A 140,986-nucleotide genomic window follows, 5' to 3' on the forward strand; every position below is an offset into this window, starting at 1 on the left:
GGTTAAGAATGGAGGCAGAGCGAGGCTCTCAGCCGGCAGGGGAAGGCCCCTGGGAGCAGCAGGGTTTGGTGGGTTTCAGCCTGTCCCAGGCCGTGTCCCCAGCTCAGGGAGGAGGGTGTGGGGCAGGTCCTGCTGCTGCTGCTGCGTGGAAGAGCCATAAACCCGAGGGAGAAACCCTCTATGAATTATTAACATCAACAGCTCTGCTGCTCCTTGGCTGTAGGGGAATGCCAGGAAGGGTAAATGGTGTTCCCAGCACTCGACAGGAGCAGATTGTCTGAGGATCACTCAGGGATGCAAGGATGCTGCCGCGGGCAGGCAGCAGTCACTCGGGACCCTGGGAATGGGATTCCTGGCGGCAGTCTCTGCCTGGCTCTCATTTGGGATATCCAGCTTGCACTGGGGCTGCAGGACACGGTGCTGGTGGCCGTGGCACTCCCCGGGGAGCACTGTGTGGGGTGTGTGCCCCGGGGGACACAAACACAGCCAGCCCTCACTATCCCCTCACTGCTGGTGCTGGTGGCACCCACGGCCAGCTGCCACAGACACAGCAGCCCTGGGTGCTCCTGTGGGTGCCACAGACACAGCTCACAGCCCCGGGTGCTCCTGTGGGTGCCACAGACACAGCTCACAGCCCTGGGTGCTCCTGTGGGTGCCACAGACACAGCTCACAGCCCTGGGTGCTCCTGTGGGTGCCACAGACACAGCTCACAGCTCTGGGTGCTCCTGTGGGTGCCACAGACACAGCTCACAGCCCCGGGTGGGTGCTCCTGTGGGTGCCACAGACACAGCCCAACCCCTCCGAGCTGCCCTGGGGCTCTCCTGCCTCACCCTGAGCACCTCCAGCCCTGTGGGGATGTGAGCACGGGCTGGGCAGCGCTCCCACCTCACTGCCTGGGATGGTTTGGGTACCCCCCTCAGGTTTGGTAACCCCCTCAGGCTAGGGTAACCCCTCAGCCTGTGATGGTTTTGGGTAGCCCCACAGCCTGTGATGGTTCTGGTAACCCCTCAGCCTGTGATGGTTTTGGGTAACCCCTCAGCCTGTGATGGTTTTGGGTAGCCCCTCAGCCTGTGATGGTTTTGGGTAACCCCTCAGCCTGTGATGGTTTTGGGTAGCCCCTCAGGATGTGATGGTTTTGGGTAGCCCCACAGCCTGTGATGGTTCTGGTAACCCCTCAGCCTGTGATGGTTTTGGGTAACCCCTCAGCCTGTGATGGTTTTGGGTAGCCCCTCAGCCTGTGATGGTTTTGGGTAACCCCTCAGCCTGTGATGGTTTTGGGTAGCCCCTCAGGATGTGATGGTTCTGGTAACCCCTCAGCCTGTGATGGTTTTGGGTAGCCCCACAGCCTGTGATGGTTTTGGGTAACCCCTCAGGATGTGATGGTTTTGGTAACCCCTCAGGATGTGATGGTTTTGGTAACCCCACGGCCTGTGATGGTTCTGGTAACCCCTCAGCCTGTGATGGTTCTGGTAACCCCTCAGGATGTGTCCCCAGCTGTCCCTGGGCGCTGCCCCCTCAGCCCTGCCCAGCTCAGCTCCATCCCAGCACCGCTCCCGGCAGAGCCAGGGTCTGGTGCTGCCAGCAGAAACCCGAGCTGCACGGTCTGAAAACCCCCATTTCTTTAATTATTTACCTCTTCCCCCCACTGCCTCTTGCCACGGGCTGGTTTTGCTTTCCAAACGCTGTAAATTAAAGCCAAGATACAAAGATCCCCCAGCTCCGTGTGCTGCCTCCCCTCTGCCAGGGCCACAGACTGCCCCTGCCCGCTTGGGCCAGGGCTAAGGAAGCCTTTGGGATTGGACTTGATGCTCTCGGAGGCCTTTTCCAGCATAAATTATCCCGTGATTCTGCGGAACCGGAGATAGATGCACAGTCAGCTGAGATATTGACTCTGGTGCTCACACACTGCCTGAGGCTGCTCGTGTCAAACCCCAGCAGCCAGGGCAGCGCCCTGGACCTGCCTGCCTGAGCGTTCACAGCTTTATGTGCTGGGGAACATGAGGTCTCTGGGCCTCAGCAGGTTTTGGAATGGAAAGGAAATTTTGGAAAGGCATGGAACAGCATGATTTGCTGAAGAACAATTCTTCGTTTACTGGTAATTCATTTACTGGTGGTAAAATATAATTTTAACAGAGCAGTTTTAATGGGTAGCTGAACCATTTGCATGAAGGGCAAAGATAAATGAAGAGGAAGCAAATCAAGAGAAAGGTAAATAAATCTTCAAATAAATCAGGTGAAATCAGTGAAGTACCGATACGTACCCGCGGCCATCCCACATGATGAGGAGGGAACAGAGGCAAGCTGCTCACGGAGTGAAGCTGGGGCAGCTGCAGGCAGCCAGACGAGGCTATGGCATGGAAACACAGCCCAACAGGAAACCTGAAACACCTACCTGACAGGGAAGGCACGGCTAACAGAGGGGTTCCACGTCTGAGTGGGGCTGGACACGCTACACTGTTTGGGAAGGAGCAGTCCCTGCAAGGAAACTGAGCCCCAGCCAGTGCCAGAGGGGACGAGGCAGCGGCTGCAGGACAGATTTACCTTTGGTCTGTACAGGAAGGGGGGCTGGGAGCAGGTTCATCTCTGGCTGAGTTCTGGGAATGGGAGAGGGCTCGGGGTGGGTGGGAATGGGGCAGCAAGTGAGCCTGCTGCCTCTGGAACTGCACAGTGTGAGCCTTGTTTGTGCCTCCTGCAGACACACTGACCCCAAACGTCACAGAGTCATGGAATGGTTGGGCTTGGAAGGACCTTAAAGCCCACCCAGTGCCACCCCTGCCATGGCAGGGACACCTGCCACTGTCCCAGGTGCTCCCAGCCCTGTCCAGCCTGGCCTGGGGCACTGCCAGGGATCCCGGGCAGCCCCAGCTGCTCTGGGCACCTGTGCCAGGGCTGCCCACCCTGCCAGGGCACAGCTTTCTTCTAATATCTGATCTCTATCTACCCTCCCTCAGCCTAAAGCCATTCCCACCACACCTCCACATGCCTCCTTTGAAGGCTAAGCATCACTCATTTATTCACTTTATTCACTTATTTTGGTTCTCATTTGGTCTGCCTGCTTCCTCTCAAGGTTTTAAATTGCATATATTCTGCAAGCCTTTTATTACCTATTTTTAAAGACATAGCACTGCCGGAAGAATCTCCTGGAAGCATGAATTACCAACACAAAAGGCAGAAGGAGTGTTTCATAACGCTACTGGGGTGGCTCCAACACGAGTTGCTCTGTGTGCTGGTGCAGCCAGCAACGCTGGGGCCACACTTTTGCTGCCACTAAAAACAGTTGCAACTTCAAACCCAAATATATTTTTGTTCATTAAAATTATAGACAAACAAGAGGATTTTTTAACTCTTTAATTAAAGCAGCTGCATAACCTGAGTGTAAATAAAAGGTAGCACTGTCCCTGCAGATGTTGCCGTCAGGTTTCAGTAGTGTTTACCAAAAAATTGAACGTAACAATATTAAAATCACAGCACACCAGAAAAACGAGCATTTTCACATCTGCCCTTGGAACACACGGTAATTCACAGCCACATGCCAAGTCCTAAGTCCTGTGCCCTCAGAGTGTTTGAAATTGCTGCGCCCCAGGAGCGCCCCACGTCCTTCCTCACCCAGCAGGGCAGGAGGGCAGCCCAGGGAGGGCTCCCTGGGGCTCACACAGCCCGGGGCCGGGTCTGGCTGAGGAGGCTGTGCAGCCAGAGCCCGGCGTGCCCCCGGGTGCAGAGCAGAGGATGCTCCCCAGGCCGGGCACAGGAGCCAGCAGAGCAGCCTGCAGCTCTGGGGCAGGGCTCACAGCACTCGTGGGCACCCTGCTGCCCTGCTCGGGAGCTCGTTCATTCCCTGTTACGTGAACTGGAGTAAACCAAAAAAGCCCATGTATGCAAATGTACAAACTGACAGCAGTGCACGTGTGGGCTTCATGCTGGCTTCAAGCTGTGTTAAAGACATGTAAGAGTTACTGGGCAGAAACAGGAAAACACATTAACCCATGAGCTGCGGGAAGCAAATACAGCTCATGAATGAGAATTGGTGTTGGCGTGGATCTGAAAGGTAAAGCTCTAAAAAACTGTTTACTTCAAACTTTGTGGTGTCTTAAGAGAATGATTTGTAGTTCGAAGATTCCCAAACATACCCAGGGGGAAAACAGGTTACAAGCATGACCACAACATCAGAACAGGTTTAATCTCATTTGCTAGTCAAAGATTGCACAGCGTGAGGGAAGGTGGAACTTCTGTGTGGTCACAGCAGAGAGATAATGAGCTGGATCTTGTCCCTAGTAATCACAACCCATCGTTGTCACTGATTGTTAATTACCAGCCCAAAGGCCGGAGCTGCAGTTGCATTCTCCTCGCATGTTGGATGGATTAGAAACGCCAGGTGAGCGGCTCAGGGAAAAGACACCCACCCCTGAGGCTGCTGGATAATCACAGGGATCTCCTGGGCCCCCAGCGCTGGTGGGCTGATTGCCTTCCATAAGAACATCCCGGAAAGGATCGGCTCAGGGACAGGCTCTGCCAGCTCCTGGCTCCAGCCCTGCTCTGCCCGCAGAGCTGCGGGGTGCCCGGTCCTGCTGAGCAGTGTCCCTCAGGTGGGACACGCTGCGTGGCTCTGGCATGCTCAGGTAAGGAGCTGCGGGAGCAGGCGGGGACCTGGTGGGACTTCGCAGCGGCCCCAAGGACCCAGCACAGCCCGGCCGGCAAAGGGAGCAGGAGCCCTGCAGGAGGCTGCGAGGCTCGGCCGCGGCCCCAGCGCTGCAGCAGCAGCCGGACTGCCACCGGGCACGGAGCGAGGTGTCCCCTCCGCGGGCGTGGAGTGTCACCGTGCAGCGGGGTGTCCCCTCCGCGGGCTCGGAGTGTCACACACGTGCAGCGGGGTGTCCCCTCCGCGGGCACACAGTGTCACACACGTGCAGCGGGGTGTCCCCTCCGCGGGCACACAGTGTCACACACGTGCAGCGGGGTGTCCCCTCCGCGGGCACACAGTGTCACACAAGTGCAGCGGGGTGTCCCCTCCGCGGGCGCGGAGCTGCGGGGTGCGATCAGCCGCGTGGAGAACGCGGTGAATGGCCCGCTCGCCCGGCCGGTGCCAGGCCGGTGCCAGGCCGGTGCCAGGCCGGTGCCAGGCTGCCCGGCAGCGACAGCGACCTTCGTGCTCAGTGTCCGAGCGCAGCGCGGCCAGCACCGGCGGGGCCACCGCACCGCTCCCTGTGGCCGGCCCGCAGCCGGGCGGGGCCCGGGGCCAGCCGCAGCCCCCGCGGCTCTCCCGGGCTGGCTGGACGCGGCGCTGTCCCTCTGTCCCCTCCTGCGCGCAGGCACAGCGCGGACAGGGCGCTGGGTGCGCCGAGCCGCGCCTGCGGGGCTGCGCTCTGCCGGGGCTGCCCGGGAGCTCCGGTCAAACGGGAACCACTGGAACATCGCATTTTCTGACTGAACGCGAGGAATTCACCGCAAAACGTTCGGGAAAGAACAGGATTTTCAACGCAGAGCAGCAGATTCAAAGGATATCCTATTTTTATGCTCCCTCTCCGTGTAATTCATCTGCCATTCCAAACAAGACGTGCCTCGGCTGAATGAAGCCTCAAATCATCACATAATAGGAGAAGTCATTTATTGTGAATCAGGCTCTTTCTGTGGCATATAAATAGCCTGTGCTGTTCCACAGGCTTTGTCAGTCAGGATTAATTAGCAATTGACCCTTGCTTGAGATTTCTTCGCTACCTCTACATTTTTCATAGGGCTAAATGAGCTCTCCACACTGCTTTAGGAGGCTTCCCAAGCTGGAGTTTCATTTACCTCTAGGCTATAAATCAGTAGTTTAATTTATCACTAGGTTACATATCAGCAGTGAATAGTCAGGGTGGAATTGAGTTTATTATAAAGGTGTTCTGTTAGAAGACACAGTATTACAGTGATTGAAACATGCTCTTCAATTTTCCATTAATGCCCAATTCTGAATATGACCACAGAGAACCACACTTCACGAACTTTACATTTAGCATTCTAATAAATAAGTTCAATAAATAGGGACTCTGCAGAGGAAGCCGTACATATGAACAGAAGCTGCTTAACAATGTCGTCAAAAAATAACTAGAGCTACTCTCATTTGTAACCAATCACTGGAATTGGTAAGTAAAATATAAATATTTTACTCTTATGATGCAGACCAGAGGAACAAAGATCTGTTAAAAATCACCCTTAGGATTACATCAAACTTAATTTTGTACACTAAATTCCTTATTCAGAGCATGCTTTTATACCGTTTTTAGCACAAAATATTTTCAAATACATTTATTAAAAATATGAGAAACGAGTGACACTGCCCATGTAGAATTTCATCTGTGCCTGATCGCTAGCTCTTGTGTTACACAATGTTGCAGTTCGGCTAATTTTGGATGAACTATCCCACAGTTGGGGAAGATCTATAGTAAAGGGCCGGATTTAGTCTGTAGTATATTGCAACATCTTGTTAATACAGTAATTTATCCGTCAAAGTACAAAAAAATTAATTCCCCCCAATTACTGTTCTATATATATATAATATATATATAATCCACTTATATTATCCATTTTAATAGCCACTGCTCTCGGCACACGACCTGTGTTACGCGTGAAGCCTGCGGGGGAGCAGAACCTTCCTGGTGGCCGGGGCAGGAGCGTGGAGCACGTGTTCCCCGCGGGCCTCGAGGCCCAGCTGCTCCCAGCGCGGCCGCGGTGACAGCGCGGTGACAGCGGCCCCCAGCCAGGCCAGCCAGGCCACGCCGGGCCCGTCCCTGCGGCTGGCACTGCCCCGGGCACCGGGCACGGGAGCAGATGCCAGCCCCCGCAGCCGTGACCCCGCACGGCCCCGTGCCCGGCAGCGCCCGCGCGCCCGGGGACAGCTCCCGCGCCACGAAGAACCATCGCAGCCCCAAAGCACAACCATGCACACACCAGCAAAGCCTACCTCGAGTAAAACACCGGCACTGAAAGAGGACTGAACCATAAATGCCACCAAACTACCGAGTAATTATCAGCACTAGAAGTAGATGAAAAAAAAAAATGGTGAAAGTGAAAATGGTAACTGCATCGTGACTTTGATTTAAATCCTGGCGTACAACAGCGAGTGAGCAGAAAGCCTGGTCTGTGACTGAGCCTCAGAAGACAAGATACTGCTCTTATTTTTATTTCCTATTTTTAAAGACAGGCTGACTGAGAACATTTTCAAACGTGGGAGACTAAGTCATTAAACCAGATACACTTGGATCGCTCTCCTCCTTTAGGGGATTTACTTCATTTTACTTTATCTGACAGAAGTCAGAAATAAATGAAACTACTGAAGGAAAGCTGAATTGTGACACATTATTTTCCATTAAAATTCTGCCACTGACTTTGTTAAGCTTTTCCTAAGACCAGAAAATGAGGCTTTATCTAAAAAAGAATTTGAGACTGCTAGATTTTCCTCACACACTCGTAAGCCCTACAGTCTCCTACTGCCTCAAAGCGGAGGATTTTTTCCGAACCGTTCCCAAAGCTTCTGCATTTGTTCACAAACTGGTATCTCCGTTCTGTTTATACTCTGGTAAAATATTGAGAGTCATTTCCTCACTTTTGGACTGCACGTTGGGTTCGCTCCTTCTGGACGACTTCCTGGTGGCCCTGGAAAGCTTCCTTCGGAAGGTGTCGCCTGCCAGGAAGTAAAGGATGGGGTCAACGCAGCTGTTGAGGCTGGCCAGGCCCCGCGTCACTTGGTAAGTGGCATAAACCTTATCGTTGAAGGCACACATATCTGGGGTTTGAAAATCCACCCTGGCCCTTAGATTTAAGGTCTTCATCACGTGGAAGGGAAGGTAGGACACTGCGAAGACCGTCAACACAATAATGACCAGGTAAATGGATTTTCTCCTGAGAGGAGAATTGTCCAAATCCTTGTAAATCAAAGCTTTCACGATGAGCCCATAGCAACCGAGAATCACTATGAAGGGGATGCAGAACATCAGCACGGTGGTGCACATGCTGTAAATGAAGTAACTTCTCAGGTAATCATCGGCCGTTGTGTCGTAGCACGTTGTGGTCTTATTTTTCCTTATCCCTGTTCCCGAGTAGAAGAGGATTGGAGAAATCACGGCCACCACGAGGACCCAGACCAGGCTGCTGATGTACACCGCGTTCTTCTTCTTCAGCCTGCCCAGCGACTTCAGGGGGTGCACCACCCCCGTGTACCTGTGCACGCTGATGCAGGTCAGGAACAGGATGCTGCCGTACAGGTTCACGTGGAAGATGAACCTCTGCAGCTTGCACATGACATCGCCGAAGATCCAGTCTGTTTTGTTGAAGTAGTAAAAGATGAGGGCGGGCAGAGTCAAGACGTACAAGAAATCGGCCAGTGCCAAGTTGAACATGTAAACCGAGATGCCGCTCCAAGGCCTCATGTGGAAGACAAACATCCAGATAGCCACGCTGTTGCCCAAAAACCCCGTGATGAAGACCAGAATGTAGACGGTGGGCAGGTAATAGAACTGGAAGCCGGTTTTGGTCAGGGAGCACTTGGTGGTGACGTTTCCCGCAGACCAGCCGCCGCTGGATAACAGGTTGGGCTCAGTTCCGTTCAGAGCAGCAGAGAGAAGGACTTCAGTCATGATCCTTCCCCCAGAGTCACATAGGGCTGAGGCGAAGCAACGAAGTCTCTACAGGCACAGAAGCGCATCTAAAAAAATAAGAGAGCAAAGGAAACCTAGCTGCAAGGTGAGCCCTGCCCTGCTTTTCCTCGCAGGCTCCCAAGCGGCGGTACCGGGCCCCGCTCCGCTCCCCGCCCCGCTCCCGGGGAGCCGCGCACGCCGCCGCCACCGCGTGCTGGCCCGGCCGGAGCGGGGACAGCGACAGCGGCGGGGACAGGGCGGCGGGACCGGGGCCGATCGGGGGCCGGGAGCGGCCGATCCACCCGCGCCCCTCGGCGACCGCCGCCGCCCCCGCGCCGCCGCCCCGTCCCGCCGCCCGCCCGGCCACCGCCGCCCGGCCCCGCCGCACCCCAGCCCGGCCGCAGGAGCGCCGGGGCCGCCCCACCTGCCTCCTCCTCCTCCTCGTCGTCGTCGTCCTCGTCGTCGTCGTCGTCGTCTCAGCCCGCGCTCGCCGCTCCGCGCCGCCGGCAGCGCCCGCCCGCGGGAGGCGGCGTCCCGGCCGCGGCTGCCCCGGCGCCCATGGCCGGGCAGGGCCGGGGCGGCGGCACGGGCCCCGGACGGCGGCAGCGCCGCGGAGCGCGGCCCCTCGGCGGGCACGGCGCCGGACTGAGCCGGGCGGGACGAGGCGCGGCTCGGCCCCGGCGCGCCCGCCCCCCGCGCCGCCCCCGCACGGGCGGTGCTGCCGCACCGGGGCCGCGCCGCGGGCACGGCACCGGCACCGGCTCTGCCCTGCCCCGGGGCACCGCCGCGCCGGGCTCGGAGCGGACCGCGCTCGGGAGGAGGCGGCGGCGGAGCCCGGGTGGAGCCCGGCACGGCCAGCGGGGTCTGGCGGTGTCACCGCGCAGCCCGGGCGGGCGGGACGCGGGAGGCAGGGTCCCTTTAGCCCTCACGGGGATGGGGCAGGGTCACTCCGGCTCCCGCAGCGATGCTGAGGGTCCCCTCGGCCCTCGGAGGGGTGGGGAAGGGCGGTGCTGCGCCAAGGCTGAGACCGCTCTGCCCCGCGTCTGTGCGGCGGGGGTGCCCAGGGCGCTGCTCCCGAGCTGCTGCCAGAGGTGGAACAGCCCTTCCCTGATTCTGCTTTCACTCAACCCTTTGAAATCTGCTCTGCAACCCAGTTTAAGTGACACGAACACGTTAATTGCTGTAAATGGAACAGCTGAGCAGAAATATGCTCTACTGACCTCTAATTAAGCGCTATACATTTGGCACTTGAGTCAGAATATGGTTATTATTTATTGTCTTGGCAAAACACAATCTGCTGGTTTCAGCCATTTCTTCCTCGTTCCCATTTTCGCTAAGTGTGGTGGGTGAGACATGAGCCAGTCAGAGCTGCTCTCAGCTCAAAGCTGTGTTCTAGACAGAGTGTTATTAGTCCTTCATGAATATGTATTCATTCCTCAAACTTTTGAGTCTGTTTAAATTATAAAACTTCTTTGCTGGGAAAGCTTAATTGGGAAATCAGCTGCACATTGTACCCCTGTGGGAATGTGCAAGTGGCTGCAGATGGAGTCGCCGGCCTGGCTTCACTTTTGGGGCAACTTAAGCTACAACGCCAAAGCAACAGCTTCAGTTTTGTAAATACAATACCTTTCCTTCTTGTATGTCAGGGCTTTTTCTCCCTTCTGTTTCTATCCACTAACAACTGCTTATTCAGTATTTTAAGAGTCTTTAACATTTTAATACAAAATGAATGGGAAGAGAAAGGAAAGCAGAAAAAGGAGACAAGAAGTGTAACACCTATGAAATCCATGTTGTACAGCGAGCCCGGTTTGCAGAGCTGTTCTGTGGTGCCCTCTAGGATTTGAGAGCACTGGAAAAACAAATCCTGACTCTTCATATTCCCAGGAAAGCAAACACCCAGCCCACGAGCCAGACACATGGCAAATGCAGTGCACTGATATCAAGCCTACCATGCCAGCTTAGGGAAAAGCCATCTTGCTCCTCTGAGAGTCAGCTGTATGACCCAGAGCAGAATTTATTTTAATGAAGGACTTGGATCATTGTGTAAAAAAGTAATAAAATATGCAAACCGATGCAATTAGTAGAAGAGAAACCTTTTAGTTTCTCTATCCCTCTGTAAGAGCCATTTCACGTGACACGCAGTGCCACAGCTCGCTGCAGCTTCCTTGAGTTTCCTGTCTTGAGCAAATTTTGAGTCACGCCGAAGCCGTGCCGATAGCTTCAGTAAACAGCGCTGTGAGCTCCAGCCTGCTTCCCTGCTTCCCTGAGCAGCTGCAAATCCACACCGCCAAGGCAAAAGGTTGGAGCAGCAATTCTGGGAACGCACAGCTGCCCAGGAAGGAGGCATTCCTGGGCTTTGTGCTGGTGCTGGAACCAGGCTGAGGTGCAGGGGAGCGGGCCCTGGGGAGCCGTGCTGGCAGCGCGGCCGGAGCAGAGGGAGCGGCAGGAGGCTGGGCTGCAGGGAGGATGGGGCTCTGCCTGGGGGATGGTGATCTGCCCGGAGGATGGGGCTCTGCCCCGGGGGATGGTGATCTGCCCAGAGGATGGTGCTCAGCCCGGAGGATGATGATCTGCCCGGAGGATGATGATCTACCTGGAGGATGATGCTCAGCCCAGAGGATGATGCTCTGCCTGGAGGATGATGCTCAGCCCAGAGGATCATGCTCTGCCTGGAGGATGGTGCTCAGCCCAGGGGATGTTCCGCATGTGCTGTGCTTGCCCAGGCACCTGCAGGTCACACTGACCTCAGGGGGAACGCTGACACGACAGAGAGACAGCCCTGAGGAATCTGTGGCTGCACGGAGAGGTGACAGCTGGACTGGCAGGACATTCCTGAGGTACCAGCGTGGGTGCTGAAGGATGAACACAAAGGAGCAAACACCTGAAGGCAGAAGTGCTCTGTACTGAATCCATCCTTCCCATTCCTCGTCTGCAATCCTCTTGATCTGTTACTACACACTCCAAGCTCAGTTTATAATCTGGTCTGAGACTACAATTTATTTAGTCTTCCCTGCCAGGGCAGGATTTTCCAAGACACCTGACTCATCCCTGTAGCCTTGTTCTGAGCGTCATCTCATTTTTCAATGGCTCTTGGGAAGGGTGGGCTGCTGAACAGACTCTGGTTGTGACGGCAGCTGACGTGGATCACAGGCACACGCTGTCCCCCTGCCCTGGCAGGGCTGATGGCAAATCCCTCCACCCAGTCAGCCCGGGCTGTCCAGGCAGCTCATCCCTGCCCTCGCGGGCACCTCAGCGTGGCCCCTCTGAGCCTGCACTGGGAATGGAGATCTCACATCCAGGCTGCAGCAGTTTGCACATTCTGGCTGCAGTGCTTCAGCTGCAAAAGGTCCAAACACATGAGTAAAGAACGAGGCAGATTTTTTCTCAGCCGTGCTGTTCCGTGCCTTCTTCCACAGCCAGCAAACGAGTGCCTTGCTGCTTGCCACGCCGAGCTGTTCTTATTTTGGAGCACAACATGAAGCATGTTGCATTAGCACCTTCTCCTCCATCGCTCCAGCATATGCCTGGAGCTGACTTGGTTTCTGTCTGGTAGAGCTGGAGCTGAACTCCTTCCAGCTCTGCCTCTTAATGCATTTTCTGCAAAATCTGGGATTTTATTCCGCCGATTTCCATTAAACTGAATGTTTTGTTCCGCTAACAGCTGATTTAACCCAAACGGATGATATCTCCCTAACGAGGAACGAAAGTGTGCTGGAGCACAAATGGAAATTCCCAGCCAGCCCAATTAGTGCTGAGCTGTTGTGGTGTGGGGGAGTGTGAAGGGAACAGGCTGCTCCTGCATCCAGCTGCTTCTACCTGTTGCTGCTGGTTAGCAGGAAGACTCAGATGCCAGCATCTCAGGGCGTGCTGGCACCACAAGGGCCAAACCAGGGGCAGGCTGAGGGCTGGTGGGAAGGACCCTTGTGAATGGTCACCACAAGACTGCTCGTAGAGAGGGAGAATATGCACATATATGCACACGGAGAGGCTTTGAGGCACGCTGCATCTCACTCAGGGAGCTGCTGGGAAGGACAGGTGAGCACAGAGACTGTGGGGTGAGCACAGAGCTCGGAGATTGAGCTGCTCTCAACTCCCCGACACAGGACACCTTACCTGCTGCAAAAATTCCTGTTTCACACTTTACCTCAAGTGGCTTGTGACCTACCTATTGGCTTCCAGAGAGCTTCATTCGCCTTCACCTTAGGAAACTCTTTAGGTCAAACAACAATTTACCACATTGTTTTCCTTCTTCGGTTCCTGAAGCTTCTTTTATTCCTTTTTCTGCCACAGAAGACGGCATCTCTTCCCAACACTCGTTTATACACCCTGCAGGCTTTCCACGGGGAGCCCAAAATGCAATTTATTTCATTTTAAAACACTTCTGCCTGCAGTGTATAAAATACTTTACAGTATTCCCTTTATAACACGATATTCCCTTTTCCCCTTGCAAAGGGCAGGTTTCTGGTGGGCAGCTCGGCTCCAGCCCCTGGAACCCTGTGGCCCAGGGCACCACAGGAGCTGCTCTGGGGCAGAAAGGAGTTCGTGTCCCCCGGGCAGCCGTGTGAAGGTCAGGCCAGAGGAGCAGCCCTGCCGCGGATCCTCCCCCAGTGCCAGCCCCGGCCGCCGCTGTTTGCCTTTCCTCGGAAAACAAACCGGGGAAGTGGCAGCTCAAGAGCTGATAAGAATAATTAGACGTGCTGGTGGCAGATAGGACGCGCAGGGCTGCCGGCGGGATGTGCCCGAAGGAGAAAGGGAGACAGGGGCTGGCTGTGCCCAGTTCCCCGACACGAGGGTGCGGGTGAGGCCGGGCTCTGCTCCCTCAGAACACGGGGCAGCCAAGGGGGAAACAAACCCAGGCTCTGCCAGGGCACCCTGAGGCTGAACAGTGGGAAAATTTCCCCACCCAAGGGGTTGTGCAGGCTGGCACAGCTGCCGGGGCAAGGGTGGAGCCCCGTCCCGGAGGGATTCAAAAGCCCTGTGGATGTGGCACTGGAGAGCCTGAGTAATGGTGGCATTGGCACTGGGGGGGACTCGATGGTCTTGGGGAGCTCCTCCAGCCTCAAGGACTCTGTGCTTCCGTGACTCTGAGCTCTGCTGGTGTTTCTGTCCTGTGCCTGCTGTCCCTGGGGACTCACCCCACAGTTTAGGGGGTGCCAGAGTCACGCTGTGCTCCAGCCCTCCAGGAGACTCCCAGTGCCGGCTGCAGCCCGGGAGCAGCTCCCTCCCCTCCAGCGCAAGAGGAGCCGGCTCCTCTCTGCGTTTTTATGTCTGAGCTGACATTTTGCTGTCTGGAAAACAAAAGCTGTTCCCGGGCTAATTAACTAGATCTCGCCCGGCGTCGTTGTGCCCCAGGGAGGCAGTGCCAGCAGCTGGGAGCTCTGGGGGCAGCACGGCAGTGGCGTGCCGTGGCAGAGGCTGCTGGCTCCGGGCTCAGCAGTGGGAGGCGTGGGCAGCGTCCAGCCCTGGCTGGGAGTGTCCAGCAGGCCGGGCCAGGGTCCAGGGGGAGCCCACAGAGGGCTCCCCCCGAGGGCTCTGCTTCTCCCTCTTGGCCTCTTTAATATTATAAACCAACAAGGATAATGAAGCTGTTCTGGAGTCCCCTCTGTATTCCAGGATATGCAAATGGTTTGTGATAGCAACACAGCACAGCAATAATTGGAGTTAATGGAGGTGACTTATTAATCCTAGAGGAGCAACTACACTTCCAGAGCCTAAAGATAACACAGGATCCTGGAAAACTTGTTCTAATTACAGCAGGGAGCAATCTTGCCTTCTTCCTATATGGCCATTTAAACTGAAATTACTATTCTCAGTAGAAAAGCTCTTTTGTTCAGCTCCTGGCCAAGGAAGACAACTCTGCTGAGGCAGTTTGATAGCACATTAACACTCACATTATACAATATCCTCAAATGGCCAAGAAGACAAACAGGTCAGAAACACTGAAGATCACATACCAAGGGAGGCAAAATTAAATATTTCAATTGAGAATTTGGTACCTAATGCATAGGGGGAATGAATGTGGCGCTGCCTCTGAGGTGCTGTGAGCAAAGCTGTGACCCAGCTGGCTGGCAGGGCACTACTGGGGCACCAGTGGGACCCTGCAGGTGCCTCCTTCTAGCCCTGAGAGGTTCCTCACGTGGGCACAAGCAGGGCAGTAGCCAAGCCTGGCACAGAAGAAGTCAAATACAGCTCAGAAAACGCCTGTCATTGCATCAGCATCACACCGCAGCCAACATCATCTGCTGATGATCAGCAAGTATTAGCAATGCCTTCGTAGTGCATTTCCCATTAAACTTCCCTTTTGGTATTTCTTTATGTATTGGTTTAAGCATTGGCCAAACAGTTTATTGATGTTTTAGTGTAGATTTGATCAGGGGATCTGTTTGGTTAAAATAAGTCTTCTCAACCCTCAAAACCTCGAACTGCTAAAATCAGGCACCGTTTCAGGTGCTAAACTCGTAAAAGGGATGTTAAAGCAGATCTGAGGGAGCTTTTCCAAGCTAAGACAATGAAACCAGAGGGCAGCAATGTGAGGAGGGGTGAGAGCCCAGAGCACCCCCTTCCACGGGCAGCCACAACCGCAAAGGGCACCCGAACTCCTGCGGGTGACTCCTGCTGCTGTTCCCAAAGCCCCAAAGCGCTGGAGCCCTCCGGAGCTGCCATCCTTCTTCCTTCCTGCCTTCCCTGCCCGCATTTCCTCCCGATCCTTTCCCCCGCGTTTCCTCCCGGCAGCGGCGCCCGGCTCTCCCTGCCCCGGGAATCCCTCCCTGCTCCGCCGGAGCCTGCCCCGGGAATCCCTCCCTGCTCCGCCGGAGCCCGGCCTGGAGCGCCCGCGGCTGCCGGTGACGATCCCTCAGAGCTCGGTCTAATGGGTCCAAAGACCTGCCCGGCGCTGCAGGTGCGGAGTTCAGCAAACAAAGACCGGGGAAGGCGCGGTTCTCAGCCGCGTTTCACCCCTCGCTGCCGCGGTGAAAGCCGAGAGGGCCTGCGAGGTCCCCGTGCCCCTCCTGCCCACCAGCTCGGCCTGTCCGTCCCTCACATCAGGCTGCCCTTGTGCGAACTGCCCTCCCTCCCTCCCTCCCGTTCCTGCCCCGGGGTCTAATGAGGGGAAGGAATGGCCTCGAAAACACCAGCCATGGAGATGGGAATCCGATCGTTCAGTTCAGCACTGCCACACAATGAATCCTGATTTTTAGCCTGATGCCAGTTCTCACTTTTATTTTATTTCTGGAATATCTGAACATGCAGTAATGACAAAGAAGTGTCAGGAGTTTAAACTAAGCACTAAACCCCCCCTTTTCTGAGCTCTCTTCCAACAGGTTTGAAGCAGATGGGGGTAGGAGCACCTTGAGCAACACCTCTGCACTGCTACCTCCACAGCCAGATCTTTTTATCCCTTCCCAGCTTTGTTCCCTCCCTCATTATCCCGCAGCTTTCTCTCCCTGGCTGCTCTGGCCTCCTTCCTCCCGGAGCTGTGTGGGGCACAGTCGCCCTCATTACCGGGGTGCTCCTGGCTGCTCCCTGTCCTGTCTCTCATGACCTGATGCTCTCGGCTGGTTCCGGTGCTGCCCCTGGGCTGAAGCCCAGCAGATGAATGTTTTCCTGTCTCAGAGCACTTGGGCACCTTGTGCTCGTCCACCCTGACCCCAGGGACGCTTCTGTCTGCACATGACAGCCCAAGGTGAAACTCAGCAGCTCCCAGCCACGGTGGGGAAGGAGGCGATGCCAAGGAACAAACACAGAGGCACGTCAGTCCCCGAAACAAAACCCCCTAGAGCTAATGCTGCAGGACAAAGCGATGCCAGCTCAGCCTCCCTGGCAGCAGAGCCCTGGCACTCCTCACCACGGCCGTTCCCAGCACGAGGGGCAGCTCTGAAGCACAGCTTCCGTGGGAGCTGCACGAGCAGTGCTGGGGGTGGCCCCGCTGCGGAGGCCCCTCCGTCCCCACGTTCCCTCCTCCCTGCTGAGATGCCAAACACAAATAAACTCATCTGGTTTGCAGCCCGAGCCATGGCCCTGTGCACCCTGCTGTGGCACCGGGACCCCCACACCCCCTGGCACCCCCCGCCCAGGTGAGGCCAGTGCCCGCTGCAGGCACATCTTCCCCTCCTGCCCTTCAGCCTCCGCCCGCCCTGTGCTAATGCTTTCCATCCCTTAATGACTGATTGTTTATCCAGCTCTTAAGGGATTAACCTTTGTCTTTTCAATTTGGAGCTCCGGGAGCTTATTCCATGAGCCCAGTCTAAAAATGTACTGGAAAAAAAAATCACCGGCGTAGATAATCCTTTTTATAACCTCTAGAATTTGACTAAAAGAACCCACTGTTAAGGAAAAATACATCTGTTAATGTTCAAACGTGAGTGAGCCTGGTTGTTGTTGTACAAACCTTTTAAAGCTATTAATGATTGATTTTAACGTCTCATATTTAATGGGAGGGGGGCAAGATCAGCACTGACTCAGAACCATAGCAAGCTGGGGGGTGGCAGGGCAGAACCTCCTCTCTGAGTTTCTCTTTGCTGCTTTGATTTCTAAATGGGGCAAAATCAATTATAAATGGGGCAGGTGAAAGAACTGCACTCCCAGATCTGCAGGGATGGATCTGAGAAGGATCAACACCAAACCATTCTGCCACGGGGGTTTCTAAGGAGCAGCTCATCCTTCCTGCCCAGGAGCTGCCCCTCGGCACAGAGCTCCCTGGGCTTCCCCTGGCAGACTGATTCCCCCCTGCCTGACGCTTCCTTTGCAAACTACAGACTGAGCTGTTTTATCCTGCTCTGCTGAGAGGCCCGATGGACAGGCTGGACAGGAGCCGAGTCAGAATTTAGCCCAAAACTGGGCACAGACAGGAGGAGCAGGAAGTGACCCCTCAGCAGCAGCAACCCCACCTGGAGTGCTGCATCCAGCCCTGGGGCCTCCAGCACAGAGAGGACGTGGAGCTGCTGGAGCAAAACCAGAGGACACCATCACGATGCTCTGGGGGCTGGAGCCCCCCTGGAGCCAGGCTGGGAGAGCTGGGGGGGCTCACCTGGAGAGGAGAAGCTCCAGGGAGAGCTCAGAGCCCTGCCAGGGCCTGAAGGGGCTCCAGGAGAGCTGAGAGGGACTGGGGACAAGGGATGGAGGGACAGGACCCAGGGAATGGCTGCCAGTGCCAGAGGGCAGGGCTGGATGGGAGATTGGGAATTGGGAATTCCTGGCTGGGTTGGGATTCCCAGAGCAGCTGGGGCTGCCCCTGGATCCCTGGCGGTGCCCAAGGCCAGGCTGGACACTGGGGCTGGAGCCCCTGGGACAGTGGGAGGTGTCCCTGTATGGCAGGGTGGCACCGGGTGGGCTCTGAGGTCCCTGCAAACCAGTCTGGGTCTCTGTGCCTGCCAGGGGCAGGGTGTGCTGACTGCCCCATCCCTGGGGCTGGCCTGGCTGCCAGCAGTGGCACCAAGAGGGGAGGGCAGAGGCACCAAGCTGCTCGTTTGCAGCCCAGGCTGCTTTGCTCAGCTGGTTTAACAGCGTGTGAGTGATGAGGCAGCGCTGAGCACGGGGGAGCAGGGCTTTTGTCTCCCGCTGTGTTTGTGCTGTGCCTGGCAGGAAGGCACACTCCACGCTGTCTTAATGGAAATAAATACCTCCCCGGTACAGGTGCTAATGAGGCTTCATGAGTTTGGCTCAGGGAGCTGCCTCAGGAGCCCTGCCAAGTCCCCTCGGCCTGCCTGCAGCCCGGCGAGCAGCAGCCACAGCTAGGGCTTCGTGCTGCTGTAAATAAGGAGGAGTGGGATCACCCTGCCCGGCTCACGGGCCAGATGATGGCATCACATCTCTGACGGCAAAGCTGGTGGCTCCTTCCATGAGCTAATTCTGTGCAAACTGGCAGGTCTAATGGCTGGAGCCATTCTAGAAACAGTGAGGGTGGACATGTCCTGCTCTGGGCTGTGGCTGCTCTGGGTCCTCCTGCCCAACCCCAGGCCCCTGTGGCTGCCCCGGTTCTTGGTGGGGGTCACACAGTGACCCGGGGTGACAGGACCCCCCTGAGGACAGGTCTGCTGCTGTCTGCTGCCCGAGGAGCATCCCGAGCATCCCGAGTACTGCGCAGAGCTGCTCCCAGGCTGCTGGGCACCACGGATGGATGGATGGATGGATGGATGGATGGATGGATGGAGGGATGGATGATGGATGGAGGGATGGATGGATGGATGATGGATGGATGGATGGATGGATGATGGATGGATGGATGGATGATGGATGGAGGGATGGATGGATGGATGATGGATGGATGGATGGATGATGGATGGATGGATGGATGGATGATGGATGGATGGATGGATGGATGGATGGATGATGGATGGATGGATGATGGATGGAGGGATGGATGGATGGATGATGGATGGATGGATGGATGGATGGATGGATGGATGGATGGATGGTTGGATGGATGATGGATAGATGGTGGATGGATGATGGATGGATGGATGGATGGATGGATGATGGATGGATGGATGGATGGATGGATGGATGATGGATGATGGATGATGGATGATGGATGGATGGATGGATGGATGGATGATGGATGGATGGAGGGATGGATGGATGGATGATGGATGGATGGATGATGGATGGATGGATGATGGATGGATGGATGGATGGATGGATGGATAATGGATGGATGGGTGGATGGATGGATGGATGGATGATGGATAATGGATGGATGGTGGATGGATGGATGGATGGATGATGGATGGATGATGGATGGATGGATGGATGGATGATGGATGGATGGATGGATGGATGATGGATGGATGATGGATGGATAGATGATGGATGGATGGATGGATGGATGGATGATGGGTGGATGGATGGATGGATGGATGGATGGATGGATGGATGGATGATGGATGGATGGAGGGATGGAGGGATGGATGATGGATGGATGGATGATGGATGGATGGATGGATGGATGGACGGATGGATGGATGGATGGATGGATGATGGATGGATGGAGGGATGGAGGGATGGATGATGGATGGATGGATGATGGATGGATGGATGGATGGATGATGGATAATGGATGGATGGTGGATGGATGGATGGATGGATGATGGATGGATGATGGATGGATGGATGGATGGATGATGGATGGATGGATGATGGGTGGATGGATGGATGGATGGATGGATGGATGGATGGATGGATGGATAGATGGATGGATGGATGGATGGATGGATGGATAGATGGATGGATGGACGGATGGATGGATGGATGGATGGATGATGGATGGATGGAGGGATGGAGGGATGGATGATGGATGGATGGATGATGGATGGATGGATGGATGGATGATGGATAATGGATGGATGGTGGATGGATGGATGGATGGATGATGGATGGATGATGGATGGATGGATGGATGGATGGATGGATGGATGGATAGATGGATGGATGGACGGATGGATGGATGGATGGATGGATGGATGATGGATGGATGGATGGATGGATGGATGGATGGATGATGGATGGATGGGTGGATGGATGGATGGATGGATGATGGATAATGGATGGATGGTGGATGGATGGATGGATGGATGATGGATGGATGATGGATGGATGGATGGATGGATGATGGATGGATAGATGATGGATGGATGGATGGATGGATGGATGGACGGATGGATGGATGGATGATGGGTGGATGATGGGTGGATGATGGATAGATGGATGGATGGATGGATGGATGATGGATGGATGGATGGATGGATGGATGGATGGATGGATGGAGGGATGGACGGACGGACGGATGGATGGATGGATGGATGATGGGTGGATGATGGATAGATGGATGGATGGATGGATGATGGATGGATGGATGGATGGATGGATGGATGGATGGCACCTCCCCTGCCTGGCATGTCAGCCTGAACCCAGCGACCCGGCAGGGGGGACAGCCTTGCCCGAGTCCCCTCCAGGACAAAGCAGTGATTCTGGGGTTGCAGCCCTCCAGGCTGCTGCCCATCGGTCTGGGCAGCAGAGCAGAGAGACCAGCCGGAGTCCCTGCCGTGTCCCTGCCGTGTCCCTGCCATGTCCCTGCCATGCCACTGCTCCCCTGTCCCCTCCCGGATGCACAAGCCCCAGCAGCAGCCCCGGCCGAAGGAATTCCTCTGAGGCAGTGGTGCCCGTGCCCCTGCTGCTTTCTGGAGCAGCAGCTGCTCTTCCACGGGAAAACAGCGTGTCTGGTGAGCCCTGATGGGAGGATAAGGGGGCAAGGAGAAAGGTCAGATCCAGAGCCTTCCGTCACCGTGGGGGTTGTGTAAAACCTGCTTTTCACAGCTCCCTGACAAGCAGCTTCCCCATGCCTGCCCCGCATGCCAGGCACCAGTGCCACGTGTTTAAACCTCATTCCTTTTCTGTGCTTTCCTCTAGTGGGTAAAACCTGATTGTTAAAAAATATTTTTTAGCTCTGATTAATATTAAAGCACATCTCCTCAGGGGCTGTTTAAAAAAAATGCAGAGCCTTTGGTGGGGGAAACACTAACGTGCACCAAACCACATAATTAAATTTATTTTTTCCAGTTTAAATTAAGGCAGAGTTTTAAAAAGCTTTTTAAAACCAGGGCAAAGGATTCTCTGGTGGTGTTAACTGGGCCACTTAGAGCAAATGGGCTTTAGCAGAGGAATGCACAAGTAAATGTGCTGTTCTAGCAGTGATCACGGAGCAGGCTGCGAATCCTCAGTGAAAGCACAGGGAAATGACAGGCTCGTGGTTATTGACTTTGGGTTTGGAAATGAAATCACAGCAATTATTTTGCTCTTGCGAACGAGAGACGCAGAATTAATAGAACTCGCAGGAGATGAATTTTCAATTATCCCGGGCGAGGGGGGTTTGTGGTGCTGTCAGCCGGTGCTAAAGCAGTGAAACAAACATTCCTCGGGAGAGCTGAGTCCGGGGGAGGCTGCCTGGGGCCGGGCTGGCCAGGGCTCCGTCCCTGCAGCACCTCGGGCCAGGCGCCTGCCCCAGCCCCGCAGCCAGGGCAGCTTTGCAAGGGCAAATTCAGCTGGGGAGTTTTCAGATTCCCCTGCTCGCTGCGGGCTCGGGCCCCCGAGCCCAGGCCATGCCCTGCGCCCTCCCCACAGCCCCACAGGTGTCCCCAAAGGACACAGGCACACGGCCCAGGTGAGGAGGGCACTGCAGGGCACACGCACCCCGCCAGGCTGCAGAAATCCTGCCTTCAGTAAGCCAGGAGCAAGCAACTCGCAGCTACTCCCCAGCCAGCCCTGCCGAGCCCACCCGGCCCCCAGCCCGCAGCTCCTCCACTGGAGGGAAATTAAGGACAAGGCTTCTTTTTCCAGCTCACAGCTCTGCCTTCGAAAAGACACAGGTGAAGATTTTGGAAAGTATTTTCTGCTGATAATGAAAAGGTTGTTTGTTTGGTTTTTTTTTGAAAGCAACTAACTACCACATGGCAGAAACAAATGATCTTTGAAACAGTACAGTGCATCAAAATTGGTTTATTCTGGTGCTTGCAAGGTCCTGGAGCAGTCTGTCTGTGTTTTGTCCCAGGACTGCTGATCCTCTGCCCCCCGAGTGTGCCCAGGCCCTGCATGAGGACAGGCCCTCCCCTCCTCACCCATCCCAGCTCCTGGGTGCACATCCTGACACCCTCCTGCACAAGCAAAGCAGCTTGGCAGAGGAGAGTACATCCCTTTTACAAGGAAATAGGAGGGAAAATATAAATATAAATATAAATATAAATATAAATATAAATATAAATATAAATATAAATATAAATATATAAAATATATACATATACATATACATATACATATAAATATAAATATATATTTCATATATATATGTATTTCCTATATCTATATTCTTTTAGGTTCCCACAGCCTTGCAGAGGAGGCATCAGAACAGCACAAGTAAATGTGTTTACAGCTTCACGCTTACATTTGAAACGTGTTTCTAACCTGACATCTGTGTATTTTCAGCCCTTTCCAAAGCTCTTGTTTTGCTTTCTATGGCTTCTGCTTCATTATTCTAATTTAATAAAGCCGCAGTGGAGGCAGAGTGCCGACTCTTTGTGGCTAATGAAAGACATTGATTTGTTTTTACTTCTCGTTATAGATTTTTCCTAATTACAGGCATTTTTCAGAGGCAGTTGAAAAAATAAACGAGCAGCTGCTTTGAATGTGCAACCTATTATTGTATTTCCTAGAGCTGCAGAAGAAGAATTAACGCTCGCAGCGGGATGGTTTCCAGTGGAGGAGGGCAGGAAGGTATTTCCCAGGTGGGAGTCCACTCACTCGTCCACTCCCTTCCTTCCTTCAGCGCCACTGCCAAGACAGAGATTGGCTTTTTCTGCTGCAGCAGCTCCGAGGGTGGCACCTGGGCTCTGCCGGGGGCAGGGAGGAGGAGGAGGAGCAGCATCCCCGGGCCCGGGAGTGACTGGGAATGGGCAAACGGGGGCCCAGGGCTGGGGGGCACGGATGGGATGGGACGCAGGGCAGGAGCCTGGGTGCAAGACGCTTTTCAAAGCAAATTGAAACGGGGGAGCAGAGCCAGGGCCATGAGCAGCACTGCCCAGAGAGCCTCTGGGACCCCTGGCACGGCCTGTGGGGGACACGGGGCCCGGGGGGCCCTGCTGCAGGGACAGGGGACAGGCACCTGTGGCACCCACAATAGAAACAGCCTCCACACGAATCCCAGGGGCAGCTCCCCTGGGACCCCACTCACGCCACCCCCAGAAAGGTTTCCCGTAAATGCTGATGGGATGTTTCCCAGGTCCATGCATTCCTCCCCAGGCAAGGGAGTTGTTCACTGCACCCTGTAAATTCCAAGCCCCGGGCAGCCCCCTCAGCCTGGAGCTCCGGCTGGGCAGGAGCCTGGCAAAGCCAGCCCTTCCCTCCCAGCGCTGCTGCAGCCCCGCCGCTTCTTGTCACACAGCTCGCTGGAAATCACACGTGTTGCAAAACTATTGCTAAACTCTGGAAACTCCTCCAAGTCCCAGTCCCTACACGTTTGAATCGTGCTCCCAACAAAGGCTGATTTTCCTACGAAAACAAACCACAGCACGCATCTCACCCCTGGGCAGGAGGAGCTGCGGAGGTGGCTTGGTTTGTTTGTTTGTTTGTTGGTTTGGTTTTTTCCTTGGAGAAACCCTTTAAGACTTGAATCACAACAAAGATCTATTTGGAGCCGGTTCTCTTTGCTAGGGCAAATCAAGAAAAAAGTGGATTTTAACCCAGACCGTCCACGTTTTGCCCTGGCAATGTGTTGTGGAAGGGCACAGCGCAGCACTCCTGCCAGCGCTCGGCAGCTCTGCCTCTTCCCTGCCCAAATTTCTTTCAGAGCAGCAGAATCGCAGCACCGGGGGCAGGAAGGCGCTGCTGCTGGAATTCCCTGCTGCTCTGTGGCTGCAGCAAGGCGCCTCAGGGGCAAAGAGAGCGGGGTGCACAGGAAGGGCTGAGCTGCACCTGAGGGCAGGGCCTGAGAGCCCCCTCCCCGGGGTGGGTCATCACAGCCCCACGGCCCCACGGCCCCACGGGACACAGCCCAATGGGCCCACGGCCCCACAGGACACAGCCCCACAGCCCCATGGCTGCACAGCCCCACAGGACACAGCCCAATGGGCCCACGGCCCCACAGGACACAGCCCCACAGCCCCACAGCGCACAGCCCCACGGGACGCAGCCCCACAGCCCCATAGGACACAGCCCCACAGGACACAGCCCCACAGCCCCACAGGACACAGCCCCACGGCCCCACAGCCCCACAGCACACAGCCCCACGGGACACAGCCAGGCTCCCTGGGGGCAGGTGGGGTTTCTCTGCCCCGGGCTGGGCTGCAGCACGAGTGGGAGGAGCAGGGGTCGCTTTGCCAGCAGCCGTGACAGAAGCAAAAATAACCCTGTTTCTCCCACACGGTGCATTTGTTAGCATGATTCACTGAAAGCAGAGTGAATCCCAGCGGGGCTGGCCATGAGGGCTGCTGCAATCGAGGAGGGGAGGCGGGAGAGCTGGGGGGAGGGCAGGAGCCCCCAGAGGGGAGCCTGGCCACTTGCAGGGAGCAAATCCCTGCGCCTGCCCCTGCTTCAGCTTCCTGGGGAGCAAACGAGGACGATCCAGACCAGGCGCCCTGGTAAAACACTTGGAAAGGCAGAGCTGCACAGGGCTGTGAGAGCCCTGGATCTGTTGCTGCAGGGGTGTGGAGCTGTGAAGCTCCCTTGCGGGTGTCACCGAGCCCGAAGCTCATTCTGAGCGGCACGCACGGGTTGGGGGCCCGGGGGCAGAGGGCACTGCTCGGACACGGGCAGCACGAGCAGTCACAAAGGAGCAGAGGAGCCAAAATCCTCACGAGGCCGGTTTGAAAATAAGGAAGCAGCGCTGTCGTCTCGTTCAAAGCCTCCTTGGCCGCCCCGGGGTGTGCGCCGCCGAATCCCCCGGGTTTCTGCCGGGGGTCAGCGCCCTTGCTGCGGGTGGGGGTGGGCGGCAGGATGAGATGACAGGAGCCAGCTCTGCTGGAGTATTCTGAGACCGAGAGACCCTGCCCCCTGCTCCCTCCCGCAGGAGCATCCGGAGGGGCCGCGGCTGGCAGCGGGCAGGAAACGGAGCCGGCGCTCCGGGGCCTCCTGCTCCGCCACAGCCCGACCGCAAACGCCGTGCGGGGCTCCTCCTCCGGAGCTGGGGGGGCACCGGGGACGGGGGGAGCGCGGTCCCCCCTGCAGCATCTGTTTCCTATCCCAGCTGGCCCAAAAAAACCCCTTGTGCCCCGGAGCTGCCCGGTGAGCAGCCCAGCCGCTCGCTCGGGACAGCACCCGGAGGAAAAGGAGCCGAACCCGGGCACAAACAGCGCAGTCGAGCAGGAGCCAGGGGCTGAACTCGCCGCTCAGCCCGTCCCTGTCCCCTCAGCCAGGCTCCCGAGCTCCCCTGGCTGCATGTGCCGTCCTGCCCGCGCACAGCCGGTGCCGGAGCCGCGCCTCGCTGTGCCCGTGAGCTCCGTGCGGCGCGGAGCCCCCGCCAGCTCCGGCTGCAGGGGAGCCACCTTCCCCCCGGAGCCTGGGTGACATCGGGGCTGAGCCACGCTGGCACAGCAGAACCTGAGCCTTTGTGCTCTCCGCTCTTCCCCTGCCCCCCCAGGTGAAGGAGCTCAGTGGCAACCCTTTGGGGTGGTGTTTTGTTTGGTTTGGGGTGTAAGCGCATCGTTTTTATTACTTAAACCATAAAGATTGCACTCCTCACAGCGCTGGCAGCCGGCCTGCAGGTGCCCCTGCCCTCAGAGAGGGCAGAAACGTGGCTTGGGCTGTGCAGCACGGGCTCCCACGGCCTGGAACGATGCTGGGCTGACTCCCTCCGTGCCCTCTCCCCTTTCCTCTGGAAGCTGCTGCTGTGCCCTGGCCCGGGCCCCCTGAGCCCCAGCCAGGTGGGTGGGCTGAGAGGGGCCTGTGCTGACCCCCGGAGCAGAGCAGGCAGTGGGGACACGGGAAAGGGGGGCACTGGGGTGGGGCTTTCCCACCTCCCCAGGCACCGAAAAGCAGCTTCTCCTCCTCCTGCCCGCAGCCCAGCTCCCGCAGCGCTGCCCCGTGCCTTTCCCGGGCGAAGTGGAGCCTAATTGCTGCCCTGGGGGCTCCGAGCTGGGGCACACCCCCTGCCCAGCTCCCCTGCTCGCCACAGGCTGCCGGGGCCGGTGCCACAGGCGAGAAGGAGCAGGAGCTGCGGTGGCACCGTCCTCAGCCTGGCACCTGGAGGCAGCGAGGGCTCTGCCCCTGCCCTGCCCCTCACAGGGGGTGTGCGGGGTGCCCGTGGGCAGGGGGAGCTGTGCCTCAGGAGATGAGAGCCTGGAGCACCCCCAGTCCTGACATGGGGCTGCGAGCTCTCTGGGGTTCATGGGCTGGCCGAACAATCTTCATTCCTGGAAGTTCCCAAATGCTTTTCAAGGCCTGAGAAAAGTGATCCTTAAGAGCTCCCCTTTTATCTGAACTTTTGGCCATTCGTGCCAAGGCCTTTGTTGACGTTCTGGAACTCTATTATTTATAAATTCCCTTCCCTCCACCACGGGCTGCTCTGCACAAACAGCTGTTCCACACAAACAGCTCTGCATGCGGAGCTCTGTCTCCCGGGCTGAGTTATCTACTTCCCCAGATACAGGCCTGCTTAATAATTAACGGCTTTTTACATTTGCTGGAATACGGTATGGATTCCTCTGGTGCACCGAAGGGACGCAGCCCCGGGCTCAGCTCCTGGAGGGGAGCTGGGAGATGAGTGCTCTGTCCCGGCCGTGGGGCACAGCCAGCTCCCAGGAACCTCTAATTCCCGCTGGAAGGTCACGCATTTTTTTAAAGATTGCCACTTCCTGCAGCTCCGGGGAGCAGCTCTCAGCCGTGGAAAACCAGCGGATGTTTAAAGACACCGAGCCCCGGAGTCACGGAAGGCTGGGGTTCCCCGGCAGCTCCTGGGCTGCCCCGTGTCTGTTGGGAACCCGAGCACCGGGACAGCCGCGCCTGGAGGCGCTGCCGCCCACCGGAGACACCCCGGGGGCGATGGGCTGTCCCCACGGGGGGCTGGCAGTGTCCTCGGGGCAGACCCGGGGCTGTGTCACGGAGGGCTGGCAGTGTCCCCGGGGGCGATGGGCTGTCCCCACAGAGGGCTGGCAGTGTCCCTGGGGCAGACCCGGGGGCTGTGTCACGGAGGGCTGGCAGTGTCCCTGGGGCAGAGCCGGGGCTGTGTCACGGAGGGCTGGCAGTGTCCCCGGGGGCGATGGGCTGTCCCCACAGAGGGCTGGCAGTGTCCCTGGGGCAGACCCGGGCGCTGTCCCCGGCGGGCTGGCAGTGTCCCTGGGGCAGAGCGGGGGCTGTGTCCGGCCGGCCCCGGCTCGGAGCTGCTGCCGCAAGCCGAGCGCATCAGCATTCCTCTTCCCTGGGCGATTCTGACGCGTTTTGAAGTGAGCTGCGAAGTTTTTACATTCATAGTTGCTGTTCACTATTTTGAGTCGAAATATTAATTTTTTTCACATTGAGTGGTGTTAAACCCAAAGTGCTGGAGCATGGCAGTGCTTCAAGCTGCTAACAGCATTCTACTCTGAAATGTACCCATAAATAGGAGAGACTGGATAAATTATACTGTACAGCTCCATAAAACTGACATAAACCCATAAGCAAAACTAACAGGGAAGAAAACCTCTCCTCAGCAAAGCTTATCTGAGTCCTTTAATTCTCATCTCCAAGTCTTTCCTTGTTCAACCTTGGTTTTTAAAGACCTTTGAAAGTTTACCCTTTTTTCCCCCCCTTTCTTAAAATAGTTACAGTTCCGTGCAGTTTTGCAGAGTGAGTGACAGAATTTTTTCCCTCTCTCATTGCATTTACTCCCCTGCCAGTGACAAATAAAGGCAAGCCTGGGATTCAGCCCCGGTGGGGAAACACCAGTGGGGCAGTCAGAGGCGCTGGCAGCAGGCTGGAGCTGCCCCCGGCTGTCCCACAGCGGGACTGTCCCCAGCCCGGACCCAAGGCACGTCCGGAGCTGCCGAGCGCCGCAGCCGCGCAGCGCGGCCGGGGAGCTGGGGCTGCTTCCTCCCCTGATAAAGCATCGCACATTGCTGCCTTATCGCAGCGGTTTCTGCCCCAGAGCGGTGCCGGGCACGGCTCAGCGATGCGGGAGCGCTGGGGGCCCGGTGAGCATCACCCCTGCCGGGCACGGCTCAGCGATGCGGGAGCGCTGGGGGCCCGGTGAGCATCACCCCTGCCGGGCACGGCTCAGCGATGCGGGAGCGCTGGGGGCCCGGTGGGCATCACCCCTGCCTCCTGACCCGGCACAGGGACCGGCCCTGGTCGCCACCCCCGGCCTGCCCGGCTGGGGCAGCCTGGGAGGAGCAGCCCGGGGGGAGCAGCCCGGGGGGAGCAGCCCAGGGGGAGCAGCCCGGGGGGAGCAGCCCGGGAGGAGCAGCCCGGCTGGGGCAGCCTGGGAGGAGCAGCCCGGGAGGGGCAGCCTGGGAGGAGCAGCCCGGGAGGAGCAGCCCGGCTGGGGCAGCCCGGCTGGGGCAGCCCGGGGGGAGCAGCCCGGCTGGAGCAGCCCCGCGCTTGGCTGCGCTCTCCTTGCTGTGGCTGGCTGCTTTGGCGTTGTTTAGATGCTGACTTCCACAGCTGCCTGCAGGCACAGCAGATCGAGCCGCTGGGCTCTGCCCCCGAGTTCCAAGGCGCAGGCGGTGGCTCCGCAGCCACGCTGCCCCCGGCCAGGGCAGCTCCCCTGCGCAGGGACAGATCCCCTCGCTCCCAGGCCTCTGTGACCCAGCAGGAGCCTGACAATGAACATTTAATTAAAGCAAATCCCCGCGCGATTCGCAAACAATTTTCATTTTAATTACAGCGCATCAGAATTATATTTTTAATGAATTGTACGCTGCTGTGGTGATCCCCATCCCCTTCCAAAGCTCAGGAGAGCAGAGATGTTCACTTTCTGATCTCCGGTATTTTTTTCCCTGCACAAACGCACAAAGACAACAACCTGCCTGCAGAAACAGCCCCTGGCCGGGGTGGTGCCCGCAGGAGGGCTCAGGCATGGCGGGATCAGCACCAGTGGACCGGGGGCGCAGCCCTGTGCGGGGCATCCGTGCGGGAGCGCCCCGCTGGCTCCGGGCCCTGCCGCAGCTGCTCCCAAACGCATCGCTGGGCTGTGGGGTGGAGGACGGGGCCGCAGCGACCCCGCAGCTCTCCCCAGCCCCGAGCTCTGCCCGGAGCACAGCTCCGAGCAGAGCCCCCCCTCCCGCGTCCTCTGTACCGGAACCACCCGGTCCAAGCTGGGAGCAAGCCCGGGAGGAGAAGAGGCACCAGAAACCCCAGCTGGCAAAGCCGCAGGACAAAGTCGCAGCTCCTCTGCGGTTTTAATGCTCCTCTCCTCTTGTTTTTGGGGAGACGGTGAGGCGCAGCCCCCCGGGGCACCCCGGCACCCGCAGCATCCCCGAGCGGCCTGGGCAGCACTCGCTGTTCCGGGCTCGGCGGCAGCACGCCGAGCGAAGGCAGGGAGCACGGGGGCTGGAGCCGCTCCACGCCTGCGAGCAGACAGCTGGGCCTCCTCCGGAGCGGCGCAGCGGGGCTGAGTCAGCTGCCGGTGCGTGCGGCTCCCCGTGCCCCCGCAGCCCGCGGGCTCGGCCCCGCTGCGGCTCCGGCAGCGTCCCGAGCAGCTGGGAGCAGCGCCGGGCGCGCTCGGCAGGCAGCGGCTCTGCCGAAGGCATTCCCGGCTTGGCACGGGACCTGCTCCCCAGGCAAGAGGAGACACGGAGCCGCTGGCACGTTTCTTCCTGCCCCCACTGCAAGCAGGGCTGACAGAAATCGTGTGCTGGGTTTAACAGATTTCTCCCCGCAATGAGGCTGCGGCTCAGAAGGGGAGGATGGGAGGGTTTACAAGGTTAATACAGAATTCTGTTTGCCCAAGAGTACTGTCACAGCACACTTGGACGGGCTGCCAGGCCCCTCACCACTCCTGGCCTGCAGGAGCCTGAGCTGGTGCCCCTTGGAAAGCAGCAGTTTGGTTTGTGTGATCATTGGTATCCTCTGCACGGGGAAAGGATTCACAAACCAAGCACCAGAAAATGCTGCCCATCTGTTCTGAGTGGGAACCTTCAAACTGCAGCATCACAGCCCAGGACTGTGGGGAGAAAAGGAGGGAGGGAAAGAAAAAGGGTTGGAAGTCTGTCCCTTCCCTGCTGTGTGTGCGGCTGGCTGCAGGCCGGAGGGACACGGGGTGGCACTGCCCGGGGCTGGGGCTGGCGGGTGCCAGGGAGGGGAGCGCTGCCCGCTGCTGCCGCAGGGGGAAGCGCAAAATGCCAGGAAATATCCGGGAGCAGGGAAGGGCCTCGGCGCAGCGGTGAACGTGGAATGGCGCGGGAGGAGCGCGTCAAACAGAGCAGGGCTCTGGCAGTCTCCAACACCGGCTGCTGCCCGTGGGTCGTTGCCCTGCCCCTGCATGTTTAGGGCGTTTCAGGGCGCGATCCCATCCCGTCCCACCCTGTCTGATCCCTGTGCCCCACAGGAGGGGCCAGCGCTGCCCCAGCTCACGGGGGCTCTCGGCCCCAGCTGCCCTGCTCACCCTGCGAGCCCCCAGGGCTGCCGGAGCCCAGGGGCGGCTCGGGCTGCGGGATGGCACCCAGGGGAGCGGGTGGCAGCCCCGCGGGGCTCAGCAGTGGGCGCTGGACACAGCCCTGTCCCCTTTCCTGTGGAAAGGAGGGGTTCTGCCGGCACCTGCCGAGCGGCACGGCCGCCTGTGGGAACTCGCAGCTGGATTCCGTTTCTGCTGCCCTGGAAGCAACGTGATGACTGAATTCCTGAGCGGGAAAACAGATTGGGAAACACAAGATTGCTCAATGCACCTGCTGGTGAGTCAGAAGGCACAGACCCCGCACGGGGGTACCCAGAGGCAGCAGGGAGCGACCCTGGGGCGACCCGCCCCTCACCCTGGCAGGGAATTGGCGCTCCAGGCTCGGCTCTGGCCTGAGCCCTGGCCTGAACCACTGCCGAGGGCAGGGAGTTACCAGGGCGCTGGGCTGGGCTTGGCACCTGAGTCCTGGCCAGGTACTGGGGCCAGAGCTGCCCCAGCCAGCAGCACCCTCCAGCCCCAGCCTGCCCTGGTGACATCGGCATGGCCGGGAAGGGGCCTGGCATGGACAGGAGCTCACAGGAACGGGGGGCTCAGCAGGCTCACAGGGGAATGGGGGGCTCAGCAGGCTCACAGGGGAACGGGGGTCTCAGCAGGCTCACAGGAACAGGGGGCTCAGCAGGCTCACAGGAATGGGGGGCTCAGCAGGCTCACGGGAATGGGGGGCTCAGCAGGCTCACAGGAACGGGGGGCTCAGCAGGCTCACAGGGGAATGGGGGGCTCAGCAGGCTCACAGGGGAACGGGGGTCTCAGCAGGCTCACAGGAACAGGGGGCTCAGCAGGCTCACAGGAACGGGGGGCTCAGCAGGCTCACAGGGGAATGGGGGGCTCAGCAGGCTCACGGGAATGGGGGGCTCAGCAGGCTCACAGGAATGGGGGGCTCAGCAGGCTCACGGGAATGGGGGGCTCAGCAGGCTCACAGGAATGGGGGGCTCAGCAGGCTCACGGGAACGGGGGGCTCAGCAGGCTCACAGGAATGGGGGGCTTAGCAGGCTCACGGGAATGGGGGGCTCAGCAGGCTCACGGGAATGGGGGGCTCAGCAGGCTCACTGGGGAATGGGGGGCTCAGCAGGCTCACTGGGGAGGGGTCCATCACTGCCAGGCCACAGGAGGCTCCTCCAAAGGGAAGTGACATGGATGAACCCCATGAAAGGGCAGCCCAGACCCAGGGTGTGCATCTCACAGCAGAGACACACGTCCTCCAAGCAGCGTGGAGGCGTTCTGGAGAACAGACACAAAGTGACTGATACTGGACAGGGGGAGAGGTCGATACAGGTGGGCAGGGGGGCCCTCCAGAGGGAGTGTTGGTACAGGCTCAGAGATCCCCCAGAAGTTTTATAGGGCAAGTTGGATTTTGTGAATTCCCTCCAGCTCTCTCCTGTGAGCTGCTCCTCTTTCCTCTCTATCTGTGCATCTATTTTAGGATGAAGTTTTCACTTCAGCACAGATGTTCAGAACTGGGTTTCATGCAGCACCGATCTGTTCACATCATTTTCCTTTCTGCACCAGAATCCACGCGCTGAGGAGCTGGGGCCAGCAGCAGCTGGCAGAGCCGTAAGTGACACTCCGAGCGTGTTTCCCCCTCTGCTTACGGTGCCGGTGCCACGGGCGCGGCGGCCGCAGCCAGACCCCTTGGCCGCCCCGTGTCGCGGGGTCCCTGCAGCAGCCCCGGCTGCGGCGGCGCTGCCACCCCGCGGGCACAGCCGGCCCCGAAGCGCCCGGGGCTAAATGAGCCCCGGCCGGGCGGGCAGGGCAGCCGAGGCGGGCAGGGCGAGGGCCGGCATCGGAGGGAGGGCTGGGAGCGGGAGGGAAGGGACCCTCCACGGCCGTGGGGCTCCGGGCAGGAAACGCGCTCTTAAAAAAATTAGAATTAATATCTGAAAGCGAAAACACCCTCAGAATTATTCTGCTTCCTTCTTCCTGCAACCATTTCCTGCCCAGGGTGCAGAGGTGGTTCGAACTCTTCCCCAGGTTCCTGTTCCTCCCTCTCCGAAGGCCCAGAATCCTCCCCCAGCTCAGAAAAGCCTCCCAGCTGCAGACACAGGAGATCCTTGGAACAAAATTCCATTATTTTGCTTTTCACAACTGATCCAGTTGTCATTGCTGCTCCCGTGGTTGCCGTGGTCCTGGCCCTGGCCAGCGAGGTGACACATCCCCGAGGGGTGGCAGGGACAGCGAGGTGCCACATGCCGGGGGGTGGCAGGGACAGCGAGGTGCTCATCCCCGAGGGGTGGCAGGGACAGTGAGGTGACACATGCCAGGGGGGTGGCAGGGACGGCGAGGTGCTCATCCCCGAGGGGTGGCAGGGACGGCGAGGTGCTCATCCCCGAGGGGTGGCAGGGACAGTGAGGTGACACATGCCGGGGGGTGGCAGGGACAGCGAGGTGACACATCCCCGAGGGGTGGCAGGGACAGCGAGGTGGCACATCCCCGAGCGGTGTCACAGCCGCAGCATCCCGAGCCGCTCTGGCAGCAGCTCCTTCTCGCGGCTCCGCTGCTGAAGCCGCCCTGCAGCGGCAGCCCCGGGGCAGAGCTGCTGCCCCCCTCGCCCTCCCGAGCCGCCGCAGGACAGACCCGGCCGAGGGTCCCGCAGGGCTGGGGCAGCCCCGGGACGGAGCCCGGCAGCCACCGCAGCCACTGCCCAAGCTGCAGAGGAAATCGAGCTGGGCTCCCTTTGCCGGTTCCGAACACCGCGCTGCTCGACACGTTGTTTTCCCTTGGCAGATAAATGTGGGGATAAACGGAACGCTGGTGCCATCCTGAGCACGGGACAAAGGCAGCGCAGGGCACTGGGCGCTCGGCCAGCAGGAATGGGGTGTCCGGGTGTGCTGAGCTGGGAAACGGGGCCAATGGACCTGCATGGGAAAGGCCAGCTTGTGCTGGGGGTCACAGGAGACACCCGGAATCCCCCGGGGAAACAACTGCCCTGAGGCGTTCCCTTCAATCGACTAAAGTTGCGATGTTGTGACCAGAAATTGTGATTACCAGTGATTTGTGGGAAACGGACGGAGGAACTGCAACCCGTGGCAACAGAGCTCCCTCTAATGTCAGCCGCTGCCCGGCTGCACCCCACCGGCTGCGCTCAGCTCCCTTCCCAGCTCCCTTTATTCCCTGGGCCCCTTCCCCTGCACCTCCAGGCTTCTGCTCCCCACTCCTTGCCCCCCAGTTCCATGCTCCCCTGCTCCCATGCTCACTGCCTTCACTCTGAATTCCCTGCACCCCCAGCTCCCTGCTCTCCAACTCCCCGAGGATCCAGCCCCCATTCCCCACTCCCCTCACTCCCTGCGCCCCATTCCCTGCAGGGAGGGCCTGGGGGTCCCAGAGAGTCCCTGAACCTCAGAGGTGCTGCCACAGGAGGGTAAAGCAGCGGGGGCTGATCCAGAGGTCCCGGCGCTTTGCATTTACCCCCAGGATCTAACAGGAGTATCTCAACAGGTGGCACTTTGATCCACGTCCTGTGGATGGAAGGTGCTGGGGGGCTGGTGCACGAAAGCCCCGGCACCAAATAAACTGTGGGCAGTGCCACAAGTGCTCAGACACGTTCGAGCCCACGTAACGCAGTGGAGCCGCTTTGAGCCTGGTAGAGGAAAAGATAATTGAGAAAGAGAACTTTTATTAGGGCAATTTCACTTTATTTTTTCCATACAGCAAGGTCAACTATAGCAGTAATAATAAAATAAGCATAAACCCAAATTGCAGCCCAGGACAGAGTACGTAACTGGAGCAACTACAAGCAAAGTAAGTCTGTGGTTACGTAAGAGCAAACCCGAGCGCGCCCGTCCTTCCAGCAGATGACCCGGGCTGCCGAGCGCAGCTCGTTGGGTAATTAATCACTGATTGGTGTCAGCTCCCAGCCCCACGCCTGCTCCAGCTCTGGCACGCACAGCATGAGCGGCTCCTGCGAGGCTGGCCGTGCCCGGGAAGATCTCCCGGGCTGTTCTCACCTGCTAAAAGAACAGGAGCGCCGCAGCGAGAACACAATCCCCTACCCTACAGCTACGGGCGCTGTGCCTTTGCCTGGCCATGGCTGAACTCTGTGAATGTCAGTATTCGTTTTGAAGAATCTTTTTTTGTGAACAAGAAACCACTGAAATTGTCAGAAACTGGTTTGAATAGCATATATCTTTAATATATTTTGATACTTTAAACATGCAGTAGATTTTGAATAATGTACGGAATATCTGAGCCATGATTCCCTGGATGGGCTGAAGTACCTGCTTTTTTTTTCTTTTTTTTTTTTTTTTTTTTCCTTTTTTTTGTTTCTTAATGATTTTCAGGCAGATTTGACCCAGTGGAGCTTCTGTCAGTCATGAGATCTCGGAAGGATGGCAGATCTTTCCAGCTGAAAAAATCCTGGCAAACTACAAGCTGTCCACATAAAGCAAAGCAACTTTTTGGAAGGGGGATGGAGTGCTAACTCTGTGCCACTTTTGCAAGCAATTTTGTTCAGCCTGTCATTTTATTTAGCCTTAACAAAACTCCTTGTAATTATAGACATTTTTATTCAAAATAAGATCTTACTATTATACAGGTTTCTCTCTTTTTTGACTATATACAGAAGTGCAAAAAGTCAACCTTCGCTCTCGACGTCCCAACTGCAGCATAATCAACCCTCAAGAGTTTGCACACACACACTAGAATTCTTGTTACGTAAACTTTGAGTATTTGGATTATCAACAAAAAGTCCCTTGATCTATTGATTATGCAGCTTATTTATAACAAGGCCTGATATTCAGGGATTTCAAAAAATATTTAAACAATATTTTAACATTTGAAATGGATACAGTAGAAAATAAATTTTATTCTAATATCTAGGAACTAGATTTTTTTTCCTCATAATAACTAATTACAAACAAAATAAATCATCAAAATATTACTCAATTGTCTGCCAGGATTGTTGCTATAGCAACAACTTAACTTCTTACTTAGCAATGATTATATAATTATAAGATATCCATATAAAAGATCTTTGTTCTTTGAATGAAAACTAGACAAGAACTAACAATGACTGACATTCTTACATTGTCGTATTAGATCAGTAAAATAGAAATCATTTAGTTAACAATAATACGAATACTCATAAGACACTACATATAGATTCCAAACTGAGTATGTTATGAAGAAAACTACTTTTTTTTTTTTTTTGTATTTTGAAAAAGTCATCAGTAAACTCTAATAAAACAAAATTCTATGAACTGAAATGGTATCAACTGGTAATAGAAAATGAAAACGAGCTAATAAATGTAAGAAATAAAAACTACACTTTTAACAAGAAAAAAATAAGTAAATTCTCTATGGTAAGTCACTACAATAACATGTGAAGTCACCTATACTTTCTTAACACGATTGAAATTACATTGGTATGGGTTTTAACCCGTAATGTAATAATCTAAGGCTTTAATAGATGTACAGTACAATCAGGAAAATCAACACATCATTCTTATCTATAAAGCATCTCTCTCAAGCATAAAAACTCGCGGTAAACTCGGAGTATGGCGAGTTCTACAAGCGAACCCGCGCCTCTCCCTCCCTGCCCGCCCGGGGCCTGGCCCCAGGCAGCCCCTGGCTGAACAGAGCAAAAATATCCTTTACTGGCTGCAACATCCAAACCACAAAAGGAATTCCTTTGGATGAATCCATTCTTAGAACTTGAATGCACATCTATTTGTTTGTTTTTATTTTGTAAAGGCTTTCTAAGGCTATAAGCAGTTAATCTGAACAAAAAAAAAATCACATATAAAACTCACCCGAGTATTAACCCACCCAATTTCTACACTAATTAACGTCTCATTTGTCCTATTTTGGTTTGTCATGCATCTGCTGTCAGTGCTTCTGCGTCTTTGTTTAGAGTCGCCGCGGATGCGGGACTTGATGAATTAAAGTGAAACCCATCTCTGCAAAACATTTATAGTCCTTGTGACTCGAGACAGAGGCTATAAATAGAGCAAAAGAAGTTCCTCAAACATTTGTTACTGTGTCTCAGAAATGGCTTTTCCCTTTGCAGATCACCTTTACAGTAACTACGCATAAATATGACACACACCGCCTTGGGAGAGTTGATAGATAATGCTGTCCATAAGGGTTATGCACAGCTGGAGCATCTCTCTGGTGCTGCCCACCGGCTGTGAGCAGCAATTGGCCATTTCTGAGACAGCTTTGGTTTGAAACAGAATGGTGCCCTTTGACTGATCAGTACTCATCGAGTCAGTGAAAACGTGGTTCTGAAAATAACACTGCGGAAATAATACTCCGATGGATGTACAGTCTATGGCACTTCATGAGAATCCTTAACAACGTGGTACTTAAAGCCATTGATGTGCTTTAAAATATACACAGTTGTGGTTTTGCTTGGCACATTCATCTCTGTCAGATTCCTCTCTTCTCGTTTCTTACAATCTATTACATTAAAAATATTACTCTTAAACAAAAAATTACTGTGCATGCACGCTCTCGTCTATAATGGCAATTTTAAATACAAGGTGCACCTTTGTTATTTGTAAACCTTGAAAGAAATAAACTTACTTTAAAAAATTATATCTTGGTCTACAGACGTACCAATACATAATAGATTTCTGGTTACAGCATCGTGGGTCTTTCCGGGCGACGCGGGGAGCAGCCCCAGGGCATCGCCCGGGCAAGGCGGCCGATGCTGCGGGCCTGGACAATAAATCACCTCAGCACAAATATCGATTCAATGTACAAAGTAGATAGGCAACAGTGTGCAGTGGAGTCCCACGCTCTCGCTTCGTCTCGTTAACATGCAATGTGTGATGTCACTGCTGAGGGGTTCCCAGTGCTGCTGGGCAGTATTTACATACACTATGGCTAATGAGCTCGGCCTCTTCCCACCCCAATCCGGCCTCTCCGCCGCCGATGCCATCTGGGAAGGGAAGAGCACAGAGTGTTCTGGGGGTCAGACGCACCGGTGTCCCTGCAGGAGCCCTCCGGCAGCAGAAGCAATCCCATCCCGCCTGAGGCGTTCCATCCAGCCCAGCCCGTGCCACCCACCCTCCCTGCATCCCTCCAGCAGTTCAACAGCCTCTATGCTCAACTGAAAGGAGCAGCCCTGATTACAAACCCCCTGTGGCCAAAGGGTCAATCATCCTCACCCCCAGAAATAATTCCCTTATGGCCAAGGAAGTCAATAAAAACAGGAATGGAGCACAGGAGAGAGGAAGGTAACACAAAAGAGGAGCCATCCTGGGACGGGATGGCTGCAGGAGGGGAATTTCACAACAACAGGAGAATTATGAGTTTCCAAACCCAGGAAATGCTGGGGTTCCAAATTTTGAGATTTAAAAGCCATTCTTCCTGAAGAGAACCTGATGGAATCATCTTCCCCCCAAGTCTGCCCTCAGCTCGGGCCAGTGCTGAGGCCAGCACAGGCAGAACATAAACCTCTGTGAACCCTGATTTCGCTGGGTGGGCACGTGCAAACTAACAGGTGATGTGGCCACTGGGACCCGTGGGATCTCCCCTCAGAGAGGAATGGCCCCTCAGGGGGGTCAGAGCCTCTGCCCCCAGAGCTTACTGGTTTTCTTAGAAAGAAGATAAAAACATTCTGTCCCTTACAGCAACAAACTGCACCCGTAAGAGCAAGGAAAAATACAGCAACAACACATTGGGAACTTACTGTTTGATGGCCAAATGTCTACATCTGTGTAACATACTTGTGGCTAGTCAGATGTTCGGCAGATATTATGGGTATCTACAGGTAAGAAAGGTAAACAGTGAGTGACAGGTGCAATGAGCCCACCCAGAGGCACAGCATTTGCTACAGAACATCAGGAAAGGGAGGATCAGCTGTGAGTCGGTGGATTTTATATTTAACTATCAGTTAAAGTCAACTGAAGTGCTACAATAGCAACTTGTAACTGGAAAACACTGGGTTAAGTACTACTGGACAAATATAAATAAGTATTACTGGTTGTTCAGGAAATAGGAGAAGTTAACATCTACAAGTCATGCAGTGCAGTAATTGAAAATAGCCCTTTTTGTTGGCCTACACAAAATTCTGTGCTTTCAGTGTCTCAGATGATGAATTCTACAGCGGCCTCGTTTCAGTGTGATTTTGTGAAGTGCTCGCTGCTGTCACAGTCCTGGGTTTTGGATGCCAGCCTACGATGCCCTGAGCTCGGTTGTCACGGCAGGTGGAAATGCCGGCTGGGAAGAGCCCTGCCCTTCCCGCAGCAGCTGCGGCACCGCGCGGAGCACAGCCCAGCCTCCCCCAGCAGGGCATCCACCCCAGAGGGCCGGGCTGCACAGACAGCACTGAGCTCGCGGCTCAAGCGCCCATCTGCCCGGCTTCCCGTTCAGCAGGCCGGGGTTTCGGGGAGCCCCTGGCAGCAGAGCCCCCGACAGCGACTCCGCTCACGGCGGCACCGCAGCGCCCGGGGAGGCACAGCACCTGCGCTGGGCCTGGGGCACAACGGGGATTTGCACAATCCCCAGCGGCAGCGGCACTCGGAAAGACCCTTCTTCCTGACGGGCACCGAGGCTGGCCTGTGCATCTGCCCAGCAGAGAGCGGAGGTTCTGCTCAACTAGCTCACTGGCAGGTCCTGCTGCTGTTTTTCCACCCGTGTGCCCTCTCCTCCCCTGGCAGCTCACACATCACAGCATTGCCAACTGCACAGGAATGGGCTTGGAGCAGAATGAAGCTTCTCATACCATGTTTTCCTGCTGCTGCAGGACAGGCTGCGGCACCCGGCTGGAGCAGCATCAGGGGCAGGGCTGTCGAACAGACCAAGGACCTTCCACAGCAGCCCGGGCAGATGGAGGGCCACATCTTTAGCCTTTGGCATGCAGGCACACGGCATTGGGTGGCATTAAATACCTTCAGCATTGCTCACATGGCATATACATATATGGGCATATATGTATATATGGAGGTTTGGCTGCAGAACTGCACTAAGGGGGTTATGAGGCTCTGGGGAGGAAAGGCATGAAATGACCAGATCCTACAGCACAAGGTTTTTCCTGTCATCTCCCTGGGAAGTGCATGGTTACCAACAGAGAGAGGATTTAAAAATAATGACTTTTTCTGTGGCTTGTCTTGTTCTCACAACCCTCAGGACATGCACAGGATACAGAGACACGCTGAAAGTGACTGTCTGGGGCAATAAACTACAATATTAAGAGACTCTGGGCATACAGGAGGTTGCTTGCTGAGGTGGCACATATGCAGAGGTAGCCCCACCTATGGACTAGCTTTTCAAAACACAAATTCTTAGGCCAAGTTGAAAGCCCTGAGTGAGCTGTTCATTCAGCAAACATTTCTCAAGAGAAGGTGCTAGCTGCTGAGCAGCCTAACCCGCCTGGTTTTGGCATTCTACAGTATCCGGGTCCCTTTGGAGGCTCAGGATGTGCAGGCCTAGGTGTCACTGCAATGATGCCGTTTGGGAATTGTATTTTTGAGAGATGAGGAAGCAGACAGGTTAACGAGGGATGTACAGCTGGGGCAGCACAAAATGGCAGTGCTCAACAGGTAAAGGTGCAAAGGCTCGAAGCCAAAGGCCCCGGGGCTCTCTGCAGCTCCGGGTGTCCCCAGGAGCCACCTGCCCTGAGCCAGGAGACGAGTGCATCAGGTAAGCCTGCCTTGACATTGACATTTACCTGCACAGGAGCACACCTGCACAACGCTGAGGAGAACCCAGAGCTCCCTTTTCTGAGGGGCACACGTGTGATCCCACTGAGCTGGAAGCAAGACCTGCAGAACTGATGGCTTCCTGGCATGGACAACTAACTGCCCAGCAAATCTCAAAAAATAATTAGCTTTCAGAAGAGGAACAGGAGGCTCTTTAAAACGTTTTTATTGTTGCACTTTCAGGCAGGTGTTGTACAGAAATCTGCTTTTCTGCCAGCGTCCTGTGCTCAGGTGCAGCTCCAGCCACTCCTCTGGCCCAGGGACTCATCTTTAGAGCATTGGCTCTGGCTTTCCTGGGAGGACTTCTAATCACTTACGTGGTAAAGCTTTACTCTCATATTCCTGAAATACATCCAAACACGGCAATGACTGGGGTGGCTACTGGGAAATAAGCCCAGACTCTAATGGGCATTTTCTTATCTGAGCCCTGCTGAAAGCAATGGGCCATTCCAAGGAGAATCACAAGGGGCAACAAAGGCTTCAAGGAAGTTTCTGTGCGGCCCGTGCTCACTGGGTTTTGTTTTACGCTTGGAAGAGGAGAGTCAGAACATGTTTGGACTGCTAAACTCAGACTGTAAGAACCTGCAACCCCTCTGCACAAAGACTCCCCTGGCTTTCCCCGAGTTCTGCACTGAAAGGAGCTGCTGGCTCCACAGAAACGGAAATAAATCATGGGCTTGTGTGTTATCCCTCGCTCTTTGCATCCCTGAGAACAGAAATAAGCAGCACGGCCCATAAATGTCAAGACTGAGTCAGAAACTCTATTGTCAATTATTTTTAGCATCAGAAATGGAACTGCAGCACCTTTGGAGCACAGCTGAGGGCTGATTAGGCTGTGCTGCAGCTCTCTGAGAGAATGTGTAGGCCAACAAGAGGTCAGATCCAAACCCCCATGCTCATTAAAGCACCGATTTCGAGTTGTCTGTAAGGAACAAAGCTGTAAATTAGCAAACCTGGTTGGCTGTGGCTGTTGCAGCGAAGGGAACACTTGTGGCAGATGTTGTTGCTGCAGACACAGTGGCTGGCGTAGCACCGTGCACCATGGGAACTTTCGGAAGGAAAATCAAATAAGCAAACATACAGAAGAGTGTAGCAGTATGGGACCAGAGCGACACGTGGGAGGTCATTGAGCATGGTTTACCACAGCAGAAAGCCCGAGACATCATTGCCAGCGCGTGACATGCAACCACAGTGCAAAGCAGGACAGCATTCCAGGAGCGAGGGGAGGGAGACGAAAGAGAAAAAAAAGGGGAAAATGCTTGTTACCATCAAATCAAGAAAATCGACACAAACAAGCTTAACCATTTCAATATGAAAAACAACAGGAGAGTTTTTTTCAACGCCCTTACATTTACAAATTTTTGTCCTTTAGAAATTCAACCCAAATATTTACTGCTAACAGAAATTAATCTTGTAGAAGGACAGAATACAGCTACACGGCTATGGTAAGATACAGTCTTTAGTTAACACGAGATAGTTTCTAAACACTGGAACTCATAGTCCAGTCAAAATCCACCAAGGAACAATGTGCAATTAAAAACTGCTGTACAAAATTAACATCTACGTGTCCATGTCAATTAAATAAAACGATCACATTTAATTGACAGGTGTTAGTGCAGGGGAGATGGACTGGCACGAGGGCTCTACGTTAAATCTAGCAGTGGATTTTGAGGGTCTGTGAGCTGCACCACAGGTTTAAGATAATCAAGAAACAAAGCTGGCACCTACCAACACTTGTAGCGGGTGTCATGCACAATATTGAGCCTGCTCATCATGCATTGCAACAGGAAGGTGGATTTGGAAAGGGAAAAGAATTAAAACAACCCATCACACGTGTAATTAGAAATTTCATTGAACAAAGAAGAAAAATTGTTATTACGGGCACAGTGGCATGTAACTGTCAGCACAATCAAACCACACAACAGCACAGTGATCCGTTGGAACCAGGCCTCAGGGACAGGGCAGCGGGTGCAGCTGTGCTGGGACCCTGCTGGCCCCGCAGCACGGCCAGGACAGCCTTCCTCAGCTCTAACTCACAGCTCCTGAAACCCTTCTGCCTTCTGACTCAGGCCTTTCATGGTCCTGTCCCTGCTCTTCTCACATCAAGAGAGATGCTTCAAACTCACCCTGCCTGATGCCTGCAGTCCCCAGTGCAGGGACCAGGGACCAGGCCCTGCTGTCCTTGTGGAGCCGTCCAGGCAGACGGACAGTGGGAGGTGACAGAGCCTCTCCTCTCCTCTCCTCTCCTCTCCTCTCCTCTCCTCTCCTCTCCTCTCCTCTCCTCTCCTCTCCTCTCCTCTCCTCTCCTCTCCTCTCCTCTCCTCTCCTCTCCTCTCCTCTCTCTCCTCCTCTCCTCTCCTCTCCTCACTGCTGCAGAGCCCAGGGAATGCACAGGAATGTGCAGTGACCTGGCAGGCAGGACTCTGGCTGCACCCCCGTGCCCTGGAGCTGCCAGAGAAGGGGCAGTGACCCCCCTGTCCCCTGCTCTGGCCGCTCCTCAGGTGGCCCAGAGCAGTGGCTGAATGGTCACTGTGCCCTGAGCAGCTCCCAGTGACACCTCTCAAGCCCTGTTCAGCCTTCTGCTTTACACTGTGGCATGCACTTTAAGCTGCTGGTGATTGCAGGATGTATTTTAAGCTGCTCGTGCCCGGGCTCACAGCTCCCTTCAGACCACACAGCTGGAGAGTTCTGCCCTGCAACCAGAGCCAGGAGCAGGAAGGTGTTTTTAGGATCACTCTGGCTTCATTTTTAAGTATCACCAAGGTGGCAACTCTCTTTAAGTTACACAGCAAAATGCCTTCCACCAGACTGATCTCACAATCTCCTGCTTCCAAGATGACAAACATACACTGATCTTCCAGAATATCCATTTTTAATAAATGATTTACTTTTTAATTTAACAAATAACATTTATTAACACTGTTAATGGCGAGTGACACAGCAGAAACGGAAACAAACTCTGAAATCTGGGCCTGAGATTGCAGTTGAAATGGCAACATATCCTAGCAGACTGCCAGAGGCAGCCAGGCAAGGCTGCCTCTGTGACATCCCGGGGCTGCACTGGGGACAGGAGATGGCTCCAGCCGTGCCCGGCGCTGGAGGGGGTGCACAGCCTCAGGAGCACTCAACTGTGCAGGGAGAAGTCAGGCCAGTTTAATTACTGCTGGGCCAAGGTTATCCTGTCACTGCTGTGTCTGTAAGGCAGCAAAGGCAATCATCATGTTTCCTAATTACTCCTGTGTCGTGGAAGAGACTGAGCACCCTGGCAGGGAAAGGGTAAAGGAAGGGCACCTCTCCTGACCTCCCCTGGCACAAATCACGGCTGAAGCCAAGGGGATCATGTACAAGATCAAAAAATGGAGCAGAACTTGGCTAAAAAGTACAAACAGTAAGCAGAGCTGCTGTCTTGGTCCCTCCTGTGGGCTCTCAGTGGCGTCAGGGGGTTGCAGAGAAGAAGCTCTGGGCTGTGGCTCTGCAGAAGTGGCCCCTGCTCTGGGCTGTGCACCCTGCAGTGCTGCATCACTCCATGCACAAGTGTGTCCACCTGCTGCACATGGGCTGGGTATTATAACTGCTCTGACAAGTCCCTGTAACACTTTTCAGTGAAAAGCTCCAAATTTCAGTCTGAATGATCATCATTAACATTATGACCAGTGCATACAGTTTTTGAAAGGGAATTAAAGCAAATGAACATGAGGCAGAATGTAGAATGCCTGCTGGGGTGGCATAACGCCCAAACACAGATATTATGCTTTATGACCCTCTTACCAGCAATAAAAATAATTTTTGCTATGATCCTAATATTCAGCTTGACTTCAGAAGCTTTGACTGACTAATGAGAATGCATGAATAATGAATGTTCACCTTCAATGCTCCCTGGCTGTTCGGCACAAGGCAGAACTTTAATTTGAGGATGTTCTTCTGACTTAACTGACCATAACTTCATAACCAGATTATTTCTGCAACACAATAAAGCTATTTCTAGAAATATTCTAGGTTTACTGGTGTTTTAATTTTTTTTCTCTTTTCTCCCTTGTATTAGTCCCCTCAGTCTATTTCTTCTGCCCAATCTACTAACGTCTAATTAAAAACAACACTCCAGCCAGCACAAGCACCCCTGTGGAGGTGAGCAGTGGCGTGTGACCTTTCCCTCCCCAAAGTTTTGGGGGAGAGCAGTGGTTTTGCAGAGGCCCAGCAGCCCCAGGAAGGAAAGCCCTTTTAGGAAAGCCTCTGGGCACTGAGTCCCAGGGAGGAGCAAGGGAGTCTCTGGTGCTGACGCTGCAGTAACTGAACAAACACACAATGGGCTAACACGACGCAGAGGGAGCTGCAGCCTTTCCTCACTGGCTCCGGGGTTCAGCTGCCAGCTGCAATCCTGCCCCTTGCAGCTGCACCATGGCATCAGCTGCTGGGAGCATCCTGCCAACCTGACCTGGTCACCTGGGGGACACCACCTGGGCAGAACAGCTGCACTCCTGAGGAGACGGGGAGCTGAGGCACAGGACGGGCCCAGGCAGACAGGAGCTGCCCCCAGGAGCCCTGCAGCCAGCCCCAGCTGCTGCAGGACATGGAGCAGGTGAAGCTCTGAGGGCCTGGAGCTCTGCACGCTCCCAGCAGGAGGGTCACCCACAGGAGGGCGTCCCCAGCTGGCAGCCAGGATCCAGGGACCAAACCCAGGCATGCAGAGCCTCCTGACTCGGCAGACTAACTGCCCTTATCTCAACAGCACAAATGCTCCTGGTTCTTCCTTGCAACACCCCTGAAGTCCCCTCTCAGTCTGGGGACAGCTTCCAGCAGCCGCGGTTTCGGGGACACCTCAAGAGGGGAGCTGTGCACAGAGGGAGCTTTAGTTGAGAGAGGTGATATGAATGTCTGAAGAACATCTAATCACTCAAGGCGTGCTGGAGTGCAGTGTCCACCCCCAGGCGTGGATGCTCCCTGGATGTGCTTCACATCCCTGGCACACAGCCAGCCAGAACAACGCCTTACAGTTCAGAAGAGGTATCTGAGGTTTTCTGGAATATCAGTGGGAGAACATGAGGAGTGAAGTGCCCTGCAGAGAGGAGGGTCCTGCCCAGATCGCCCACAGAGAACCAACCCTGGGCACACCCACCCTGTGTAGGCTCTGCAGGCGTCCTGCCCTCAGCCCTCCTGCACACTCTGCCTGGAGCAACTAGGAACACAAATGAGCACTTACACCTTGGCTGTCTGAACCTGAAAAATGTCACTTTAATTCAGATCCCACTGAGCTGCCCTGGCCCTGCTCCATGGCGTGCAGCGGGGGCACCCACGCTCTGCGCTCTCCGTGGCTTCGCAGGGACAGCTGGAGAAACTCTGTGTCCAGGTGACTGTGCCCAAACAGGAACTGATCCTGGTTCATTTGAAGCGGGAAAAGCTAAAAAGGGCAAGGTGCCAAAGACATTTTTCAAACTTTTTGGAAAGTACTGGACTACTGGAAAGCTCAAACTGCAGCTATCTGAAAAATACAAAGAGAGAATTCATAATAGCTCGGGCTAAAAACTCCTTACTTTTCTTGTGTGACATACACTAAAACTAAACTTCAGTGGTCGGGAAAGGTCTAATGAAGCCTCAAGAACCACTGCCAAGCTCCTGGAGGTTTCACTGTGGATCTGCTGGAGGAAGAGCTGAGGTAAGGTGTGTCGAGAGCCAATGGGAAAGACCCCAGTCTATGATGAGGTGCAAATGGGGTCTGGCACACAAAAACCACAACCCCAGCTCCTGAGCTCCAAGGGGAAGCACAAAGGCAGCTCCAGCGTTTCCAGAAACCATCCAGCCCCTTGCTGCTTTCATGGAAGCTGGAAAATTGCAGTTCACAGACTCCACTGGTTGTGCTGTGCCAAAAGAGATCTGTGAGTTGTTCAACATTCACAGGAAGGATTCTGAGTCTGTCTGGATGGGGCCCTGAGCAACCTGGTCTATTGGAAGTGTCCCCCATGGCAGGGGGTTTGCAGTGAGGTGGTCTTTAAGCCCTTCCCAAGCCAAAGCATTCAGTGGTTCCACGAGTCTCTGACTGCAGATGCATTTTATATGGATTTTAATATGTGGGCTAGGGATCTGACCTGCAGCTTACCCAACCCATCTTGCTATTGACTCCAGTAAGCTTTGCAACATTTACTGATCCGTTTCAGTGGCTGCAATGCATTTTTGCATTATTAAAATGCACTAATCAAGAAACTGATTTTTGTGCCATTTAAGTACACAAGTTGGTTGTGTGCCAGATCAAGACAGAATAGTAAAGGGCACTGTACTGATCTCCTGGAAACATACTTGCCAAAGATGTTCAGGATAAAATCCTTTACATTTTTGAGTAGGGACTGATTAACTGCATTTCTTCCCCTTCCCAGTCTGCATTATGAAGGGCTGTCCTCACGGACTCTTTCCCATTTTTGAGTACAGATCCATCAGCTCTGCACACTCCTGGAATGATGTGCTGCTTCAGTGTGGGTTCAGGTGTAACAAACTACCTCAGCTGTGTAACTAAGGGCAGAAGCTCCCAGGACATACTGGAGATCATTTCTCATGCAGTGCCATCAGCAGAACCAACGCACATACTCCAACATAAACTAGTCCCATCACTAGTCCTGCAAAAGGATTTCTGCTCGGGACATAGTACAGGCATCAACACCAATTACACCAGGGCTCCTGGCTGAGAACAAGCACTTGGCTTTCCCCAGTCCAAGACCAGCCCTGAGGCATCAGTGGTGCAGGCTCAAACTGAGACTTCTTGTGTAGGTGTGTGTTTCTCCACCTGTGAGACTGCCTGTGCTGCCTGGGATCACTGCACCCCATTAAAACCTCATTAAAAACCCCTTCGTGCGAGTGACTCAGGGCCACCGCTGCCAAGGCCAAGGGGTCTCACAGGGAAACAAGCACAACAGCTGAGGGATGTGGAAGGAAGAGCAGTTAATCCAGGGAAAGAGGAAGGAGAGAGGAGATTTCAAATTCTGATTTGGGGTGAGAGAGCACAACGCTGATTTTGTGTTAGACTGGAAAACACCCACCCAGCTTCTGCGAGGAGCAGAGAGAAGCCAGCGTTCCCACAGGCAGCCCCTCCTCTGCCCAGGGGCACGGGGCACTGCTGTGCCCTGGCTGGAGGGGCTGCCTGTGCCTGGCACCAGCAGCCTCCAGCACACACCGCGTTCGCACCAGCTGCCTCCTAGTGTGCTTTTCCCAAAAATCCCCCCGCTCCCACCCCTGAGAAGGTGCCAGCGATGCACTTACCTGGTGGGAGAAAGGCTGTATGCTGCTGTAACTGCATGTTGGCAAGAGCTTGCTGGTATTGGAAGATACCAGTGTTAAAGACTGCGGTGGCACCATTGGTTTTTTCAAGCGCAGGCCTCTTTGGTAAGGGGGGAAGTACAGCTTGAGGAATTCCCTGAATGGTGGATGGGTATAAAAATAAAGTCCAGTAACAAAAAGAAAAAAACAAAAGGGAGGGGGCGGGTGGGGTGGGGTGTGGAGGAGGATGGGAGGGAGGGAGGAGAAAAGGAGAGAGAAAAAGGAAAAAAAGAAAAATCAGTAGAAGGCAAAACAACCAGGCAGCACCATGTTTCTCCATGAGCAAGCAAGCGGCATAGCAGACTGAACTACCAAATAAAAGGCGAGGGAACAGCTTTCCAGGGAGCACTATTTGCCTACCACTACAGCGGCACAGGGACCGGCGGGACAGCCGCTGTGGGCACCGGCATCAGTACCACGCCAGGGAAAGCTCGGGTGGGCCAGGAGCGAGGCTCTCGGGGAAGCAGCACTGCTAGCTCCATGAGGATCACACGTAGAAGCCATGTTAATAGTCACCGTCGGAGTGGATGGCAGGGCCGTGGTGACACCCCAGTCCCCGGGCCCCAGCGCTGCCCGGGCATGCAGAGCGCGCCGCATGCCGGCCCCGGCCGCCTCCGCGCCACCAAGCCATGCCAACGCCCCTGCGCCGGCACCCGGGAGGGGACAGGGACAGGGACAGGGGACAGGGGACAGGGGAGGGGACGGGAAGGGGCCGGCGGGGCGCGGGGGCGGCAGGGGCTGCAGGGAGGGCACCCAGCCTGGCCCGGCCGCCCGCACGCCCTTTGCCGGGGACGAGGGGAGGGAAACCGGGATGTTCCATTTCTACACATTAACCCCAAACTTGACTCTACGATACAGCTACATGCCAAGCTAAAAGGTGAAAGGTCATAGTACCAGGTCAAAGGTTGCCTCGAGGGGTCGCTTCAGTGATTTGACAGCCGACTGAGTCTTAATTAGCAGGCAGCGAGCACATGATGGCAATGGCCAGTGGGGTCAAGCGCATTAACATAAACAGCAAGCAGAGGTGCGTCATGGGGGCAGCAGTGCATTTGGGGAGGTGAGAAAAAACAAATAAAAACAAATCACCGGATGCCGTGTACAACGGTAACAAGACTAGGCATGCACGGGCCGACGGGCAGGGCAGCGGGGCAGCGGCGGTGCCCACGGCCGCCCCCGGCCCCAGCGGGGCCGCGCCGGGCGGGCAGCGGGGCTCACGGCCACGCGCGGCCGGACCCGCGGCCGCCTCGCCCCGCCGGCCCTGCCGCCCCCACTGCGCTCCGCTCCCACACCCACGGGCTCAGCACAGCGGGACCCTCTGCCACCACAGCCCCCCGGTGCTGCCCTCGCCTCGCCAGCACACCAGCTCCTCACGGGGCCCGCGCCTGGCTGCTGCAGCTAGGGACAGCCACCGCCAGCCCTCGGGGACACGGGACGGGGACAGCAGGAACGTGGTCAGTCCACTTCGAAGTACACCTCTACAAACACGGACTTACAGAAACTGAACGTGGATTTATCTAGCTGTGCAGCTGGACAGAGACGCGTCTGCCCGCACACAGAGGTACAGCCAACCAGAGACACGAGGAGCCCACGCGTACAGACACGCACACGCGTATGCACGCACAGAGGCACACGCAGGAACTCCGGACACCGGCAGGCAAAATTAGTCAAACACCTCAATGCTCCGGAACTACTTCACAGCAGATCTGGCACCACATGCTGAGAAAGCTCATTGCACCGTGTAGTGACCGGGGTCCCCAAGCACACGCACCCTCCTCAGCAAGGACAAACACACGTCCACCATTGCCTCTCCTCAATCAGTGCACGTCTACATCCACCAGCGCTCCCACACTCACCATGGCAGCTGCGGTCGCTGCTGCTTGGGCAGCTGCAGCTTGGTTAACCTGGTACTGGGCAGCCTTGATCTTGGCTTGCAGGTGTGCAGGAGGGTGAAAATATTTGCACTTTTCCCGGGAGCACCTCCCTTTGATGTAATCCATGCAGACGGTGACGGTGTTGTCGTTGGTGTCGATCATGGCGCTGTCGGCGGGGTGAGCGAACCGGCAGTCATTCTCTCCCCTGTTGCAGTTCCCACGCTGGTACTCTCGACATACCTGTGACACCAGCAAAAGGAAGACACTTACTTTTGGTGATGGGTGTTGCAGGCACGGCTCGGAGCAGAGACAAGCTTTCCGAAAGCCTGCGAGAGCACCATGAGGAAGGGGCCTGGCCCAGGCGGTGCACTGCAGTGGGATGGAGGGCTCAGGGACCTGGCAGCAGACACTGGCTTCCCCAGAGCCACTTCTGATGTCAAGGAGCATGAAACCCCGCCGTGACCAGAGCCAAGCACACAGCAGGTGTCATTCTGGCTCCCACTTAGCTGCCCGGGGGCTGTTTCTGTCTCCTGAAATGTGCCGTGGCTGCTCTTGGGCACCACCCCAGCACCCCAAGGTGCTCGGCCATGCCCTGCTGTCACCTGGCTGTGCTCCCTGTGCTCATTAAGGTGAGTGGACGGTGTGTGGCCAGCCCCAGGGAGCCCCACCGGGTGGGCACTCTGTGTCCATGTGTCCCCACGATCCAGGCGCCTGCCCTGAGCCCACGGTGGTGGCACAGCCCCTGTGCTGCCCAGCCATCACCCTGGGAGGTGGGGAATAGCAGCGGCCACAGCTGGAGAGGCCACTGCTCTCGCTGTCACACGGCAGCAGCCAGATGGAGCTGGAGGGCTCAGACACTGCAGCTGCTTGGGTGACAGCTCTGCAGCGTCCCCGCGGGCTCCAGCCAGCCCCGAGCCCACCCAGAGCCCAGGCCCCAGCCACCCCAGCACCACAGACATGGACTGTGTCACCAGTGGGACAAGCAGCGGCCCCCTGTGTGCCAGCCCTGTGTCTGGCAGACTGACGTGGGCTCCTGTCATGGTCAGTTCTCCCCAAACTGCCAACAAAACACACTCCGCATTCCAGATTTCCAAAGGCCATAGGACACAAAGGGACAAAATAAAACCCTTTAGTAGATGGAATTTCCTGTTCAAGGTGGGTGCCTGAGAGCTTGGATTGTAAGTATTTCCTCAAGGACCTTGGCTCTGATCCTGCAACAACCCAGATTTGGTGGTGGCTTGGTTTCCCTTCACACCAGTCCTCTGGCTGCTGTCTAACCCTCGTGCCACTGCCAGTGCCACCTGCAAATCCTCCATGGGTATGACCTGGCCTCCTGCAGGACCAGGACCAGGTCGGGTGTGGAAACGTTGTCCAGGGCCATTCCTGCAGGCCCTGTTCACAGGCTTTTTTCACGCGGTGACAGGCTCCAGGTGTGTATTGGCACCTGAGCCACGTGAGCCAGGCCCAGCCCCAGGCCCCTGCTCATCCCGTGAGGGCTCAGGGCTCACAAACAGATTCTGCAGCACGCCAGAAACAGCTCAGGCAAATTCCTGGGCTGCAAAAGAACTGCTGGCCTGCCAGGTAATCCTGCAGCCAGATCCCTTCCCTGGTCCAGTGCCCTGCAGCGACACCTGCCAGCCAGCACAACAGTCCTGATCACCCAGAGCTGACCAGCTCCAAGAACTTCTAAGTTGCTTCTTTCTGACAAAACATGGCACGTAAGAACCAAGCAAGAAACAGCAGCTCGGCTGTGGCCATTCCTGATTTTAGAACACTTCTAATAGAAAATGATGGCATTCCAACAGAAACAGCTGTTTTTGATAAAGTGTTAGGCAATTCCTTTTTCTCTCACTTCCCTGTCCTTCTTGATTCTTTTCCAGTTCACTGAAGAACTACACTTTGTTCAAGACATTTCCTGCAGGGGAGGAGTGTGAGGAAAGCTGTGGAAAAGCCTGAAGCCATGACATTTCCATCCTGAGATGCAGATTCCTTACAGGAGTGGCTGAAAGCACTGGACACCCAACACCTGCATGCTGTCAGTATGAAATCCAGATGAAAGCAATCCCACTGCTAGTATCAGTCACCGACCTCACTTTACCAAGATTCACATTAATTCAGAGACACAATGCTGCCCGACAGAGCTGTGCTGTCTGCCTGCATCCCTGAAAACCCCAGGTGTGCTTACTGAGAGCTTTCAGCCTGGGAACAGCCTGGGTCTGTACGCCAGAACGTGTGCTGACTTAATTCCTGCCAGAGTATATCACCCTTGAAAATAAATATTTAAAATTCTAAGCAGAACCAATCATACTCCAAGATTAGATGCTAACATCATTGTGGTTATTTTTCTCCAGGACAGTTCATTCCAAGGGAGAGCGAGTGGAGCCTTATAAAGCTCTGATCACGCCATAACAAATGGCAGTGCCCCAGCTGCAGCTCCCTGGAAGAGCAGGTAGACACTGCTGCCTCCTCTGGGAGGTGATAGCCAGGTCATGCAGAATCTCCAAAATCCATTCTGCATTTCTGTAGCCTATAAAGTACATGCAAATATTTTGCTGTTCATAAAAATTACGTGCTTGTTTAGTGTTTGGATACCAAATTTGGATACTCCAGATCAGATGACCACTGTACTGGAAAGCATTTGCAAATTATGTTCTCACCTACATGTTTCACTGTTTAAACTGAATTTGCAGAAGGGAAAAACAGTACTGTGACCCTGAGAGTGCCACTCTAGCATCTCCCTCTCATGCAGAGGAGTTTGGCTCAGCAGTGCACCCCTTCTCTGAACAGCAGTATCAAGAGAATGCAGCATCCAGAGGGACAGATCCTGCACGCTGAGGCCCCAGATGACATCAGCTCCCTGAGCACAGCGGTCACAGCCTGTGGCCAGCACCAGGGCTGCCCTGGAGGGGCACACAAAGGGGTGCCCCTGCTTCCCTGGGTGCTTGGGGACAATGGGTACATCCTGCTTAGACGCTTTTGAGCCCTCATGTCCCACGCTGACCATCCATGGGCACTGCAGGGCTGGAAGCACAATCAAAAGCAGCTGATCTTGGCAGCACAACCCAAAGGGTTCCCACCATAGGCATCCTCCTCTCCATACTCATTTCCAAATCCATGATGATTTATTTATGAATTTACCTAATTGCATTTTGGTTTTAATCCACCTCTGGCAGGTGTCCATCTTTAAACAGAGTGCTCAAGGGAAAAACATCCCTGGGTGATTCCAACCAGCCACCTGTGTGCCAGCGCAGAGCTGGGCACGGCCGCCTCCCCTGCAACCTGAGCGTGCTCTGGGGAACGCTGCCCTTGGGGAAAACATCTCTAAAAAGGGAAGTGATGTGATCCCATAGGAGGGTGACCTGTGGTGATGTGAGCTCTGAGAATAGTGACAGCAGCAGCGGGAAATGCTGGCTGCCAGATGACCCTCCACACTGCTCCCAGCTCGCCCCTTCTGAGCAGCAGCTCGTCAGTCAGGGATGCAGCTATGGAAAAGGAATTCATTTCCCTGGGAAGGAGTTAATCCCTGTTAGTGCAGATGCACAGGCAGAAAGAACAGAGTTACAAATACAGCAGGCTGCATAAAACAGATCCTTCTCCTCCCAGCGTGCTCCCTGAGCTCAGTGAGCAGACCCCTTGCCAGAAGGGAGACCAGCAGCAGCTGTGCAGGAGACAGCAGCCTTGAGCCCTCACCCCAGCGTGTCCAGCACACACCAGGGTGACAGCAGGGCAGCCTGGCTGCTCAGCCTCCCGCCTCGCTGCCTTTTAAGCACAGCCAGGGCTGCCAAGCACCTGCTCCCAGGCTGTGCCCACAGGCTGGGCTCTATGTTCTCAGGATGTGCTCCACGCTCTCAGGCTGTGCTCTCAGGCTGTGCTTCCAGGCTGTGCTCCATGCTCTCAGGCTGTGATCCATGTTCTCAGGCTGTGCTCCATGCTCTCAGGCTGTGATCCATGTTCTCAGGCTGTGCTCCATGCTCTCAGGCTGTGATCCATGCTCTCAGGCTGTGCTCCATGCTCTTAGGCTGTGATCCATGCTCTCAGGCTGTGCTCTCAGGCTGTGCTCTCAGGCTGTGCTCTCAGGCTGTGCTTCCAGGCTGTGCTCCATGCACTCAGGCTGTGCTCCATGCTCTCAGGCTGTGCTGTCAGGCTGTGCTCCATGCTCTCAGGCTGTGCTCCATGCTCTCAGGCTGTGCTTCCAGGCTGTGCTCCCAGGCTGTGCTCTCAGGCTGTGCTCTCAGGCTGTGCTCCATGCTCTCAGGCTGTGCTCTCAGGCTGTGCTCCATGCTCTCAGGCTGTGCTGTCAGGCTGTGCTCCATGCTCTCAGGCTGTGCTGTCAGGCTGTGCTGTCAGGCTGTTCTCTCAGGCTGTGCTCCATGCTCTCAGGCTGTGCTCCATGCTCTCAGGCTGTGCTCTCAGGCTGTGCTTTCAGGCTGTGCTCCATGCTCTCAGGCTGTGCTCTCAGGCTGTGCTCCATGCTCTCAGGCTGTGCTCCATGCTCTCAGGCTGTGTTTCCAGGCTGTGCTCTCAGGCTGTGCTTCCAGGCTGTGCTCCATGCTCTCAGGCTGTGCTCCATGCTCTCAGGCTGTGCTCTCAGGCTGTGCTCCATGCTCTCAGGCTGTGCTGTCAGGCTGTGCTCCACACTCTCAGGCTGTGCTCTCAGGCTGTGCTCCACACTCTCAGGCTGTGCTCTCAGGCTGTGCTCCCAGGCTGTGCTGTCAGGCTGTGCCCACGGGCTGTGCCCCAAGCTCACGGCAGCCGGCAGCACGTCCCTGGCTGCCCGCCCACGCTGCCGCAGCACCGATAAGGTGCCGAAAACACTGTCAGGCCTTTCAGATAAGAAAGATTCGGAGCAAGGGAGAGCAGCAGCTCGAGAGCACCGACACTTGTCAGGGTTGTAGCGAGGGTGATAAGGCAGGTGCGGGAGGCCAGCGGGGGAGCGTGGGCACCGTCTGCCCCGAGCCAGAGAGGCCGAGTCATCTGCACCCAGCAGCTGCAACTCTGCGCCTCTCCCTGGGGCTCAGGGGCTGTGCCCCCACCGTGCCAACGCCTTCTGGGCACACGCTAACGGCTTCGTGGCACCCTTGCTGCTGCCATGAGCAGTCCTAAATATTCCCATCTCCTTCTGCAAGGGAGGGTCAGAAGCAGCGTGGCAGCCTGAACCTACTGTACAATCACCAGTCACTCCTCATTCTTACCCTCACAAAGATACCACACTGCCAGCCCAAGTGAAACCCGCATTATTTGCTTTCACAAGGAAAGTATTTCCTACCTAGAAGACACAATAAATGACAGCACTTGTGAGAGTAAGTTACACCACCCAGCTCCTACCTCCAGCCTGTCTGTCCTCATCAGCTTCTGTGCAGCGGCGGCGGCGGCGGCAGGGACCGGCACGCCGGGGTTTCCTGTCACCAGCATCGGGGCCGTGGGCAGGATCTCAGCGGGGACCAGGCCTGGGGAGACGGGCCCCAGGTAGGGGTTGAAGGCGGCTGACGCGTTGGTGGCTAAGCTCGGTGCAACGGAAAACATTGGCTGCAATCGGACACAGGGAAACAGACACTTAACATCTGCTGTGCAGCAGCTTGCCATGCTGTCCCCAAAACAACTCTTTTGTAGGAATGTGCCCCCTATGGACAGAGGGACAGAACCTTCCTCTGTCCCCAAAAAAGGAAAGAGCCCAGAAGTTTCTCCCGGTGATCAGGTAGAGATGTCACTGATAGGACCTTGGGGGCTTCACCTCAAGTTTGGGGACAGCTAATTGGCCATGAGCCAAAAGGTCCCGCCTGGGCCATTGAGTAGAAAAGCACAGAACAAAGAAACCAAATCACTTTTGTGAGGTGTCTTTACCAGGAGCACAAGCTTGTGGCACCTGGATCGCTTTGAGTTTGTTATTTTGCCTTTATTAAACCTTTTTTGTTCCTGACGCTGTCACATCAGCCTCCTGCTCCTTTTATGCCTCCCAATGAATGCTGAGCTATTCTGGGGTGTAGTGTTGGGGTGTTGAGAGCTTATCAGACCGGCTCAAAACCCCCCGGGGAAAACTCTACACTCTCTGGCCATCCCCTGCAGCTGAACGAGGTGAGCTTCTGCTGCTAACTGCAAAGGAGCATTTGTTGTGTTTGCGGGTCAGGGGAACTCCCGTGCAGTTGTTGCACGTGAGCAAGAGCACAGGACAGGAATCCCCACCAGCCTCTGCTGGTTCTCCTCCTCCAGCTTCCCTGCACACTCACAGCACGTGGCAGCTCCTGCAGCAAACTCACAGTGCATCCACGCTCCAGCAATGCCATAATGAATGACAGATGCTCTGCGGGGCCACAGAGAGTCTGGGGCTACCAGGGGCACATGGCCACACCAGTACAACTCTGGCTCTTGGTGAAGAGGCACCTGAGAGCCCTGACAAAGCATCAACCACACCAGACTTCAGGCACAGGCAAAGCTTTTCTGACCCTGGTGCAGCCAGAGCTGGCTCAGGAACTCCTGAGGTTTCACAGCCACAACCCTCCTGTTTTCCAGAATCCAACAGGCTGGCCATGCAGACTCTCAGACACTCACTGCACCAGGGAGATGCTTTAGTTAGGCTAAAACTTTAAACCAGTAGAAGAAAGAGCACGTGCAAATACGATTTTGTTTTGTTTGTTTTCATGTTTTCAAAAAAGAGTCAAGTGCCCTTGTGGGTGTGAAGATAATTGGGTGTAGAGCCCAAATAATGCTGTGAAAACCCAACACAGAGCTGCTACACTGCGGCAAGGATTAAGTAACTCTCCTGCCCCCAAATGCAGTGTAACTGCCAAATAAAATTCAGCCAGGAGTGTTTGTCTTTCACTATCTGAATAAGGCAGTTACTCAAGGCATTTGGGTTCTTTTCCCCAACTAATTTTTAGAGGGAAAAACAAGTACAGATATAACACAACTCTTTCTCTGTTTCATATCAATTTAAGGCAGACAGCAGAGAACAGCACATGTTTCTGTATTCCCGAGGAAATGACTGAATTGTTTGGAAGCAAGAGACATTGGAAATAATGAACAAAAACATGCAGGGATTACTGGAGAAAACAGAATGAGAGTTGTGTAAATGGGTATAATTTCTGTAATGCTTATGATTCTTCATCCATGTGAATGAAAAACAACCTGGGAAATACTACAGGAAATTAAATATTACTCTTAAATACACTATTAATTAACTGCACTTTTCATTACTGGGTTATCAGCTGTGTAATAATGAACTTCAAAGTAGAACCAGTCTGTTAGTGTGTAACTTAAGAGATGCTGGTGTTTGATTTCAGCCCAATACACTCAAACAGACACCTGTGTGCCTGCTGTACAGCAAATAAGACTACCCCATTTATTTTCTACTGAGCTTATTTTCTAGCAATACAAATACCCTGCAGCCTTCTGAGCACTGCAGAAGAGCAGCATGTTATCAGAGCCAGCTGGCATTGCTCTGCAGCTCACAGGGACACTGTGCTGTGCTGCACAGTCTAAGTGGGGACAGCCCCCTGTCCTACAGCCCCACCAGCACACGGCCACTGCTGGGCCAGGGCACAGAGCCACCCCACTCTCTGCTGCTGGATGGGCTCACACTGACTGATGCACTGGCCATGGTCAGGCTGAGTCTAACTCCCCCTAAACTAAAGCTCAATTCCAGCAAGCAATTCTCTGGGACAGCTCCCTTGAGTGAAGGGAAAACACCCAGTGGGCATCTTCTCAAAGCCAGGAGTTTCCTAGAGCACACAACATTGCAAAGGAAACGAAAATCTGACACAGATCACTCGCTTACCAAACTCTGAGAATAAAGTTGAGAAAGATAAATTAACCCAGGATTACTGAAATAATTAAAAATGTTACTGCAGGCAAGGCAGAATTAAGCAACACACAGACATACAGAGGGGCATTTCAATGATTTCAGAGGGGCAGTGCAGTTGATTCCTCTCCCATTCCCGACCTTTGTGGGATTTGCCCTGCTGCCTGCACTGAGCCCCAGCTCCTGAGGGACCCCTGGAGGGCACGTACCACGGGCTGCAGCGGGGCTCCGGGCATCATGGCATTGGCCAGCTGCATCTGCTGGGCCAGCATGGCCATGTTCTTCTGCTGGATCAGGTTATTGCGGCCATTGATCTCCAGCTGCGTTTTCAAGTGTGGTGGTGGGTGCAGATATTTGCAGTTTTCCCTTGAACATCGACCCTGAAGAAGAGAATGGACACAGCAGGATTAGCAGCTGCATCTTTGTTCCTTATGCCATGGGCTAAAGCAAACACAAGCAGACACACTTACGAGATACCTGGAAAATGAGACCTTACACGAGCACAATGTAAAAGTCAGAGCAAATTACTGCTAAATGGGTAACACGGAACTGCAACATGTGTCGCTGGAATCAGAGGAGCAGCTAACCAACCTGATTCTGAAACCCAGATGAACCTCAATGTCCTCATTTCAGTGCTGGGGTTTAGGCTGTTCCACAACTCTCTGGATGAGAACCAAAGCCCGGCAGTACACCCCAACCACTTAATGTACCTCATACACTCAAATGCTTTAAAGCCATAAAAAATCATTCCTGTGATCTAATGCAATGTCCTCTGGCTCCCAGGAAACAAGGAGCCTCGCTGCTTCCCCACTGAGACCAGCATTTCTACCCACCTAGGAGATGGTCTTTAAGGAAAGCAATTTACTCAGAGTTAAAGACTACCAGAATATACCACAGCCCCAGGTAGACTGTGCTTATGCTTCACTACCACCAGCTGCTATCAAAACACTCACATACTCCTTGTTTGCATGTAGCTCTGGAGCTCAGGGCACCTTTAACCTTCAATCTCTTTTAATTTACAGATCTTAGCGAATTTCCCAGAAGAAATACAGACTTGTCTGTCTGGGAGCAGGGTTTCTTGTCCCACTTTTATTCCATGGACCTTTACAAATGGTCCACAGAGCGGCCAGGAGCTGGAGGCAGGCTGCAAACCAGAACACGGGCAGCACTCAGCCCTTGCCCCTGCAGCGAGCAGCTCCCAGTTACCCTGTCACTGGATCCTGCTAGCTGCATCGACAGAGGTCAAGGCAGATTTTCATCTCTGTGAACTCTTCATTACAAAAGGAATATTATAAATGAGTAAACTCAGAGGTGGCAGGGGATGCTGCGGTGTCCTGACGGGCCACACCAGCACAGGGGGGGATTAACCCAATCCTGCCGGACTAAAACTCAGCACAAATGCTCCTCAGCAGAGGCCCTCAAGGCCAGCGGGCTGAGGGCAGAGGGCCAGCTGGGTCCCTCGGTGTCCCAGCCACTCTCCCGTGCTGTTTGCCCCAGCCTGGGCTCAGCAGGGTCAGGCAGTGCCCACTGAGCTCAGTCAGCCCCTCTGAGCAGCCGACAGCGCCGTGCCTGCAGCAGCTGCCACACAAACTTCTCACTCTTACTGGAGGCACGGCAGCAAGCGCACATTTGCTTTGCTCTCCTTGCAGCAGTGAGTCTTTTAATCTCATGCTGCCTCTCCATTTCTTTTTTTGGTGTTTAATACATAGATTTATTCCCTACTCTGGACAGTTCACTTTCATTGTCAAAAATGAAGAACTGCCATGCGCTCCGGATGGGAGCAGGATGTGCCTGACCTTGCTGTGCTCAGCCTCCTGTGACACCTCCTCGGGTGCAGCACAGGGCTCAGCACGGTCTGCTGATCAGGACTCGGATTGGGAGGGTTTTTCACCTTGCCTTCAGGGGAGCAGGAACTTGAACCTGTCCCCAGACACCTTCCCACAGGGCGGGAGCATCCCCAGCTGCACTTTCTGGGGGCTTTACTCCCCACAAAGCACAAGGCACTTGGTGTGAACACTTACAGAATTGTGGAAAACGTGCAAACTCGGACAAAAGAAAATGACCAATCATGCCTTGGAAAAATCACTCCCAAATTCTACATTCTGAAAATCCAGGGTATTCCTAGAAGACTTGGACCCTCTGGCAGGTGTGCTGCATCATGACAGTACACCTGGGTTTTTCAGACCTGCACGCAGGTGAACAGGAGCGTGCCCATTTCTGTGCGGGCACCACCAGGCTCTTCCCCACAACACAAATTGTCTGGGAAGCACAGCACACCCTGCTTTTAACATCCCACACTGTATGTTAGGAATACAAGTGCAACTTTTGCTCTCTGATAATAATCTCCTTCCAGAAAATCCAGATTGTATATTTAATAATGGAAAAGCTTTCTTGGAATTCCCTTCTGAGACTGCAAGCTCCTTTACTCGCTGAGTCTGTGATTCTGCAATTTGAAGTGGCTATTCATGGTCAGACCTACAACCCTACAACATTTAACAGGCTACCTCCTAAGGACCAAAGAAAAATCTCCTTGTGGCCAACAGAGACTCCGGTGAGTGCTGCACATCCCACCTGCCCCATGTGAACACGCACCACCCCATCCCTATGGAACAATTATTAACGACTGACAGGGTTTTCAGTCACTGGAACACTTGTGGGTGTTCTGAGGGTGCTGTGGCACCCACTGCTGCTGCTGGAGCTGCGGTGCTCCCCCAGCCAGGGGCTCTGCCTGGGGCTGCCTCCCCCGGGCTGCGGATGCCAAAGCTGCAGCAGCAGCAGCCACGGCTCAACAGTGCAGCTGGAACACACGGAGCGCTCCTGCTCCAAAACAAACACCTCCCTCTGTCAGGGAGGACAAATCCCTGTGAGCCGGCGCGTTTGAAGCGAGCAGGAGGATGGCTGCTACGTCCCACCAGCTATTGCCTGTAAATGGTAAAGCTATTTACCCCGATGCCCACGGCTTTTACAGGAAAACATTTTAACTCCACGCAAGCTACGGTTTCCTTTTTAAAAATAAACTGCTTGCAGGAGCTTTGTGTTGAGGCTGCCTGCCACGTTCAGAGAAACCTTTTCAATATATCACAGGGCCTGGAGCACGCAGCCTGCAGCCCCACGAGTCAGTGACTGCCCCCTCTGGGGCCAGGCAGAGGCAGGGCTGCAATCACTGAGCCTCTACACGAGGCTGACGCACAGCCTGTTTGCAGACAAGCCCAACACCTGCTGGAGGGGTCTGCACCCAGTTCTGCCCCTGTCTGATGCTGTGCCCAGAGCTGGTCCCACACCGTACCCAGCTGCTGGCTCAGGGCCATACCCAGAGCTGGGGGCAGCGCTCACCCTCCGGACCCTGCAGCTCCCCCAGCTCACAGCCCAACAGCCCCCACGGAGGGGCGGTGGGTTTGGACGCTCCCAAACAACTCAGAGTGCCAGCTGGGGGCAAACACCCACCCGTCTCCGGGGCAAGGAGGGGAGGGCATCGCCCCTGTGAAGCCCCCTCAGCTCCCCCAGGGCTGCTGCTGCTGTGGCACAGGGATACTGATGGCAGCACTCTGCAGACACTTTTAAAAGTGAATCCTTTCATGTGAAAACACACCAAAGTGACCACTTAATGACGTCTTTGTGTGTGATTCTTGTACATAAAAGCCTGAAGCCCTCTAATGGATCATTTGGCTTGCACAGCTAATAGCACTCCTACGGGAGCTGTCCTACTGCCATGAAATACAACAGGGTTTAAAAAAAGAAAGAAAAAAGCAAACAGAGCAAGCAGACTGCCAGCACCAAACAGAAGGAAAGACACCAGCTCAGCAGCAAAACCCTCCCTGCTGCTCCTGCTGTCTGTGGGTGCCTCCTCCTCCTCAGCCCCGAGGAAGCACAGAATGATCCCCAGTGCCACAACAGGGGCATGAGGATGGGGATATTCACACCTGTGCCACTTTTCTTTGCACCCACAGCGATGTCAACTGAGCACCCAGCCACCCTGACCTGGGTGGCTGCTGGGATACCCCCAAGTGACCCCAGTTCTCATTTCATAACAGCATTAGCAAATGCATCAACCACGTATGGACATGTAAGTACTTACATAAATTCATCTACAAATTTTATTTATATTTATGTATTTTTAAATTTGTATGTTTTTAACATTTATATAAATATTCAATACAATGTGTGGTTGATCTCGGTATTACTACAAATGTTTATATATGCCCATGTCTGTACAGACACCACCCACATATCAATCCATCTGAATTTTTATTGACACTCCCAGGACACACAAACTCTGCAGCCTGAGTTTGAGCAACTCTTCATTTCCTCCCAAGCAGCCCTCCACCTGCCCCAGGAATTACAGGGACAGGGACACAGGGAATTACGCTTTTCCAGGGGGGTGCAGAAGGAGCAGCCTCCCCCAGCCCGAGGGGCTTTGTCCCCCCGAGGGGCAGCACGGGGGTCACAGCACCACTGGGCACCACGAGCCCTTCCCAGCCAGAGCTCCAGCTGCTCCTCCAACTCCCAGTGCTGCCAAATCCTTTTAGAGCAATCTCTGCTAATCCATATGATGCTCGCTCAGGCGTGCAATGACCCACGGTTTAAGAGGAGAATGAGTATGACTTTATGTCTGGATCGAGTACAGCACACGGCAGATTTAATCTGTTTATCGGTGCAGATTGCCGCGGTGCCCGGCTGCGAGTGGCCACAACAGTGGGATGCTGAGCAGGTACTGGGATTGCTGTCATCCAAATCCTGCTCACAGCTGTAATCCCCTGACAGTGACTCGACAGGCACGACACAGAGCACTACACCGGAAATTTGCCCTGAACAGACAAAGCAAATAAGCAGCAGGAGAGGGGTGAGGCCCCACCACTGTGCTGATCCCTCTGCACAGAGCTCGGGACTGAGCCCATCACGGGCATCCTCCGCACAGGGACCCAGCTGGGCACCCCTGCCAGCTGCCTTTAGCTCCCAGAGATGCCCACAGCATACCCCTAGCCTGGCATCCCCCTGCCCCATCGGATGAGACACATGGCCCAAGAGATGGGACCTGCATCCCCCAGCTGCAGCTGGATGTTTGCAGGGACAGAGCCGCCCCTCCAGATGTGTACACGGGCTAGGGGCGCACAGGCTCCAAAGCAAGGACTAGGGGGGAGAGGGGGAAAGAGAACCAACCCCTATCGCCCCTCACAAGAGGCAGGACGTTCACCAGGGTACGCTCACAGTGGTGGTGTTCAACCTCTCCTGGAGCTGCCCACCTGCCCGGCAGGGCTCTGCCCGAGCGGGGGGCACAGGGAGCTCCAGGAGCTGTGCACAGCCCGGCTGCGGAGGCTGGGGCCCAGGGGACATGAGGACAGCAGTGCTCCCGGCTCAGGTGAGTACTCAGGTGAGGAATTTTGGTGAGTAACACCAGAATAAACCGCGCCATGCCGCGCACCAGCCGCCTCCTCCCGCCTGAAGGTCACTGCCTGCCGGCGTTGGTGTCTGCATTTCACGGCACAGAGGCTGCTCTAAAAGCACTGCTGAGAACTGCAGCCCCAACCCCAGACACCGGAAATCACTGCTGGAATCGAATCTGAAATGCCAGCACATCCACATGTTTGGGGCTTTTATTGACAGTTTATAGAAGAATTATACCTTTCCTGATTTTCTTGTCATTCTTTTAGTTGTATTTCTCCCTTATTTTTAGCAAGTACAGTACCTTGACATGCTGTTTTCAACACAATTTAAACATTATTAGAACACATTTGTCCGGCAGATACATTATTGACTGAAAAATAATTAATTCCCCAACATTAGTGGGGAAAGTAATTATTAAAATATTATTTTATTCAAGTGAAGTTAAATGATGAAATCTGACTGAAATTTGGGAAGTTTATTAAACTTCATTTCGAAATAGGATTTGAGTTTACGACTGGGCACAGGTGAAACAAAGCACTCTGAGAGGAAAAGCTCTAAATGTGAAATTTCAAAGCATCACAGAGTCACAGACTTGTCAGGGTTGAAAGTGACCTTAAAGATCACCCAGTTCCAATCCTCCTGCCACGGGTAGGGACATCTTCCACTATCCCAGGCAGCTCTAAGCCCTGTCCAGCCTGGCCTTGGGCACTGCCAGGGATGCAGAGGCAGCCCCAGCTGCCCTGGGCACCCTGTGCCAGGGTCGCACCAGACTCACCACCCTCACAGAGAAGAATTTCTGCTGATAGAAGAAATTTGCCTGGACCTGTCCTTACAGGTAAATAAAACATTTTTCTGAAACCAAGGTCAGCCTCAAATGGGAACTGTTCTGGGGATCAATGCCAAAGCCTGGAGATATGATTTCAGATTAATCCCCTGAGCTCTGCTCCGAGATGCCACTCTGAGCCTGTGGCAAGCAGACAGTGAACCCTCGCCAGGTGGACAGCAGTGGCACAGGTACCTGCGCACAGGTACAGAGCAGGCTCATGGCACGGGGGAGCAGTGGCTGCTGGCACCTGGAAAAGCCAACAGCCGCTTTCTCAGCGTGAGGAACTTCCCCCCAGAGTGCACAAAGGATCACAAGTTTGAATTAGCAGCATGAGAAATGATCTTGACTCTCCTTCAGCAACACCACGCCGAAGCCTCCGCGGAGCCGCGCGCTCTGCTGGCTCGGTAAGGGCTGGCTGGCACCTGACAAAACCAACCCAGCACGTTCCTCTGCTGGGAAACCCAGGGGCTGCAGGGCATCCTGTGAAATCCCTGAAAGCAGCACGGAAGAGTGGCCTGATTTTCAGGAACGCAAACAGCTCCAGGTCCCTGACTGCACACGTGCAAGAGACATTCTACAACACAATAAACTGCCTCAGATGGAATCATACTGCTCGATGACATCCAAACCTTTCCACTTGATTACCACACACCTCCAGCACCGCCAAAATAACCCGGGGTGGCTATGGAGGTAGTGGGGAGAGCTGTCAGGACTGGGATAGAGCCTCTTGGGCATTACAGAGCACACAGCCTTTCAGAGCAGCAGGGACCCTTGTGTGGGTGCCACAGCCACAGACAGGCTGCCTTTGGCAGCTGACACCAAGTGCTGCCTCTGGCAACCAAAAATGTGACACTTCTGGCTTTTCTGTACAGCTTGCTTACACGATAAACAAATTAGGGCCATTCAGAGTACTCAGTAATAAAACAAGAGAGAGGCCAATTTAGCACACTTGGCACCCAGGACAGGCTGCTGGAGGAGGCAGGGTGCACGGCACGCTCAGGCACTGGAGCTCCAGAGCAGCTTAGTCTGATGCCACTGCACCACCAAACACGAGGCTTGGAGATCAGTTTCTGAGGGGCTGAGGGACCACTGAAGTCAGTCACAGCAGGTAAAAGGTGGACATTGAACCCCTTAGAGCAGCAGGGGGTGACCCATAGGTTTGACAGTGAAGGTTCATGGCTGTCACCACCACAGTGCCACTGACTGGAGGCGTGTGGGGAGCCAGCCAGTGCTGCCCTGCCTTGCAAACCCAAAGAATGAGAGAAGTTCACACAGGAATGGAAGGAAAACCACTCAGAGCTTCCAGCAACAGGACACATCAGGCCAGTGGACACCTCTTGTAGCCAGAATCCCACTGTGACTGAAAGGACAAACCCACAAATGCACTTGAGTAAGGCAGAGAGCACTGCCACTGTCCAACAAGAATTTTAGGAACTAAACAAAGTTGAAGAATTTCTCTTTTGGAAAAAAAAAAACAAACAAAAAAACAAAACTAAAACAAAGCCAACCAAAACAAAACCAAGGAATCTTTAACAACTTCTAAGAAAAAATTCCACCTGTTTTCCACAAGAGGGAACTTTTGACAAGACATTGATTTCCTACAAAACACCCCTTTAAAATCAGTCAATGCAGGTGAGGACCAGGACCAGAGGCAGAAAGAAGACCCTTAATCAGCACTTCAGGAGGAATTAATGAACCCAGCCACATTCTCCTATGAGGGCAACGCACGAGCCTCGTGCCCAAAGGCACCCCCAGATCAGCAACAGCCCCCAGCACCGTGGTGCCCACCCCAGGGCACCACCACATCCCCCTGGGGCACTGCCAGGTTCCCCCCTCAAAGGGCACTGCTGTGTGCCCCTGCCAGGGACCACCACACCCCACCCCAAGGCCCCCTCCGACCCCAAACCTTTCCTCTTTCCTTCTGCTGGATAGCAATTAAGTACCCCTGGTAACTTTGAATTTTTATATTTTTTTTAGTAGCTCACACTGTTTGGTTTGAAGTGAAAATCAAAGAACTATCATTAAAAGATAAAGATTAGGCTGACAGAAAACTAGCCTTGCATCTTTCCTTAAATGTGCAAGACAGACCAAACACAGCTCCTCTCCTTTACTCTCTACCATACCATCATTACCACATGAGTAGAATTGCTAGCTTTGGCCCTTGTTTCTGCACGTGTCACAACCATAAACCCATGGAGCCTGACGGGTACGTCACCCTGGAACTTGGCAATTGACAGAACTCAGCACGCGCAAAGTAAAACAAAATTGGTACTTGTTGTAGTGATTAAGTGCCATAAAAGAGTAAAACAAAAGAGAGATGCTCTTTCCGGTGTACCCAGCCCTGCTGCAGCCTCGGGGTCACGAGCGGTTTAATTCTACCTATGAGAAACTACTTTTCATGCTGTGACATTTATGTGTCAGCTTTCACACCCAATCTCTGCCAGGCACTGTTCATTTCCTACGAGCTCTGTCCCTGTTTGCTTGTGGGTAACGCTTCCCTCCCCGCCTGCTGCAGTTCCATGTCATTAATTGTACCTGGGCACCAGCCCCACCTGAGCCAGCAGCAGCTCCAGCAGGACCCGGCCATGCTCCTGGGGACCTGAGGACCTGGCACTGGGATGTCCCCTGCTCTGTGACACAGCAGCACTGCCCGGCAGCCAGCAGCCCCTCTCGGGACACGGACACCTGCCAGCCCCACTGGCCCCATCCCACCCTCCCAGCACCAAGGGAAGCGCCTCAAGCTGCTCTAAATGCTGTCCGAAATAGCCCTGGGTGGCAGCACAAGGCAAGGCCCTGAGTCAGCTCTGCATGGCCACCCCTAACACACAAAAATAGCTTGTTTATTCCTCCTGAGGTATTATTTTTACACCAGGAGTCCTGGGTGGCCACGGCTGTTTGCTGTGCTGGTCCCAGCGGAGGCACGTGGTGGGGCCAGGTGCACGAGCCCTGCAGGGTGCTGGACTGGGGACATCCCCACCCGGCCTGACCACCCTGCCTCGGGGCAGAGGGGCTGGGACAGGTCCATGAGAGACACCTTCAGCCGCTGCCCACCCTGCCAGCCGTGCCCAGCACGCAGGGAATCACCCTCCACCTCCCCACGGAATCGGCCAACGCCTCCAGGCTGCCCTTGGAGCTCCAGGGGGAAAACCCTCTCCTGAGCAGCTCCTTCCACCTCCCATCATCCGAAGGAAAGCCCTGCTAAATCAAAGTGTGCCTGTGGCTTCCAGCGAGGCAGGAACAGTTCCTCTGTACCCAGAACACACCCATCAGGCAGGGATAGCTCAGGACAGTGCTGCCCTGCCGCCCTGGCTGCAGCCACGCCGGGTGTGCTCTCATCGTGAACCAAAGGGCAGCTCTCCCTCCACACATCAAACAGTCCACAGTGCCTTCCTGCAGCATCCAGGTAACGCTCTCCTGGGGTCCACGGCTCTTTATAAATCCTGGCTGTAGTGGGAATAGGTCCAACGGAGGGAAAGTGAACATCCCTGAGGGCCACAAATGACAAATTAAGAGGCAAATAGGAACAGGACAGAGCGGAGTGGGACAGCGGCAGCGGAAGCTGCTGGCAAGTAAATATTGCCCAACACGACAGCAGGATTGGGGAAAAACTGACAGAGTGGAATAACAGGAAGCTTAGTCACTTCTGGACAAAAAAAGCGAGCATGTGAGCGGGGCGGAGGGGAGCGGAGCGCCGGAACACCGGGATGGACGGGAGGGGAGCGGCGCTCCAGCAGCAGGGCTGGCACAGACACACTGCCCTGGGCACTGCCCTGGCCAGGGGAGGCTGCCCTGCTGCACCAAACCCTGCACACACACTGCAGGGCCCCGCACAGGCAGGGAAGGGATGGACACACTGCCCTGGGCACTGCCCTGGCCAGGGGAGGCTGTCCTGCTGCACCAAACCCTGCACACACACAGCAGGACCCTGCACAGGCAGGGAAGGGATGGACACACTGCCCTGGCCAGGGGAGGCTGTCCTGACTGTCCTGCTGCACCAAACCCTGCACACACACAGCAGGACCCTGCACAGGCAGGGAAGGGATGGACACACTGCCCTGGGCACTGCACTGGCCAGGGGAGGCTGTCCTGGCTGCCCTGCTGCACCAAACCCTGCACACACACAGCAGGGCCCTGCACAGGCAGGGAAGGGATGGACACACTGCCCTGGGCACTGCCCTGGCCAGGGGAGGCTGCCCTGGCTGTCCTGCTGCACCAAACCCTGCACACACACAGCAGGGCCCTGCACAGGCAGGGAAGGGATGGACACACTGCCCTGGGCACTGCCCTGGCCAGGGGAGGCTGTCCTGCTGCACCAAAGCCTGCACACACACAGCAGGGCCCTGCACAAGCAGGGCTGGCACAGACACACTGCCCTGGGCACTGCCCTGGCCAGGGGAGGCTGTCCTGCTGCACCAAACCCTGCACACACACAGCAGGGCCCTGCACAGGCTCCCCCAGGAGAACTGTGACCCCTTAACCCATATCCCAGCTCCTCCTCAGCACAGAGAACACCCCAACTGCTCGGCTTGGGGTGGACAAGAAAACACCAGCAACAGCCCCCGGAGAACACAGTGCTGGTGATGGAACCACCATGGGTCTGGTGGCTCTCAAGCCAGCTGGTTTTCAGTCACAGAGGCACTTTGCAGAAGCCTCAGGAGTGGGGAGGAAAGCTGAAAGGAAGATCAGATTTCCCTGATGGCAACGAAAGTACCCATTACTGTTGAAATATGGTCTGCCCGTCACTGATTCACTGATGAGGGGATAAGAGCACTGGGTAAAGGGACTAGAAAAACACAAACCCAAGATTTTACTACATCATGCAGAGAGGCAAGAGAAAAGACAAATTTGAAGTAATTAGAAGCTAGATAAAGAAAGCCACCAAACCATGGCCAACTGATGACAAGCTTGAGTAATAGTTTTTTACTGCTTAGGCAAATGAGGGAAGAAAAGGATATAAATAACAAAGGGTACAGCAGAAAAGAAACAAAAAAACCTTAAAGTTTATAGTTCAAAAATTCATACAGGGAGGATCAATCTAAGTAATCCAGACTTCAGGGACAAAAAAAAATGATACCAAAAAATACCAAAAAATGTTGATATATTCAACATGAGAAGGCAAACAGAGAGTTAAAAGTCTTTAACAAAGAACAAATTGAAGCAAGCAAGAGTAGGAAAGGGAAAGTGTCGGGCAAACAAAGGCTGACACATCAGGTTTGTTTTACCTTGCAAGTGTGAGATGAGGCCCAGTAAAAGCTTCCTAACCAAATAAACACCCCTGCAGTCCCTGCAGGAAACACCCGGGAACGAGGGAAGGGCTGGAGCAGCACTGGGACCTCACATGCAGCACCACTGCCACTGTGCCTCTGGGACACACTTGCCACATTTCCTTAAAAAAACCAAACCAAACCAAACCCGGCCCTGAGGCACTGAACAGCTCCGTGGAAAACCAAGGAGGAGCAGAGGACATCCCAGCTGGGGGCAGGAAGCCAGCAGAGCGCTGGCACAGAGGAGCACGCAGAGCACGAGCACCGTTTGCTGAGTTTCTCATGTGTGGCTCAGCCATCCCCACGAGTAAGGAGGCAGTGCAGGGTCCAGCCTCTGTGCCCTCGGGTCAGTGTCCAGCCCCACCCCTGGCACGCCCACGACATGATCCAATAATCATTAACATTGCGCATGGAAGCACCAACCAAAACTGCACGTTTCGGCCCACACCAACGCCGAATCCCTTTCTCAGCCCTGCGCTGCACTGCTCAGGAGGGGAAGGCAGGACAGAGGCCCAACAGGCCCTATATCAGTCACAGGTTTTTTTCTCATACAGCTCAGGAATCATTTCCTGCACTAAGTGCTTTCCAGGCCTCTTAACATTGATACTGCAGATCAATATTTCACAAAGACGAAGCTGCCTGATGGATGTGTGCACTCATTTAAGCATCTCTAACAGGCGGTGCTGCTGTAACTACACACTCTGCAGCCCTGCTACCTTCTACCCCAGAGGTTTGGCCTTGCTCACTTGCCACATGAAACAAAATGACAGCAAAATGACAGAACAAAAGACCTACTGTAAGGCAGTGTGCAAATAAAGACAGTATCTCTCTGCTCTGTCCGCACCAGTGCAGTGCAAATATAATTACAGCTACCAGGAAACATTGCTCGCTCTCAGGAGCTCCCCAGCCTCTCTCTGGTAAAGCCTCTGCATAGGCTTTACTTCTAAAAATGCAACTCCTTGTTAGAACAAATACTCACACAGAGCGGACCAGGTGAGAGCCTCTGTGTGCTCAGAAATGTGGCTGCAGGGCGAATGTTGGATGCAAAAGTCTTGAAAAGCTCAACTCTGTCAGTCACACGCTGAGGAGAAAAACGCTCAGAAAAGCTTCTGAACAAGGTGACAAGGACAGCAGAGGAGCAGAAAGAACACACAAACAGCAGAAGGAGTTTCTCAGTGTCTGCGAGGCCTCGCAGAGCTCGTGGGCATGCAGGAACTCAGAGGTGCAGATCCACCTGCCCTGGCCACGCTGTGAACAGAGCAGGTCAGTGCACACGGACCAGTGGCAAACACAGGCAGCAGGATTTGTTTTTCTGAAGTTAAATAACCACAAAACATGCCGAGCACTGCTCTGCAGTCAGAACTCCCTTTGACTGTTTATTTTCACATGGCTCTGACACCTGCCAGGTCCTGTCCCAAAGCAGAGCTGCGCAGACACGGCAGCGCTCCGCTCCTCCCGCGGGCAGCTCGGCTCCTGGGCCCATCCCAGCAGGAAGACACAAAACCCCAGCCCAACGGCAACAAGGAAAGACGAGTAGCATTGTTCCACAGATGCAGACTTTCTGTAGGAAGCAGCATTCCCAGGAAGAGTTTCTTTACAGGAAGGGTGGCCAGGCATTGGCAGGGGTTGCCCAGGGAGGCGACGGAGCCCCCAGCCCCGGAGGTGTCCAAGGAATGACTGCATGTGGCACTCAGTGCTCTGGGCTGGGTGGCAAGGTGGGGATCGGGCACAGCTGGGACTCGATGATCTTGGAGGTGTTTTCCACCCTACACCATCCTGTGGTTTCTGCTCCTGGCAGTTTGATGTCGTAGGACATTTCGGCAGTGTCACTGCCTTGGTGCGCAGGCTGAGCTGCAGGAAACGCCACCTCTGCACATACTGTGTGTGTGTGACCTGAAGACTCAAACGCTCTCACTTCAAGTGTTCAGCCACATAGCTGGTGGGAAATGAAAAACTTTCCATGTGTGGGAGCCAACTGAGCTGATGAAACAAACAGGAACATTCAGAGGGAGGACCGGCCTATCATGATCTCATTGCAGAAGCACTTTTCCCCCAAGTTCAGCATGTGTGAGGCAGAATCAAAGCTCCAGAGATGAGAGCATCAGCCTCGGGGCTGGGCTGCAGGGCTGTCTTACAGGTGCTCGCTCTTCAAAAACCTAAATTCTCTTTTAATACAGTTCACTTAGATCTATGAGAGGAAACAACTTGTTTGTGAGTATTAAAAGGAAATAAAACAAATATTGAATTCCTCTCTTTTCCAAGAGCTTTTTTTTACGTGAGACCTGACTCACTCTAAAAGTAGTAAAACAGCAAAGTAGTGAAATAGAAAATCAGAACTTTCCACCCCACAACCTCCCTACAAAGACACAAGTTGACAGTGACAGCTTTGCCCACCATTATGCCCAAGAACCCCAGCATTCCTGGGACCCGGAGATGTGCTGTTCCCAACAGCTGATCCTGCTCTTCCCTGGCACCACTGCCACCGGGAATCCCTGCCTGCCACAGCCCCACTGCCACTGGGAATCCCTGCCTGCCACAGCCCCACTGCCACCGGGAATCCCTGCCCGCCACTGCCCCACTGCCATTGGGAATCCCTGCCCGCCACAGCCCCACTGCCATTGGGAATCCCTGCCTGCCACAGCCCCACTGCCATCGGGAATCCCTGCCTGCCACAGCCCCACTGCCACCGGGAATCCCTGCCTGCCACAGCCCCACTGCCATTGGGAATCCCTGCCTGCCACAGCCCCACAGCCTCTGGGAATCCCTGCCCACCACAGCCCCACTGCCATCGGGAATCCCTGCCTGCCACAGCCCCACTGCCACCGGGAATCCCTGCCTGCCACAGCCCCACAGCCTCTGGGAATCCCTGCCCGCCACAGCCCCACTGCCATTGGGAATCCCTGCCCGCCACAGCCCCACTGCCACCGGGAATCCCTGCCTGCCACAGCCCCACAGCCTCTGGGAATCCCTGCCTGCCACAGCCCCACTGCCATTGGGAATCCCTGCCTGCCACAGCCCCACTGCCACCGGGAATCTCTGCCTCCTGCAGCACCCCCACCACCACTGGGAATCCCTGCCTCCTGTGCTCCCAGGGCTGAGACAGCTTTTACACAACGTTAAGGAGCAGAAGCTGAACCAAGTAACTTGTCAGGTGATCAAAACAGGACTCGAGCAGTCACTCAGAAACACTTAATTATTTGTCATTTAAACAGAACAGAGAAGAAAGAATGGAACAATTACAGATGGTGCTGGACAACTGACCCGTGGCTGTACTCCAGACAACGATAAAATCCAGCAATGCTTTCCAAATTTTAAATATTAAATACGAGTGTATTTTTAGCAACTACGATTTTAATTTTTTTTAAGCATAAAGTAGCTTCTTGATTCACAAAATATCTTTGCAGTTTCTGAATGCTCCTTTTTGCATACAAACCCAAAGTCAACACACAAAACACACAGCCTGAAAAAGACCTAGAGGAGTCATATGCACACAGCCATACATTATATATAATATACAATGAGCACACACACATACACACAGCCTGCAGTGTGTGCGTAGCCCAGAGCAGAGCAGTTGACAAGTATAACAAATAACTTCAACCTTCCACTGTTGCTACTTTTTCAGTGTCTAATTCCTTAGGTATCTAAAATTACCAGAAACATCTAAACCATAAATATGTGGCAAATGCTGTGTAGAAATATTTTACATTGTTACAAACATTAGCAGTGTCTTCAGCCAAGGGACTGAACATGAACAGGAGACCTCACTTCCCTTCTGATTTTCAGTGCTGGACTTAATGAAGCCAAATGCTAAAGGATTCCAACAAGGCAAAACTAGGTGTGCTTTCCTCCATGGTAAAAAAAAAAAAAAATCCATCAGCAAGTGTTATTTTTCTCTTCAGATATATTTAATCACACCAGTAACCACATTTGGAACTAGGTGCAAAAGATCTGTTGCAAAAAGCTGGCAGAACCTGGGAACAAACACATCTTGTCAAGGAATCTTGGAGCCTTCTGCACACTACATCCTCCGATATCTCTGGATCTCCCTGGCTTGTGCTCTGCTCTTGCTTCCCCTCCCATCTGCTCTCACAGCTCAGACAGGGCCCTCTCTCCTGTGCTGTCTGCCAGGGGCTGTAACAGCATCTGACCTCTTCAGCCTTTTGTCTCTCTTCTGTCCTGCCCTTTAATTCCTTTCTCTCTTCTGCCCTGTCTTCTCTTCTAGTTATAGACTTAATCACCTTTACCACTGCCATAAAAATTCCCATTTCCTCCTGTTCAGTGCAGCCATAGAGAAAAGCCCAAACCCTGTCCTGGCTGCAGTGAGCTCGCTCTGTGCTGCACGTCTGTTTTGCCAGCTGCAGCTCCACACACTGTCACTTCTGCAACAAATGCCCAGCCTGGTGAGGTGTTCCCTGGGCTGACCAACCCCACCACACCCCTCCAGTATCACCTGGAAATTTAAATCAGAAATCCATGTTTTTACTATGAAACAATTCCTCGTGTTCCACTGTCAACAGGAGCTTTGCATTTTAAGGTACTTGGAATTCAAGCTGCCACATCCATCCATCCATCCACCCCTCCACCCCTCCATCCATCCATCCATCCATCCATCCACCCCTCCATCCATCCATCCACCCATGCATCCATGCATCCATCCATCCACCCATCCATCCATCCATCCATCCACCCCCCCATCCATGCATCCATCCATCCACCCCTCCATCCATCCATGCATCCATCCATCCATGCATGCATGCATGCATGCATCCATCCATCCACCCACCCACCCATCCATCCATCCATCCATCCACCCCTCCATCCCTCCTCCATCCCACCCTGGCATGCCTAGCCCAAGGGAAGCACCTCACTGCTCCACAGACACGAGGTGCAGCCAGTGCTCAACCGACAGCAGGAGTGAATAACAGGTAGATACAAAATACTGACTCTGTGTTTCCTCTAAGGACTGCTTAGTGAGCGGGAACTCTTTAACCCTTCAGTTTGCCCAGGCAGGGGCTTTTCCAGCTCACCTGCATGTTTATTTGGTTACAGCCATGCAGACACCCAGGCTGTCTCCTGACTCAGCTCACTGCAGGGGAAATTTTACCAGGGCACCAGACAAGCAGTGGTATGTCAATGCAGATGATTTTCTGAACACACCCTACAAGCAGAAAGCAAGCAGAATTCCAGGCACAATTTCCCATCTACAGCTGGCTCTAAGCACTGACTGCACTGTAGGAAAGGGGAAGGGACAGCAGACCCAGCAGCCCGTGCAGCTGCAGCCCGGCCTGTCCTGGTGGCACCATGTGCTCCGAGCTGCTGCCTGCTGACAGCCGAGTTCTGCACACACACAACCAAGTGTACTCTTTCTTTCCATCAGTATTTGCTTCACCAATGCCAGTTTACAATGAGCCCCAAAGACCCAGAAAACATTTCATTCTTTCTATTCTTTTCAAAAGACTTCAGTTAGATGTGCACACTCTCGTTCCTGTATAACATAACCGAGTAAGAAAAACTGTGCTGTTCCTGACATTGCTGTGGTGGCTACTGCACACCTAAAAACCTGCCAGACTCCTGCAGGGAGTGAGAACCTTGCCCTGAGCCAGACAAGGCTGGAAAGATGCTCTTAAATTAAAAAAAAACACAACCTCCTCCTCACCCAGTATCGAATACCAGCACTGAACCTGTACAGGTTCTTAGACTGAATCCCAATCCAAAGATAAAGATAAAGATAAAGATAAAGAGCGAGCAGAAAACAATGAGCTCTACTCCTGCACAGTGGTAGTTACCTACTACACCTGCAGCTACCCTGGCTTTGCTGCCTGCTCCCAGACTGCAGGGTTTTCCAGCATTTCCACACACAGCTGACCCTGTCCCCCAGGGACACCACAGACCCCTGAGCCAACTCCTGCCCATGGCCCACCCAAACCTCAAACTGCCCTGTTCCATCTCAGATTCAATGGAATGCTTGCTCCTCCTGGTCCCACAGGTGTGGTGCCTCAACAGAGGTGGGACACCCACTCACCCTCCACACCCTCACAGCTCCCTCTGTCAGCTGCCTGCTGGTCCCTTGGGCACACGGGGACACGTGCCCTCCCACAGGGTGGGCAGTGTATGCACACACACGAAGGACAACTCACGTACTTTGCAATTCCTCTCTTTCAAATTTAAATCTCAACCTCACAAACATTTATGTCTCTATGTAAGCCTGGAATTAACCCATGCAAATTCAGTGAAATGGCACCAACAAAAAGCAACCAGCTTTGCTTCCTCCCAGAACTGCTCCTCTTTTCAAACAGCACTCTCTCTCTTTTTGCTAACTCTCTGTCCTATTTTGCCAAGTTAGGAATGGTCCAGAGAAATCTGGAGCTGAAGAGAGTCTTTCCAGGAACTTGACAGGACTTGAAGTGCTCGGAGATGAAGCTGGATCCAGAGCTGTTCCCCCAGCCGGCCCCTTCCCCCTCCCGCTCCTGTCAGCAAACTTGGGAGGCATCAGCATTCTCCCATCAGAGCCCACCGTCCCCTCTCTGCAAAGAGAGAACTTTTTGGGATCTCCAGGGCTGAGAGCTGAGAAGTTTACCCAATGAGTGGAATATAATGAAAAGGCAATCTGAGGAAGCAGCTTGCTAGCGCCAGGGTGAAGCCCTCCAGAAGCACTACACTGGATTTCTTCTTCTTCTTTAAAAATCCACTTCATCAGATCTATTTTCCTTTATTTGATCAAATATTGCAGCTGCCTTCAACTACCTCAGCGTGTGTTCTGCATCAGTTAAATCCTGAGATGTTTCCTAATGGAGAGGATAAGTCATAAGTATTTCAATAAATTCAACCAAGAACCCCAAGGTTTTCTTACTTGCATAATCCTGTGTTTCAGGACCTGACAATTCAGCGCTGACTTAAATCTTCTATCAACAGCAGTAATCCTCCTAGTGGCACTGCGAAACGGGGGACAAGACAGGCCTCTGGATGAGGATAAAAGCAGCTCTTGTCATTTCCTAGGGGCTGGCTGGAGTGCTGCTGGTGCAGCAGCAGCCCCGAGCCCAGCGCAGAGCACCAGGGACGGGCCTGACTCTGGCAAAGCACAAACCCTGCTGGTTCTCTCTCTGCAGGGATGTCTGGAGCCGAGCACTTCGGAGGGAGGGCTGTGGCCTCGCCTGGCTCTGGCTGCTCACCTGGAGATGAGGCTCCTTCCCAGGCACGGGCACGGGAGCAGCTCCTGGCAGGAAGCGCAGACTCCTAAGCAGCACCCGGAGCAGTAGTTCCTAAATAACATCCAGCTGGGCTAACAAGGCTCTGCAGCCCCAACAAAGAAACACCAGCATTTCTCCCAAGTCAAAAAACAGATGTGATCATTCGGTCTTGAATGTAATTTGTTGCTTCCAACAAATTTCAGTGAGCCTTGGCAACAAGGCATCTGTATTTGGAAAAACAGACACTTGGGGTCATCCTGGGAAGGAGACAGGCCTCACAGGCTGCTCCCGATCACTCAGTCAAGACTTGGGACAAATGTCTGAATGTTCTGGACATGAGGTTTTCTTATTTTTTGCCTCTTTACATCTTCCCTGCAAACCGGTTCAGAATTTTACTGATTTTGACTATGCCCAGCAGAGTTCCTGACTGTGACAGGAGCCCACGCTGGTTTCTATTATGCACAGCCTTTAAGAAATGACAGTGCAGATGCTGCAGTGCAATGTTTTAATTTCTACTTAATTTCTTTCTGCCGAGGCAGAGCTGAAACTGTAAAATGAGCTGCAAAGGCTGTAGTTACTTGTAACTCCTCTGTCCAAAGGCCTGATAAGATTTCAAAACACCATCTATCTTCCCACAGAGGAACACACGTGCTTTCAATTGTTTGGTTTGCTAATGGACTATTTGCCACTCCACCTCTAACAATTGCCCCATTTTCCCGATGTGTTTGCCACTTTTCCCTTTGCTTCCTCTTCTGGAGCTCAGCCTGCTGGCAGACGCAGGGGCTGGAGAGGAGAAAAATGGCAAATCAGACCTTAGGAATTTGAACATTGTTTATGTTTTCATTTTTTGCCAAGGGTTACTGCTTTACGAGCTTCCTCGGAATCAGCCATGTGTCCATCTGCCTCCCAGCCCTGAGCCTCACCTCAGCCCTGCACCCCGAGTCCTGCCACCACCCCACACTCCAGGGATGCCAGACAGCACACAGGCAAAGCTACCCGGGATCACCTGCTCAAGTGCTCTGGGCTTTTTCTTTTGCCTTCATCGAAGAAGAATCAGACCCATGATCTGCCATTTCACCATGATTAGTGCAATAGGCTTACGGGATTTTCTTTTCTTTGGATTAAATGAAATAAAGTTCTTACTCTACACCCTTAGTACGTGTCACACAAGGGAGAACAACAAGCCCAAAAAATCAGTACTTTTTAAAGCAGTGACAAAGGAGAGGGACTCCAGTAGAGAAACCTGAACGACAATTACATCTCTGAGGTAGAAGAAATAAGATGCTTATGAATTTCAGCAATAATAATAATAATGCTGCATTTATATATTTTTAAGCCTTTTTGGTAAAAAGTGGCAGTCACTTTCACAGAGTTCAGCTGTTCTATTTTAAAAAATAAACACTTCTACATCAGAAGATAAAATACTACCACACCAAGTGCTGGTGGGTCTCAGACACAAGGCACCAGAGCTTCAACCTCAGACATCATCACTGAAGTGACTTACACTTCTGGTTTCCAGCTTTTTCTTAGAATTAAAAAAAAAAAGAAAAAAAGCAGAGAAATGTGGAAGTTTAAGACTTTCCAGCTGTTGAAGAAAGAGTAGAAAAAGCTTTTACACTTCATTGGGACACCCAGCTTGAAGATGAAGGAGCCGCCTTAGCGGGAGCATGGCTTAGGAGACCAAAAGCCAAGCTGGAAGCACAGCGCCCATGGTGCACGTTATCTCCAAAGCCACGGGCTGTGACCTGTGCTCACCACGGCCACCAAAGCCACGTGGGGTGCAGAGCACTTGGAAGCAGCAGGTTTGGGAACACAGCAGCCCCCACCCCGCAGGGAGCCAGTGTGGGGCTGGGCCGAGCACAGCGGGGCAGCACTGGGATAGCATGGGGACAGTGCTGGGATAGCACTGGGATAGTACCAGGGGCAGCACTGGGATAGCATGGGGACAGTGCTGGGACAGCGCTGGGATAGCACGGGGACAGTGCTGGGACAGCGCTGGGATAGCACGGGGACAGTGCTGGGACAGTGCTGGGATAGCACTGGGACACTGCTGGGACACTGCTGGGACACTACTGGGATAGCACTGAGGGTAGCACTGAGGGCAGCACTGGGGCAGTGCTGGGACACTGCTGGGATAGGACCAGGGGCAGCACTGGGACAGTGCTGGGACACTGCTGGAACACTACTGGGATAGCACTGGGATAGCACGGGGACAGTGCTGGGACACTGCTGGGACAGCACTGGGATAGCACCAGGGCAGCACTGGGACAGCACTGGGACACTGCTGGGACACTGCTGGGATAGCACTGAGGACAGTGCTGGGACAGCGCTGGGGACAACACCAGCGGTAGCACTGGGACACCCGAGCCCCCTGCCCTCCCTCTGTGTGACACTTCCCCCAGCCCAGGGCTGGCAGTGGCCTGTGGCAGCCTGGCCGCAGTGGGCGCATCTGCAGCTCCCACAAGATTTGCATTTGACATGCATCTCCCCATTGTGCAGACATCTTTATCTCAGCTTTCAGGAAACGCGGATGACTCATCTATCGGAACATCTGACGAAGCTAACGTAATTTCAAAATCGAGTTCCACTTCGGCTTATTTTTCCAAGAAAAAGAAAGAAGAAAGAAATGTTTCAAAATTATGGTAAAAATCAAATTTCTGTTGCAAACCAGTTTCCTGATTTAGGAACACAAGCTTATTTTTGCTGTAGACAGTCTAACAGGCTTTTAGGCATCCAAATTTAGGAAAAAAATCCTACGGCATTTAAACAAGGCAGAGCCAGAGCTGGAGCTGACTCAGCCGCTCCAGCGCATAATTTGAATACACTACATAATCATTCTTGGTTTAAAATTATCCTCCTAATATCTAAGGGCCAGATTATCCCACACACGTTCATCTTGATTCACGCGCTCCCCTAGGCCAGCCCTGCAGGTTCCATTAGCGCTAATTAGGCAGCAGGATGATAACATCTCGCCGGGGCTGTCCCAGCCCTGACCTCCTGCAGCACCCCAGAGGTCACAGCCGTGGGCCTGGCTGCCTCTTGCTCCCCAGGCTCCCAAGCACCACGGGCCAGCTCCGCTCACAGGTAAGGAGGAGCTGCCAGGTGCACCCACAGGACGTGTTTGTCGCCAGAGACGGCGTCCAGAGCCCAGCGCCACTGCTGCCACACAGCACAGCAGGGGCTCGGGAGGCAGCACTGCTTTCCTCGCTCTGGCCCTGCTCAGAGTTTGCGCCTTCATTTCACAGCAGGGGGAAATAGTAATTTAAAAAAAAAGGCGCTTTACCCAAGCTGCAAGTTTCGCTTCTGGTGTCTATTTTTGCCTCCTCCCGGCAGGGCAGGGCAGCGGAGTCTGGCTGCGGCGGCTGCGCGCTCGGCGTGCTGTCCCCTGCCCGCAGAGGACACCTGGGCCAGGGCCAGCGCCGAAGGGCACTGCCACCGCACAGGGTCCCTGCTCCGCCTGCTCGTGCTCCAGGAATAGCCGGGCACTCAGGCACCGCCAGCTCGGAGGAGTCCTGCCCAGGGGCTGCAGCTCTGCAGCACTCGCACCTGCCTGACGTCAGCCCCACACAGCGCTCGCTCCCAAGGCACACCGAGTGACACACCACAGCATCGCAGCGCCGGGCAGCACCGTAAAGGTCACCTCATTTCAACCCCTGCCAAGATGCAGGAGTTTGTAGAGAAAAATTCGGTGACTAAGTATCTGTCTTATGTTCAAGAGATAATGCAAGAATAGCTGTATAATTAATACTAATATTATACACATTAATAAGAAATCAAATATTTTAACATTAAGGTCAATTTTTCAGCGTGCTGCTATTTTAGTAAAGAACAAGGACATTACATGCATATTGAATTACTGAAAAATTAAAAATTACTTTTGAATGTCCTAACCAAAAATCTTTTTTAATCTGTACTGAAGTATTCACTGACCTTATAAGGTCCAGACAGAGCTGGTGCAGCATCTCTCTAAATTGCTTTTGCAGAACATCTAAAGTTTGGGATATTGCAGACAAGGTAACTCAACGACTAGAGCCGGCTGAGATTGGCACACACCGAAACTGACACAGAGCTGAAACAAAACCAAAACTGAGCAAGGGCTTCAGCAGCGGGGATTGGACTGGGAATCCCCCAGAGGGGGATATTCCATTTACTCTTTCCCCAAGGTATTCTCGTGCACGGTACAGCTGCTGAACTAACCACCCTGCCCAGGGGCTGGGGAGCCACTGGCAGCCCCAGGCGCCGGGCCCACGCTGGGACACCGCGGGATCCTGCCCGGATCCCCGGGAGCCTCTCCAGCACGCAGCAGCTCAGCCACTGGCAAACCTTTCAGCATGAGCACAAGTAAACAGCTCTGGTCAGCAGGGTATTTTTAAACAGCAGATTCTTTCCCAGCTCCCAGCTCGGCCCCTGCGCTGACTCCACAGGGCAGCAGCACGCTCCTTTCCGAGGATCCGCAGCAGCGCTGTAACGTTACCCACGGTTATCACCCACGGACCTTGCAGTGCTTGGCAAAGGTCAGCCCCAGCTCCTGCATTAAAAAGGGAAGCGAAGAGCCCTGCTGACGGCAGCAGAAGGGCCAGTCACGCTGCCGGGGCTGGGCAAAGCAGGCCAGGCCGCGCTCCATCCCCTCTCGCACAGACACCAGCTCACGCTGCCGCCCGGCTCCAGCACCAGCAGCACCCCCGTCCAGCACCGAGATTTTAAGGCACTTCCAGCGACCACTGACATCATGTCCGGGCCACTCCGGTGGCTGGATTCCAGCCCTTCGGCCAGATCCTCGCGATGGGAAGCAAGGCCAGCGGGGTCAGGCCGCGGTGGCCAGACTCACGTTGCTGGGAAACCAACGCGGGGACACTGCGGGTGCTGCTGCACCAGCAAACCCTCGGTGGCAGTCACAGCCCCTCGCTCAGAACAGCTGAGAGGCTCTGGGGCCAGGCCTGTGCTCCAGCAGCGCCGCCATCCCCACGGTGACACCGCGCAGCCACCGACGGCCGCGCCGACACGCCGTGGCACCGCGTCCTCGTGGTGACACCGCGGGGCTGGGACTGCCCACTGGCACTGGCAGCCCTGGCTCTGCTCCTACCTCCAGCACATGATTAATGCATAAAAACATCTTATTTCCACATTTTACAACTGATACCCTGCATGCATTGTAATTGCTGTATTTACAAATAAACTGAACGACAGAGAAACAAACCCTTTCAGTATCGGCAGGTGGAGCCACGGCTGGGGGTGATGGAGCATTTCAGGCCTGAGAGCACTGTAGAGCTTTCCCCCGTCCTCTGACAGGAGACAAGACACACTGTGAAGCTCGGGACGCTGAGGATCTACGGAGAGCTGCTGTCAGCCACCTCCTGCCCCGCTCGCGCTGCGCAGGCCCGGCTGAGCCACGACCTGCACCGGCTGCCCCAGCTCCAGCTCCCTCCCGAGCTCCCTCCTGCCAGCAGCCAGCTCCCCTTCGCGGGATCGGGGCCCAGGAGGAGGAAATCACCCTGGAGAAAAAACGACAGGCAAATTCCTGCTCCCCAAGTTTTGATTTTTTCATGACTCCGCTGGATTAATGCTGCACTGTTTGTGGTATGAGTATTTTACATGTTAGGTTACTGAAATCATGAAAAAAAACAAGGGAAGGAGCTGCGACCTGCACTTTTAACACCTATCACTGGCACGGCAGCTACACTGAAACAACAGCCCTGTATTTATGGTGCCTAGATGGGATGTGCCTCCTGAAAACCCTCTCTGCTCCTGCCACGCTTGCACGTCCAGAGGCACCTTGCCTTCTGCTAAGTGCTGTCCTTCCCTTAAGTGCACTCGGGAAAAAGATGGGATAGCCACACCAGTGCCAACCACAGAAAGGCAAGCAGGGCGCTCACAGACACCCGAATAACCCAGCCAGGAAAACACTCTTCTAAGGTTCACCATCAGCTGTCCAGAGACACCAACAACACGCTGGTAGTTACGAGATGGAAACAAATCCTCATATTGCTTACGTGGTTTGTGCTATTAAAAACAAAGAATCCTCACAGTGACTTTGCTGTTTCTACGTGAAGTGCCCTTTATTCCAACTACAGGCAGGGAATAATTTGGAGGCGAAGAATGAGCCCCTGTAGCCATACTGGAGGATTTGAGCCCCGCCAGAAGTATTTTCCCTTCATTCCCTATATCCTTCCCCTTCCCCTGAGGAAAGCAGCAACACAAATCTACAAGCATCAATAAAATAAAGGCAGAAGAATAGCCCACTGCTGGCAGCCAGCACTTGCTCCTGTTCGGCTGCAGGATTTCTCTGGCTACAACTGCTTCTTTCATTAACCATTTATCCTTGAAAATAATGTAATATTTACTCACTTTCAATGAGTCAAAGCAGGCGATTACGCGTCCGTTTTCAACTTGGCAGCTTTTCGATGGGTGTGCAAATTTACATTCCGTGTCTGGTCGTGAGCAAGTCCCCCTTTGGAACTCCCTACACACTTCCAGCGTTAGCCATTTTGTGTCCCGGATCGGTGTGACGCTAACAGCCATCTTTAGATTTTACAGGTAGTTAAAATTTCCAATAAAAACGGGCAAACGAGCAGCCGAACTGATAAACTGGAAATTACCAAAGTGCCACCTCCAGAACACTTTTTTTTTTTTCCCCCGCTCCCTATTTTAAAACGAGTGCGTGTAAAAGCGGGCGGCCGCAATCTCGAGGAAGAGCCGTGTCACCGAGTTGAGAGCGTGGCACCGTTAGCGGGGCTGGGGAAGGGGCCGCGGCCAGGTGCGGGGCGGGAGCGTGGCCGGGACTAGCCCCGCGCGCTCAGCATCCCGTCCGGAGGGCGGCCGCCGCAAGCATGGGAACGTGGCGGGCTCCGGCAGCGACTCCCGGGGACGGCGGCTGGCAGGTGGCTCCGGGCAGCGGGCTCGCAGCGGGCTCTGCGGCGCAACCGGGATCGATTAGTTTGGCATAGACAGATGCAGCAGTTTAGAGCAACGACCGACACCGGCTTTAGGCTGGGGGCTTTTCTCCTCCTCTCCTCGGCTTTCGGGCAGCAGAGCTCTGACCTTCGCGGCACACTTTAGTGCACAGTGCAGCGGCGGCGGGGGAGCAGCGCCGGACCCTCCTCCCGGCGGGCGCGGGGCTGGCAGCGGCGGAGCGCTGTCGTCGCAGTCTAGCTGGCAGCAAGCAAGGCAAAAGCAGCGGCTGCTCTAGAAGCGGTCCCAAGCAGCAGCGACGTCAGGAAAGGCACTTCTTAGTACCAACCTGTGGAGAGAAGAGACACGTTAGGAGCGGGCGGCGCGGGGCCCCGCGAGCCGCCGCCCCGCGCAGGGCACTCCGGGCGGCGGGGCCGCGTCCCCGCGCGGGGCCGGGCGGCAGCACCGCCGCGGGCCAATGGCGGCGAGCGTTGCAGCGACACTCCGGGCAGGGAGCCAATGGCGGGGGCCGTCTTATGAAAGGTCGCGCCTGTCAGACGCCGGCCGCGCCGCGCTGCCCCGAGCGCGCCCGCCGCGGGCCGTGCGTGCGGCCCGGCGCTACCGGAGAGCGAGCCCGGCCGGGAACGGCACCGCCAGCGCCACCGCCAGCGCCACCGCCAGCGCCACCGGCCCTCCGAGCGGCCCGGGCCCGGCGCCGCCCGGCCGCCCGCCGCGGCTGAACGGCACCGGCACCGCCCCGTCGGTCCGCCGGCGTGAGGACGGAGCCGGGACGCGCCGAGCCCGGAGCGGCTCGGCCCCGGCGGCGCCCGACCGCCCGCTCGGACACGGCCCGCGGCACCGGGGGACAGCGGCCCTGCCCGCCGGGAGCGCTCCGGCCACCGCAGAGCCCGGGCGGGAGGGCGGGCGCTGCCCTCGGATGCCCCGGAGGGCTGCGCGGCTTCCCCTCACGCCGCGGCTCGGATGCCCAGCTCGGCCACGGAAGCCTGGTGCCACCTGCAATGCAAATCCGGTACGATGGACGGCAGCTCCCGTCCCCAGCTGAGGATCGCAGTGCCCCGAGGAGCAGAGGGACCCTCGTGGCACTGCCTGGGGCACGCCGACAGCACCAGCCGCGGGGATTCCGCCGGCGCTGCAACCCCAGCACATCCTCCGCCGGCGCTGAGGGGAGGACCAGCCCCAGCCCCGTCTTTCTAAAGATGCTGCTTCATCGTCTCGCTATTTCCCACCGCCCTCCAATGCAGGTCACTGGCAGCCCCCAGGATCACACCCTGGAAGCGATGCTGTCAGCGTGCATGCAAACCAACAGATGAGAAAAAGCTACAGAGTTTTTCTAGGGACATGGTGATCAGAACAACCAACTCCAGGGGAAGGAAAACACACCTAACAGAGCTAATGAGATTACAACAGGCACCGTGCGTTCTTTGCCAGGACGCTTGAAATCATGCCACATTTTTAATCCCTGCTAGCAAGAGACAAACAACTACATAATTACTTGCAAGCACAGATTAACAACTGAGTGTCTTTGTGGTAAACACAGATACTCATTTGCTTCAACTGCCTGAAACTGAAGTTTGGGGTCATCCTGCACCAGCAGTCACTACTCCTCAGTGCTTGGGATACCGAATTCTTGAGAATTTGTTCTGTAGCAAATGTCCAGGCAAACCAGTTTGGTTCTTGCACTTGTGCCACGCTTCCCAGCCGTGACAGATTAGCCCCAAGAGATCTGAAAGCAGAGAATGTGCTGCTGGGGCCGTGTGCCAGCGGGTCCACCAGATCCACCAGGCATCCGTGCAGCCTCGCGCAGGAATACCAGCACACCAGAGCGCTTCTGGAAGCCCGAACACATCTCCCAGCCTTCTCAAAGGTGCACTGCAACCTGTCCTGCACTGAGAAGCGCTGGATCTGCGTCCTCCCACCATCACTCCTGCACTGCACAAAATGACTCGTGTTCTTCTCTTAGGAGCATCTGTCCCCTGTGAGACCCTCAGGACAGGGTGCTGCCAATGCCAGCAAGAAGAGCTCTACCACAAAGCTGTGGAACGGCTCTAGGCAGGGTTTTCTCCTGTTTATCAGCTTGGTAACCAATCCATACCAAGCATTGATTTTTCCAAACACCAAGAAGAGTTAGAGCAGCAAATTGATGCGTTTTATATGCTAAAGCCAATGCAAGTCAAAAGCCACCATTTCCAAACAAGATATTTCACTCTCATTACACAAGAAGTCACCCATAACAAGAAAGGAAAGAGAGCATGAAGGCAGCACCCAAAATGAAAACAGATGAAAACTAGCTTTTGTGCTCTCAGGTACTGACAGGAGAAATATTCCTGGGAAGGCTCCCTGAACTGTGTTTTACTCCCAGGTGTGTAATAAGTTTTCTGTTAGGATTTGGACAATCACACACTCAGGGAGAAATCCTGCTCCTGCTGAGGCCAGTGACACGCTTGTGACTGCACTAATTCCACCCTTCCTTCTTCAGGCTGCCAGCCACAAAAAGAAAAGCATTACTCCAAGGAGCTGATGCCTCGAAGGTAAATCCTCAGAACATGAAGAAATACTAGATGTATCTTTTGTATGAACAGTTACTCGAAGAAAAAGTGTTTTGTCACAGTTTGTTGTCTACCTGAAAACAGCCAGAAATGTCAGCTTTAAAAATAGCCTTTGAGCAGAAATAAAGCCTGACGTCAGACCAGAGGTTTGTCTCCAATATCCCCACTAAATAAAGGAAGATGTTAGCATAGTCTTTTTTTATCTGCATAAATTATTTTCCCGTCACTTGGAAGTTCCCTTGTGAGGCTCTCTCGGTCACTAAGGAGTCCCCTGTAAGCTTCACAAGCTGAAGATACACTGTCTGCAAAACCCAGCTGATACATGTGACATCTCCTTTGCTGATAAGATGGGAACGACTGTAACAAATCCAGGGGGAGAACCATAGGGACAGCACGGGAAAAGGATTGAACTTCTTGTTTTTCATTCAATTAGAACTGTTTAGGGGTTGACGCTTTCTAGACCTCACCCAGCAGAGCAGCCAGTACTAAAGACTCTTGTGATCCACAGGTGGGTTTTAAAGTTCCCCTTTTGAAATTTGGAAGCATTTGCCACTTGTCTCGGGAATATTGCCACATTGGTTTGGCCAAGGCAGAACCCTGCCTTCACTGAGTACCGAGATACAAGGATTGAAAGCAAATGAAAAAGCGATTCTCAGAAGAGACAGAAGAGAGAAATAACACCAAGGAGTCATGCCTTAGGAGGGTAACAGAGATGACTTAGTTGTCTCCTGAGCTGGGTCAATGAAAATGATTAAGAAACAGCCTCACAAATCAATGGAAAGGTTACCTGGAAATGTCCAGGGAAGTGAATCTGACACAGAAGACACTCCTGTTACTTCCCCTTATTGCTATAAAGACATGTGCAGGCAGATTACAATGCAATTTGCCCCCTCAATAAAGTCTTTGACACAAAAATAAGGTAACTCCCTGCACTGAGAATTGCTCCCAAAGAGGCACTGTTCTCACTGTTCCTGTAACTGGGGTTGCTGGACATCCCTGTTTATCTCAATTCACACGTGTCTCTCAAATAAAGATGTAGAAAGCTGGGCAGGCAAGAAGCCCAGCACCGAAGGAGAAGATGGCAGGGAAGAATGCTATTTTTATGCTTAGAGAAAGTGGAAGCTGAAAACACCAGTCTCAATGACATGAGAACTGTCAGCAAGAACAGATAATTACACAACGTGAATTCATCCTCATGACAATGACTCTAATGAGATAGGAAATGGAATAAAATCAATATTCTATTTACACTGACAGGGCAGTCTCAAAGCTTGAAATTGCCAAATGGCTGTCTTTTAAATCAAGGAACACAAAATTACTGACTCCTTACAGTATTTTCAAAACACCTCTGCCAAACTCAAAGTTTACCAATAACATATCTCAATATAAAATTTGGAAGAGATACAGCAATTACTCCATGGCACAACTGAGGGATATAATTATAGCACTGTCACAAAATTAAGCTGAAACAATGAGCTAATTAACATCTTGTCACATAACAGTATAGGATTGGATAAAGGAAAATATTCTTTAGTAAACTGCAGCTGAAGACTGTCTCACGCTCTGGGCTGCACCCGTAGGACAGCACAGAAATGGAAGATGGTTCCTTTTACAATTCTGTACTTTTGTGTATTTCAGGAAAAAACGGGAGTGCAAAGGCGGGAGCAGAGAGCAGCCAGCTCCAGACAGGACTCCAGGGAACTGCAGCCTGGGCTGATTTCACAGCTCCCCAGCCCAGCAGCCTGGGACTGCGAGCTGGTAAAACTGCCAGCACACGTTGGCTTTGAACTACTAAGTGCCACACCAGATTAGTAAAAAAACCTGCCAACACTGCTTCTATGACGCAGATAGTTTGCATGACATACACAGTTTTAGTACTACTACTACTAGTAGCAGTGTTCTAAAGGTTTTTTCTGTACTGTTTTAGCTCCGACAGACTTTCCTGATGCAACCTCCCACTGACTTCAGTGGCTCCTCCAGCACATCCCCATCAGACGTGGTTTTATCTTGAGTCTATTTCACAGTTTCTGAAACTGTTTTAGCAGAACCACCTAACTGTGACATTCCATGTGAATTTAACACACCCAAGTGTACTCGGTTCATGAAAACTTGATAAATAATGCAAAAGGAGCCAACATGTTGTACACTACGTGCCCCAGCCACATGCAGAAATCAGGTTTTGCCCCAAGATTTCCATCCCCAATCAAACTGCGAACCAATTCCCACCAGCAGCACATGGGCACTGACATACAAATCCCACAGCCCAATCCTCTCTTACTTTAGATTACAGTAATGCTATTTTCAAGTCAGAAAGCTACACTGCAAATTCCATAAACCCTCTTACCTTTAAGGAGCAGACAGTTACGGATTAACTGCTCTTGCTGTAATTTAAAAAACATTAAAGTCAAGAAACATGCCTGTTGATTTTCTTTTTAATAACCTGGGGTATATCTCAATCTCTGTTACAAAATTTGAGACTTCAGGGACACCCGGGATTCAGTTTGACAGCATCAGCTGGATGTGCATTTATGAGCAAGAACAGGCACAGGCCAGGCCCTGTCTCCGGACGAGGACGTGGCACACAAGCTGTTACTCTGTTCTTGCAACTTTGGGTCAGGGACACAAAATGGGCAAGGACTACTCTGCCTTTAATCCACTTTTCATCAATTTATGTACTACAAAGCATTTACATATCCATCCCCACCCACCAACGAAGGCACAAATACTGCTTCTGGTAATAAAAACATATTTGCACTGTAATTCCCTTGCCATACCATTCACATAATGTATTTTAGAAATGGGAAGTTCTGTATTATCCCAGCACAGGGGAATTCCAACCATAAAAGAAATGACATTGCCCAAGCAAGCCTAAAAAGAAGTTGTTTATCTTTAAAAATAACAGTAATCTAGTGATTTAAGTTAAAATTCCAAGAAGTAACAAACTGAATTGAAAAAAAAACCCCAAAACCTGCTTTATTAGAATCAGTTTATTTTCTTGTTCTAATAGTAATTTTAAACATGTTGTTTCTACACAAAGGCTTTTGAGAGGCCGTAATAAATCAACTATGCACCCTTCCAAAAACTACAAGCTATTTATTAATCCGACTCTTGCACATTTTGTTTGATTAACTGCAAATGTACACAAGCCAAGCAAGGCAGGAGAGCAGCAGGATGACCACGGCAGCAGGGTCAGCCCAGGAGCAGCCCCCCAACCCTGGCGTCTCCCCGGGGCACTCAGGGTGCCAGAACTGACCCCTGCACTGAAAACCCTCCCTGCTGGGCAGCCTGCAGGTGTGACTCGGGCTCACTGGCACGCCTGTCTCGGTGGCTGCGGGGTGCTGTCCTCAAGAACAGCCACGAGGCAAACCCCAGGACGAGTCCCACAGCCCAGATTCAGAGCCGGCAGGCACCTGCAGCAGCAGCAAAGAGGCAGAAACTGTGCCATGGGGACAGGAGATTTCCAGCTGCACGTGCGACAATGAGTTTATGTAAAACACAGTGATCAGCACCATCCATAACAAGAATCCCTACAGAAAAAACCCCCACGTCCATGACTCAGCAAGGGAAGGAACCGCTTCCCTCTGACTCCAAATTCAGCTGATGCTGATGGTTTCAGCAGAAGTGACCCGGAGGAGCTCTCACTGATGAGAGGTGCAGCAGACACCAACCCCGGCTTCCCACGCTCTGATGCCCGAACATCTCCAGTAGTGCAAGGGAAAACAGACCAGCACCTCAGCACTGCTCAATTTCCACTTCCCAATGCAGCTGCGTGTGGCCCTGGTGCAAAGGGTGGCTTTCCTTCCCCGGAGACAGCTGCATAAAGCAGTGGGGAAAAGGAGCGCTGAGGGACCACTGCAGACAGCAGCTGATGGATCAGGACCCACACACGGTCACTACTAACATTATTAATTTATTAATAGCACCACTTCCTCCAGGCAATAAGCTGCTCCCCTTGGCCTCACTAACTCATCCCTGGCTGGGCCACTCCTACCTTTGCCCACTTAAAAAACTCCAGATTTCAAAGTTCTTGCCCGTTCACGTGACATCCACTCTGTTAGGACAATGATTTCGAGTCAGGTGTCTGGATGCAGCCACCACATCCCTGCACACATCAAATTAACTAGCAAGATTAAATCTGAACCTAATTACCAGGAATAGAGCAGACCATTCATGTCACGTGCTCCATGCTGGTGAGCGGTCCTGCTCCTGGTGACAATGCCAGCAGCTCTCCTGGCCCTGAGGACACATGGGGCACGATTCCCTGCGGGACACCTCGCTGCTCTCTGCAGAACAGGACACTCCCAGGCAGGCCCATCGGAGTTATGGCAGTCATGGATTGCTTCATCTTGCATCTGACTTGAGGACAACCAAAAAGAGACGTGAGTCCAGCTCACGAGGAACTCGCTACACCCAGTTCTGCTTGCAGCAGCTCTTAGAACTGGTCCCTTCAGCTCAGCCATGGCGAGCGATGGCAACGCAGGGACAATCACACGCTTCTCCCCAGGGACCAGAGAATTACCTGGGAATGAGGGACAGCAGAGTTTGGACTGAAGGACTGCTGCCGAAGCGGCAAACTAGTGCCCTGGCTCTGCAGCGTGGCCGAGCAGGGCCAGGCACGGCACCCCTGAGGCAGGACCGCGAGTCCCACACCTCTGAAACCACGCCAGCATCACAGAGTGGCAGCACTGCCACGCCGGGGACACCTGGAGCGGGGAGGCACTGCCAGCTCAGCGCGATGACGACACTGCCCGACTGGGTCACCAACATGAATCACGGCAAGGACAGCCCTGGAAAACACTCCAGCATCTGCTGCAGACAGGAGACACAGCCGACTGCATTTGCACCCACAGCTGTCTGTTTCTCGGGGAATCTCAGATCCAAAACAGAGCACTTTCCGTGCTTTCATTCATTCTGGCCTTACATTTAATTTTTGTTTATAATCACATCCTTCCAGGCTGAGAGAAACTTGTACAACTTCTCAGAAAATACTACGGGTCTATATAATTTATTTAACTAGTTACATAAGAATCTAAACCACAGAGAATGGGATTTCTAATTCTCTCTGCCCTGTCACCATCTGAGGTATCAGAGATGACTGTTATGCACTAAATATAAAATGATTTTTCATACACAACAAAAACTAAACCAGTTTAGGAGACGCTTTCCTTGACTTAATAGAGATCCTTACATATACAATGCTCAGCAGCACAGAAACACTAACTGATGTGATCCATTTTGGATCGTGACCAATCTCACGCAAACTAAACTAATACACGTGTCTTCAGATATCAAGAAAAAGCTCCAAATTAGTCACTGGTATTAAAAAGAAGTAATAAAAACTGCATGACTTATTTTAGGAAATAAGTGGAACATATCTTTGAGACAAGTTTTTAATCAGTATTTGCTTTAGTATATTGCAATGTTGTTCATTTTGAATTATGACATGTACTCAGCTAACAATAACCATGAGAAACAAGCCTCTAAGAGCCCCTGTTCAGAACAGCCTCTGCACACAACCTCAGCCAGCAGAGCTTCCACCACACAGGGGACAAGTCACAAAGGGGCTGCTGAGCTGGGCGGGTCCCTGCGCGGCACAGCAGTGCCACCGACACTGTCCCTTAGGACTTCTCACACAGAATACTCTGTCCTCTGCTTGGGTTCTCCTCAATGTGTCCCTTTTCCATCAACACAGCAAGCTACCCAAATTAAACCCAATGAAGGAATTTCGGAAAAACCTCAAAAGATCACTGTTTTCCTTGTATTTTCCTTCCTACCTCTAAAAGCCATTTTAAAACACCGAGAATGAAAGTTTAAATTTCTACTCTTACACAAAAAACAGAAATGGGGATACTGGAAAACAGAAACAGGGATATTTGGAAAACAGCTTCTGAAACAACTTAAGAAAACCTAGCTTTTATAAAAATGGTGATTAAAGGCAGAGGTTGTAGAATGCTCAGAAGCTGTAGAAATCAAACCAAATCTGAAACAATAATTTTGTCAGTCATGCAGAAAAATTAGTGAAAGAAGTTCAAATGCTTGTATTTCTGTTCCACCATTAGCTGTATTTAATTAGAAGAATTGAACAGAGCTGTGTCTACTTTTCACAACAAAAATCACATCATTAAAGATTTATTTATTGAATATATTTGCACATAAATACAGGAGCTCAATAAAACGTTGATAAGCAGCAAACAAGAGATCTGCCCAGAGATTTCCTTCCCAGCAGCCTGCAAAGCTCCAGCACCACAGCAAGCGCCCGCACTCCCCAAACAACATTTTTAACCGCTACACATCAAAAGGCTGAAAAATACATAATTACATTATCAGGATCATGGACTCAGTACCTCTGACTTTTCACTGCTTGAAAGAAGGCTCAAAGTCCACTGAAGCTGTGCCTACATTTGGAGCACGGAAGGATTCATGACCCAGGTAAAGCGTACCAGACTTTGCTGAAAACCAGAGGTGGGCACACAAAGTCAAGAATGCTGCCCAGGCACTAATAAACTCTTCCACGCACCGGAATCAACATTTTTGTTTGGATTTTATTCCAAGCTTCGGAGTGTCACAGAAAAAAAAGGGAGAGTTTATTTCTCCCCAGAAAGCCCTGCCGTGTTTGTCAGGACCCTCCTTCCATGGGAACCAGGGGCACAGGCAGCACTGAAACACCGGCGAGGAAGAGGAAGGGCGGGTGGCCCTGCGCAGCACCCGACACCTCCTTTATATGGCCAGTGCAGGCCTGCTGCTGTGCCTCCAGCTTGGCAACCTGCTCGGAAAGCCTGGCACACGTGCCCGGTGCAGCGTGCTCCGCAGCCTGCCCGGGGAGCGGGGGCTCCACGGCTCCGCACCTCGGGTGCGTGCGGACCCAAGCGACACGGCAAACTCCACGTGCTCCCACAGCAAGGTACTCACACTTAAAGGAAAAGCTTATCTCGCGGAGCGCCGGGCGCTGTCACTGCAGTGCAGATAGCGCCACTGCAGCGCCGCGGCTCCTCGGGAGCCAGCCCCCGGGGGCTGCAGCCCATCCCCGCCGGGCGCCGGGCTCACGCCGCCCGCTCCCGGCAGCGCCAGGGCCCGGCGGGACTCAGCCGACCACTTCTCATCGCTCTCCCTTTTTTAGAAGGCAAAAATTCCAATTAACTTCTCTGGAAGCAGGATTGGGCCCAGAGCCCGAAATGCTCTGGGTTCCCGAGTCCTTACTCACGGCGCGCAGCGGGGCTCGCCGGCGCGGCAGACAGCACGGCAGCGGGAGCGTGCGGGGCTGCGGGAGGACTGCCCGGCCCCGCTCCTGCAGCCCGAGCCCGGCCCCGCTCCTGCAGCCCGAGCCCGGCCCCGCTCCGGCAGCCCGAGCCCGGCCCCGCTCCTGCAGCCCGAGCCCGGCCCCGCTCCGGCAGCCCGAGCCCGGCCCCGCTCCTGCAGCCCGAGCCCGGCCCCGCCGGGGCCGTACGTGCTGCAGCCAGCAGCAGCCATGTAGGGCAGGAACGCTGCCCTCCGCCTCCCGGGCAGCCGGAGCGGGAATGCAGATGCCCTCAGCCGCCTCCCGTGCAGGCTCTGCAGGCAGACCTGAACCCGCAGCCACCCAAGTCAGGACACGCTATTTATAATGCTTTCAACATTTCACTTTTCTCTGCAAATAATACCTGCTCCAAGTTCAAGTCCGAGGCATATTTTGCCTTGCCAGATGATCTGCGACCGTCTCATGACTTATTACATTGTTATCGCTGCTAAGCTGAGCAAACAGGGCTGCTAAGTCTATTAATCTTCTGAAACACCAAGTCTGAAACTGCAGAAACAAAACATCTCACTACAAGATACATAAAATGTGCTATAGAGAGATAAGGGGGGAATTCAGTGCACGCTCTGTTAAGTTTTTTCAGTGCCACTGCAAGCAAGACTGACGCGCTTTTGCGAGAGCCGACTGTGGATGTAACACCAACAAGTTACATAAGGGAAAAGAAATTCCTTTTACAAGAGCAGCCTGCCCCAGGGCGGACAGCGAGGTACACTCCCCACAGGAAAACCTGGGCACTCTGCAGGCGCTGGAGCTGCCACCTGGACATTCTCTAGGAGGACTAATAAAAGCAGCCCAGCCCAGCCAGGCTAACCACGGCGGGCTGAGGAGGAGCTCTGAAATACGTCCAGTCCTTCGGTGTTTAGGGCAACCTATCTGGTACTTGTTGCTTTTTATTCTGCGTAAATTCAGATTTCATATTACAGATTTCATATTCATAAACTCCATCCAGATATTAATATACACCTTGCATATTTATGCACCAAAATATTTTTCTGAGACAGCGAGTATTTGGCCTCTTTGCCCAAAGCCAAGGTTCCAGGAGCACACAGGAGCCATACACTTTATCTCAGTGCTCAGATCAGGGCAGCTCCAGGAGGCAGTGAGGCTGTGGAAGCACAGACAGACCCAAGCTGGGCTGGCCCACTCCCCAGGCTGGGCTAATGGTGGTCATGCACTTGCCTTATGAGAATTATAATCTGGCCACACAAAACTCAGGCCCAGCTGAGTTCTCCTCAGGCCTGGCTGCCTCAGTTTCCCCATACAACCTGTACATTCAAACCAAAATGAACTCAAACTGCAGGATTTTGCACCCTTTTGACAGAAGTGCTGTCACCTTACACACTGCTGCTGCTCTTACTAATTTGTACCAACAGCAATTTTAGCTCCAAAATTTCAAGCTTAATCAAGTTGAATTGTGAGAACTCGAGTCAGATTTTACTGAGGATAGATTATACCTATTGCAATTTTTTTTTTCTTCCCAGCTACTTAAAATAAAGATATTTTGGATAAAAATATTATTTCATAAAAATTACATGCACACAATCTGAAACATGGACTATTTCACAGGGTAGAAGTTGACACAAAGTGGACATTAAAACAAATTAACTGACCCTTAGGAAAAGCAATTCTTCTGATAGATAGTGGGACTTCATCCTGAGGCCGGCACACATCAAACCCAGCACCCAAAATGCCCAATGGGCACAGGAAACCTCGTATCTGCCAGCCTGCCCCAGCTCAGGGTGCTGCTGCTGCCCTCCTGCTGCTGCCTCTGAGGCTGCTGAAGAGACTTCAGAGCATCCTCAGGACAGCAGAGCTTACTGCTACTTTGAACGCACAGAGCAGGGCAAACCAACACTGTCCCTGGCTTTTTACTCCGAGCCAAGTACTGACCAGGACACGGCCCCTGCACAGGCTGCTGGAGGGAGAGCGGGCTCCAGCACCCTCACAGGAGCCACGCAAAGCCTTCACCTCACAACTCGGCACATTAACTGCATTTTCTCATCTCAGGACGTGTTGAAGTTTCATCACAAGTACAACACAGTTTTAATAGTCCCTTCTCTTTCCTCGTTAATTGCTGGGAACTCTCTTTGACACTAATGGAATTGCAATTGCACATATTCACAGCAGAGCAGGCTCCAAATGTCACCGAGGACAGCACTCAAACATATTTACATGTTTGTTCTTTTGGTAAATAACTATGGGGTAGGAGGAAAGAAACGCTGTTTACTTTGCTGCATAGCTTGGGAAACTAAGTTTACAGTATATAATTGTTAATAAAATTAAATTTAAAAATAATAATCATAGGCAACTGCTCTAATCCTTAAGGCACACAGACAGAGGAGACCACTGCAAGTCATGCAAGAGAAAGGAGAGCCTCCTGTGTAGGGCTGGGCACAGCAGGACACACTGAGGTGTAGGAATTCCCAGGGAAGCAATTGAACTCTGCCAGATCCTCCCTCTCCCTTCCCTCCGGACAGGAGTAGTAGCAGGAATTTGCTGATAAACTCAGTTGCAAAAATCATCCTTGGCATGAACATAAATCATAATGAATGGGAACTTTTCCCGCAGTTTTACCTTAAGGAGCTGGCCTTAGCTAACAAGCTGTTTACAACATTCCCGTCGAAAATATGCCTAAGGAAAACACCCATTAAGCCTTTGAAAGTAACGGAGTTACCACAAGGCCTTTTACAACCAGCACGCATGACTTCCTCAGTGTCAGAAAATGATGTCTGCGGATTATCCACCAGCTCCCGAGCAGGAATCCTCCACTATTTAGGAATCAAGAGGTGCTGAGGCTCACCCCCCTAATTACAGGCATCCCTGTGTCACTACCGCCTCCCCACTGGTGCTGAAGCAGCAGAATAAAGCAAGTACTCGAAGGAAATAAAAACAGGGAGGGAAGCCCATGATTTAATCTGAGCTGGCCATCGGATCTTCATCCACACCACACGTGTAAGAACCTTCCTGTGGCCACAGAAACCCCCCTGGACGGTGAGGCTGAAACCATGCGGCTTTCACAGCCAGTCTGCTCTGGGCAGCCAAAGCCTGGCCCTGCAGGGCAGCCCCCTCCCGAGGGCCAGGGCGTGCTCCAGCTCTTTGCTGGCACCCATCACACCTCCTGCACGTCACCCTCGTGCACCAGGCCTCCAGCACAGGCGCTCCGAGGACAGGGGAGCCAGAGCAGCACCTGATGCAGGCATGGAGCAGGGCACGGCTGGGGCATCGCACCAAGGCCACGGAATGGGCCACCCGCCCGCCCTCCACAGCCCCCTCAGAGCACAGACTGCAGGAGCGCACTGCAGATCCTCCTGCCCCGGGGGAACCAGCCTGGAGGCAGCTGTGGGGTACACCCCAACTGGCCACTGCCCATGCCTGCTTTCAGCCCAGAGCAGAGAGACTCCCAGCACCTCTGGTTCCTGCAGTGGCACATCCCAACCTTCCACACGCAGCAGTCCTGTCACCATTGCAGTGAGCACGGGGCTGCCAAGCCTTTCATTTCTTCCTCTTGTATCTCCTTCAAATTATCATAATACTGTTCTATGCCAGTGGGCCTGCCCAGGGTCAGTGTCACATGCAGCCAGCCCCAGGGAAGCCTGCAACCTGTCCTCAGCTCTCACCCCAAACTTCCCCTGCAGCAACAAGTGCCATCGGTTAATTATTCATTATGCAAATAATTTCCTTGTCACTTTGCAATATGTTGTCGTTTCATTAGAACCCCTTCTCCATAGTGCCAAAAAAAGATATAACCCAGTTAAGTTATTCACCGTTACTATTCTTTACTTCCATCCCTCTTTCCCGTTAGATCCCTTCCCTGAACCTGCTCTCCTGTACTTCATTATCTGTCACCCATGTCCTGCTTCTCCCTTTCTCTGGGGAATATATTCCCCTCCTCAAAAAAAAAAAAATCACCAAAAGAAATTATTTCTTTCTAAAACAAACAATCACATATTTTCCCAAGACAACCATTTTACACAAACATCCCTGCACTTTTCCACTATACCAACGTCTTAACAAAGTGACGTGTCTGCACCTGCAAACCCAAGTTCCGAATTCAAGAACTTTCTCCCAAAAGGAAACAAAAAGCTCTCTTTCCTCTCTGGCCGCGGCAGCTGCCGGGCCAGGCCGTGCGGTGAGCGCGCACGGGGCGCTGCCGCCCGCCCCGCCGGGTCCCGCCGGCCCCGGCACGGCGCCGCGCCAGCGGGCAGCCCCGGCCCGCGGCCGAGCCCGGCCCGGCGGCACCGACGCTCGCCCCGCGGCCGGGCGGGCCCGGGCTGCGGCGGGGACCCGCGTGGGGAGCGCCGCGCCGGGCGCTGCCCAAGGGACGCGCCCCGGCCCCGGCCCGAGGAAGGTCCCGTCCCCGGCCCGCCGAGCGCGGCGACGCTGCCCCCGCTGCCCGCGGAGCCCGGCGAGCCCCCCTTCCCCGCAGGGCCGCCGCCCGCCTCCCCCCGCCGCCGGGCCTGCCGCCGCACTCACCCCGGCGCTGCCGGCGGGGCCCTGCCGGCGCGGCCCGCCCGGCTCGGCGGCTCATGCTGACGGTGCCGCCGGCGCGGCGGGCGGAGCAGCGGCGGCCCGGGCTCCCCGCGCCAGCCCCGGGCCCGCTTCCGCCGCCGCCCCCGCCCCGCCCGGAAGCGCCACCCGGCCCCGGCCCCGCCGGCAGCCCCGGGCCCGCGGGGAGCCCGGCCCGGCCCCGGCCCCGGCCCCGGCCCCGGCCCCGGCCCCGGCCCGGCCGCGCTCACCTAATCCCGGTGCGGCTCCGCGCTCCGGGCGCCGCGGGAGCGAGGGGAAGGCGCGGAGCGGGGCGGCGGCGCGGCGGGCTGCCCTCCCCCGGGGCCGCCCTCCCTCATCCTCCCCGCGGCGGAGCGGCCGGCGCCTCATGAGTCACCGAGCCCGGGCCCGCACACGTGCCCGGCCCCGCCGCCTCCGGCCGGGGGAGGCACGGCAGCGGCGGCCTGGGGGCGGGCGGCGCTGCCCCGGCCCGGGCGCCCAGCGCGATTGCTCCTGGCCCCGCTAACGCCGGTCCTGGGGACGCGATCCTCTGAGGATTTGCTTCCCAAAGCAGGCAGAAGGACCCTGCTGTCCTCCCGCCGCCCGCTCTTCCTCCGTGTCGGCTCGAGCCGCGGTGCAGAGCGGTCGGTTCCGCGGCTGCTGCGGGGCTGGCAGGGCTCCCCGGCACCCACCATCGGCAGCCCGGCCCTCCCGAGCGGCAGGCCCGCCGCCGGGGCGGCAGCTCGGCTCTGCCCCGGTCACAGGGCACGTGTCGGTCCTGCCGTGCGGGTGACACCGGGAGCAGAGCGGGGAAAAGGAGACGCAATAGTCTCGATTAGCCGGGGGGGTATCGGTGTGTCCCCCGCCAGGACACGCACACGGGGCCATGTGCAAAGAGCTCGTCAAGCCACTGTGGTGCTAACCACAGTTTAGGAAAGACAAACGAACTGAAAAGAGACAAGGAAAGAGACAAAGAGTTTATCTCCAGTGTCACGTAGTGTTAAACATCTTTAAACACAGACACCTAAGCAGAGGGTTATGCTTTGGGAGGTGAAGTAATGACAAATAATTCCTCACTTGATTTTGGGAGACAGATTTTGTTACCTGGTCTCAAGATCTAACTTCAGCTGCTTCCTTCATGAGGCTTTTTGTTCTTATTGCACAGCCTGGAGGGGATATAATTAACTTTGCTTTTCTTGTGCTCTAATCACCCCTGCAACGAGCAGGCAGCACTTTGGAAACAGAATGGGTTTAGTGAGCATCCCTGCTCCGAGCTGGCCAGCCTGGGGAGCAGCCGGGTGTGCCACATGCCCGAGGGAGTGCCGGCCCCTCACTGGCTGGGAGAGCTTTCTGATACCTGCTGCTTAGCTCTGATGGCCTTTTGCTACAAACGGCAGACTGAAAGGACACAGAAGCATTCCATTTTCTTTCACAAAAATGTCGTATTCTTACACTTGCGTTTCAAGGAAGTTCAATCCAGGACGGAATCCATGCCAACCGGTATCCCGTGGTATTTTGTATTTACCTGCCTCACTGTGGGGCAGCGCAGATGTCCCTGGCTGCGCAGCCCCGACGGGCCCTGGGAGCGAACATTGTCCGGGGCCATTTGTGCTCTTCCTGTTCCCGTTCGAGCACAAAGAGCTCCCTGGGCCATTTCCTCCCTGAGAGCCGACATCACCGCTCTCGGCGTTCTCAAAGCCCTTGTTCTGGTCACAAAGTTTCTGCACAAACTCCTCCCTGCCCGAATTCTTAAATAATGGCGTGGGACAGTGTCTTGGCGCTGGGAGGCTGGAGCTGTGTCCTGGGCACAGTGATGGCATTTCTCACTGTATCCCAAAAAGTGAATGCATTCCATTCACATCGGTTTATGCAGATCACAGGGGATCAAACCCTAGGGCATGGATGTCAGGCACAAGCTCTGTCATAACAGAATGTCCAGGCAGGGCAGGGTAAAGAGGAAACCATAAGGAAATTTCAGATCCAGGGGTCTCCCAGGTCATCATCCAGTACCAGCAACAATCACCACCTGCAATTCCAACAGACTAATTGTCTTACAGCAAAGATAAAGAAATATGTCACTGCACACCCGGCACTGCATGCCTCTCGGCCCAGAAGACAGATCAGTGCTCGAGGACAAAGAGAAACACTGTGTGCTGAGAAAAGTTTTTGAGGGATACTTTGTGTTTTAGAGTCCCTGTGTGCTATTGCGAGTGGAGCGAGAAGGAGGAGCTCTCCCGGCTGAGTCAGTGCAGCCCTGGTGCTGTTGAGGTGAGAGGCTGACCTGTGAAATCGGTGCCAAGCTGCCTGCCCTTCCCTCTGGGCCCGGCAGCCAGCAGGGCCAGTGGTCACCCGGACGTGGCACTGGGGCCACTGTGTCCCAGGGCCTGACACGAGGGTGCCTGTGGGCATCCTCTTCACAGCTGCACCTCGAGCAGAACAAAAACACCTCCTCACTGCAGGGCTCCCACCCATGGGGAGCATGGGGGGCTCCGTACCCGGCCTCACACATAGACAGAAACCACAGTGCAAATCCACCTGGGCTCCGAGTGTGTCCCGTGTCTTCATTTTATCTCACCAAATAGCTGCAATACAGCAGTCACTAAATCAACCTACCCTCTGATTTTCCTTCCCTCCTTGAGCCTTTATTAAAGGCTGGCACACGAGTTGCTTCAAACCCGGACTGAACACGACTGCAACCCTGGAGAAGCCGTTTGCTTCCTGATGCCCTTATTTGTGCAACACTGGTGAAGCTCAAGTTCCCCAAAAAGGTCTGACACAGGCTCCAGTGCTGCTGCCACAGAAGGCCCTGCTGCCTCCCTGCTCTTCCGGACCCGCTCCCGCGGCTGCTGCACGGCCACGCAGCCACGGCTTCCCGCCAGGCCAGAGCACAGTGTTTCTGCTTTAACGAGCTCATCATGTGCATCTCTGTAAATATAACACACAAATTTATGACCTGGCCCTTACACCGTTCTGTCCTTTTATTTTAAACCCTCCTGCAACTCCTGTGTGATAGTATTTTTGTTGAAAGCAATAAGATGCTTACAATCTCTCCTAGTCTACAAGCACACAAATGAGAAAAATCCACAGTGCAATTCCCAGCAAATAATTGTGATACTCACTACAGCTTTTGCACTAATTGTGATACACATTATAGCCTTGGCACTTTCTGCAAAGGAGATTTCTTTCCTGCCATGCAGCTCATGCTGGAGCCCCTCCAGCAGCACCTGGTCACTCCCCCAGCCCCATGGAAGCAGCGTGGGTGCTCACCCCATGGCTGCTGTGTGTGATCCACCGTGGTGTGTAGCCATGGAAAACTGGCGGGACGTTCGCCAGCAGCAGCGGATTTCACGGTAGGAAGCTGAGGGTCGCTCTCAGAGGATTAATGCCATTTCAGTCTCACATGTGCTTAACCAGCAGCCCCCCAGAGTGCCAGAGCAGGGCTGAGGAGCCACGCTCCAGGGATGGACACCCACCTGCCTCGCCTGGCCAGCAGGACCCTGCGGAGGGGCAGCGCTCGGCCCCAGGGGGAAATGCACCCAAAGTGGAGCACAGCCATGGCGGGGGTGCCTCGCCGGCCCTGTGTCCGCTCTACCACCGGAACGCAACAGATGTTAAACCAGCTCAAGGGCTCTTGGCAGCATGTGAGAGCCTCTCTCAACTTTCCCAGCGCAGTAAGCACCGCAGGTGATGAGTGGATAAAACTGTAGTAAAAGCAGAAGAAAGAGAAGATGCACACCCCGGCGCCATGGCGGTGGCTCCCGCGCCGTGTCTGCTCCACGTGTCCCTGGGAGCAGGCTGGTGCTCACTCGGGGTGCAGCTCCACGCCACAGGGGTCCCAGTGGACCCCCAGCACGCGCCACGGAGGGTCTGTGGTAGGTCTGACTGCAACTTTTAATGCTCTTCAGAGCCACAGAGTTTTGTGAGTCATGCCTTGCCTAGAAACATCTCGCATTTAGAGTTCATTTCTCCGATAAATTATTCAAAGCTTCACTAATTCACGCTAGCGAGGCGCACATGCGAAAGCAGCACAACGAAAGGCGACAACGAGACCGTCCAGCTTTGCGAGCAACTCACCGTCCGTGCCCGGCGCTGTCCTGCTGCGAGCCCCACCTGGGCCCGGAGCCTCGGTGCCCCCGGGGCTGCTGCGCGGTGCGCTGCTGGCACAGCCACCGCCCCGGTGCCGCGGGGCCAATTACAGCCCGCTGCTCTCTGCGACCGTGGCCCGGCCTGGGGAAGCGGTGACAGCCCGGAGAATGACACTTACCAAACCTAGGGGGCCAGGGGAGTGAAGTGAGCCCTTCCTGCAGCGGTAACCACGGCCACGGGCTGGGCTTTGCACTTGTATTTTCTTAAGGAAGCAAAAATTACTTTCTGCTCGCAAAAAAGGGCCTGGCAGAGGAAGTGCTTTGCATGGCGCCGCAGCCCAGCTCGCTGGCGGGAGCGCACCTCGGGGACACGGAGCCGCGGTGGGGAGCGCGCCGCTGCGGAGGCTCCCCGTGCCCCGTTAATCTGCTGGAGCTGGGGGGGACACGGGCCCAAGGGGCCATCGCCCGCGCTCCCTGGAAATGGGGCAATGCCTGGGGCGGTGCCCGGGACTCCTTCCTGCTGCGAGCCGCAGATAACGGCCGCCCGCGCCCGCAGCACGGCTGGCCTCGCCGGCCAGGCACTTCCCGGCCCCTTCGTGCTCTTTCTGCTGGGGCTACCACCAGCTGCAGGCTTCCGAAGGCAGCCGCCCTTCCACCCAAAGCTCTGCTGCGCTCAGAGCCAGCGGGAAACGTCCCTCGCTCCGCGCAGGGGAAAACGCCGCGGTGCCCGTCCTCAGTGGCCACGCCGGCTGTGGAACACCCGTGCAGCGGCTCCCGGCCGGCGCTGGGCACGGCCCGGGGCTGCGGGCAGGCTGCAGGGAAGGGCCGCGTGGCTCTGCCCGGCTGTGCCAGCTGTGCCCCGCAGCTGGAGCGGGGGGCTCGCAGCCGCAGCCCCGTGCCGGGAGCGGAGCCGCCTCTCGGGACCCTGCCGGGGCAGCTGCAGGTGCGAGCCGCGACCGAGCAGCCTGCTGAGGGACGCTGCAGCCCTGCGGCACGGCCATGCACAGCCTTTCCTGTCGTTCCTTCCGCTCCACGGTGTCCCCCGCTGCTCCTGCCCTGCGGAGCGCTGCTGGAGTCACCGCCCCACCCTACGGGGTACTGCAGGAGTTGAGGGAACAGCTTTCCGTGAGTGCCTGAGCCTCGACTGTGGCATGTGCCAGCCAGCCCTGGCCGGGCACAGCCCCAGCCTGGCTGCAGCAGAGTGGGGGGAGTATGTCTGTGTGTCTGCTCGGCTTCCTCACTGAGGCTGCCCCAAGAACGGCCCTGTGTGACAAAGACAGGTCCTGAGTCCTGATTTCAATCACTAATAAATAATAAAATCAATTACAATAGTCACCTGAGAAATATCCATTCCTATTACAGAAGTTCCTGTGTTTTGGCAGGGATAGGGATGCCCTGCACTAGGGGTCTCTTCCCATCCTGAAGCCTTTTTCCAAGCAGAGCACAGGCACCCTGGTCCTTTCTCTGGGATTCCCAGAAGTTCCATGGCTTGGTCAGAGTGAAACCTCCAGTAAGGGGAAAAGGTACTCAGGAATTTCACCCAGAGAGATACAGCAGATAAAATTTCCCATGGGTGCCAGCTATCTGTGCAGAAACCCAACATCCTCAAGGCCTCCATCAGAAAAGAGGCCTCGTGAGAGAGGGGCCTAGGTCTAATCTGAAAATCTAGGCTGAAATGACAGATTTTTCCTTTCTCTTGATACAGCTGTGGCACTGCTGGGCGCAGTGAGCTGGCAAACAGCCCTGTTCAATCTGACACGATTACCCAGGCTACAAACAGAGAGCAGGGCCCCTCCTCCTTCCCTGTGGTGTCAGACATGCAGCAGGCAGAGCCTGCGTGCTCTGATGGATGGGTAGAACTGCTCGCTGAATACTCATCACAGACACACTTCTGGCTCAGGCCATGGCGTGCCCTGTGGTGCTGGTTCTGACTTCAGCTAAAATGTGTCACCAGCCCCAGACTGTGCGGGGTGAGCAGTGGGGGTGGCACAGATGACAACCCTGCCCAGCTTTTTTCCTTTTTTTTGTTAATATTCCTGAAGAGTCCAAAGCCCAAAGGTTTTTTTAGGCTGCAATTATTAAAATAATGAGTTCCTTCAGAAAGGCAGCCAGGCCAGCCCATGTCATGGTGCTGCTGAAGGGGTTTCTGTTCCCAGCCTTTCAGGAGCTTTAATTCTTCCTCATTAAAGCTGGCAGTGTCTGACCAATCACCCCACTCCATTCTTATTATTATTTTTCCAAATTTTGATCACATCTTTGTTTTGAAAAATAATGACTGTAAAAGTTTTCAGGGGCGGGAGCATTTTGTTTTGTTTGCAAAGAATAAGAAGTCTCAGGTTAATCTGTAAAAGATTATCTGAATCAGAGGAAGTGTGGGAAACATATGGACAATCTCATCTCTCCCTCATTAGGAGATAAAGTGTCCTTGCTCCTCATTTCCATCCCAGCACTGGAGATTACAGCTTTGCCTTCCTGCTGGATATCATGTCAAACAGATCCAGATTGGAAACAAAGGTCTCTTCCCTGATATGGGAACCAGGAGCAGGATCCTCGTGTTTTTATATTAAACCCCAGGGTGAAATAATAACAAACTGACCCTTTTGTACCTTCTTGTGTTGTTTAGGCAGCTTTTGTGTTTCACGTGAGGAATTGTGTAGCCAAGGCAGACCTGCCATGGGCACACTGGCCCGGCTGGCACTGGGCAGGAGTGGAGCCCTTCAGCATCCCTGAGCTCCATCCCATAAAGCATTCCCTGAGTCCAACCACAAAGGAGGAGAAGGCTGGCTCAAAAAATAAAACATGTGTGTCCAAAATGTGAAATTCACATGTAAATGCAAAGTGCACCAGGTGAAACAACAGACGCTTGCTTTGTTTGGCATTTTCCCCTTTCAAAAGGAAGATCCCAAAAAAGTGATGCTACTAAAGGCATTCCTGCTGTATTCTTTACCTTTTTTTCCTCTTTTAATTTTTTTACTAAATGTATCCAGGTATAAAAGAAAAGATAGCTTTAAGAAGTTTGCAGATTTTCAGGCCTATAACTTTATTTAATTTTCTTTTTCAATCCTACTTGTTATCATCCCAGTGCCTGGCACAGAGCCAGCAGAACTCCCCTCCTTCCCTGCCTTTCACAGCCTCCCTGGGCTTCCAGAGCAATGGCACATTCCTGCCCGCACCGATGCGGCCAAATTAAATATTAGCTCCTGGAAATGTTCCTGGTTTCTCTCACATATCCTCTGGGTGAGGCTCCCTGGCCCTGGGGCTGGCCGGTAGCGCGCTGCCCGTGATGCTGAGGCACGTTTGGGGCACTCCCAGCCCAGGGCGGGGTGCAGGTGGGGCTGGACCCGCATCTCCTGCCCCCCTCACACACAGGTGTCATCTCCAAATGCCTTGTACATCCAGGACTTTGGGCACTTTGGTGCCATCCCCAAACCCACCATTTCAAATCTGGGCTGCCCAGCTGTGGGGGGCACTGCCTGTCCCCTGAACGACAGAGGCATCAACAGTTCACAGCCACATTTGGAAACAAAGAAATTCTCCAGGGAAAACCACAGCCAACCACTTACTGTGTGCTCTCAATATTTAACTCAAAGCACAGCTGCTGCTGGGCAGGAAACGCCGCTCTGGTGAAAGCTGTGGAGTTTTACCAAAGTCTCCCTTCTGCTTCCAGAGGGTTTGTGCATCTGTGACCCAAAGCAGCCACCTTTAAAAGCATTCTGCTGTGAAACCGCTGCGGGGCACGAGTGGAAGCACAAGGTGAGACTGCTTTCACACAGAACACAGCAATTCCAGCCATGGAGACGCTTCCAAAGGACAGCAGCAATGCACAGCCTTTCCTACAGCCCCACGCTGTACAGCCCAGCCACGCTGCAGCACGGGCACAGACCGGCCGGCAGTGACAGGGAGCAACAGGCCCCTCCCGCCGAGAAGGACATGAAAATTACATTTCAAGATCTGGTTTCATTTCTGAGTGGCCACGGAGGGTTGCTGGGACTTGGCCTACGCCCGCACTGAAATATTGCAGTATAAGGAGCGAGGCAGACGTGACCTAGTGACCCCCACATTTTTACCAAATAGCAAGGATGCGATATCCTCCCATGCTTTAGCGAGCCCTGGCCCCGGCGGTGCCCAGCTCCAGCCTGGCACCGTCTGACAGCGGCCTGTGCGCGCCTGCAGCCGGTGTGAGTGTCACAGCCCCTCTCCGGCTGCGGCACCGCCGAGCCCGTGTGCCGGGGGCAGCGCCGTCCCTGCCCTCCCCAGGGCCCGGGCACGGCCGGGCGGCGCGGCAGGAAGGCAAAGCGGGCCAGCGGCTCTGCGGGAGCGCCGCGGAGCCTCTCCGGCACCGGGCAGGGACATCGAGCGCCGCCGAGCCCGCAGACAGCCGGGTGCCGGGAACGCCCCGCCCGGGCGCGCCGCCGAGCGCCGGGGACGCGGGCACGGGGCTGGGGGACCAACGTGTCCCCGTCCGCCCTCCCTGCGCCTCCCTGGCCGTCCCTGCAGCGCCGGGCACCGGGGCTCGGGAGCTGTGCTCCGGGGCTCAGCACGGGCGCGCACACCGGGCCGGTCCCGGCGAGCGGGCTCCGGGCTGGGGAGCGGCCGCAGGGCCGGGCTCAGGGCCGGGCACGGCCTCCCCGGAGCCGGGCGGCAGCGCACCGCGGCCCTGGCCGCTCCCCGGCACGGCGGGGATGCGCTCGCAGCCCGCACCGCAGCCGCACCCGCGGGACAGCGCTCGGCTCGGGGATGCACAAAGAGGATGCTCAGGTGCCGTGGGACAGCCGAGAGCCTCCGTGTCCCTGCCTGGGCGAAGGCATTGCCTTTTTGACACGTTTTGAAGGGATGCCTAAAGGTTCCCTCCAGCCTTGCAAACACGCCAATCAATCTGTCTATCTTTCTGTCTCTTCAGGAAACCACAGTCCCAGTTTCTCCAGAAGACACTGCTAATTCACACGGGTCTAGTTGAGACCTACTTTCAGACACGTCCTCTGCTGTGAGACACCCTCCAAACAAGCATTTTATGGGACCTGTTTTCCCAGCCTGAGGAATTAACCAACACAGATAAAGTGTTTTGGGGAGGGCACTGGGTTCACAGCATACAAGAGGCCACGTTACTTCACTGGAGCAACTTCTCTGGCTGACAGCCCTCATCTGGATGCACCAGCCCCATCCTGTCAGGCCCAAAGCAAAATAATCCAAATAAAAATATAGGAAGATGGCAAGAGTGTTGTTTCTGTCCTGCTCTCATCAAGGCCGAGTCAAAGAAGACAGTTTCAGGGTTTTCTTCTGTAGTCACACGTTGCTCAAGAGCTGCCAGCAGGGTGATGGGCCCCCAGCTAAGCAGAGCACAGCGACCAGCACAGACCCCACAGAGCACAGACAGAACACACCACCCACTTCAGCCTGACACAAACCAAGATCTTCCCTGATCTGCTTTGCTGTGACACAACTGTTCACAGAGCACCATCCCCTCTGTCAGTGCCCGGGCTCCTGGCCCTATTCCAGTGGGCACAGCCCTTCCCCAGCCTGCCATGCCACGGACAGAACACCTGAGCAGCGCCCAGGACAGACCAATTGGTGCAGTGGGCATGCTGGGATGTAGGGTGACACCCCCAGAGCCAGGGTTAATGATCAGCTCGTCTGTAAACACCAGCTGGTTTCTCTAACTCGGTGTTTGGAGTTGTACTCTTTCTAATTAAGTAGTGACTATAGCTACGTGTCATAAAAATCAGGTTGCATGTAATTAATCATTAGGTCATACTTCAATTAGGGTTCTTTTAGTGAAAAAGGCATCCTTTGTCTCTTGTGCTTTTGAAAAGTATACAAAGAAAAATATGAAAGATACTATTATAGCAGGAGAGAAAAATAAATAAGAAGTGGCACATCCAGACAGTGAGTCCATTCAACAGATTTACAGTCTGCATGTTACAGGCATGAGGCAGAAACTTGCTTTAAAATAAGATTTAAGGAGCCCAAGGAATCAAAGTCAAGTCTGTCATGCTAAGAAATACTCTTGGAGAAACAGACATTCACTGGTATCAGTACAACAGGCTGCATCACTGTAGTGGTAGGCAGCAGCTTCAAGAAAAGCTGATTTCTCTGATATAATTCAATATAGGAATAAAGTAGCTAAGAGGAACCCTTTGACTCTGTTTATTTTTATCTTCAGCTGTGTAAAGCAATACTGGGTACTACACAGAGTGGTCCGAAAAGCATTTCAGGAACCTCCTGAGCAGGCTTATTCTTCCTCACACAGGCAGCAGGTCTGGAAAAGCTGCTTTCATAAATATGGCAAAAGTCACACCAAACCCCTTGGAAGTTTGTATGTCACAGTAAGCAGAGGAACTGTTAATGAGAACAGGGTAATTGTAACTAAACATTAATTCCTCTCTATTTATTTTGGTACAAGGTCAATTCTGATGTTATTTCTTCCCTTGCCAAGTTACACCAAACACTCTGCCCAAAGGTGCTGCAGGCAGGAGAAAACAAAGACTGAATTAATCTCTGATGGGAACAGGAAAAGTCATTTCAGAATCCTTTGAGGTTACTACTGAGATCCTTCTAGGAAATGACAGAAATCAAAGCAGAGGCGAGAGCATCTGCTCATCAACTGCAGCTCCATGCACGGGAGCAGGATGAAGGAGGTGCCCTGGTCCTGAGGGGAGGCAGGGATGGCACTTAGGCCACAGCTCTCCTCCTGAAACACACCCAAGCCCTGGATTCAAGGGGCTTCATGGCAATCAAGCCATCTAAAGCATCCTGTGACTCTTCCCTAGATGAAGCAAAATGAGCAGCACGAAGCACCACCATTTTGTGACGATTGCCCTGAAATGCACAACAACTAATTAAAAGGAAACTGTGGAAAAAACACCCTGAAAGACAAATGGGCACTGAAAGTAATTTGCTCCCAGGGATCAGGGACAGCTTATTTCTCTGTGACAGAGCTACAGACACAAACCTCAGAGAAGCCAGCATTTCTTAGGGCAGCCAATAGCTAAAACATTCCCTGCAAAAATATTGGGTTGAAATACAAAGAAACTAGAATATCCCCATACACCATAAAGAAAAATAAACATTAGGGTGATAAAGTACTTCCTCTCCCGTCAAAAATGTATTGCTAGATATAAAATCATGGCAATTGAACCTCATACATGAGGTTTTTAAATTCGGGCCTCTGTAGAAATGTGCTCTAACAGGATGATGTTTGTTTTCCCTGGCTGCTGCTCACCCTGGAGAGCCCCCAGCCATTGTGCTCCTGCAGGAGGAGGATTTCCGCTAGTGAACCTGCCAGGGGAGCAAACCAGGCATCCCGGGAGCTGTATTTCTTTAGGAGAATGGAAAACCCCTCGAGTGCCAGGAGCCATTCAACGACAAAGTGGATGTGAGCAGCCCCGAGTCCACCAGGTGAAGTCACGTTTGCTTTGAGCCTCTCCAGAGGCTGATCAGGGGAAAGGAGATGCGGGGAACTGTCTAAAGGAAAAAGAGAAAGTCCCAGGTGCTTTTAGAAGTACCATTCCAAGGATGGAGGGAGCCCCTTGGAGCATTCACACCTCCCAGCTGTTTGCCAGATCAGCTGAGGACAGGAGTGCTGCGAGTCCCTGCAGAGCGGGGGCAGCTCCAGGCTGGTGCCTGGCCTCACAGCTGCTCCTCGTGCTTCCATCTCCAGGCGCATTTCTGAGCGCTTTCACCCGCAACCCAGCTCGAAGGATCAGTTCTTTGCACATTGCCCCTCAGTTACTACAGCTGCAGAAGCCTCCCTTCTCCCCCTCGTGCCTCGGCACAGAGCGGCTCCCCTCACGCTGCTGCACGTCCCGTAAACCAAACCGGGTCCCTTTATTTCCCTGCAGGAGCTCCTGACCCCCCCGACTGTCCCACCACAGCCCTACACCACCATGCACACACAACTCTCTCTCCAGCAGACCACCTGAAAGGGCTTCCCCAAGAAGTGCCACATTCTGCTGTGCGTCATTTTTTCTGCTGCAACTTCATTAAAAAAGAGACTTTTGAGAACTGTCACCTCATTCTTACCTGTTCAGCTTGCTCCTTCCTTGGGCACCGGTGGCACCCAGCAGCACAGCACTCAGGCAGCTCAGGATCCCTGTGCAGGCAGGGCAGCAGCACCACGGCTCCTGTTTAACCCTTTGGGCCCCCCCTCCTGTCTGCTGGAGCTCCGGGGGCAGGTGGGACCCATTGCCTCCTCGGCTCGTCAGCACTGCCCGCTGCTCTGGGCCCTCACCCGGGCAGAGGACACTCCCCAGCCCGTGCCCAGCCCTGCATCACCTGGCTGGGGGGGCTCACAGCTCCCTGTTTCCCCCAGGGTCTTTGGACAGCTGGGCTGTGCCAGGCTCAGCCCCCACCTTTCCCATCAGCAAGAAGGAATCGGGCCAGCAGCAAGTGGGCTGTGTCTGCCCCTCAACTGCATTCACTGACAGGGCAGGCCTCTGGGAAGGAAAAAGAACTCCCAAGACCAAGCCTTGGAGCAGCTGAGAGTACAGGATTTATTTCAAAAGGCAGCAGGCAAGCTGCTGGATTGCGTTATTTATCAAATAACTTAATTTCTTCATCTGGACGGTTATTTGTGAGACCTTCCATCCTGTGACTCTTATGTGGCTGCGTCAGGAAGTGAGGCAAGAGCGCAAGAATGAACAAAGCAGCAGTTAAATGTTCCACTTCACTTATGTGGGTCACAATGTCGATAAGACGCAGAAAACTGAAAGGAAAATGAGTCTTGCAGGCACCTTGCTGTGGCCTCGGGTCCCTGCAGCGCTCTGCCCCCAGGTGCTGTGTGCTCGGCTCAGGCCCCGGTGCTGCTGATCCAAAAGCTGCTTGAACAAACAGGTGAAGCTCCAGCTGTTTCCATGAGTGCGCCTGCACACCTGGGGTGCTGCCCAGAGACCTCGGGGGGCTGCTGGGGTCACCTCACCAGCCAAAGGACAGGCTGCCCAGAGCCTGAGGCTCCTCCTGGGCTCCAGGAAGACTATTTTTAGCTTACCTATTTTTGGAAAGTGAAAACCAAATTGAAACCAAGCAGGAGTCAGCTGAATTAGTATCTTCTTTACTGTCAACACGAGCGGTTAAACTCTGAAATGCCAGCGTGGCACGGCCAGGACACCTCTGCTGGTGGCAGCTCCTTCCAGGTGCCCAGGGCAGCCAGGCAGCCGCCCCTCGCACGGCACCACGCTCAGTGCACGGCCCCTGTGTGGGCAGCCTTGCTCTTCTGGAGACGTGCTCCCATAAATCTTTATCAAAACAAGGCAGAGCAGCAGCTGCCGGGGCACGGGGCCCTGCAGAGAGCTGGGGCAAGCAGCAGAGGCAGCTCACCCCAGAGCAGCACCGCCTGGGCAGCGGCAGGGCAAGAGGTGATGGGAACAAAGGCAGACCTGGGAAATTCCCTCTAAATGCCAGGGAAAACACGGTGGGACATTCAACGCATTCCAAGCTGCAGAGGACCTGAGGTTTGGTAGGGTTTGGAATGAATAAGGAGTAGATCCACGTGTTTTCTCGTGGGCGTGGAGCTGGTTGTGAATTCCCTCCAAAGACAGGCTCCTGCAGCTCACGCCTGGAGGGGACACTGAACACAGCCCAGCGTCCTGGGCCTGTGTGTGCCTGGGAAAGTGGCTGCAGGGCCGGGAGAGCCAGGGGCAGCCCCCAGCCCCTCGCCCTGCCCTCACCCCTCTTCCCAGGAACAGTTATTTTTAGGTCACTTACCGCCACTAAAACATACTTGGACTGTTTTCAGGCTGACTCACAGCTGAATTCCTGTTCTGGAGGCATTTTCAGTCCACACCCAAAATAAGGAAAGACAAAACAAAATGAAACCAAAAAAAACCCCTGTCTGAATCAGAACCGAAGCCTGTGCCCAGCTGTGCTGATGCCAGTGCCTGCAGCCCAAGCATGGCTCTGCCTGGGGGAACCTCCCCATCACTGCACCCACCTCAGCCCTGCTTAGCCCAGCTCAGCTGAACCAGCTCCTAAGCCCTCTGTGGAGCTTCATTAATTGAAATTGCTCCAGGTACGACTCGGGGGCAGAAGAATTAAGCAGAGAGGAACACGCAGGTGAAGCTTGAACGTAGTGGTTTCTATTCTCTTTTTTATCACAACTTCAATTGCAAAACCAGCAGCATCACAGTTAATTGTGTAATGACCAGACGTTTCACTCATTAGTTTAGGGAAATGGAAGTCATGGAGACTTTAGAGGTTGCCACTAATTCAAAGGTACAGAGCAGGGCTGTCTCAGAAGGGGGAAGGAGCAGAGCCCAGCAGCTCTTTGAGTCCCTCCGAGGTGCTGGGGCTGTGTCTGGAGCTGTCTGGGCTGCCTGAGCCTGCCGGGAGCAGAGCAGGCCACCCGTGACCAGGCAGGTGCTGTGAGCTGCACCAGCGTGAGGGAACGCGGGCAGCTCTGCTCAGCACTGGGGGCCCACAGGCACCAGCTCTGCCTTTGCTCCTCTCTGGTGTGGATCTGGGGTATGCACTGGCAGGAAGAGCACAGTTTGGGTTAGGGTTAGGGTTAGGGTTAGGGTGCCAGTGGGCACTCAGGCAGGAGCCCTTGGTGACTCAGTCACTCAGAAGGAGCAAGTGACCCTGCTCACCTCAGTGGGCACAGCAAAACAAATAATTGAGTGTATTAATCCATAAAAACTGTCACTACACGCTGTTTGCAAGGAGGAATCAGCTCCTGGCCATCCACACAGGGCATGGGATGCCACATGCTGTACAGGCACCTCTCTGGAGAGGGCAGTGGCACCCAGGGTGCCCGTGGCTCCAGCCCTGCCTCGGGGCTTGGACTGGACCCGTTGAGCAGGACAGTGGAGAAGGACCCAGGCAAGGCCAGGGCAGGGGCACCTGGATGCTGTTGGGCTGGCAGTGCCTCCTCTTCCAGCAAACCCAGCCTCGGGGAGGAAACCCAAATTGACCAAGCACCTGGAGCTTCTGCGTGGCTGTTTCTGTGCTAAAAAACCCAAAGTAAGCAAGTTTCTTCTGCATTTCTGCAAAGAGCACAGGGTCACCTCCCCGGCAGGCACAGAAGTGCTGCTGCTGTGTGGGGCTGGGGAGCAGCCCCTGCTTTGATGCCACTGTGACAGGGCACAGGGCCGTGTGACACGGACCAGAGCCGATGCTGAGGTTTCACGGCTACTCCAGAGATCAGCAAATAGAGTCAAACAGCACAGAGCAGACTCTTCCTGGTTTTCAAAGCAGTTTATTCTCCAGGGGCTGGAGCCACCAGCACAGCAAAGCACGTTGCAGGTGGCTGACACGTCAAGAGCAGAACGCAGGCTGAGCTGGTGAGACCTGACCCGTTCCCTGTGCTGGGGAGCAGGGATTCCCTGGGGCTGGGCCCTCGGAGCCTGCAGGAGGGCGGGCAGGGCAGGGGCTGCCCACACCCAGCAGCCCTGGGCTGGCCTGAGCTCACAGCAGCTCGTTGCCCCATCGATCTTCCCCCTGCCTGTTTGAAGCCGGGCCAGTCCTTTGGAGAGTAACTTGTGATCGATCCTGCAGGGATCAGGCAGGGACTGGCTGCTCATTAGCTCCTGGCTCATTAGTAGAACTGCTAATGAAGTTTGAACTCTGAGGTCTAAATTCTGCATGAGGCTATAGATTCCACGGGCACTTACAGACAGTTATAATTAAGGTGGGTAGCTCCGTACCCTGGTGAGTGGCTGTGTGAGGGCCCATGTGAGCGTGCCTGGCTGTCCTGGGGACCATGAAGGCACATTTTGTCCCAGCCCGGGCCCACGTTGTGGCTCACAAAGCAGCTGTCTGAGGGCAGCGTGTTTTCCCTCAGAGAGCTGGCTGGATGGCCTTTGGATGACATACTAATGGGCTGTGGGGTATCCCACTGCTGTCCCGCTGGGAGCGAGCAGAGCCTCCCTCCCGGTTTGCTGGAGGCAGCTCAGCAGGAGTCTCCTGCACAATAAGGTAACAGGTGCGTTTAGAGGAACACAATCAGCTATCCTATTGCATAAATAAAGTTATCTAAACAAATGGCACATTGCTGAATGCCCTCCCTAAGAGAGTTTCCTCCCAGACCTCTCCCACTGCAAGGGGTCTGCTTACTCATTCACTTCCCAGTGGCTGTCAGCCTGCCCAGGAGCTGTCTTGTTTTGGCCATCAGCATCTCTCTGAAGTGGTCGCCCATCAGGAAGTAGAAAACGGGATTGATGGCACTGTTTAGAAAGGCAAAGGGTCTCGTGATGATGTAAATGGTGCTGATGACTCCCTGTGTGCACTCGGAGACGTTCAAGGCCGGTATGCGGGACGCGATCCGGACGTTGCGCATGACGTGGTAGGGAGTGAAGAGCAGGGAGAAGATCACCACGGTGAGGATCACCAGGGCCAGGGGCTTCTCCAGGGTCAGGGCGGAGCGGATCTGCTCGCTCCTGCTTTGGAGGAAACGAACCATCTTCACGTAGAAGCAGCACATGGTCGAGAGAGGGATGAGGAAACCGAAGACGGTCAGGAACATGCTGTAGGCGAGGTTTGGCGCGGGGTCTCCAGAGCTGGCGTAATCGAGACACTTGTAGTTGTTGGCAGCTGTGAGAGGCTCCAGGAAATACAGCAGCGGCAGCAGCTCCAGGATCACCCCGATCCATATGGCAACGGACACCACAACAGCCGTTCTCCTCTTCTGCAGGATGTGGTCCCTGAAGGGGTGTTTCATCAGCATGTACCGGTCAGCGCTGATAACGGTGAGGAAGAGGATGCTGCTGTACAGGTTGGCGTGCAGCAGGAATCTGTTGCTGTGGCACAGGATGCTCTCCTTTGCCCACTGATCTTTGGAGTAGCTGTTCACCAGGATCGGCAGAGTGCACAGAAAGAGCAAGTCTGATATGGATAAATTGAACAGGTAGATGTTGCCGCTTTTCCATTTCTTCAGGCAGAAAATATAGCCAAACACCACAATGGTGTTTGCAATGGCACCTATAATGAACTCAAGGCTGTACATGGTGGAAAGATAATACTTTTCCAGTACTCTGTTCGTCAGAAAATAGTCATTGGTCTCGTTCACAGCCTGGAAAATCAAAAAATAAAATAAACACCAAACCCAAGTGAAAGATCATTGCACACTTATTGTTATATCACTGCTGTAATTGGTGAATGCAGCCTGCGATTCCCCTCCAACCTGCAGGGTAAGTAGATGTGTGACCTCAAATGTCTCTCACACACAGGACTGGTACTCACAGACACTGACCAGAGTTACAGAAGAGGATGGAAACTCGCCTGAGCAAAGACCCGTGGGAGGAACTCGAAGTGGGAGCATCACCCGAATGAAGGCGTCAGTCACAGCGTTCGACCATAGCCAGGGCAGTGCCAGGGGCCAGGAAAGTGAAACCAGCCCGTGGGTGCCCTGTCAGAGCCTCGGGGAGTCATCTGCCCCTGTTACCCAAGGCCGGTCCCGTGGGTCCTCCCTCGTCACCCAGGCAGAGGTTTGCTGAGGAGGCTGGTGAGGGAGGAACGCAGCAGCGCTGCTCAGAGCTGGCTGGGGAGCCAGGAGAGATGTGTCTGTTAAATCAACCCAGCCCTTAATCGAGCACTTCGTGTGCTGTGCTGCAAACTGAGTACCAGAATTGCACGGAGGATGGAGCACATCTCCTGTGCGTTCTGCCAAAGCTTCCTTCAAACTGCACCACACATGAGCTGCTTTCTATCTAAAGGCTGGTTAAAAAACATCTACAGGGAAGGAAACAGAGCAGGATCTCTAGTGTTTACTCCTTTCCCTCCTCAGCAAAGCCACCTGTCCCTGCCACAGCACAGACAGCTTTTGGTGAGAGCCTTGGAGAAAGGACAAATTGTCAGCAGACAGTTGGGAAGCAGGGAAAACCAAATGCCAGAAACTGGGATATAGATCAAAACTGAACTCAAGTTAAGGATAAGCATTTCCAAAGGTATTTTGGTGTCAAAAGACCTGTTCACAGGTCTGTGTCCTCAAAGCAGAGATCAGCTGTATTTCATTTCAAAGAGAGATCATGAGGCAGAGCAAAAACTCCATGAAGCTATTTCCATCAAGTGTCTACACTTACCCTGTGCTCCCCAGGAGACAGAAATGCTAGAGAGAGCGCTTGCTCTGCTCAGAACTCACCTGGTGCCCCTGCTGAGCCCTGCCTGCTCGGTTCTTGAGGAGAAACACCTCAGTGAGGTTCTAAATCTAGACAGCACATCACGGACATCAGCGATTTAAAGAGCGATTACAATTGAAAGTTCGGCACGGACAGAGGCATTAATTTAGCAAGTGGTTCGGAAAAGGCTGCTGGATGAGTTTAAGGTGAGCAGGTGAAGCAGTCAGAAGGGGTGGCCCAGCAGAGGGGCTCTTACCATGGCCGGAGCTGCCGCGCCGCGGGTCCGGCGGGGCTGCGCGCTGCGGGCAGCCCGCTGATTCAATCATTAACGAGCGGGGCGAAGGCGGGATCTGTTCGGCCGGGCTGCCGAGACGAGAGCAACACTTCCCCTTCACCGAACCCTCGGGGAAAGCAGCCGGGCCGCCGGGAGGAGAGGGCACCCCCCCCGCTCCCGTCCCACGCCCCCGCAGCCAGGGGATGCAGGAGGGCGCAGCCCGGGGGAAGAGGAGCCCTAACCCTTCCCACAGCAGCGCATCGCCACTCCACAGCGCGCTGCTTCACCCAGCATTGCCATGTGAATTATTGGCGAAGATAAAAGTACAGTAATGCTGCTGATGCAAACCCCACAGTGACCAATTCCACCCCACGCTTCCACCAGCCCAGGCTGCTTCAAGCGCCATTCAACCTGGCCCTGAGCATCCTCAGGTACGGGGCAGCCACAGCTTCTCCACCTTTCCCTCCCCTTTACTGTGATGTACTTCACAGTTAGCAAATATTAACCCAATTAATAGATATAAAAAGCTATTTTAGCTTTTCTCTGTGGACGAGGCCAATAAATCAGCTCATATTTAGGCATTGCAGAAGCTGATTTAAAATTTCCCCCATGGCTAATAACCAACACTAGCTTCTCATTTACCAGCTTTTAAATATCTTGTTCATTCAGGCAATGGCTGTTGCACTGAAGGATAAAATGGGGCTGAACAAATGGAGCATTTCTTCCTTCCTGCTGCAGTAACTCCTCAGAAAACTGGCGAGGGAGCAAGAAATGCTCCTTCATGTCATTTCAGTAGGTTCAGATCGGTCCCTGCTTTACAGCTCTGTGACCATTGCTTCAGCTGGTTGTACTTCTAAGCAGTTTTCTAACCCCTGGTTGTTTTGAGGCTGTCCCCGTCACACACGCTGGCAATGCCACTGCCTTTCAGCAGCCCTGTCCATAAGGAGCTGCCGAGCTGGGGTGCCAGCAGCAGGCTCTGTGATGGCTGGCACTCCAGGCCTGCTGCCACGGCAGCTCCTGGTGCTCCTGGCACGGCAGCCCAGGCTGGAGTCCTGCTGGCCTCTGCTGGGCTCCAGCCCAGGGCAGCAGAGGAGCCAGGGGGAACCCGAGAGCTCGGGGGGTGAGGTGGTGCCAGCGCTGGGGCCCCCCGAGCCCTTCCCAGGAGCAGGGCCTGGCTGAGCACAGCGGGAGCAATCAACCCACACTGCCAAAAACCACCAGGAACCCGAGAGCACTGTCCAGTCCTGGGGCTTGGGGTTTTGGTGGTGGTTTGCTGGGGATTTTTTTTTGTTTTTTAATCAGTGTAGTACTGCAAGAAAAAGTTAAGGATTCTTAACAAATGGGTGATGGGGAAGCCCGGATTGGTGGGGATACTTCGAGGATGCTTCATTTCCTCCTTGACTCACCTGCAAGAGGAACCCCCCCCTCTTCATAGAGCTCCCACTGCACCCTGTGGCAGGAGAGTGTGTGATCAGCCTCCCTGTGCTTGGGCATCCCTGCAGGGGTTGATCTCTGCACCCAGAGCAGGGTTGTGAGCCCCACCACGGCGAGGCTGAGCTTTGTCCTTGACTGTCAACCATCAAATCCCATCCTCCCTCCAAGGGAAAGCTTTTGGAGAGGTACCAGTGCCTTCCCTTGTGGCGGTGTGTCTTGTTTTCTGGTGTGGATAAACGGGTTGCTTACTGCAGCTCCAGCCTCTCCTGCCAGCAACATCAATAGTGCAGCTTTCACCGTCTCATTTCGTGCCTCACCAGGCATTTCCAATCCCAAAAGTCTATTTTAGGAACCTAAACAAAAACATGCAGCCCAATCGATCATGAGTCCATATTTAGGTGCTGGTGCTTAAAAGCCATTTACTTCTGGTTCCAAGAGCATCCTATAAAAACACACCAGGGAAGGTTGGCAATTTTTGTCTGGCATTGTTTCTTAAAACATTAATTTTTCTTCTGCCTTACCGGCAGGCATTCAGTGCCCCTGGCACAGCTGGTGCCTGAGCCACGGCGGAGGAAGCACAGTATTGGTGGCAGTGTGGACGGGGAGGGTGGCCCAGGTTTGCTCCAGCTGGGCTGGCACAGGCACCTCCGGCAGCCCCAAAGGGAGGCAAAGCCAGCTGAGGCCAGCACTTCATCCCAGTGCTGCCCTATCAGCAACATCCCAGGGCTGTGGGGCAGGAGGACGACCAAAGCCACTCTGGCTCACAGCAGGGCAGCCTGCTGAGGGGTGAGATGTGGGCACGTCCCCTCCAAATCAAAAGCACAGCCATCCTCCCCGAGCAGTCTCTTAAGCAAGGTTGTCTTCCTGGAAACCCCAGCTGGGCTCGTTCCATTAGCATTTACAACCCAGGAATGCCCATCCCAGGGAGCGTTCTTGCGGACGTGACCCTAAAACTGTACAGAAAATCAGACCGAAGGCGTTACTGAGCAAAACCCCACAGCCCAGCGTCCTCAGGAGCACTTGGAGGCTGCTAATGAATCCCAAATGTGGGAGGAATAAAACTGCAGTGGAGCTGCCTCTGGCAGCAGACAGAGCCCAGTCTGTGGGGAGCGCTGGGCTGCAGGGGGACCCCAGGAATAACTCCCACACACTCTGGGACTGAGCACACCAGCACAGCTGGGCGTCCAGAGGGCCTGCAAAGGTGCAAGGAGAGACCTACCCGAGCACTGCTGCCTCCCTCCTGGACAGCCCCGGCCCAGCAGCACCCCACCCACAGCAGGAGTGGGGCAGCACCGGGGCTGGGGCTGTCTGCAGCAGCCACCCTTTGGCTGCAGCACACCCGCCACTGCTTCCTGATGGATGGGACACCCGAGTGACAAAACACTGCACTGGAATCAAAAACAATTTAATGTTTATATTCAACTGAATGAAGATGGAGAACAGCAATCATCCCGTACACATTCCCTCTGAACAGGCCAGAGACACTCCGGAGAAACAGCCCAGAATTATTGAAGATTCAGTACCGTTTATGCAAAAGAAAAGCAGGATACATGAAGTACCTGCCCAGTGGTTGATTTACTTAAACCAACAGCCAACCCTTGTATTCATGCTTCAGTCAAAAGTTTTAGGGTTTATATTTAACACACGAAACATTTACACAGAGGTTATTTGCTCCACACAGCCAGCTAAACTATGTTTCTTTTCCAAGCCTGTAAAGCTACTAAGCTAATTCTACTTTTAAGAAATCATATGTGAAATCTGATAAAAAATTTCAAGGACAATTAGAACACCTAGTACATGACTTAAGAGACAAGTAGGGCACAGACCATGCAGCAGTGTTATCGTAAGTCTGGGACCTTCACAGCTTCCTTTTTCCAGTGAATATCCAGGGCTGGTTTGATTCCCTATTTCCTGCTAGTGCAAGGATTAAAGAAAGGAAGTAGGAGTAAGATACGTGCTTAAAAAAAACCAAACAAAACCACAACAAAAAACCCCCAAATAAACAAAACCCCCAAAGCAAACAAACAAGCAAAGCCCAAAGCACTTGCACAATTTTTTGGCCATCCCACTGGGTTTCCAGGTGCTTCCCTCAAGCTGTGCAGGGCAGGAACAGCAGCCCCAGCCCAGCCTGCGATGGGCAGGTCCCTGCAGCTGCCCCAAGCCTCTTGCAGCCTCCTGGTGCTTCCCTTCACCCCATCAGCCCTGGCAGCAGCGGGGCCCTGCTGCCACGTCCCACGGAGCCAGAGGGGACGGGAAGAAAGCAGCCACGGAGCACGTCCCTGTGCCCACAGCCACCCGGCCCTTGGGCACGCACCCCGGACTGGAGATGCGGCAGGAAGAACGGAGCAGCAGCAGAGACAAGACGCCAGATCCCGGAGGCTGCAGGGCCAGAGAAGGAGCCGCGGGGCAGTCCTAGCAGTCTGGGGGTTTGAGGTTCAGATGACAGCACTGGAGGAAGGCGTGGGTTAGCATCAGACCGATTTCCTGCCAGACAAGATGGGAAACGCTGCAGCCCCAGCACGGCGCAATTGCAAAGGGGACGGCAATCGTGGCCAAAACCCAGCAGGGCTCCAGTCACACCGGGCGCGCGTGCGGGGCCGGTTTTCCGCTCACAGGTTCTCCCTCAGCCAGTCCAAGCAGGCGTTGAAGAGCCGGTGGCCCACGGCCAGCTCCAGCGGCCAGGCCAGGAAGGTCACGGCGCCGTGGAAGGCGTCCTTGGCGTGGTGGTGGGTGACGGGCACGCCGGCGGCGCGCAGCCGGCCCGCGTACATGGCGCCGTCGTCGCGCAGCACGTCGTGCTCGCAGGTCAGCACGAAGGCCGGGGGCAGCCCGCGCAGCCGGGCCTCGCCGGCCAGCAGCGGCGCCGCGCGCGGGTCCAGCAGCCCGGGGTAGCGCCGGGCCAGCGCCGCGCCGCCCGCGGCCGGGGCCTCGTAGGCGTGAGCCCCCCGCATGCCGGCGGGCAGCCAGCGGCTCCAGTTGACACGTGGCAGCAGGTGGCCGGCCTCGGGCGGCACGTGGCGGTTGGAGGCCATGGCCTCCCGCAGCGCGGGGTCCGAGCTGAGGTACTCGCTCCAGAAGCGCACCATCAGCGACCGCGGCAGCAGCGGCTTGTGCGCGTTGTCGCGGTAGGACGGCAGGTCCAGGTCCAGCGCCTGCAGAGCCGGGTAGATCAGGACTTGAGCTCTCAGCTTGGTTTTGACGTCAGGGTCCTCCGAGAGCTGTGGAAAAAACAGAATGCGTCGCAAAGGATCTGTAAAGGGGCCGGTTCTCCCGCACTGACCGATCATCCGAGGGAAAGAATGGAGACACGCACTTTGCGACATGAGCAGAATAAGATTATCCATAAAGCCAGGATGAAGAAATTCTGAATGTGTAGGCAGGTTATCTAAAATAGCACACTGTAATAAAAATTCTCAAACATCGAATATAATTTCATTTTATTTCTTATATTGAAGGATAATGATTTTTGGGAAATATTGTTTCTGAAATTTTGATGCTTTTTGACAGAAGATTTTCTATAGCTACTGAAAATTACTATTCTTACATCACAAAACTTTCAGGGTGTCCTTATCATTTCACACAATTTAGAGCATGTTCATCTGTTTGGTTTTTAACCCTGAGACGTTACAACTCAAGCCAATTGCAATTCTGTGCATTTCAGAGATGTAACAAATAAAATATGATTGATTGAACATTGACATTTCTTATTTGTTAACCTTTCCCTCTCTAAACTAATAAATTTTCCATTTTCTCCCTCATCCTCTGCCTTCAGCATCCACAGCATTCACCACCATCCCCAGGGTTTCATCACGGCCCAAACAGCTTCTCCAGACAGCAACAACATCGAGCTGACTTTATTTGATGAAGCTGAAGTGCAAAAGGCACCAAACTGTATGCTCAGACACCGCATCATTTAATGAGGGTTTTTTTTGTTTGCTTGTTTTCCCTGCTATTTGCATCTTTATGAGTCACGTAGTTAAAATTCCCTTTGCAAACACCATACCTACCCCAGACAACACGAGCTTGAGGTTAGGGTGACGTAAGGCCTGACTAGAGGGCAGGGAGCCTTTTAGGGGACAGATGTCTGGATGGCACCAGAGCTCCTCTGATGCCACTGAGGGGCTCAGGCACAGCTGCTTGCCTGGTCCCCAGAGCCCTGCGAGGATCCCACAGGCTGTGACATCCTGACAGACCACGAGAGCAGCGTGTGCTGCGAGCTGGGCTTTTCTCAGTGGCCGTGAAACTGCAGAACCAGTGATTTTGAGCTGCAAGCCGTTTGCAGCGTACCTGCTGTGCCACGGCCGCAGCCAGGTTGCCCCCGGCGCTGTCCCCGGCCACGCAGACCCGCGCGGGGTCCACCCCGTACTGGGACAGGACCTGGCTCTGCAGGAAGAACTTGGTCACCGAGTACACGTCTTCAAACTGGGCAGGGAAATGGTGCGGAGGGGCCAGCCTGTAGCTGGTGGAGGCAAGAGAAGTGTGTTAGTAGCTGCTGTTAGTAGGAGAAGGGCCTGCTCGCATCTCCCCGTCGGGGGGTGTTTGTTTCCATGCCCAGAGAAGCGGGAACTGTGTGTCCCAGAGCATCCACTTTATTACCCACCCCTCCCCAAAAAGCCAAAATAGCCACCATCCACAATTCTCCACCGTCACCCTGGCAGCCTCTGCTCACAAATGTGTGTAAGTCAGCAGGAAAGCACGCGACCAAACACAGAAACATTGAAAAATCAGATTAATTGAAACAGATCAATTTACTCCAAACCCTCATCCCTTCTGGAGGATTATCTCTTACTTGACTGACACCACGACAGCATCCAGCTCGTTTGAAGTCCGCCGTGACATGAGATCATAGCCGTGCATGCCTGGAAGGAAAGCCCAGTGCATGAGAATGGACACTCACACCTGCCCGTTCTCTTGGCAGCACTTTCGGCTGCCTTTCCCAAACCCACCCCTGCTTTCAGCTGGCGAGACCCCGGTCCCCTGCCCCTCCCTGGGGCAAGTCCCACAAAACAAAAGGCAGCGCTTGCCAGGGCAGCGAGGTCTTTGGCACAAACCCAGGGCCAAAGGTCATCACTCGCTGACGCTGCAGAGCTCACCTGCGTCTCCCAGGCACCACCCGCCGCCGTGGAAGTAGAGCACGGCCCTCCTGAGCCCGCCGGGCGCCCTCCGGGGCAGGAACAGGCGGACGGGGACGCCGCTGAGCTCCGTGTCTGTCACAGTGACGTTTTCATCGGATGTGGGAGCGACCAGCTCGACAGCCGTGAACAGCCTCAAGCCCTCCATGTAGTGCATCAGCCCCAGCAGCTCAGCCGCCTCCGACTGCAGCACAGGACAGGGGAAACTGTTTCCAGGGCAGCCTATTTACTCTCAGATTACATTCCCGAGCAGCCCTTTGATGCTCCGTGCACACGTGTGAAGCTGCTGTGGAAGTGGCACTCTCAGGCCAGGGCAGAGTGCCTCCACCTGAGCTGTGGCACACGCTCACACTGCCACCAGCTGCCCAGAGCCAGCGCCCAGCCAGAGCCAGGCTGCTGCTCCGTGCCCGCGCTCAGCCTCGGCCTCCGCGGGGGTCACCTCTGCAGCCAGTGTCCAGCTCAGTGACCCACAGCATCAGCACGGGCACTGTCCCCCGAGAGCCACCCACGGCTCCTGCGCTGCTGCTGGCACCAGCGTGGGGACAGCCCAGGGGGCACACTGCAGAGGGCATGCTGCACAGAGCCACCCAGAGCCACCCAGAGCCACCAGCGTGGGGACAGCCCAGGGGGCACACTGCAGAGGGCATGCTGCACAGAGCCACCCAGAGCCACCCAGAGCCACCCACGGCTCCTGTGCTGCTGCTGCACCAGCGTGGGGACAGCCCAGGGAGCACACTGCAGAGAGCCACCCAGAGCCACCCACGGCTCCTGTGCTGCTGCTGGCACCAGCGTGGGGACAGCCCAGGGAGCACAGTGCAGAGGGCATGCTGCACAGAGCCACCCAGAGCCACCCAGAGCCACCAGCGTGGGGACAGCCCAGGGGGCACACTGCAGAGGGCATGCTGCACAGAGCCACCCAGAGCCACCCAGAGCCACCCAGAGCCACCCACGGCTCCTGCACTGCTGCTGGCACCAGCGTGGGGACAGCCCAGGGGGCACGCTGCACAGAGCCACCCAGAGCCACCCAGAGCCACCCGCGGCTCCTGTGCTGCTGCTGCACCAGCGTGGGGACAGCCCAGGGAGCACAGTGCAGAGGGCATGCTGCACAGAGCCACCCAGAGCCGCCCAGAGCCGCCCACGACTCCTGCACTGCTGCTGGCACCAGCGTGGGGACAGCCCAGGGAGCACAGTGCAGAGAGCACACTGCAGAGAGCCACCCAGAGCCACCCACGGCTCCTGCACTGCTGCCAGCACCAGCACCCCGGCTCCTCCACCAGCACCCCAGCAATGGGATGTGACCCTCTTCCCACCCCAGCCTCACCACACCACAATTGAAACAATATAAAACAAAGCCAAGCTCTTACATGTCATCTGAAGGGGAAAACGGGTGAAATTCAGAGCAGGTTTGAGTTTTAAAAGGGGGAAAATAGCCGAGCCTGGTGCAGAACCTGTTTGGAGTTTGGCTTCCCAGACAAGCTTTATTGTCCCCAGGAAGCATGCGAAACCCCCACACTGACTGGGCATCTGCTGATAGGAGCAACCTCTAGCCTTCTGACTGTGATGGGGGAAGTCATACAGTCTGACCCTGCTTGGTGGGTTTTTTTTCCCTTCAAACTGTATTTAAATCAACTGTTTAATCATCATCTACAGATAACCAGGTTTTGGGCAACCTGGTCCAGGGGAAGGTGTCCCTGACCTTGGCAGGAGGGTGGAATGAGATGAAATTTAAGATCTTTCCCAACCCAAACCAGTCTGGGATTCTGGGATTTCATGACATCACCTTTTTCAGGAGCTAGAATAGCACACAGCTCAGCCCTTGCTGGCAGTCTTTGACAGGGATTGTCACCACATTTTTGAGTCACCTCTCTCTGAAGGCTTGGAGCGGGTGATGCCAGGAGGAGCCCTGCCAATCCCAGTGTGCTGGAATCGGGATGAGATGAGTGGGCAGGCCCTGGCACACTGCAAAGGGAAGCACAGGTCCTTGCCATCAGCTCCGTGAAAACAAACAAACACACATGCCAGAACTGCCGTTTTAGCCACCACACTGACACAGTTTACATAAACATTTCTCAGTTGTCTCTTTCCCCCCGAGGATTAACATCTTGAAAAAACAAATCTCTCAGTCGAAGTGAGTCCTGCTGTGACTCCAATGAGCTCGTGAAAGCCCACAGTGGGAGGAATTCCCTGAGCCCCAGCACTGAGGGTTCCCAGTGCTCCCAGAGCTGTTTTCCACAAGTGGACAATTTACATTGTGGAAAACCACTGGGCTGCTGCCTGCGGTTTCCAGGCCTATCAATGGAAGGAAATGGTGCCCTCATCTGAAAATCCTCATTGTCCCAGTGTGAGATTCCTGGGCGTTATGGAATTACAGGAAAGCCAGCACTCCAGGGGCTGGGATCCCTGTGCTTTGGGAAGCATTTTGCCCAGTCCCTCCAGCAAGCACAGACCCAAAGCCTGTGCAGGGGGAACGGAGCCTGGCTGTGCCTGGCCAGGGGCAGTGCCCAGAGGGCTTCCAGCAGGTCAGGGCTCCAGAGGGGCAGCAGCTGGGAGGAGGCACGCTCGGGGGATGCTCCCCATCACCCTGACAGGGCAGCTCCTGAGCAGGGCCTGAGCCAGGCTCTCTGCTTCCACAGAGCTCGGCTGAGGAGCGGAGAGCTTTGGGGGGATGTCACACCACGACAGCAAAAACAGCCTGTTGTGCTTTGTACCTTCTTCAGGCGTTTCAGGCCAAGGGCACAGGGCACTTCCTGAAATACCTGAGGGATTTTGGGCTCAAACACCGCAGCAAGTGGCAGGTTTGCTCTCAGAGGCTGCTCCCCAGCTTGGCAGCACACGGACACAGGACATGAACATCAACAGGCAGGGGAGAATTGCAGCCTCCCTGCTGCAAAGAGGGGGCACCGAGGGCCTCTGAGCTGGGCTGCCGAGCTGGGGACCCCCAGGACCCGCCCCAACAGAGGGGATGGGGATGTGCCATGGCCTGGTGCTCTTGGCACACCCTTTGGGGAGCTCAGAGAGGGTCCCACTGCCCAGGAGTGCTCGAGGGTGGCACTTTGTCCCCTTTGCTCAAACCAACATCAGGGAGTCAGGGACACGGCACCAGGGTCCCCTCTGAAACACAGCCCTGCCCCAAGTGACCTCGAGCCACTGCCCTGTAACTGCATGGCCCTTCACGATCTACTTGGGACAGTTTAGAGCCACCTAACTCTAATGTACAGCTCAGGGAGGCTGTGGCTGTGCCCATCCCTTGGGATTACAATTCCACAGGAGATGAGAGCCCAGCTACAAAACTCCTGCCCACAGCCCCGCTGCTCCCAGCCAGGCAGGACGGCAGCACCGCGGGCACAGCTCCACCTTCCAGGGGAAACACACCTCCCTGGCACAAAGAGCACGCCCCTGCGGCCAGCAGGGCCCTGCCGGGGGACAGTGTGACCGAGCAGGCACCGGGCGTGCCTGGGCAGCCACCAGCCCGTGCCCGCCCTCCCTGCAGGCTCCCAGCAGCAGGGCACTGAGGAGGTGTGCTGCCCTGCTGCTTCCCCAACACTGCTGAGCACAGCTTCTTTCTTTCTCACCACTCTCATCTCGCACCAGCTCAGCCCCCAAATCAAAACAGGAGTCCCTGATACACACCAGAAAGCTCCTCATCCTCCCTCCGCCTGCAGGCTGGACAGCCCTGAAAAGGCAGCCCCTGCCCTGAAAAGGCAGCCCCTGCCAACAAGGGCTGTCGCACGCAGCGATGTTGTTTTGTGTGGTTTTCAGGCCTTTTTGTCAGCGGATTTCCATGAAACCACAAAAATCAATAGAACGTGAGAGCTGCTCTAGTCTTCCCTCCCGGACACGCAGCGCTGCCAGGGGAGCTGGGCACAGAGAGCCAGGAATGACTCAAGCAGCAGGGCAAGAGAAGCTTGCCTGTGCTTGTCGATCCACAGTCACATCCCTCGTCTCATCCTACCCTGAACGGCCCTTTCTCAAGGCTGCGAGATCAAGTTCTCCCTGCATTTCTTTCTATCACAGACAGTCCAGCCTTCACTTCAGCAATTTGTGTCCGTGTAGCACCATCCCCGTGTGACACACGCAGCACACCGTGCCCCTGAGCCCCACAGACCCCCTGCCCTGCCCTGCCAGCCCCCCCAGCTCACCAGGTGCCCCAGGGCCCTCAGGGCAGCCGAGACGAGCATCACCGTGCCGGGCTGGGCCAGCTCCTCGGGCAGCGGGCTGTAGATGTAGTAGCCGAGGAGGGCCGTGAGGAGGCCCAGGCAGAGCAGCCTGGCCCCCATCCTCGCAGGCTCCGCTCTGGCGCGGCTGCAGCGGCGCTCACCGCCTCCCGACAAGCCAGCGCAGGGCAAAGTTAATCCCGTGTTTTGCTTGGGTCCCGGCCAGGGGGTGATTTCTCGTCGTATCACTCGGGGCAGAGGTTACTCCACTGTGCAGCTTCCAAAACAACAGGTTTCTCCAGCAGGGAGGGCGGCCGCCGGGAGCTGCCGAGCCGGCCAGCCCCGCACCGAGCCCCAAACCTCGCACTGAGCCCCGCTGCCCGCCCCGCACTGAATCCCGCACCGAGCCCCGCACCGAGCCCCGCACCGAATCCCGCACCGAATCCCGCACCGAGCCCCAAACCTCGCACTGAGCCCCGCTGCCCGCCCCGCACTGAATCCCGCACCAAACCCCCGCTGAGCCCCGCACCGACTCCCGCACTGAATCCCGCACCGAGCCCCGCACCGACTCCCGCACCGAGCCCCCAGGCGCGGGCGGCGGGCCGAGCGGAGGTGGCCGCACGGTGACACCCGGGCGCAGACAGCCGTGCCGGGTGTCCCGGGGCAGCGAGCTGCCGCTCTGCGAGGCAGGAGCTCGAGCAGAGCCTGGGGCGCTGCGGGTTTATCTCTTCAGGCGTCGGTGATTCCTTCGGCTAAAGTTCCACCAGCAGCGAACGAGCGCAGCCCGTGGGTGGAGCACCCTTTGGAGGAGCAGAGCAGGAACGTCCCAGGAGGCTGAAAGCTGAGCTGAGAGGTTGTGCCACCTGCCCAGCCGCAGATGAAGACTGGTCCTTAGTCAGATTTTCAGACATTTAAGTTCTGAGCACCTCCAAACTGTTCAAGTATTTTAAAAGTCCATCCATCTCCTCAGTCATTCTGCAGCACAACAGCCAGTGAAAGCCCAATGTTCTTGAGCCCACCCCCACGAAACCAAGAGAGAACACAGCTCCATGGCCAGGCCAGCTGCCCTGCAGTGCCAGGTGCTGGCAGGGGACAGGTGAGCCCACTGGGGCACAGGTGAGGCTGGCCTGGCCCTGGGTCCCAGCAGGGGCACATGTACACACGGGGCACACGGCAGCAAACCCATCTCCTCTTTGGCACAGCTCAGGTCTTTTGTCAGGGGCTGAGAGGTGGAACATAGGTGAAGAAGCCAGATTTCAGGTGGCATGGGAAGATAAGGCACAGCGGAGGGATGGGGAATGCAGGACAAAGCCCTCTCCTCTCCTGCCCCATCCCTCCCAGGACAGCTCTGGCACAGACAAACAGCACGGAGGAAGATGAGGCCAGATTGGAAACACCAAAACTGGTGTTTTGTTCGTTGCACTTAAGGAAGGTTTCCCCCTCTCCTTCCATGCTGCTCTCCAGGTGGAAGCGTGGCTGTGCAGCGACAGCCGGGGCTCTGCTCCTGCCCCGAGGTCACCCTTGGCTTAGGGCAGAGCTCACAGTGCTTAACCTTGAAAGACCAACGTCTCATCTCATGCCAGAGCCACTCCCCTGCCCTCCAGTGAACCACCCCAGCAACCTCCCTGAACCCACAGCATTCCCAGATAAAGGGAAGCATAAACTGATTTACCCAAAGGAACTGTACAGCATCAGCTGCAATATGAAAATGCCCATGTGCCAGCTTTGTTAGAGCCCTTTCAGTCAAAGGCACCCACTGGGACAGCACAAGACCTCTCTCAGACAGGGGATGAGGTGCCAAATGAAACACGTGGGTGTTGAAATCCAGATCCATCCCACGCAGTGATTACCCTTCATGCCTCACCCCAACACCAGGCCCTGCCCTGCCAGGGCTCTCCAGAGCCCTCACCAGCATCCAGCTCTGCTGGTTTGCTGAGCATCACGTGCTCCCCACCTCTCACAGCTGTCTCAAGCAAACAAACATTTGGTTTAGCCTTTTCCCTCCTCATTTATTTCATTCAATAAGGTTGGATGGAGCTTGGAGCACCTGGTCTCAGGGGGGTGTCCCTGCCCATGGTATGTGGGTGGAATGAGGCAATTTTAAGCCGCCCCCCAACCCAAACCATGCTGTAGTTATAGAAGGATGAAATGTCACGTTGCTGCTTTTCCTGCACACAGTGCAGCCGTGCAGCATGCCCTGCTTCCACCCTCTGCATTTCCGTGTAGTCCAGGCCACTGATGTTTCAGGAGAGAACGAATGCAAGGCTAAGCAGGCTAAAGGCAGGGTTGAAACTGCAATGGCAAGAGCAGCAGCCAGCGTGTCACCCTGCTCAGGGCCAGCACTGCCTGCCTCCCTGTGCTCCATGAGAGGAGAATCAGGGCTGGGATTGCCTGGATGTGCTGAGCCGTGCAGAGAGTGGCAGGGACTCGCTCAGGCGCTGACCTGCCACCTCAACCTGCCAGCCCAGCAAAAGGTAAGGGTTGCAACATCAGACCGGGTTTTCAAACTGTGGTTTGGAGAGGAGAAATGGGTGAGTTTATAACCTTACACCTTGTTTGTAACAGCAATCCACACATCCGTTTGTGACAGCAATCCCTGCTCACCCCCTTGCACCCCTCTGCACTCAGAGCAGCACAAGCCCTTGCTTCGTCTGGCAGCCACAGAATCCTTCGGGCTGGGAAATCCCTCCAAGACCATCGAGTCCAGCCATGCCCCCAGCACCGCCCAGGCCCCCGGCAGCCCATGTCCCCAGGTGCCACATGCGCACGGCTCCTCAGGGCTGGGGACTCGCCGCAGCGACGGGCTCGCATCCGAAGGCGGCGTGTCGGGAAGGGAAGGCAGAAGCCACCGGGAGGCAGTGCAGCCCCGCAGACGCTCTGCCCTCCGCCCGAGGGACCCCAAAGCAGGAGCAGCAGCGCGGGTCTGGCCCTGCATCCCCCGGCGGGGCAGGCTCCGGCTGGAGCGGCGCCCGGGGGCTCCGGCACGGGGAGCGGCGCACAGCGCGGCTGGAGCCGCTGAACGCCGCCTCGTTCCCTTCAGACAATCAGCTGCAGCCTTGTGGTACAAAGCAAAAGTGACTTACTCTGCCCTTTATGCCTCTGATGGGCACCCACCGGTCAGTGCAGCCAGCAGCACGGGCTGAAAACGCCCCTTGAGGCCAGGAACAGCCTCTGGGCTGGCGTTCGGAAGCCAGTGCTAGATTTCACACCACTCACTGAGCTCCAGTTACTTCTGCTTGCTTTCCTCTTCATTGGTAGCTGCAGTTTTTGATGCTGCCCACAGGACTGCAGACTGGCCTGCTTCTGGGAAATGAAGGGATGGCATTCACAACAAGTTTTATACAAGAGAATTTGGACACTGCTTTTTCGTCTGTTGCTTATTACCAAATTGGAAGTTGTATAAATGGAAACAAATGTCATATTTGACAATACGTTCATATCCTGAACTGAAAAAGGCAATTCTCTGAAACTTCAGCAAGCAGAAGTGTAGCACATGCAGTATTTCTGAACACAGGACAAAGCAGCAGCTCCAGAAACACACTGTGTTCACGAAGGCATTAAAGCAGCCAATAAAGCATCTTCCAACTGTCTAAAAAGTACATTATTATCAGGAGAAGATAACGGGGGTTTTCAAATAAGTCCGCGTTTTGCTTTGATGCTTTCAAACTGAAATCTTGCCTTTAAACATGCAACATTTTGCTGTTTGGCAGGAAGGCAGCAACACTTTTTCTTTTCTCCCTTTGTGTTCCAAGTGAGGCAGCAGGCTCAGAGCTGCTCCCGGGAGGGCAGGAGCATCTCCCTGTGACCAGCACAGCACCTGCTCTGGAGGCAGCTCAGCACAGCAGCCCCTCAGGGAGCACACACGGAGCAGGATCCTCACACCCCAAACACCTCTGCTGGCCTTCCCTTCTACACTAAAGTTTGTGGTTCAAAGTAATTTAAAGAACCCGAACATGCAACAAGGATTTTGTCTAGCTCACACCTCCCACTGCCACCTTCTCAGTGCCCATCTAGTTCTAGTTCTCATTCAGTTTCCCAGTTTTACAAAAACAAGCACCATTCCTGAATTCTGGACCCAGCAGCAGCTCGCTGGAGTTAGATTTGCCATCCTGGGGGAACAGAGAAGGACCCTGAGGGACAATCAGCAGGAGTCTTACCCACAGTTAAAGCAGTAAATTAAAAAAAATAGTTGATAAAACTGAAGCCCAAGGCAGTCACTTGGGAAGGGGAATGACCACCTGAAAGACCACGACCAGGAAAGAGACCCTTTGGGAAGTGTTTGCAGCAAGAGGGGGCTTGGATTTGTTTCCTCAGACATGGCTCTGGCTTTGTGAATGCACACCTGTGCACAAGCAGGAGCACGTGTTGAAGGCTGAGCTCTGAAATTAGTGACACTTTGGACCTGCAGAGCCACCAGGCCTGCTAAGGATGAGGAACAGGAGGGACACGATCCAAACCCGAGGGCCACAGCTTCTCCAGCTGAGCTGCCGTGGCACTGGGGGATTGAGCTGCAGCTAAAGCAACAGAGCTCTGAGATGGAACTGCAACAGAGCTCTGAAATGCAACTGCAACAGCAAATGAGAAGAAAGCATGATGAGCTGGTTACTTTTGCTGTTTATCTTGCCAAATGAGCACTTTGGGATGTTTCTGAAGCATGTGGATAAGGTTATCCAGAGCTCCACCTGCTCTGGGGTGCAGCTCCACCCCAGTGCTCCAGGGCAGCCCCTGTCCCCGAGGCCAGGTAGGGACAGCCCAGCTCCTCTCCCGCCCTGCTGGGAAGGCAGCCCCTGCTCACACTCCACCTTCTCTCACTGCCCCCACTCCTTTCCCCAAAATTAGGAAAAAGGGAGAGCAAGGGTGGGGATTCCCACGTGCTGGGAAGACTCTGGGATTGCTGCTGAGCAGGTAAAGCCACAGGACTAGCAGAAAGCACCCATTTACACTGGATCCAACATTTAATAAACCAAATATGCACCACTACTGGGACTTCCATTGACTGGGAGATAACCGCATGGCTTGTGCTGAATGAGTTCAGTGTCCTGGGGAAAGCGTGGGCTCCTGGGGCACAGCGTGCCCCTCGGGTGCATTTCCTGCTCCCCTCTGCACAGGTCTCTCTCATCCTGTTTGTTTCTCCCAAAGCTGCCCCGGGCCCACCTCCCTGCAGGGCCCTGCCAAAGGCTGTCCCTTGCATAAGCAGGTCCTGCTGCACAAAACAAAGACCCCACTGCTGCCCAGACCTCGTTCCTACAAAGCTTTTTTCTTTCATTTTGTAAGCAGAGAAATCCTGACTTTCTTAATTTGTTCCTTTTGTGAACAGGAGAGGGAAAGGAAACAGCCAGGAGTAATTCTCACCAGCTGCTGGAAACACCAGCACGAGAGACCCCAGGGAGGTTTCCTTATGCAAGAGGAGGTTTGGCCAAAGTGCCACAGACACTTGGCCTGTAATTTGTGAGAGAAAGGTTAAGCTAAACCAGGTACCCCTCCCCTGGGGCCACCCCTGCAGCAGAGCCAGGAGGATGGAATTTAACTGCTCCTATTCCCACTGGAAGAGTGGGGGCTCAGCAGGGTGAGTCACACAGCTCACAGGGGGATAAAATCACCCCACTGACCTTTGGAGGGTCCCAGGAATGCAGGGCCCATGCCGTTTGTGCAGCAGAAAGCCCCTTCTGTGGCAGCACCCAGCCATGCCAGTGTGCAGCCAGGGGAGCCCTCCGGGGCTGTTGCCCTGCCTCTGGGGCTGGCTCAGCAGCAGCTCTGCGCTGTGAGGCTGTGTCCTGCTGGCTGCTGCTGCCCTGCAGTGAGAATTGCACTGGGAAGCCCCAGAGCTGGAGCCACGTGTGCAGCACATTCACCCGTGCAGAGCATTTGGAACTGGCGAACCTGCAGGTTTCATCTTATCCCCACACAGAGCAGAGGGAAAGGCTAGCTCTGGAAATGCAGTTTTAAAGGCAGCCTCACACTAACATTCTGGTTTTCATTCTCTCAATGTGTAACAAAATCAGCCATTTGCTAAAATCAAACAAAACTGAAAACTTGAGCTCCCACTATCCTCACCTGGGGACACATTTTCTCCCCCTGCTCCTGTTTCTCACACCCATCCTCAGCCAGAGCCAGACATCCTGAGCCAGTGTTCTCCAGGCTCTGCAGCCAGGCTGGAGCTGAGGAGCTGGGAATCTCAGGGAGATCCAGGCCAGAGGGTCTGGGATGAGCTGCAGTCCCAGAGAAGGCTGGCTGCTCAAACCGGCCAGGATGGGCGTGCAGGGAACAGACACACCTGGGGACACGGGGTGGTGCTGAACAGCTCCTCAGAAGAGCTGAACATCCCTGGTCACACCAGATACCAGCAGTGTGCTTTCTGAAATCACCCTGCAAAGCGTTTGGGATCGTGGGCCGCCTCTGGCTGCTCAGAGCTGAGCCAGCAGCAATCCTCCTGGAATAATCTCACCGTGAAAGGTCCAGGAATGAGGACTCAAGCCAGGACCACGTGCAGTACCTCCATCTTTCAATCCACCAAAGTTGTACAAAACTAGAAGAAAATACTGCAGAAAGTATTCGATTGATGTTAAAATTGAAACTTTAACCAAAGCAGAAAATCCATGACTTCAGTAGATGCTCGTGAGGGGGAAACCCCTCGGTGCAAGCAGAGTCCTGGCCATGAACTCTCTCCCTCCAGGAACAGGTGAGCAGCATCTGTGTTCAGTGCAGGGCTCGTTCTCCACTCTCAGGGAGCTCCTGGAGGCACACCCAGGGCTTGGCCTCACGAGAATTCTGAGCAGCGTTGCAATGTCAAACACTTCTAATAAGCATCAAGGACATGAATTTGCAACAACTGACTGCTAGCGTTTATTGAAGGCTCATTCCAGAGGCTTTTATCAGGCTGTGAAGCACCCGCAGTGCCCAGCAGGTTGCAGTGCTGCTGCAGGATCCTGCTCAGACTCCAGCTGAAGGCTCAGCTGACATTTCTACCTGCCAGGAGGCTGTGGCCAGCCCCTTCTCCCAGGCAAGCAGAGGCAGGACAAGGGGGAATGGCCTCAAGCTGAGCCGAGAGGCTCAGGGTGGACGCCAGGGAGAATTTCCCCGCAGAATGGGGTGTTGAGCATTGGCAGGGGCTGCCCAGGGAGCTGGGGAGTCTCCACCCCTGGAGGGGGCACTCAGTGCTCTGGGCTGGGTGACCAGGTGGGCGTTGGTCTGAGGCTGCCCTTTATCATCTCTGAGTTATTTTCCAGCCTCGGTGACTCTGTGATTCTGAGGCAATGCACTGGATTTGCAGGGAAGCATCCACGTCCCTGAGGCTCAGCACTGCTGCAGCTCAGGTTTCCCATTTTGCAGAGCCAGTCCCAGTGCTCCCACTGGGTGATTTGAAGTGAAAACCATCCGCAATTATAGCTCACTAAAACCTTTAAAAACCCATTTCTGTCTTTAATAACAATAGTGCAAGCTAAGCAAATAGCTCTCAAACCACTTCTCTAAATATTAAATCAGCTCCAAGACCGTGTTTTGCCTGTGGGAAGGTGAAGCAGGGATGGAAATTGACTCCTGGCTCTGCACAGGCCAAGGGACAAAGGCAAACCTGACTGCTGCTGCCTGCAGGCTCCTGGGCAGGTCTCCCTTTGTGGCCCCATCTCTTACAAAAGCACTTTGGAAAGTGCATCCCATCATTTTCTCGTGTGTAAAACCATTAAAATGCTGCAAGAGAATCCGCAGCCTTTGCCAATAACCAACAGAGCCGAGGAAAACAATTAGAATATTAACAGGACTGAGATCTCTGCTGGGATTTTACCAAGGATTGGCCAAAAGGGTTGACCAAAACTTCATAGAAACAGCCTCAGGATGTGAATGATGTCAGATTAAACACCCACAGCCCCTGCTTTTTAAACAATCCCAACAATCAGCAAGGCCTGGTGGCCTTGGCACCCTTCTTGTGGCATTTGGCTGAGCCAGAAGGTGCACTCATCCCCAGACTGCTGCAGGAGCTGCATGCCCACCCAGGCAGCAGGACACAAAGGGGGAGGGGGGGAAATTTACAACAAAAAGGATATTTTTAAAATTACAAAATGCAATACAGAAGATTTAGCTTCTACAAAACAGAAAAACCAACTTCAGGAGGAGGGTGACTTCAAGCAAATATAAAATTATCAATGTGTGTATTTGAGTGGAAACTCTGAGTTCCTGAGAAATGTCATTCCTGCTGTAATCCCGCTCCAAGCAGGAACTTTCACTGTCAGCCCTGCTGTAATCCTGCCACAACCAGAAACTTTTATGGTTTTTCCATGGGCTGCATTCTTTCTGGCTAGAAACAAATTCTGGCTTTAGCTCCCAGAGCCAGTTCATCCCCGAGGTGTTCACAAGCTGACACTCCAGCAGCAGACTGGCCGCTCAGCTCGGGGCAAACGTGGCAGAATTCCCCAGCCAGAGCAGCCTCCCAGTGCCCAGGGGGACCCGGCTGGGGCAGGGACCCGGCTCTGGAGAGCTGCTCCAGGCTGGGACCCGGCTCTGGAGAGCTGCACCAGGCTGGGACCTGGCTCTGGAGAGCTGCTCCAGCCAGGGACCGGGCTCTGGAGAGCTGCACCAGGCGGGGACCCAGCTGCAGCAGGGAGGGACAGCAGTCTCAGCTTGTCCCATGGACCAGGAGAGCCAGGCCCAGGGTGTCAGACCCTTCCACACCTCAGCAAGGTCAGCACTTCCCTCTGTCAGAGCTTCAGGAGTCAGAAATGGCAGCTGGATCCCACTCAGCTGCCCGAGCCAAGGAAGTCACTGTCCCTGGAAGGAGCCCGTGAGTCAGACAGGTTATCCAGCTACTCAGGCTCTCTGGCTTGTCTTGGTCTTGAAATAAAATTATTTCAAAAGCTACACCTGGAAATGTATCACAGCCTCCTAACGACACCTATGGACAATTAAAACACAACCTGGTGTGGCAGGTGGAAAAGGCTCCCTCCTTCCATCCACTCCCAGCAGCTCAGGAGAGAAAATCTCCCTGCTGTTCTGGGCTTTGCTCCAGAGCACAGGGAGAGGCAGTGGGGCGCGGGCAGAGCCCCGGGAGATGCCCCTGCAAAGGGCACCTGATGCCCACTGGCACTCCCAGAATGCTGCATCGGTGGCAGTGACCACAGGAAGGAACTGCAGCTAAAATACTCCCAGAAAAACCAGGATAGCATTTGATATCCAGGGAAGTGGAGAGGAGGAAGCATCAGTGAGTCACACCGCTCAGAGCAACGGCTTAGCAACTGTGAAAGTGTGTTACATCCAGCATTCCTGGGCTCCCTGCTGACTGCTGTTTCCATGCAGTGTTTTGGTTTTAACACAGAATTACAGCTCGTAATACTGGTGAATATAGCAAAGAACAGCGTGTCCATCCAGCAGGACAGGGAAAATCTCCACGTGCCCTGTCCAGCCAGGCCAGGAAGAAAAGGAAGGCTGAACAGCTCCTCGCAGTGAGGGCAATAAATGAAGGTTAAACCCCCTCTCTGCAGCCCCAGAGCTGCTGCCCACGCCACCTGAGGGTGAAGCTTTGGCTGCCCACCCCTCTCAGCCGTGTGCCACTTCTGGGTGGCCCTGGCAGTCACACACAGACCCAGAACTCTGCACATCCAGGCAGCTCCCTGCACACCCTGCTCCAGGAAGGTGTTTGTGCTCAGTTTCACCTTTTCCCACTGTGTGTCCCTCCTACACTGCTGCTGCTGAAAGCACATTTCGCTGAGGGCACTGCTCCTCTCATAGCCATACAGACAAATTTCATTGTCTTTTTAATACATGGAATAAAACTGTAAAAACTGTCACACACACACACTGCTGTGCTGGCTTTGGCTGGGGCTTAAACCACAGCAGTTGCTCATCCCAGAATCAGGATAAACAAATCACACTGGCTCCATACTGCGCTGCAGGAAAGGTTCTGGCCCCAAATTTGTTCTGCACTGCTTATTACAGACATGTGCCACTCATATCAGTACTTCTCATGCTTCAAAACATCGTTTATCCGTATGACATGTGAGGGGTTTGTCTCTGAGCATTGCTGCCCACCATAAACTTCAGAGCCATTCCCACAGCCTGGCTGCTGTTCCAGGCTCCCCTGGGACGCCAGGCCAGGGGGTTCAGCCCCTGTGCAGGTCTGGGAGGTGGCAGCTGTGGGAACTCCTGCAAGAAACCTGCGTCCTCCCAGCCAGGAGAAGCCAGGGGAGCAGAGCTGTGGCACCAGAGCCCTGCAGGGCTCCTCCAGCTGAGCAGGGCTGATGGCATCTGCTAGATATGTTTAGTCTCATTTATCCCCTCAAATATAACCAGACACATTCAGCCTCTCGAGCCAGCAAGCGCTCACATAAACATCTGAACAGGGGAAAAAATAATGGAGTGCTGGCAGAAAGGGAGCCAAATGTGTTTGTCAGAGGCACTTGGATTTGCAAACCCAGCCCTCCACAGCCAATTCAGTCCTTGGAAATCAGTGGGAGTTTACCCATGTCATCACTGGATCAGAATTTGGCCCCTCATCCCTGCTTACCACGACCTAGAGCTCAAATCCAGCTCATACACAACCAACCAGGTATTTTCTACGCGTGGTCACGAGGGAAAACCTGCCAGCAGGAGCAGAGAGACCCCTGTGGCACTCCTGGCTGGGTTTACACTTGAACCAGCATTACCAGGGAGAGGGAGAAGCCAGCAGGAGACCATCCCCAGGAGAACGCCAGGTAGAGCAGAGGCTCAGCACGGGGGAAGGTGTCAGAGGTTTCAACAACAAAGAAAACCCCAGCTCCATGTTTGTACACAACTCTCCCGAGCGTCTGCTCTCAGGGGATCTGAGCCACGTGGCCTCTCTGCCAGATGTTTCTTATTCCCCTAAGCCCAGAGATGGGCACAAGGAGCAGCTCCTGGCTCAGAGCAGCCCTTTGGAACCTGCCTGGCACAGCCTGGACCCCCAGCATTCCCAGCGCCCCCCCAGAGGCTTTTCCCACTGCTTGGGAAGCAGCACCAGCAGCCCAGGGGTGCTCCTGGGGAGGCACTGCTGGGACGTGCAGACGTCCAGCCCCACGAGCACACCCAGACACGGCAGGAGGGAGCCTGGCACCTCGGGGCTGTCTGAGCCAGCAGCACGAACCCTCCCAGGGCTGGGGGCTGCAGCGGCTCCCCTCCCTGTCCCTGCTCCCCCGCTGCAGGATTGCAGCTCCCAGAGGGAATCTCACAGACCCCTGGCACTGCTGTGGGGCTGACACAAGGACTAAACTGGAGTCAAATGTGATTGTCACTTGCACATCACGCCATGCCACGATCAGTGGGGCACAGAAGCTGCCAGTTCTGCCCAAACACACACGACGTTCATCTCAGGACTGAAACGCCCCTCTGGGGCAGTCACTGGGACCTCACATTGTCAGCACAACCAGAACAAAGCCAAGGGCTTTCTGCTAAACACGAGGAGATAAAACAAACCAGAGGCCAAGAGCATGTGAATTTATAGCTAAGTACTCCCAGGCAGCCACTCTGGCCTTGGCTAATTTCAACATCAGAAAATGTTTTTCCAGGAAGGACTCAGAATGAGCCGAGTCTTTTAGAAAAGGACAGAAGCCAAGCTGTCCTTCTTCATTCTCATACTGAAAAAGGAATTCTGAAAGTCGTTTTCTAGAAAAGGAAAGACTACATTTCGTTCAAATGCTGGAAAACAAATAATTTTGCCCAGGTACAGCTTTGGGTTGTTCCATCTGTGGACACTGGCTGGGAAAGCCCTCGCTCAGCTGCCCTGAGGGGCTTGAAGAGGATGAGAGGTCAGTGTGGCTTTGAGGCTGCTGCCCCAAACCCTCCCAGCACGGCCCTGCGCTGCTCCACAGGGGGAGTGCAAGGCACAGGGAGCAGAGAGGAGTGGGGGAAGCTGCTTCAGAACCACCCACTGGCCCCGCCAGCAGGTAACCAGCACCTGATTCCCTGCCACGAAACAAAGCAAAACCATGCAGCGTGTTTGCAAATCCAGATGAAAATCCTCTGTGATGAAGCCCAACACTGACTGCAAATAAATCCAGTGTTTAGGGTTGTTTTCCAAGTGCTTTGCACATAAACAAGGCTTCATTAACATGCTGGCAGAGGTTTAAACGCTGTTTAATTGCACAAGTCCCCGCTGGCTCGGGGCTGGCAGGGACAATTCAGCAGGACAAACCAGCTGGACTTCGACCTGGACCAGCTTCTGGCCACGGGGTTTGGGCTCACAGCCGCAGCCCCAGCCCAGGTTCCAGCACCTGGCGGAGCTGAGCTTCCTTGGGAAATCATTTCTGCACATTTCTGACACCTGCCTTAGCCCTGAGACAGCGCTGAGGACAGAGGCATTTTCTCTTCAACTCGAAAAATGCTGGAAAACAGGAAATTGAGGCAAATGTTGTAGAAATAAGAACAACATTGCTGAGGCTTGTGAACAGAGCTGCTGAACGTGTGGCTCAAGAACTGCGGAAAGAATTAAGGGCACATTCCTTTCAGCCTGATTCAACGATTTTCTTTATGTAAAAAATGCAGCATTGAGCTGACTGCTGTGGAAAATTTACCAGTTTTTAGCAGAGACATGCCAGCTTTAAACAGAAAGCTCTCAGCCTGCATCCACAACTTGCTGTAGCTTTACCCAAGACCAGCATTAAAGTCTTTCTTGATGTGACTATTTCCTGCTTCGAGATTCAGCCATTCCAAACCAGAGTCATTGCCGTGTCCTGATCAAAGCAGAGGGTTTTTGTACAGCAGTGATGTGTTGCACCTACAGCAGCAATGCCCTGTACCCACGGCCTCCCCAAAATCAGTGATTTTTCCTAGTGCAGCAACAGAAGCCAGTCATGCTCTTGGGTTTGACCTGTCTTCAATTAAAGACTCAGGAAGACAGTCAAAGTTTGAGATTCCTAGTGCAGCACATTTAATTTCCAGATGTAAGCCAAGGAATAAACAGAAAAGAACATTTATTTTAGTGGCTGTCGAGTCGCTTCCAAGTGCTCTCCATCCCACATCCCTCGCAGGATAAATAAAACCAGATCACGCTGGGCTGAAGGCAAGGGATCCCAAACCCCGGAGCCTGATCCTCCCGGAGGATCCCCGCCTGCCCAGGTGTCCCAGGGGACCCTGCAGCATCTCCTGCCCTGCAAACGCCAGGCAGGGGCTGAGGGGAGCAGCCCAGGCACCAGGGTCTGTGCCAGCACGCTGCCCCTGCCCCGGACCCCCAGAGGTGGAATTTGCATCGAGAGTTATGCCAACAGCAACAGGGAGCAAGAAACCAGAGCAAGCTGCAGGGCGGAGAAATGGAGGTTTGCTGTGTTTGATATGCACAAAAGCATCGGATTTCCTGACTTCCAGCACAGCAGCTGCATATTCCATAGGAATATATTCCATAGGAGCCTTGGTGGAAGAAAGCAGCGCTCTGGAAGAGTTTGCAGCGTGCATCCCTGGAGAGTTTATCACACTCGGTAATGGAAAGGACATTCGATCCAGCCCACAGAGGAGGCCGAAACCCGCTCCAAAACAAACGGAACACGAGAGCAGCCCCCCAGGGAGGCAGCCAGGAAATGCTCTGCCCCCACCAGCCCCTTCTCGCTTGCCCCTGCCCTGACAGAGAGCCTTTGTTCCAGCCGGCGCTGCCGAGGGCGCCACGCAGGGCAGGGCAGCGGCAGAGCTGCTCCCAGTGAGCGCCCTCACCTGCAGCCAGGTGCCAGGGCAGCGGCAGAGCTGCTCCCAGTGAGCGCCCTCACCTGCAGCCAGGTGCCAGAGCAGCGGCAGCTGCTCCCAGTGAGCGCCCTCACCTGCAGCCAGGTGCCCGGGCAGAGGCAGAGCTGCTCCCAGTGAGCGCCCTCACCTGCAGCCAGGTGCCAGGGCAGTGAGGGCAGCTGCTCCCAGTGAGCGCCCTCACCTGCAGCCAGGTGCCAGGGCAGAGGCAGAGCTGCTCCCAGTGAGCGCCCTCACCTGCAGCCAGGTGCCAGGGCAGAGGCAGAGCTGCTCCCAGTGAGTGCCCTCACCTGCAGCCAGGTGCCAGGGCAGAGGCAGAGCTGCTCCCAGTGAGTGCCCTCACCTGCAGCCAGGTGCCAGGGCAGAGGCAGAGCTGCTCCCAGTGAGCGCCCTCACCTGCAGCCAGGTGCCAGGGCAGTGGGGGCAGCTGCTCCCAGTGAGCACCCTCACCTGCAGCCAGGTGCCCGGGCAGCAGCAGAGCTGCAGCCCCGGGCCCGGCAAAGCCCTGCTCCACACCTGGCAGGGCCAGGGCCCCAAAAGGCATTGCCCAGGTAAATAAGTGCTCTGACAAATAGACACCTGTAAACTTCTGTGGGGTGTCGGATTGGACCCTGGTTTCCTGGAATTGGGGTGGAATTCACTGATAAAAACAAGTTTGTTTGAACCTCTGGGCCCAGGGGAGCTGGATCTGTGCCATTACCAACACATCCACAGCTCAGAGCTACCACAAAGACAAAGCTCAAAATGCTCTGGAGATGCCTTTAGCAATACAATTAATTCAAAATGACCCTTTCCTTGCAGTCAGCAAGGCAATGGCCCAGGCCCTCAGCCAGCAGCTCTACTGGGCTCCCTGGGAGGGGCACGGGTGCTCATTCCAGTCCAGCAGTGCTGCTCCTGCTCACCCCCTCACGCTACCCAGGTCACTCCTGCCCGGCGAGGAGCCCTTCACATGGTGGCCC

At 54.6% G+C, this 140,986-nt stretch overlaps 4 protein-coding genes across 25 annotated transcripts; all 4 read right to left on the reverse strand.

Annotated features, from left to right (window-relative positions):
• Positions 1-5,586: 5,586 nt before the first annotated feature.
• On the reverse strand, positions 5,587-9,224 carry P2RY1 (purinergic receptor P2Y1). Of its 2 annotated transcripts, none has more exons than XM_038146298.1 (2): positions 9,039-9,224; positions 5,587-8,678 (listed from the first exon to the last, which is right to left on the reverse strand). In XM_038146298.1, the coding sequence occupies exon 2, from the start codon at positions 8,608-8,610 to the stop codon at positions 7,519-7,521; it is 1,092 nt and encodes a 363-aa protein (XP_038002226.1). In that variant the 5' UTR covers positions 8,611-8,678; positions 9,039-9,224; the 3' UTR covers positions 5,587-7,518. The 2 variants fall into 2 exon arrangements, with proteins under 2 accessions (XP_038002226.1, XP_038002225.1); XM_038146297.1 differs by having other exon boundaries at positions 9,035-9,223.
• A 25,119-nt stretch (positions 9,225-34,343) lies between these two features.
• MBNL1 (muscleblind like splicing regulator 1) lies at positions 34,344-101,729 on the reverse strand. 21 transcript variants are annotated; one of them, XR_005257932.1, is made up of 12 exons: positions 101,500-101,729; positions 82,350-83,241; positions 57,552-57,722; positions 54,873-55,073; positions 49,530-49,787; positions 48,571-48,624; positions 47,620-47,773; positions 42,106-42,141; positions 41,331-41,425; positions 39,402-39,526; positions 38,367-38,441; positions 34,344-37,613 (listed from the first exon to the last, which is right to left on the reverse strand). XR_005257932.1 is itself a non-coding variant. In XM_038145350.1 (10 exons), exons 1-9 carry the CDS (start codon positions 82,521-82,523, stop codon positions 38,385-38,387), a joined length of 1,200 nt encoding a protein of 399 aa, XP_038001278.1. In that variant the 5' UTR covers positions 82,524-83,247; the 3' UTR covers positions 34,344-37,613; positions 38,367-38,384. The 21 variants fall into 21 exon arrangements, 8 of the variants coding, with proteins under 8 accessions (XP_038001278.1, XP_038001281.1, XP_038001282.1 ...); XR_005257931.1 differs by lacking the exon at positions 101,500-101,729 and adding an exon at positions 101,310-101,489; XR_005257930.1 differs by lacking the exon at positions 101,500-101,729 and adding an exon at positions 97,487-97,617.
• A 10,770-nt stretch (positions 101,730-112,499) lies between these two features.
• On the reverse strand, positions 112,500-115,866 carry SUCNR1 (succinate receptor 1). Its single transcript, XM_038145923.1, has 2 exons — positions 115,622-115,866; positions 112,500-114,320 (listed from the first exon to the last, which is right to left on the reverse strand). The coding sequence occupies exons 1-2, from the start codon at positions 115,622-115,624 to the stop codon at positions 113,370-113,372; spliced, it is 954 nt and encodes a 317-aa protein (XP_038001851.1). The 5' UTR covers positions 115,625-115,866; the 3' UTR covers positions 112,500-113,369.
• A 2,593-nt stretch (positions 115,867-118,459) lies between these two features.
• On the reverse strand, positions 118,460-126,778 carry AADAC (arylacetamide deacetylase). Its single transcript, XM_038146430.1, has 5 exons — positions 126,345-126,778; positions 122,167-122,389; positions 121,863-121,932; positions 121,361-121,532; positions 118,460-120,291 (listed from the first exon to the last, which is right to left on the reverse strand). Exons 1-5 carry the CDS (start codon positions 126,480-126,482, stop codon positions 119,683-119,685), a joined length of 1,212 nt encoding a protein of 403 aa, XP_038002358.1. The 5' UTR covers positions 126,483-126,778; the 3' UTR covers positions 118,460-119,682.
• Positions 126,779-140,986: the final 14,208 nt, after the last annotated feature.

Source organism: Motacilla alba, chromosome 9 (genome assembly GCF_015832195.1).
Source record: "Motacilla alba alba isolate MOTALB_02 chromosome 9, Motacilla_alba_V1.0_pri, whole genome shotgun sequence".
Lineage (NCBI taxonomy): Eukaryota > Metazoa > Chordata > Aves > Passeriformes > Motacillidae > Motacilla > Motacilla alba.

Coding starts and splice junctions, on each gene's coding strand:
- P2RY1 (XM_038146298.1), bottom strand. CDS start 8,610: ATGACTGAAGTCCTTCTCTCTGCTGCTCTGAACGGAACTGAGCCCAAC.
- MBNL1 (XM_038145350.1), bottom strand. CDS start 82,523: ATGGCTGTTAGCGTCACACCGATCCGGGACACAAAATGGCTAACGCTG. Junction 49,788..54,872: donor TGAGGACAGACAGGCTGGAG/GTAGGAGCTGGG, acceptor CTGGTGTCACAG/GTATGTCGAGAGTACCAGCG. Junction 47,774..48,570: donor TCGAGGCAACCTTTGACCTG/GTACTATGACCT, acceptor TCCACCATTCAG/GGAATTCCTCAAGCTGTACT.
- AADAC (XM_038146430.1), bottom strand. CDS start 126,482: ATGGGGGCCAGGCTGCTCTGCCTGGGCCTCCTCACGGCCCTCCTCGGC. Junction 122,390..126,344: donor TGAGGGCCCTGGGGCACCTG/GTGAGCTGGGGG, acceptor CCTGTGCTGCAG/TCGGAGGCGGCTGAGCTGCT. Junction 120,292..121,360: donor CTGCGGCCGTGGCACAGCAG/GTACGCTGCAAA, acceptor TTTTTTCCACAG/CTCTCGGAGGACCCTGACGT.